Here is a 144,179-nt window from a genome sequence, read left to right on the forward strand (position 1 = left end):
AAAGCGCTCTATCTCACCCGCCCTTTCCTCTGCCAAGCAAAATGGCTTGTGTGTGTAGTGTGTGTATTTGCATGTCGGTCTTTCCTCCAGCTGCTGCAGGGTTCAGCACAAAGGGGCGAAGGGGAGGGGGCTCGGATTGATTTGTGGGGGGCGCAGAGGGGGAGGAGGTAGTAGTGATGGTGGAGAGCTACGTCTCTGCTGTTTGTGCGCTTGTGTGTGTGTGTGTGTGTGCGCGCGCGCGTTGCATGCCTTTGCCCGTATGACTTTGCTTTGGTTTCCATAGCGAAGGAGCCTTGCGTAGGATGGCGAGCTACCGTAGAAAAATAACACAAATGCAGGATTGCGAGCCCGTGGAGAGGGGGAAGAACAGAAGGGAAACCCCAGAACTAAAACAGGAAATCATAGTAATACCGGTAGTAACAGCCACAACGATGATCGATGAGAACAAATAATAATGTCTGAGACAGGAATGGTATCATCTATCAGTGTGGGGTGGAAATGCTGAGCGGTAGTATCTGAGCATACCCAGAGTGCCACCTTCCACGCGGACCAGTCCGGATGGTGTTTTGTAGCGGGCGTCGTGCACCTGCTCCCCTAATCCGGAGTGGGGGGGGGAGATTGAAAAGAGGGGAGGAGTTGGGTTGCCGCCCCAACACCTGTGCACAACCAGGAGCGGCTTGGATTTGGGGCGTGGCTCTTGCCGCGCCCCGCCCACTCCTGGCGCCAGCAGGAGAAGGTTGAAACGCTTGCCCGGCTGTTTCTCCAACTGAGCGCCCGCCGGAGTTGTTGCCTCCCTTCGCCAGCCAGCAATCCTTACCATCCCCAAGTAGCACAACTGCGAAGGGAGTTGGGCTCCAAAACATCTAGACTAGCGGTTTCCAAAAGTGAGAAAAGCTCTCCTCCTCAAACTCCATCACATAATCCTACAGCTACAGCTAGTAAAGCTAAAAGACCGGAATGGATGCGATCCTGCCTTTGATCAGGACTCTGCACCTGAGACGTTTAACAGGAGACCTTTTCATTTCTGACATTGCAAAAAAAAAAAAACCCCAACAACCGATCAGTGTGTAGAAAGTTAGCAACCACTCCTCTCCTAGAAGAGTGAAATATTTTGAGAAATATTAAAAAGGCAGATTATTATATTTCCCTGGATGATAAAGGGAGAAACGTCTCTTGGAAAGCAGCCCCCCACTTTTCTTAATAGCCCTCAGCAGATGTCAGCACTTAAGACAGAAAGTGATAGATAGCTCTATTCATAAGCAAATGCCCTCACTCAAGATCTAACAAAGATAAGATTAGCCCTCAGCCACAATAGGAATTGCTCAACAAGCCCCTTCATTGCATCTGTCAAATTTCAACCAAACTTAGCTCAGACAAATGCTAGGATTTGAACATGGCTCCATGGGAGTCTGACAACAGCCAATAGAATACATGTTCTTGCACAGGAACAGGAAGTTCAAGTGCAAAGCCCAAGAGAAGGTATAAATCCCCATCCCCACTCTTAACTCCATGTGGTCAGCTGTACCAGAACCATGTGCTTGGCAGTTAGAATAGAATAGAATAGAATAGAATTTTTTATTGGCCAAGTGTGATTGGACACACAAGGAATTTGTCTTGGTGCATATGCTCTCAGTGTACATAAAAGAAAAGATACGTTCATCAAGGTACAACATTTACAACACAATTGATGATCAATATATCAATATAAATCATAAGGATTGCCAGCAACAAGTTATAGTCATACAGTCATAAGTGGAAAGAGATTGGCGATGGGAACTATGAAACGATTAATAGTAGTGCAGATTCAGTAAATAGTTTGACAGTGTTGATGGAATTATTTGTTTAGCAGAGTGATGGCCTTCGGGAAAAAACTGTTCTTGTGTCTAGTTGTTCTGGTGTGCAGTGCTCTATAGCGTCGTTTTGAGGATAGGAGTTGAAACAGTTTATGTCCAGGATGCGAGGGATCTGCAAATATTTTATTCTATTCATGATTAAACCATCTTTCCAATCAGCCTCCATGTTTACAGTATCTTTCTCCCGGTTTGGCACTGAACCAGATGGGTATTTCTTCCAACAAGTGCATGAATACTGGCCAGCGACTGGTAAATCTTGTCAGGGACCATAAATAGTTGAAAAACATTAGGGGACACCTGCAGCTCTCTGGGAAGCCTGTTTGACTCCCAAAGAGCTGCAGGTGTCCCCTAATGTTTTTCAAGTATTTCTGATCCACAGTTAGATATACTAGTCGCTAGCCAGTATTCAATGCACTGATGGGGTTTTTGCAATGTCACAAATGGAAGGGTCTCTCGTTAAACCTCCTAGGTTCAGCCCTTTGTCTGGAAGTGGGTGCAGAAAACCCAGAGCCCAAGAGATGGGAAATGTATAATGCCAGCTTGATAAAGGAAAAGAGAAAGGAGGAGAAGGGGGCCAGGAAAGATCTGGGAAAGAGTCAGGTTAGTGGCACCAGTCCCTGCACTATGAAAACCAGGGGTGGGCTTCAAAAATCTTAGCAGGGGGTTCTCTGCCCGGTTGCTGGGTGGACGTGGCCATGATGGGCATGGCCTAGTCGGCTCCCTGCACCACAGCAGGGGGGTGTGTGTATTTTTGCCCTCCCCAGGCTCCGAAGGCTTTCTGGAGGCCAGAAACAGGCCTTCCTGAACTTCTGGTAGGCCCATTTTTCACCCTCCTTGAGCCTCCCTGCACTTACCTGCATCCAAAATGGGCTGCATGGGGACTCCTGGGTGGGTGGGGGGCATCCAGAAGTGGGATTTGGGGGTTCTCTGAACTGCACAGAATCTTAGCTAGAGGTTCTCCCAAACTCCTGCGAACCCCTAGCAGCCCACCCGTGAGGGTAACCACTGACCCCAGAGCTTTGTGAGACCCCTGAAAGTTTAAGTGCCACCTCCTCATCTCTGTCCAAAAGCTACTGCTTGTCTGTCCACTCTTGTGTGAATAGAAGGATTATTAAATGCAATTAATTACATGTACTTAGGAAGATTCCGCTGAACAGTAATTAAAGCAATGATATTCTACTGACGCTCTTCGAAACTGAAGCGAAGGGACATCAGATGTCATTTTCCCTTAATCCTGCCCAGGGTTCAGAAAGGTTTTGTTCCATCTACAGCTGAGCCCTCAAAGATCAAGAGTGCCCCTTGGTTTAAAAAAAAAGCTTGCATAGACTTGAAAGAAAGAATACAATTCATGTTATTCTGTAAATTTTTTTTAAAAAGGTTAATTCAGTAACTAGGTTAAAGTGTGAATAAAGCACCTTATTAATGACATTAAAAAGACAGCTTTTTAATAATCCTATCTGAGTGTTGGCATGCAAAATTACTAGTAATTCAAAAAAGTTTAGTAGGTAATACACTGTTACTGTATTTGATTCTTATGACATTTTGTATACATATCACAATATTGTGTTAGATTAAGAATTCAATTTAGACTGGCAATTGGGAGCTTGGCAACAACTTTACAGGGTAACGTATTTTATTAAAAGGTATAAGCTTTCATGAATTACAGTTTAGGTTGCTAATCTCCCTGCAACACAGTCTGATCAAATCTGAATTGTGTTATTCATGTATTAGTTACATCTGTGCTTGACTACTAAAACATGTTTGTTATGGGACAGCTCTGAAAGAACTCCTGGCACAATTTTTTGCAGTTTTCACACTGCTTCCTGGTTCCTATAACAGAAGAGCAGAGCTGGAAGGGACATTGGAGATCATCTAGTCCACAGGTGTCAAACTCGTAGTGTCACACGCCGTCACGTGATGTATTGTAAGGTTTTTTTCCCCTTCACGGAGCTGGGGTGGGCGTGGCCTGCGCGTGATGCATCCGGCCCATGGGCCGCCAGATTCACACTCGTGTAAATCTAGTCTAACCCTTTGCTCAGGCAGGAGACCCTATATTATTCCAGACAAATGGCGGTCCAATTCCTTCTTAAAAATCTCTGTTGATGGAGCACCCACAACTTCCGAAGGCAATCCCTTTCACTGATTAATTGTTCTCACTGTCAAGGCATTTCTCCTTAGTTCTAGGCTGGATCTCTCTTTGATAATTTTCCATCCGTTACTTCTTGTTCTGCCCTCAGATGCTTTGAAGAATAGATCAAACCCCAACCCACTTTGTGACAGTCCCTCAAATATTGGAAGACTGCTATTATGTCATCCAGGGGTGGGCTTCAAAAATTTTAGCAAGGGATTCCCTACCTGGTTGCTGAGTGGGTGTGGCCATGGTGGGTGTGGCCTAGTCGACCTCCTGCACCATGGGGGGGAGGCATTTTTGCCCTCCCCGGGCTCTGGAGGCTTTCCTCAACCCTCCGGGAGGGTGAAAACACCCTCCCCAAGCAGGCTCCGGAGGCCTTCTGGAGGCCTCCCGAACTTCCGGTAGGCCCATTTTTTGCCTTCCCTGAGCCTCCATGCGCACCCTGCACTTACTGTATCCAAAATGGGCCGAGTGGGGACTCCTGGGAGGGGGCGGGGAGGGATGGGCGGGGCCAGCCAGGAGTGGGATTTGGGGCTTCCCCAAACTGACATCAGGACCTGATGTCATCCCTGGTCCTGCTCTTCATTAGTTTAGTTCCCGCAACTATTCTTCGTATGCCTTAGCCTCCAGCTCCCTAATCATCTTTCTTGATTCGTTTCAAATTGTATGGTGCGTGTATGCGTGTTAATTTCTTCTCTTCAAAATGCTGTGCCGTCAGGTTACATAGAGGGCCATTTTTATTTGTGCAATATTGCCCCCCAAATGACTTGGAGATCCTGCTGATAAGCTTGCTAATACAACTAATGAGGTGGGGGTGGGCGGGTGACTTGAGGCAGAGATTTCTCAAGGATGTTCCTCTGGAGCTCTTTAAGCCTTCAAACTGGCTTAAACATTTCTTCTAATAACGTTTTCACACACTTCCCCTCTTGAAAAGACTATTTTAATGTCATATGCAAGTTTTAACCAGCTGTTTTCTCATAACGTACCGTGAATCAATGTTTTGGATGATGTTTAAGCTGTCATTCAGCGCCCAGAAGCCATAGATTGTCACATTATCTGCTTGGGAAGAGGGCTCTGACCTTGGAAGGAGACATCTGAGATTGTGTTTCTCCTGTAATTTTCCTACCAAAGCCCTGACAGGCTTTTTCCATGTCAAAAAGCATCAAAAGAACCCACGAGTATAACTAGTTGAAAGGAGGGACTTTGGATTTGACGGATCATTATAAACTGCCATTTCTTTATGATGTCCCCCAAATCAGGTGGAAATGTAAAGCAGTTCACTAGGAAATTAAATTTAAAAAGAAAAAAAAAACCCTTTAAAGACGGATGCGGTAAGATATTAGCTTTGGTAGCACATTCTACATTTTCTGTACAATAGGCCGCCCAGTTTTATTCTGCACATTGCCTTGCAGGAATTATATATCTGTGGACACTTAAATAATTAAATGATGCTCATCGAAGCAATTGAGAAATGCCAAAGAAAAAAGTTTTTTTTTTTTCAAAATCAGCTATTTTCCAAAGTACCCGAAGGCCAGATAAGAATTAATGGATGGAGACTGACCAAGGAGAGATTCAACCTAGAAATAAGGAGAAATTTTCTGACAGTGAGAACAATCAACCAGTGGAACAGCTTGCCTTCGGAAGTTGTGGGAGCTTCATCACTAGAAGCTTTCAAGAAGAGACTGGACTGCCATCTGTCAGAAATGGTGTAGGGTCTCCTGCTTGGGTGGGGGTGGGGGTTGGACTAGATGACCTACAAGGTCCCTTCCAACTCTATTGTTCTGTAAAGAAAATGCTTATCTCCGCTCCATCTTAAGTCCAGTTTAATGCCTGGGTTCAAATGTGCAAAATGGACATTGTACAGAAATGCTTGCTGATAGTGTGAAAATATGCTTCAGTCCTTGGGTAGATGCAATTTTCTGAAACTAATAATAATTTTAAAGTTTCTATTATTTTTAGGCTCAGAAAATGGCAACCATTAGGATGACACTGTGCTTAGAAGTTTAAAGTAGGTTAGTTCTGGTTAGTGCAAGTAGTCCTCGACTTAACAACAGTGCATTTAGTGACTGTTCAAAGTTATGACCACACTGAAAAAAGTGACTTATGACCGTTTTTCACACCTACAACCACTGCAACATTCCCCATGGTCATGTGATCATAATTCACATGCTGGTAAATGACTCATATTTATGATGGCTGCAGTGTCCCCTGGGATCATGTGACCCCCTTTCTGTGACCTTCTGGCAAGTAAAGTCCATGGGGAAGCTGGATTTTTTTTTTTTGTTTACATTTATACCCCACCCTTCTCCGAAGACTCAGGGCGGCTTACAATGTATAAGCAAAACGAGGCGGTGGGGGAGGATGGAGGATGAAGCTTCTTCTCCTTGCTTGCCACCGCAACAGAGCAGGAGGCTGAGCGATAGACAAGGCAGATGGGGTGTGTGTGCCATGGTGGTGTGATCACCAGCAGCCTGCGGAGCTGGCAATAGAGTCGGACAGTGATGAGGCCGAGGAAGAACATGGGCCACTCCTGGAGGCTGGGGAAGGCCCGGATGAGGGCTCTGCGTCGGAGGCAGAGGTGGGGCCAGAACCATCTGGGAGTGATGTGCAGACTCCGGAGCTTCCAGAGGCTGACAGTAGTGAGGCAGAGGCACAGGAGGAGCCTGTTCCTAATGCACGCATGAGAAGAGTTGCCAGAAGGCAAGAGCAGCTCAAGCAAAGAGGACGACTCGGGAGTAGGGCCAAGAGATGATTGGCCCCTCCCATAAGGCTTAAAAAAGACCAGCAACGGCGTTTGGCCTCTTTGCCAGAAAACAACGTTGGTAGCCTTGTCTTGCTGCATTTATTTCTTGTCGGCATCTTCTGCTTTTGAACTTTTGCCACGAAAGGCCTTTGGCAGTTTGCCTAATCGGACCAAGGTTAGTGATAAGACTGAAGAATTGTGTTAGGAAGAATTTGCTTTGATTTTGTTTGGACTACGCTGAGAATGAGTTAATTCTCAGCTGTTCTAATAGTCTGTTTGTTCTTGAACTGATTGCCTCTAATAATACCTACTTGGGCCTGGGTCACAACACATGGCCACTCACTCCACTCACTGCACTCACTCCACCAGCATCAGAGCTCTCCAGACCAGGCAGCCAAGGATACTGTTGGGGCTTCGTCCTCCACCCCATCCCCTCCTCACTTCATCCCCCACCACCCCTCACTTCGTGGCCACAGCACCCACCCCACCGGCCTCATGTCAGCAGCAACCAGACAAAATGGGGCTAGCCAGCTGCACAGGCTCTTAAGTAGGGCTTACTTTAGGGGAAGGGCTTATATTTGGTGCAGGCATGAAAATCGGGCTATTTTGGGGGTAGGTCCTATTTTGGGGGGAACATGATAGTTATGTGATCCCAGTTGTGGTCATAAGTTGAGGATTACCTGCGTCGTCTGTTCCTCTGAATGCCAGGATTGCCATGATCGGTAATGTTTTCTTAGGGGAAAAGATTAGATTTTGTACATGCTCAGAAATAACTCTTGTTCTTCTTGCTACATTTCCAGTTTTAAACAATTCTCCAAGATCAAATGTCTGAGGTTACATATCCCTCTTGGTTTCCCTGCCTTTTTCTAAGGGAATTATTTGCTGGGTGGAAATACTAAGACTTGAAAAAAGAAGAAGCCCACAGGAGGGGGAATCACCATCACATTCAAATGCTGATAAATTTTCACAGAATCAAAGGGTGGAAGGGAACTTGGCCCATGGCAGGAGTTCTTTTTCCATCTTGGAGAAATGGCTGTCCAATCTTTTCTTGGAAACCTCCAGCAATAGAGCACTCAGGATTCTGGGAGGCAAGTAGTTCCATTGATTAATTGTTCTCACTGTCAGGAAATTCCTCTTAACTATTTCCCCCCATGATTTGGTGCAAATAGGCAGAATCATCTTTCTCAATCAGTTGGTGGTTCAGGCAGCTTTTAATTAGGAAAAGCACAAATTGAGAGCACATTTGAAAGAAATCAAAATCTGTTTTATTTTACATGACTGAGAATGAAAACAACAACGGAAATGTTGCCAAGGTTGGAGACCCCTGTTTTAAAACGTATCTGTGATGGTAAATGGGGAGAAAAGCAGCAGGTCAGAAAGTATTTAAAAGAGAATTGTTGAGAATTGTATTTATTTAATTTATATGCCGCCTATCCAGTGGTGGGATTCAAATAATTTAATAACCGGTTTTCTGCCCTAATGACCAGCTGGGTAGGCATGGCTTGGTGGTCATGTGACCGTGTGGGCGTGGCCAACTCAACATCACTCACGTCGATGGGCACTTCGCCTTAGCTGTTACAATGTAATAAGGGTTTAACCAGAGAGGCAGTTTCTGTAAGCAGAGCAGTAAAGAATAGAATAGAATAGAATAGAATAGAATAGAATAGAATAGAATAGAATAGAATAGAATAGAATAGAATAGAATAGAATTTTATTGGCCAAGTGTGATTGGACACACAAGGAATTTGTCTTGGTGCATATGCTCTCAGTGTACATAAAAGAAAAGATACGTTCATCAAGGTACAACATTTACAACACAATTGATGGTCAATATATCAATATAAATCATAAGGATTGCCAGCAACAAGTTATAGTCATACAGTCATAAGTGGAAAGAGATTGGTGATGGGAACTATGAGACGATTAATAGTAGTGCAGATTCAGTAAATAGTCTGACAGTGTTGATGGAATTATTTGTTTAGCAGAGTGATGGCCTTCGGGAAAAAACTGTTCTTGTGTCTAGTTGTTCTGGTGTGCAGTGCTCTATAGCGTCGTTTTGAGGGTAGGAGTTGAAACAGTTTATGTCCAGGATGCGAGGGATCTGCAAATATTTTCACGGCCCTCTTCTTGATTCGTGCAGTATACAGGTCCTCAATGGAAGGCAGGTTGGTAGCAATTATTTTTTCTGCAGTTCTAATTATCCTCTGAAGTCTGTGTTTTTCTTGTTGGGTTGCAGAACTGAACCAGACAGTTATAGAGGTGCAAATGACACCTCTGTATCATAAATCCTCTGTAGAACTGAATCAGCACCTCCTTGGGCAGTTTGAGCTTACTGAGTTGGTGCAGAAAGAACATTCTTTGTTGTCCTTTTTTAATGATGTTTTTGATGTTAGCTGTCCATTTTAGATCTTGTGATATGATAGAACCTAGAAATTTGAAGGTTTCTACTGTTGATACTGTGTTGTCAAGTATTGTGTGAGGTGGAAGTATGGAAGGGTTTCTCCTAAAGTCTACCACCATTTCTACGGTTTTGAGTGTGTTCAGTTCCAGATTGTTTTGGTTGCACCACAAGGCTAGTCGTTCGACCTCTCGTCTATATGTGGATTCGTCATTGTCTCGAATGAGACCAATCACTGTTGTGTCATCTGCGAACTTCAGTAGCTTAACAGATGGATCATTGGAGATGCAGTCATTGGTGTACAGAGAGAAGAGAAGTGGGGAGAGCACACAGCCTTGGGGGCCCCCTGTGCTAATTATACAGGTATTTGATGTGATCTTGCTTAGCTTCACCTGCTGCTTCCTGTTTGTTAGGAAGCTTGTGATCCACTTACAAGTCTGTTCCGGTACCTGTAGCTGGTTTAGCTTAGTTAGAAGAATGTCTGGAATGATGGTATTGAATGCTGAACTAAAGTCTACAAAAAGGACCCTTGCATAGGTCTTTGGAGACTCAAGATGTTGTAGGATGTAGGATGTAGGCTAGAAACAACACCAAAATGTTTCCTTCCTGCCTTCCTTACAGGATTAGCCCTGTAAAGTGGGAAAAAAAACAAAATAAGATTTCTTCCAACAACCGGTTCTCTGAACTGCTTAGAAAGTTAACAACTGGGTCTCCTGATTAGGTGCAAACTGGCTGACTCCCACCACTGTACCTATGTCACCTATGTTCAGGTGATTCTGGACAGAAGGCTGCAGATCTTGGGACCACATGCAATCTTCCAAAGGATGCATCTTTCTGAAAAGCTGCCTGTGAATAGTAATTTTTAGGAGACAAAGAACAGTGTGGTGAAGACTTGGGAGGTTGAGAGTTCAATCCTAGGTAGCAGCAGATGTTTCTCTCTCAGGTGCAAAGAAAAGAAACCCCATCTGCTGCGAACTCCGCATGGTGTCAGGAAGGGCATCCAGCCAGCAAATGCTCAGCTCCATCCAGTCTCCCTGACTCTACCCCGAATCAAGGGATTAAAATAAAAAGGGAGTTAGGCAGTGGTGGGATTCAAATAATTTAACAACCGGTTCTCTGCCCTAATAACCAGTTGGTTAGGCATGGCTGGGCGTTCATGTGACTGGGTGGCCGTGGCCAACTCTATGTCACTCGCATGGGTGGTGCCTGTATGGGCCATATGGGGTTGGGGAGGGAATCCGGGGTCTCCAGTGAGTAGGGCCATGGGAGGAAAGAAAGAAAGATCCAACCTGATATGTTACAGCATATCAGCATGTAAAAATGGTGTAGTGTTCACACAAACCATAATTCAGCTTTCCTTAAGTACATTGACTACAGAGCTCAGCCAGTCAGGTTGCATGATGATGTAACAAAATTTTTAAAGCTACATAATACTTTTAGCTACAAACACACAATGTTGGTTTATATATTTCCTGACCAACCAGTTGGGCAATAACAATTTCCTGACACAGTTTCTTCCCTCTTTCTACATACTTTTGGGATATGGCCTTTGGCCTTCCACTCAGAAAGCTAATACATTCCTCATTCCCCTCCTTTCAAAAAAAAATTCCACTCTATTGACAGAACCATTAAAATATTTTAAAATATAAGCATAACTTTGGTGTAAAATTGATTTTAAGTATTAGACTAACAATAATTACCCTGCAGGAATTCTTAAATCCGTTTTGTTTTTTTATTGATTTCAGTTAAAAAAAATTCCCAATCAAATACAAACATTAAAGTGTTAAAGGAAACAAAGACGGTATTTCCTAAACATTTCTCATAATGACAAAACAGTTTTTCTGAGTCCATCTGCTGATCACTGCTTTTCTATCAAACCGTCTGGCAGATTGTCAGAAGGCGTGGAGGTCTGCTATTGTAGAAGTGACTTAATTCCATCATTTCCTAAATATTATTTAGGCAAATACTACATATTGTCTCTAAAATGTTGGGTTCATAGTGAAAATCCATTGTTTAGCACCAGAGTTTAAGCACACAACTTTCAAATTTAGCAAATTTAAGATGCATAGACTTCAACTCTCAGAATTCTCCAACCAGTTCCACACACTTAAACTTGCCAGGTTTTAGACTAGACTAGACTAGACTAGACTAGACTAGAGTAGAATAGAATAGAATAGAATAGAATAGAATAGAATAGAATAGAATAGAATAGAATAGAATAGAATAGAATTCTTTATTGGCCAAGTGTGATTGGACACACAAGGAATTTGTCTTGGTGCATATGCTCACAGCGTACATAAAAGAAAATATATGTTCAACAAGAATCATAAGGTATAACACTTAATGATAATCATAGGTACAAATAAGCAATCATGAAACAATATCAATATAAATCGTAAGGATACAAGCAACAAAGTTACAGTCATACAGTCATAAGTGGAAGGAGATGGGTGATGGGAACGATGAGAAGATTAATAGTAGTGCAGATTTAGTAAATAGTTTTTTTTAAAAAAATGGTTTATAACCGAACATGTACATTTGAATTGGAATTAAAGTTGAATTACACTTACAACCATGAAATATAAGCCTCCATTAATAAGTTATTCTGGATATATCTATCAGTGCCTGGTTCTGTGTGTCAAACCCTCTATAAAGTGTATAATATTACGCAACAACTTATTTCATTTTAATTTATCTTTGTTCTATCTACAAGCATTGCCTTTGTTATTGTCAGATTTCAACACCCAGCCAGGAATGAATCATTTGGAGAAGCTCCCACAAAACTGAAGAATTTAAGTTAAGTTAAAATTTATGGAGAAGTCTGTTCTATAGGCTGGAAAGGAGAAGGGTACGTAAATTAAAAACCCTATGTGTAGAAACAGTCTACAAAACCTCTCACTTTTTTCCTCCAACCTCTACCGACAGACTTCTTGGTTTCTCTTTGACTTTCTGTTGTTTTTACAATTGTCAGATTTGTTATCATGTTTTTGTACTGATTGTGGGAGAACTCCCACTGATCGGTTCCATTATTATTAAATCATCTCTCTCCATGGGGAGGTTCTGCAGTGGCATTCATCAAGTTGTGAAAGGCTGTTTTTGAGACCATAAAATTCATTTTCATCTCAAGTTTGACTCCTGGTGATTTAATAGACAGGTGTGAATACCTTTCATGACAACAATGTGGAAATGGCTTGCCATCATCATCTGGTGGTGTATTGACTTAACAGGCTAGGTCTCCCATACAATTACCAACAAGCCCCAATCCTGTTTAGCTTCAGGATTCAGACATTTCCATTGCTTTTACAATCAAGATGTTTTTGCATAGCCAGGTATATTCAGTCTCCACGGCAACTAATAGGGGGATCAGAAGAGCAAATACCACTAGCTATTTCTAGAAATGGCACCCTGGATTTTGAAGATACAATCAGTCCCATCGATTCTGAATTGTGTATAAGTGTGGGTGGGTGATTTTGGGTGAACATGAATTTTCTGTCCATACCTTTCCATATGGTAATGTTGGGAGAAATATCCATCTGGATTCAGTTCTAAGTGGGGAAAAAGACACTGGAAACATGGAGACTGTTTGGAAAGATGGTTTAATGGTAGTCACATGTTTCAGGCATGGGGTGAAGAACCAGAGAGGAAAGGAGAAGAGAAGAAGAGGGGTGAAGGGCAAAAGGGCAGAAGGGATGCTGAGTGTGTTAAGTTTGGGCAATAACGAGGCAGGAGACCACACAAGTGACAACAGCTCTTTAGTTTATTGTGACCCAGCAAAAGACCAACAGCAAAAACCCCTCTTTAAATACTATTTTGGCTGAGGCATCAGCCAATCAGCAACGTGCTTGTTCCCGCCCAAACTTCCCTCTTAAAGTTTAAATACATAACACTCTTCCCCTCCCAGAACGCATTGAGCCACTTCTTTGCATGAAATTTGCATGTTATTTTTCCACGTAGTCACGCAGGTAGCCAGGGTGTCTCCTCACTCTTTCTGACCTGCGCAATTCATTCCCTGGGAGTGAGTCGAGCTGGTCGGAGGGACTGTTTGTTCCTCCCAGCTCCTCCTCTGGGCCCTCCGGCCCCGGATTACTTGCAGAGTCGTCCCTGCAGTCTTCAGGAGGAGCCGGTTGGCGTCGCTGGACTTCTCCAAGTTCAGATAAGTCCTCCGATCGCCGCGGGTTTGAGTTAGCTGTTGGTTCAAATGTTTGGTAGTCAGGGTCTGGTTGCACGGTTTCTGGTTTGTTTTGTACCCTTCTATGTAATTGATCTATGTGGCGCCTCCATACTCGGCCATCCCCCAGGTCCACTATATATGATTTTGGACCTGTTACTCCAGTGATTGTTCCTTTGAGCCATGTTGGGCCTTCACCATAGTTATGTGCCCACACTAAATCACCCATTGTCATTTCCTTAGTTTTTTCGTGGATGCCTTGGTATTTGTCAGGGGAATATGTTGGGTTTAATCGATCTAAGGGACACCTTAGTTTCCTACCCATCAATAGTTCAGATGGGCTGCGCCCTGTGGCTACACAGGGGGTTCTGTGTTGTACCACTAGAAAGGTATCGATTTTGGCTTGCCAATCACCGGGGGTGATTCTAGATAGCGCTTCCTTGGCACTACGAATGAATCGTTCTGCAAGTCCGTTCGTCGCCGGGTGGAAAGGCGCCGAGAGGACATGTCGGATGCCCTCTTCTGCTAAGTACCCTTCGAATTGGGTAGCTGTAAATTGTGGGGCGTTGTTGGACACCAGGGTGTCTGGCAACCCGTGTGTTACAAAAAGGTGCCGCAACGTTGTAATTACAGCTTCGGCTGTTGTGGATTTCATGAGCAGAATTTCTAACCATTTTGAAAACGCTTCTACCACGATTAAAAAGGTTTGCCCATGGAATGGCCCGGCAAAATCTATGTGGATCCTAGACCAAGGACCCTGGGGTTTCTCCCACTCTCTTATGGGGGCTGTTGGGGGTAGTGGCCTTGACTCTTGGCAGACCTGGCATTTTCCTACCCTATCGCTAATATCTTTATCCATTTGTGGCCACCACACATAACTCCTCGCCAGGCTTTTTATCCTGACAATTCCTGGGTGCCCCACATGTAACAGTTTCAACACATTTTCTCGCAGTTTCTCTGGAATAACCACTCTATCCCCCCATAACAGACAACCCCCTTGAACCGACAGCTCCGATCGTTTCTTTGTAAAGTCCTTGAAACGATCTCCCGGTGTATTGGGCCATCCCCTCTGTACCCAACCGATTACAGTCCTTATAATAACGTCTCTGTATGATGCCCTAGTCACTTCCTTAGAAGTGACCGGGCCAGAGTCTAGAGAGTCAATTAGTAGTATGGGTGTCCCTGGGGTCGGGTCTTCGATCGTCTCTGGTAAGGGGCATCTACTCAAAGCGTCTGCGTGTCCTAAGTCCTTCCCTGGATGATGGAACAATTTGTACGAATACGCTGCCAGGAAGATAGTCCAACGGGTCATTCTGGGTGATAATGCAACCAGAGTTGGACGGTCCCCCGCCAGAAGTCCCAATAGTGGTCTGTGGTCTGTTACTATTTCGAATTGTCGCCCAAAGAGATATTCGTGGAATTTTTTTACTCCCGAAACTATGGCCAGGGCCTCTCTATCTAGGTGACTGTAGTTTCTTTCTGCTGCTGACATTGTACGGGAAAAATATGCGATGGGGGCTTCCGATCCGTTCGGTAACCTATGGCTGAGGACAGCCCCTACCCCCGTAGGGTGACGCATCGCAGACTAGCACTAGTGGCAATGTCCCATTGTATTGGATTAGCAGGCTATCACTGGACAATAGGTTCTTAATGCCCTCGAATGCCCTAGCCTCAGCCTTGCCCCATGACCAAACAGTCTCTTTTGCTAATAGCTTGTGCAGCGGCTCTGCTACTGTCACCTTATTTCGCAAGAAGACCGCGTAGAAATTCACAAGCCCCAAAAATGCCTGTAACTCAGCCTTATTTTTGGGAGCCGGAGCCTTCTTGATGGCTCGCACTTTGCTCTCCGTGGGGTGGATTCCTTCTCTGTCTATTTGGTAACCCAAGAATTCTATGGATTCAACTCCTATCTGGCATTTGTTGAGCTTGACCTTAAGTCCAGCAGATCTGAAAATGCCCAAGACCTTCCGTAGTTTGGCCCCTAACTCATCTAGATTCTCTGCTGAAACTAGTACGTCGTCAAAATATGGCACGACCCCCGTTATTCCCTGTAATAGGTGTTCCATTAGATTTTGGAACAAACCTGGGGCTACGCTGACTCCAAACTGGAGTCGAGTGCATTTGAATGCGCCTCGATGTGTTACGATCGTTTGCGCCTCAGCTGTGTCATCGTCTACGGGCAGTTGTTGGTAGGCTTGGGCCAAATCGAGTTTGGCGAAGATCTTCCCTTGTCCTAATGAGTGCAACAGATGTTGCACTACAGGAACGGGGTATGCGCTCTTTTGCAATGCTTTGTTAAGCGTTGCCTTGTAGTCAGCGCAAATCCGGACCGATCCATCCGGCTTGACTGGAGTTACAATTGGTGTCTCCCATTTGGAATGGTCGACGGGGACTAGTATGCCCTGGTTTACTAGTTTGTCTAACTCCCGATCAGTCTTGGGCTTAAGGGCGAAGGGGACCCTCCTAGCCTTTAACCTAATGGGAGCCACCTGGGGATCTAAATTAAACGAAATAGGGGTCCCCACGTACTTGCCCAGGCAGTCCTGGAAGACGTCCTCAAACTCTTTCAGCAGTTCATCCTTTAGGGTGACTCCGTTCCTGTGAACCCCGGTTACTTCCATCCCCAGGACTCTGAACCAGTCCAGGCCTAGCAAGCTTGGAAGGTCTCCATCTACGATGGTGATCGGTAGAGTTTTCTTAAAATTGCCGTATCTCACTTTGACGGACGTGACTCCACGAACAGGGATCCGGTTTCCCTGGTAGTCCTGCACTCTCAGCTTTTGGGTTTGCAGTTGGCGTCTCGCGACCTCTGGCAGGTTCCTCGCGACGGTGTCCCAGGACATGATCGTGATCGACAATCCGGTGTCCACCTCCATTTTACACGGCACTCCTTCGATGTGCGTTTGTGTGAATATCTTCTTTTCGATTCACGTTGATGCGTGACCCACTCGTACAGTTGTTTGGTTCAATTTCGCGCCTCTTTTGGAAGAGCCAATCCCTGGCCGTTTCATTGGTCCAGCGCTCTGCTGATTGGCCGGTTTGAATTTTAGGTGGGACGGTTGAAGGGCTCGACAGGCCTGTGCGATGTGCCCTTTCTTTTCGCACTGCCGGCAAATTGTGTCCTTGAATCTGCAATTTTGTCATTGGTATTGGCCTCCGCAGCTCACACACTCGTCCCGGTCGCCTCTCTCTGCCCGTCCGGTATGGAAGACCTCTTCTTCTTCCTCTTCCCCGGATTCGGCCTCGACGACTTCGCTGTGGACTGGTGTTGCTTTCGTGCCGGTGTTCGGTGTGTTCGGTTTCTGTAGGGTTTCCACCGCTTTGGTGGACATCTCGTGTGCCCTGGCCTCATCCAGGGCCAGGGCCAAGGTTAGGTTGCTTTTGGACAGCAACCTCCTCTGTAACCGAATGTCCCGGATCCCACAAATGAGTTGTTCTAGTAGGGAGTCATCCAAATCCCGGTACTCACAGTGGTTCGCGGCTTTCCTTAGTACGGCCATGTACACGCTTATCGATTCGCCCTCTCGCTGAACTCGCTGTCTCAGCTCGAAACGCTGAACAAACTTTGACGGCACCGGAGCGTAGTGTGCCTTCAGTGTTGTCTGCAGCATTTGCCATGGCACCGACTGTACTGGCGTTGGTTCCGACAGCGATTCGGCGGTATCGAAAACCTCCGGTCCGCAGTGACTTTGCTTCTTCTCCTGCCTTCTGGTGCTTTGGAGAATACATCAATCCCAGGAGTGAAATTTACTTACCTTCCTTACCAGTTCGGAAGTGCACATGCTGTGCATGTGCAAAACCTTCTGCACATGTGCAGAAGGTAAAAAACACATTACTTCCTGGTTAAGTAATGATTTATTCCAGGAAGTAATGACACCCAGATGGGTGGGCGGAGCTTTGCTCCGCCATAGCTACCAGATCGCCGAACCACCAGCCACGATCGCTACTGGATCCCGAGATCCAGTCAGAACCAGGAGCATTTCACCCCTCTTCTCTGTGACAGCACCTCAAGTATTTGGAAGATGGTTATAATGTCCCCTCAATCCTTCTCTTCATTCGGCTCCCTCAGCCACACCTAGGTCCCTCAACTATTCATCATACGATTTAGGCTTCAGACAAAATCATTTTTGTTGCTCTTCTCTGCATTCTTTCTAGGGTTTCAGTGGTTGTTGTTTTTTAATTATTATTATTATCTTAACCAGAACTGGACGCAATATTCCAAGTGTGGTCTCTTGCTTCAGATAAATTCCCCCTTCCAAGACTGGATTCCAAGGAGCCCGATTTTCAATAGCCAGGGTTAATTTTGGATTCCACAGAAGACCTTCTAAGCAAACCCACCCTTTATTCTGGTAATCTCAATTGTTTCTGGATGGCCATGCAGGCTGACAGCCCAGCTGCAAATCATCCTACATTTTTTGCAGCTCTAGGCTGGTTGTGCTGAGGATCGATCAATGGCTGGTATTTTTATTTATGATCACACCTTTTTTTTCTTTTCCCCAGAGGCATCTTCTCAACAGTGTGCTTGATCAGTTGCCCTATGAAGCGTTTGAGACAAAACCCAAGGGAAAAGGTTTATATTAAAACCAAGATCAACCCCGATCGCCGGGTAGAAGCGAAGGGGGCGTGTCTTGTGTGGCAGGCCGGTTTCCCTGGAAGATGGCCAGCCTGGTTGCTTAGCAACAGCGGGATTGATTAAAAAGATGGAGCCAGCATTCTGGGACATTTGAAAAGAAGCCAGGGTGGGTGGGTGGTGGGGAGAGCCACTGTTTGCCTTGGTTCATTTGTAAGGGGGGGAATGGGGTCATTTCTATGGGTGCAAATTCTGAACCCCATTCCTTGCTCTATCAAATATCTTCGACTACAGATCACCAGCAATTGACACCCTTCTTTTTAAATTTGAATTTTTGGATTTGCAACCCTGCCCAAGACTCCCGGTTAGTTTGACTCTAAATTAGTTTGGTAAAATTATCAGTAGTCCTTATTTAGCAACTCCTTAATTTAGTGACTATTCACAGTTACCACAGTGATGAAAGAAACAACAACTTTGCAACCAGTCTTGAGATTAACAATCTTCACAGGCACACACACAGGCACACACAATCAAAGGAATGCAAAAGTAAGATGATAACCCCAGTTGCGGTTTCACTTAGCGCCCACTTTGCTTAATGACCGAGTTGTTGGTCGCAACTGTGGTTACTAAACGAGGGCTGCTTGTAAAGGAGCCACTCATCCAAATTGATAGCAAAGGGACTGGATCAAACCCAGTAAAATAAATCAATGCATATTCAACAATGTTTTTCCTCTACTCTTGGTCCCTAGCATGTCTGACTCAGAGGTAGAATGCTTTTGTACATGGAAGTTCCATTTCCCTATAATGACCGAGGGGTATCCCAGGCACCTAAAACTATAAATCAGTCTGAGAAATTATTCCACATATGAGAACTTTCCAGCAATTCAGTAACTCAGAAGTCAGGAGGTGGTGACACACGGAAGCTTGTTTTCTTTACAATTTTCTTCAGAAATTTGTAGTCAGGTCTGGCTGACAAAGGATTAGCACCATCTAGTGACACAGAGTAGAATAAATCAGGAGGAGTCTAGTAGCACCTTTTTTTCAACTGACAAATGTTATTAAAAGGCAGAAGCTTTTAACATAGAATAACAGAGTCGGAAGGACTTCGGAGGTCTTCTAGTCCAATCCCCTGCTCAAACTGGAGACCCAGGGGTGGGTTCTACTTACTTTTATTACTGGTTCTCATCGTGCCCATGTGCAGGAAATCCTGATTTCTAGCAAAGGTGGAACAGTGGCACAGGTGATCGTCGGATGATAGTTTTTTTAAACTACCGGTTTGACTAAACTGGTAGCTAACTACCTGTTCGACTGAACTGGTAGCTTTTTTTTAATTACTGGTTCACCCGAACTGGTAGTTTTTCACCCCTGACTCCTACTGGTATCTTATGATTATCGCTTCATTGGTTGTATCTTATGATTTATGATTGTATTTTGGGATTATGATTTATTTATTTATTTATTTATTTATTTATTTGATTTTTATACCGCCCTTCTCCCGAAGGACTCAGGGCGGTGTACAGGCAAAATAAAACAAGCAATACAAAATACAATTAAAATGCAATTTAAAAAACTTATTAAATTAGCCTGAGAATTTAAAAAATTACCTTACACTAAAACCCCATTTAAAATTAATAAAAATTTACCATTTAAAATTCAATTCAAGCCAGCCCCGCGCGAATAAAAAGGTGTGTCTTCAGTTCGCGGAAAGTCCAAGGTCAGGTATTTGGCGTAAGCCTGGGAAGCTCGTTCCAGAGTGTGGAGCCCCACAGAGAAGGCCCTTCCTGGGGGCCGCCAGCCGACATTGTTTGGCGGACGGCACCCTGAGAAGTCCCTCTCTGTGAGAGCGTACGGGTCGGTGGGAGGCATGTGGTAACAGCAGGCGGTCCCGTAAGTACCCGGGCCCTAAGCCATGGAGCGCTTTAAAGATCGTAACCAACACCTTAAAGTGCACCCGGAAGGCCACAGGTAGCCAGTGCAGTCTGCGCAGGAGCGGTGTTACATGGGAGCTATGCGGAGCTCCCTCTATCACCCGCGCAGCTGCATTCTGGACTAACTGAAGCCTCCGAGCGCACTTCAGGGGGAGCCCCATGTAGAGATCATTACAATAATCCAAGCGAGAGGTAACGAGCGCATGAGTGACTGTGCACAAGGCATCCCGATCAAGGAAGGGGCGCAACTGCCGAACCAGGCGAACCTGGTGGAAGGCCCTCCTGGAGACGGCCGTCAAATGATCTTCAAACGACAGCCGATCATCCAGGAGGACACCCAAGTTGCGCACCCTGTCCTTTGGGGCCAATAACTCGCCTCCAACAGTCAACTGCGGCTGCAGTTGACTGAATCGAGATGCCGGCATCCACAGCCACTCCGTCTTGGAGGGATTAAGCTTGAGCCTGTTTCTCCCCATCCAGACCCGTACGGCTTCCAAACACCGGGACAGCACTTCAACAACTTCATTGGGGTGGCCCGGGGTGGAAAAGTACAGCTGGGTGTCATCAGCGTACTGTTGATATCTCACCCCAAATTATGATTTATCACTTTGTTGTTTGTATGCACACTGAGAGTTTATGTTTATAGCCAAAATCCTTGGCTGTTCAATCACACTTGGCCAATAAAGACTTGGCCAATTTACTACTTCACAACATTTTCTTTAGGATTAATATCCACCATAAGACTATAGTGGAAGCATTCTGAGAAAGAGAGCTGTTGAAAGAACATTTCCATCTCTGTGGATTACAGCTGACATCAAGAAAACTTTATCTTCTATTAGCATCTCTGAGACTTTTTAAGCTCAGCAACTTTTGATTCTCACAGTATTGTTCTTTAGGCAAGATAAGGCAGTAATTCTCGGGGTGAGGTTTATTTGCTTAGAAATGGAAGTCCAATAAATATTTGTTCTGACTTTAATCTTCAATCTTGGGTGGTGTTCATCCTTGTCAAAAACTTTGGGTGAGATTTCTCAGTTCAGCCACACTGGCAGACAAAAGGAAATGAAACTTGATCTAGGAATCAGAAGAGTGCTTAGACTTTAGAGTTGTGGAAACAAAAATATCCCTAAGAAATGGTTGCTGAGCCAATTAAATGGGAGTAACTTCTCCCACGCTAAAACACTTTTATTCTGTACATTTATTCTGATTCCAGGAGGTGCTAATCATATCTTCTTTCAAGCCATTCTTTATCAAGAACATTCTAGATAGAATAGAATAGAATAGAATAGAATAGAATAGAATAGAATAGACAGAGTTGGAAGGGACCTTAGAGGTCTTTTAGTCCAATCCCCTGCTTAGGCAGGAAACCTTACACCACTTCAGACAAATGGTTATCTAATCTCTTCTTTAAAACTGTGTTGGAGCATTCAGTTGCTTTAGTTTGTCTTGGTTTTTATTTATTTTTTAATTTTATATTCTGTGTTTATATTAGTATAAAAAACTCAAGGCAGCAAAATGCCTCATTCTTCTTCTTCCTCCTCCTCTTTCTTGACAACAACTCGGTGAGCTGAGTTGGGCTGAGAAAGAGTGAGTGGCCTATCATCGCCCAACTAGCTTTGATGCCAAAGTTGGGACTAGAATTTATAGTCCCCTGGTTTCTAGCCCTTGATCCTTAATCATTAGATGAAATTACCTCTATAGTCTGACTTTCTTTGTAGACTCCTGATCAGGGAAAACCATGGAGGATAGTCAAAAAAATCAAGATAGCGCCATCTGTTTTTATGTGCCATCAACCACACCATTTTATTTTTATTTTTCTGACCAGATCCTGTGGAGAGCTTTCTCCCAATCACCTTTATTGTCTTTCCCTGATGCTATTTGTGCGTCTGAAGCCTTTTAAAGTTATAGTGTTCAGAACTGGACATCACCCCTGTCTTGAGGACTAATCACTGCGAAATAAAATGCAATGATTAGTTCCTGAGATTTGGAGCCTTTTTTCAGTTGACGCAGCCTAAGATGGCTTTTGTCTTTATGCCAACTGCATTTCACAGTTGACTCACATTTTGTTGGTAACCAAGAATCGTTCCAAGATTGTTTTCACAAGCGATCTCTCCAAACCAACATCTTTTGTAAGTTTTGAAGAGCTGGATGTCCTCCAGGCCTTGAAAGTCAGCAGGTCTCTGTCTATTTTTTAGGGGGATTATCTTGAGTGCGTGTTACGGTGTTACACTGTCATTCTTTCCTTATTAATATTTAGTATTTCTCTAATATTTAAAGCAGTAGACTACAAACCAGGAGACTAGGAGTTCTAGTCCCAACTTAGACATGAAGGCTAGTTGGGTGACTTTGGGCCAATCATCAGGAGACTGTGAGTTTTGGTTCCACCTTAGGCATGAAAGCCGGTTGGGTGAATTTGGACCAGTCACTCACCCTCAGTCCATCCCACTTCACAGGGTTGTTGTGGGGAAAATAGGAGGAGAAAAGATTTTTAGATATATTCACTGGCTTGAGTTATTTATAAAAATAATGAAGACAAGATACCAGTGCATACCCACATATATTGTTTTTACATGTTAGCTGTCTGGAGTTGTGTTTGCCAGATAAGCAGTCAGATAAATTGATTATTAAATAAACAGCCTGCACATTTTTGTTTCTGTTTCCTAGTGGAAGAACTTTGTACTTGATAAGTTTCATTCCAGGTACATGGATCAATCTGATCCTAGGGCCAAGCAAGCAAGACCTTTCTTTGATACATACATTTTAGAAGAATCTGCAATTATCTCACCAGAGTCTCTATCTAAAGCAGGGTGGGTCCAACCTTGGCAACTTTAAGACTTGTGGACTTCAACTCCCAGAATCCCCTAGCCAGTATCATGGGAATTCTGGGAGAATTCTGGGAGTTGAAGTCCACAAGTCTTAAAGTTGCCAAGGTTGGACCCTCTTGATCTAAAAGGCTTCATTGGAGGGAAAGAAAAGCTAATTTGAGTCCCTTTCTACCCTCCCCTTCCAGTAACATCTTTCTTTCTTTCTTTCTTTCTTTCTTTCTTTCTTTCTTTCTTTCTTTCTTTCTTTCTTTCTTCTTTCTTTCTTTCTTTCTCAATCATATATAAGATAACAGGTAAAAGTATAAACATAATTTGGATACATGAAAAGAGTAAGTAAAAAAGGAATATTAGGACAGAGACGGAAGGCACGTGAGTGCACTTATGCACGCCCCTTATAGACCTCTTAGGAATGGGGTGAGGTCAACAGTAGACAGTTTAAGCTTAAAGTTTTGGGGGTTTGGGGAAGAAACCACAGAGTCAGGAAGTGCATTCCAGGCATTGACCACTCTGTTACTGAAGTCATATTTTCTGCAATCAAGTTTAGAGCGGTTTACCTTGAGTTTGTATCTATTGTTTGCTTGTGTATTGTTGTGGTTGAAGCTGAAGTGACAGATAGGACATTGTGGTAGATAATTGACAGATAGGACATTGTGGTAGATAATTTTATGTGCTATGCTTAGGTCAGACTGAAGTCAGCGTAGTTCTAAGTTGTCTTAGCCCAAAATTTGGAGTCTGGTGGCATGAGGTATTTTATTGCGAGCAGAGGAATGGAGGACTCTTTTTGTGAAATATCTCTGGACTCTCTTCGATTGTATTTATGTCCGATATGCAGTGCGGGTTTCCAGACAGATGAGCTGTATTCAAGGATTGGTCTAGCAAATGTTTTGTATGCTCTAGTTAGTAGTACAATATTACCAGAGAAGAAGCTACGCGAGATTAGGTTAACAACTCTTAATGCCTTTTTGACAACGTTGTTACAGTGGGCTCTGGCACTTAGATCTTTAGAAATGAGTACTCCAAAGTCCTTGACAGAGTGAGGGTCATCTGTAAGGTCATGTCCATCTAATTTGTATTTTATGTTTTGATTTTTGATTATTTTTTTTTGCCAATGGGCAAGACAGAGCATTTGTTGGCTGAGATTTGAAGTTGCCAGTTGTTAGACCAATCTGACACATAGTCAAGGTCTTTTTGAAGGGTAGTTGCATTGTCTGTGGTATTGAATAGTTTAACATCATCAGCGAAGAGAACGCAGTTGCTTTTAATATGATCGCAAAGGTCATTTATGTAAAGTATGAAGAGTGTTGGACCTAAAACACTGCCTTGGGGAACACGACTATTAACAGGTACAGGATTTGATAGCTCTGCAGGAATGTCTTCAAAAAGGCAAAGTTCAAACTGAAAGCAAATAATTTTCTCAAAGTTCACTTCCAGGGAAATTTCAAGTGATTCCTTTCCAGAGGTTTCTGGGCCAAAACAAATAACAGGGAGTATCATTTTTCTCTTTGTTTTGTTGCAAAAATGCTGACGTCAAGGACATCACTGAGACTGATAAAACAAAGGCCTTCCCGGAAATCAGATGTTGAGTTCTGCTGAGTTCATGGTAGAGCATTAGATCTGAAGAAAGGGAGCTAAGGATGGCTGGTTCTTCTTTCTGGACCTTCATTATTTTCTTGAGCATCTTCTCCGTATCTGGTGAGTTGATTAATACACTTTTATTATACTTGGCTCACTGTAGCTTTTTTGCTGCAGCTCAAAAGTTGCGTTTATCTTAGTTTTTTTCTCCTTCCTAGCATTTTTCCTGCAAGTACAGGGTCTGCTTTTTTCAGATGTATCTTTCTTATCCATGGTTTAACCCCAGGGAGAAATCCAGCAGGTTCTGACAGGTTCTGGAGAACCGGTAGCGGAAATTTTGAGTAGTTCGGAGAACCAACAAATACTACCTCTGGCTGGTCCCAGAGTGGGGTGGGAATGGGGATTTTGCAGTATTCTTGCCCTGGAGTGGGATGGGAATGGAGATTTTGTAGTATCCTTCCCCTGCCATGCCCACCAAGCCACGCCCACAGAACTGGTAGTAAAAAAATTGCGATTTCACCACTGGTTTAACCCACGGTTAGCTGAATTATGGTTTATACAATTCACCTACTTTTCTGAACCAACAACTAATTGTGGGGACTATTTTTGCAACCGCAAGCTAGTCTAAAAGCTAGGTAGTGATTTTATGATTTAATTTGTTGGATAGTTAAAGCATTCTATTCTTTAACAATTATGAACTTCTTTTGTATTCCCCAAATAATGGATTTTTAAAAGGGGCAGAGATTAGATTTACCAGGCCATCTTTTGCATATTGGTGGATTAAAAAAAAAACAGATTTTAAGCAAGTAGCAATGCTAGCAGATGCAAAGGAAAGTTATGGTAGGCATGGTTTGATGACATACCTTGAAATATATAGCAGTTGTGCATTCACTGGAGGGAAAAATATTGTAACCACGAATCACACAGGAAGCTACAAGGAACTTCCAGGGAAATAAGAATAACTGCCAGCTCAGTTTTTAAAAATAAATGGCAAGAGAGCTTTCCAAAATACAGATAGTCCTTGAATTATGACCACAACTGAGACCAAAATTTCTTTTGCTAAGACAGACAGTTGTTAAGTGAATTTTGCTCCATTTTACAACCTTTCTTGCCACAGTTGTTTAGTGAATCATTCCCCATTGGCTTTGCTTGTCAGAGAAATCACAAAGGTGATCACATGACCCCGGGACCCTGCAACCATCATAAATATGAACCAGTTCAAAAGTGGGTTTCAGCAGGTTCTGACCAGTTCTGGAGAACCGGTAGCAAAGATTTTGAGTAGTTTGGAGAACCGGTAGTAAAAATTCTGACTGGCCCCGCCCCCATCTATTCTCTGCCTCCCGAGTCCCAGCTGATCGGGAGGAAATGGGGATTTTGCAGTATCTTTCCCCCAGGAGTGGGGTGGGAATGGAGATTTTACAGTATCCTTCCCCTGCCACACCCACCAAGCCACACCCACCAAGCCATGCCATGCCCACCAAGACATGCCCACAGAACCAGTAGTAAAAAATTTTGAAACCCACCACTGAACCAGTTGCCAAGCATCCAAATTTTGATCATCTGACCATGAGCATGCTGCAATAGCCATAAGTGTGAAAAATGGTCATGTCACATTTTTCAGTGCTGTTGTAAATTTGAATGGTCCACTAAATGAACTGTTATAAGTCAAGGACTACCTGTAGTGTAACTTTGCTCACAGGCTTCCTCCAGTTCTTTCATCCTATGGAGGTGCTGATATTGACACATAAAGGCTGGACTCCAAAAATTTTGAATACCCTTCCTTACCCATCATTTGATTACCCAAGCTATAATATAACTGTACAAAATTTGCCAAATTCATGGAGGAATTTCTCTAGCAATGTGTATCACCAAGAAGTAAATGGAGCCTCCATGAATGGAGGTAGTCTATCTCTAAACAGAGTTGGCGGTATTTAGAGGGCAAAGACCAATACCAGACCCTTTTACTTTCATCAAAATATGGGGGGGGCTCTTTTATATATGCATATACATTATAAAAGAGAAGGCCAGAATAAATGGGGCATACTGCAAAATTGATGGGTCTTTGTCATGCAACTAAAAATGTCAAATGGCCTTTTTTTAAAAAAAAAATTACTTTTCAGCCTATTTTAGGGACTGCATTGCTGTTTTCATGTGTTTACTTTTTTCAACAAGGCAAGAAAAAAATGTTTTTCCAACACTGTGCTGGGGGAGTTCTCCAGGGTCTGCAAAACAAGGCCATCTCTGCATTAGGCAGATTGATGGGACTTTTTAAAAAGCCAAGGTGAATTATGTTCTAATTTGATGGCTTTTTTCCTACTCTAAAAGAGAGACGATTATCTCCCCCCACCACCTTATTTCTGGGGGGAAAACAAGTCATTTAAGTGCACATGGACCTACAGCAGGTCTAATCGGACCAGCGTAAGGGGAGAAAAGGGGGTGTTTGATCCAATCCTCCAGCATTTTCACGTCCTCCTCCAGCACAGCATGGTTGGCCACTGGGATTTGGAACTCCGTATTCCTTTCCCACCAGCCTGTTCAATTATATATTGAAATGCGGTCCTGCGCATGTTCCTGCCTGGCTCTAGGGCAGAAGTAAAGTGGTTTTCCAGGATGCAGGCTAAAACACAGCGTTTTCTCTCTCCCAGCGAATCGTCCCAGGGGCCGTATCCTGGGGGGATCAGAGAGTGTCCCCCATCACAGGCCTTATATGGCCTCTCTGCAGGAAGACGGGGAGCATCTTTGCGGAGGGTTCCTGATCGCTGCTCAGTGGGTGCTGAGCGCAGCCCATTGCTTGGAGGAAACGTGAGTGGGGGTTTCTTCTCTGGTGACCGGAGATGCAAAGTTAATTTTCCACACAGATCAGCCTCCCTTCCCCACTCTGTGTAACAGCAGGGAATCGGTCCAGCAGTCAGTGATATAATAACCAGGCCTGCCTCTTCTTCTGCCTTAGACCAATGGACAGATAGATATAACCCACCACAGAAATTCACTCCTTTGCCTAAAAGAAGGCAACCGTTTGCTTGTATCTGCTGCCTTAATTATTGGCAGTTGTTCAGGGAAGAGGAAACTCTGGTCCATAAAAAGGAAAAAAAAGAAGAGGCAAATTGGCAGATACAAAGATATCCAAATCCATTATTAGGTGATATCTTACTGGTTTGTAGACATGGACACAGTCCCTTCCCCCTCCCTCCTTCCCTCCTTCCCTCCCTCTCTCCCTCCCCCTTCCTCTCCTTCCTTCCTTCCTTCCTTTTGAGGTGATGTTTAAAGTTTGAATAGCTATATTCTTATAAGAAGCAGGAGTCCTTATACTAGGGGTCTCAAACTCAATTTCATTGAGGGCCACATTAGGGCTGTGGTTGACCTCGGGGGGGGGGCAGATGGGCGTGGCTATCTGGTGGGTGTGGCCAGCTTGACGCCACTCCCCAAACTGCTGGCATGCTTCCTCTCTGGATTGGGTAGACCAGGCCAAAGCCATGCTGGCCCAACGTTTCCTCTTCACATTGGGTAGACCAGGCCAAAGCAATGCGGATAGACTGGGACGAACTGGATCCAACCACACTGTGGGCTGGATCCAGCCCATGGGCCTTAAGTTTGATAAATGGCTGTCCAAATCTCTTCTTAAAAACCTCCAGTGATGGATCACCCACAACTTCTAGAGGCAAGATGTTCCACTGATTAATTGTTCTCATCGTGAGGAAATTTCTCCATAGTTTTAGGTTGGATCTTTCTTTGATAAGTTTCCCACCCATTATTTCTTGTCCAGTTGTTGGGTGCTTTGGAGAATAGGACAACCCCCTCCTCTGTGAGGCAGCCCCTCAAATATTGGAAGACTGCTATCAAGTCACCCCTTGATAGCAGTCTTCCAACTGATTGTTTCAGAGGGCAAACACAGTTATGCAAACACAGCCACTCTGTATGTAGTGTATTCAGCAAAACTGTTTATATAAACAAGCCAGACTTTAGCCCATGGTGCAAAGTCAGCCACCCCGATATGTAGTTTGGTTGACTGATAAGGTCCCTTTGATTAACTTTTTAGCTATATCATATGCTGATATGAAAACCAGGTTCAAGAAGTTGTCATACTTAGTTTTGACTCAGTATGCTTAGATCTCTCGCTTTTTTGGTCCATTTTATCTTTCATTCGACTTTCCTTCCTGATCAACTGTAATTCAAAAAAAAAAAGAGAATATTTGTAGCTCAGGGTTGAAATGAACGGTCCTTGGCGCTCTCTGAGTCATCCCTAGCACTGATGATGTTACCGAGTCTTGGTAATGAAACGTCTGTCGGTAAGAAAACAACCAAGCTCAGAGAGCACTAAACTCTTCAACTCTAATTTTATTATGTTTAGGATCACAAGTAAACTGAGAACAGAGCTGAACAGATTCCACTGAGGTTTTAACTCTTTACATTTCCATGTTTATTTTGAAACATGCATCAATCTAAAAATGATGGAAGACATCATTCTCCAAAGCAGGGGTCTCCAACCTTGGCAACTTTAAGCCTGGAGGACTTCAACTCCTAGAATCCCCCAGCCAGCAAAGCTGGCTGGGGAATTCTAGGAGTTGAAGTCCACCAGGCTTAAAGTTGCCAAGGTTGGAGACCCCTGCTCCAAAAGGTTGTATGAGAAGGAGGCATGCTAGAGACCTGTTAACATAGGGGACCCTGATTTTTCATACTAACCACACTCTCCGGTGCAGGAAAAACGGGACGCTTCAGGTCCTCTTGGGAGCCCATTCACTCACTAAAACCGAACCGAACAAGCGTCTGTATGGAATCCGTCGACTCATTTCTCACCCAGAGAGCAGCAAAGAAACCATTCTCCACGATCTCTTGCTTATCCAGGTGGGTATTCCACGGCTTAAATAAATTTTGCCTTTTAAGAAAATGTAATGGCACATGGGAAGGATCTGACAAAGAGCTTCTCCCTAGATAAGAAAGCGCAGAGTCCACAGCTGTACAGTGATCGGAGCAAGGAGCTCATGTGGGATGCAGTTACCAAGCTGCAAAGGTGACAGCAGGACAATTGTACTTCGTACCACATGTACAAGATTCTACAGATGGTCCTTGACTTACGACCACAATTGAGCCCAAACTTGCGTTGCTAAGCGAGACAGTTGTTCAGTGAGTTTTGCCCCATTTTATGACCTTGATTACCACAGTTGTTAAGTGAATCACTGCAGTTACGTTACTAACACAGTTGTTAAGTGAAACTCGCTTCCCCATTGACTATGCTGGTCAGAAGATCACAATTAACACCTACCCACAGGGGTGGCATTCAGCAGGTTCTGACCAGTTCTGGAGAACCAGTAGCAGAAATTTTGAGTAGTTTGGAGAACCAGTAAATACCACCTCTGACTAACCCTGCCCCCATTTATTCTCTGCCTCCTGAGTCCCAGCTGGTTGGGAGGAAATGGGGATTTTGCAGTATCCTTCCCCTGGAGTGGGGAGGGAATGCAGATTTTACGGTATCCTTCCCCTGCCACGCCCACCAAGCCACGCCACGCCCACCAAGCCACACCCACAAAACCGGTATTAAAAAAATTGAATCCCACCGCTGCCTACCCACCAACATAGCAAACCCATTTGAAACTACTGGAGAAAAGCTGTTCTTTGTCTTTTGCAGATTTAACATTAGCCCTTCTGATTCTGGAGAACAGTCTCCTTTCAGTTGTCCCAGTTTTCAAGGAGCAGCTGGACTTTCTTGTTATTCTTTGAAGACGTTTCGTTTCTCATCCGAGAAGCTTCTTTGGCTCTGAAGAAACCGAAGAAGCTTCTGGGATGAGAAGCGAAAAAAAGAGAAATATCAATATGAGTGCACTTTCTGCAGTTGCTTTTACTCACATGTGTCCTGTATGTGGAAAATCTAGAATTACAAGGACATAAAAACATAAATACAGGATGCATCTAAAAACAAGGATGTCAGGCCTGGAAACCATACTAGACTTTAGGGTTCCAGATGCTGCCACATTTTTCCCCTGAGGGAAAGAAGGGGGGCTGAGGGGTATGGTAACATTCTTCAAGCGGTCAAGGTCGGATGGTGTTCACATCTGCAGGAAGAGTGGCGAGAAGATATTCGAATGAACTGGGAGAACGTGGGACCATGTGACCATCAAAGGGGTCAGGGGGGTGGGACTCTTGGGGTTTGTATAACTGGGGAAAAGAATCCGGAAATTCAGTTTTGGAATAATGTCAAGGTTCCAGAAAAACCTCTTCTGCATAAAAAAAACTCAGAAGCCATTGTTTTTCAGAGTTCTTTACTAGCATGAGGAAACTGGCACACGATGAGTGAAATTCCAAAACTGAACTTCTGGATTCTTTTCCCCAGTTATACAAACCCCAAGAGTCCCACCCCCCTGACCCCTTTGATGGTCACATGGTCCCACGTTCTCCCAGTTCATTCGAATATCTTCTCGCCACTCTTCCTGCAGATGTGAACACCATCCGACCTTGACCGCTTGAAGAATGTTACCATACCCCTCAGCCCCCCTTCTTTCCCTCAGGGGAAAAATGTGGCAGCGTCTGGAACCCTAAAGTCTAGTATGGTTTCCAGGCCTGACAAAGGATGAGGTTCAGTGTATTTATTTATGTGCTCATTTACAGCATTTACATGGCTGCCTATCTCATATTTTGATTCTAGGCAACTCGCAACAATCAATTCTGCAATTATGACTGCCATCTTGACTTTTTTTAATGGCATTCCCCCCATAACCCTATGTGAGTGCCCAATGGTCTGGGCCAGGGATCTCCAACCTTGGCAACTTTAAGCCTGGAGGGAGCTGAAGTCCTTCAGGCTTAAAGTTGCCAAGGTTGGAGACCCCTGGTCTGGGCAAAATGTGATTTTTTTAAAAAATGAGAAAAGAGAAGATTTTAATGCTTTAGTACCAATTCAGAATCAAAGAGCCCCTCCTTTTGACATTAAGGAGACATCCCCCTTCACCTTTTAATGACAAAGGTGTGAACACTCCCAAAAGATAACTGTTGTGTCTCGTCCAATCTCACCTCAGCCGGGGTCTTCTTATCTGCTTCCGAACACGGAGGAATGTTCTAGTATGCCTCCCAGCCCCAGCCCTGGCTCCATGCTCAGACAGGCTGAAGAGGAAGAAATACCTCCAGCCCCCAGCTCTGGCTCCATGCCCAGGCAAACGGAGCAACTAGACCCCTCCCCCTCCTCCACAGCATGTGAGCCTGAGGGAGGTCAATTGCCAACAGCTGCCGACTGGAGTGACCCTCGCGTCAGAAGACTTGATAGGCGGAGGCAACAGAAGGAAGGGAGGGGCAGGCCTGGATAAGTGCTGAGTCATGGAGCCACACCCCATGGCCTATATAAAGGATCTGCTTTCTGGCATTCTCTGAGTCAGGCAAAGTCTAAACATATCTTGCTGAAGTCACTTTCTGGTCTCCTGCCTGCCCTGAGGACTTTGCTAGGACTTTGGCAGAGCTGCAGAGGCACGCCTGATTCGGATTTCCCTGACCCGGCCGTCAGCGGAGGAGTGGGACACGACAGTAACAGAGTCAGGAGAAAAACCAAACTGGGTTTCATTTCATCTCAATTGTAGCTGCAAATAATATTTTTTAATATTATTGAATCCTGAGTCAAGGTTGACTCAGCTTTCCGTCCTTCCGAGGTGGGTCAAGTGAGGATCCAGATTGTTGGGGGCAAGAGGCTGACTCTTAGAGAGGGCTGTAAAGCAGTGTGAAGTGCACTCATATTGATACTTCTTTTTTTCTGTTGCTTTCCTTCTGTTGTAATGTACATGATCATACATTGTGCTATTTCGGCGCAATAAAATCTGTATAACATGATTTTTAAATAATTAACATGCCATTATTTAAAAAGCTCATTCGTTGGAAATAAAAAGAGAAAAGTAAAAGTTCTTTTCAATATCAATTGCCATTTAGGATGTCATTATTCCAAGCACCAGATTATTTAAATTTAGATCATCTAAAGCTGAGTACAGTATAAGGTTAAAAAAAGAGATGTAATTCATATCGAAGTGTTAGTTATGTAATTATAGTTTTAATCTTGAACTAATTACTTAATAAAGCATTAACATCTCTGTTGTTAGTGTTTGTGCATGTTGATAAAAGGAAATAAATAATTGATGAAGCACATTTAACAAAAGTTAGAATTCCCTTTTTTTCCCTTTTTTGTACTGTTTTGTGCACGGTTTTGCAGGAACATGTCTAAATCTTACTAAACCACCATACAAAATGGGGTTTGGTGCAAACTTAGGTTCTGTTTTATCTTCCCACTTTCAGGACCAATTCCCTTTCTTTACAATCCTTTAATCCCTGTTTGAGAAAGAGTTGGGGCAATGGATGGAGCTGAGCATTTACTGGACAGATCCCCTTCCAGACACCATGTGGAGTTCGCAGCAAATATTTTTTCTTTGCACACTAGGAAAGAAACATCTGTCGCTACCTAAAATTGATCTCTCAACCTAACGCTCACCCGTTCTTCCCATTTTATGGCAATAGAATATTGGCAATTGGGGATAAAAGTGAAATTGATGATTTGAATCAGGGGTAGTCAACCTTTTTATACCTACTGCCCACTTTTGTATCTCTGTTAGTAGTAAAATTTTCTAACCGCCCACTGCTTCAGGGGGAGATGCGCGAGCTATTCTGGGAGGAGGCTGTTTTGTTTACGGTCGCACTATAGCGCCATTTAGCTTCACTTACGTGACGTGAACTAAACTTATGCACGGGCGATACAAATAGTATATTTTCAGAAATATAAATTGTCACGGGGAATTTTATGAAAACCTAATGAAAATGTTTTTAAATAATGCTATGAAAATTGTTTAAAAACTCAATTAAATTAAAAAAAAAAGAAAGTGCTTCAGTATTGGACAAAACCCCTACCTCCCACCATGAAAGCTAGAACAGCCACTAGTGGGCAGGAGGGACCAGGTTGACTACCACTGATTTAAATGAAAGAATTTACTGCCATCTGTCAGAAATGGTGTAGGGTCTCCTGCTTGGGCAGGGGGTTGAACTAGATGACCTACAAGGTCCCTTCCAACGCTGTTAATGTGAAGGAATTGTTATCCTGGATGCAGTCTGTTTCCTTAATCTCCGGTTCTCTCAAAATTAGCTTGCAGAGCCCGCGGTCCTTGGGTCACATGTGCAGATCCTGCCATATCAGACTGTAAACAATGATGTCCCTGAACATACCAGGTGTGAAGTGGCCGGCTGGGGCATTATTAGCAATACAGGAAAGAAACCGGACAGCCTGCAGTTCGTGCAACTTAGCATCATTGGTCGAAATCAATGCAATCTGAGGCGATACCATGACGGCAGCGTGACGGAGAACATGATGTGCGCTGAATCCAGAAAGAAAGACTCCTGCAAGGTGATCACAGGGCTGGTGCGGGGGGGGAGGGGAAGAAAGAGGCTTTCTTTGCCATCCTACTCTAGGGTGAAGCAGAATCTTGGAAACTCTTCAGGATGAATTCTCAGCCAAAGTTAATTAAGGCTTCCCCTTGCCCTAAACTCCACAGCCTTTTCTCGTTAACCATACTCTTCCTCCCCTGCTTTCTTCCCATGGTTTCTCACACCTGGTTCTTTGAATTGAAACTTGTTCAGGATAAACTGCCCCTGAACATGGGTGCTCTGTTGCAGGTAGTCCATGCATCTTAAAGTTGCCCAAGTTTTTAAAAAAAAAACACTGCTCCAAGTCAAAACTCACACACGTGGCTGGAACAGTGGTGAAATCTGAACCGGTTTGCTACTGGTTTGTTGGCCGCGCAGGCATGCTGCGCGCCAAACATGCGCTGCGTGCGCATGCACAGTGCACACCAAACGTGCGCTGCATGTGCAGTACGTTCAAAAGGAGGGCTTGGGAAGATACGTAGAAGCGAGGGGGGAATCAGCTGTCGTGTACGATTTAGCTTCACTAGAAAGCAGGATTTCCTGCTTTTTAGCAAAGCTAAACCCCGCTGCACAGCTGATTCCCCCCCCCACCGCTGTTCTACTTACCTTCCCAAGCCTCCTTTTGGCACATGCTGCATGCACACACATGCGCATTACGCACCAAAAGGAGGCTTGGGAAGGTAAGTAGAACAGCGAGGGGAGGATCAGTTGTGGCACATGATTTAGTTTTGCTAGAAAGCAGGATTTCCTGCTTTCTAGCAAAGCTAAACCCCGTGCCACAGCTGATCGTCGGAAATACCAGTTCGGTGGGACTGGTAACTTTTTTTAACTATCGGTTTGCCTGAACTGATAGTTTTTTAAACTGCCGGTTCGCTTGAACCGGTAGCTTTTTTTTTTTACTATTGGTTCACGTGAACCAGAGCGAACCAGTAGTATTTCATTCCTGGGCTAGAGGCAGGGAACCAGCAGCCACCCCCAGAAAGAAGGGAACATCCTCTGAATTTTTTAATTTGTGGTTTCAAGTTGTTCTTATGATAGCTAATGTCTACCGCCTGCTAGTTGATTATTGATTCATCTAAACACCATTCTTTGTGACCCCGGGGCCTGTTAATCAAGACAAGCCCTTAAATTTAAGAAATCCGTACCAAAAGAAGGGTATAATAGAAGTAAAACACAGCATGTTACAGGGGGTTTCAATAAATCTGTTGCCATCTTCCAATCCTGTGAGGTTTTTTTTAAAAAATAAACTTTTTTACTTCTAAAAAGGAAATGCTTTCTTGCAGCAAATTTTTAGCAATGTTAATAGTTAAAAAAAAAGCATTCCAAAAATCAGATGGAAGGTTTTTCTTTTTTTAAGAAAAAAAGGACACAAGGAAACAAAACTGGACAACCAGGAATACACATTGCACTTCCGAGGTTCAAAGTATTTGGCAAATATTTTCTCTACCGCATCTTTACAAAGTAGGTCAGTGATAGGAATAGATGGAACCTTTCATGAAAGGTCAGATTTGAAGCAAGGTATTACTGATAATAGTAATATTAAAACTGGGACTGACTCTGATTTGCTTCTCAGGGAGATTCTGGTGGACCTATTGTTTGCAACGGCATTGCTGAAGGCATCGTGACTACCGGCTCCACTGTTTGTGGCAATTGGAAGAAACCTGGGATTTACACCCGGACCGCTCCCTACGTCTCGTGGATCACCAGCACCATCGAGTCCAACAATTAAGTCGCAAGAGGGATTGCTTGGTAGCTCTCAGTGCTGAGGCTTCAAGATGCAGAGATTGGACAACCATTTGTCTGAAATGATATATAAGGTTTCCTGCCTGAGCAGGTGGTTGGACTAGAACAGGGATCTCCAACCTTGGCAACTTGACGACTTGTGGACTTCAACTCCCAGAATTCTGGCTTAGGAATTCTGGGAGTTGAAGTCCACAAGTCATCAAGTTGCCAAGGTTGGAGACCCCTGGACTAAAAGACCTCCAGGGTCTCTTCCAACAGACCCCGTCGGTTATTCTGTTATTCTTTTCTCCCAAGAGGTTCAGAAAGAAATCTCCTTCACTTATGGAGAGGGGGTCTGCTATTTTTCTTTTCTTTTCATCACCTGTACACCAACCAGCAATGCTTACCAAGAATGATTGTCAGCTTGCAAAAATAAAAAATAAAAAAAATAAATGGAATGCAGATGGCTGCTACTTTTCATTATTTAAAGACTCAGAGAGACTGGAATCCCACTCCTCGTGATATCCGTCTTCCCAATTTCTTATTTGAGTGGTGGATAATTTCAAAACATGATTTTGTGTGATAGATTTACCAGCCTCTGAGTTCTGAATATAATTCCTGACGGCTTCAAAGTGGACCAGAGCAGAAAACCCTGGAGAATTCCTGCCAATCGATGCAAATCATACTGAAGTAAATTTATTTTTTATTTTTATTTATTTTATTTTGTCACACAGTATATATAAGCATAAGCATGAAATAACTATACATTATATAAGCATATATATAAGTATGAGTATGTAATGACTATATTAATTGGATATAACGAAAGGAAACAATAGGACAGGAACGGTAGGCACGCTTGTGCTCTTATGCATGCCCCTTACAGACCTCTTAGGAATGGGGTGAGGTCAATAGTAGACAGTTTTTGGTTGAAGCTTTTGGGATTTGGGGAAGAGACCACAGAGTCAGGTAGTTTATTCCAGGCATTAACAACTCTGTTACTGAAGTCATATTTTCTGCAATCAAGATTGGAGCGGTTAACATTAAGCTTAAATCTGTTGTGTGCTCGTGTCCTGTTGCAATTGAAGATGAAGTAGTCTTCAACAGGAAGGACACTGTAATAGATGATTCTATGAGTTAAACTCAGGTCATGTCGAAGGCAGAGTAGTTCTAAATTTTCTAAACCCAGGATTTCAAGTCTGGTAGCATAAGGTATTTTGTTGTATTCGGAGGAGTGGAGAACTCTTCTTGTAAAATATTTCTGGACATGTTCAGTTGTATTGATGTCAGAAATGTGGTATGGGTTGGGCAATTCTGGGAGTTGAAGCCCGGATATCTTAAAGTTGCCATCTTAAAAACGGAATTATTCTAATTTTTACCCTGTATCAGTGTTTCTTAATATTAGGAACTTTAAGATATGTGATCTTCAACTCCCACAATATCCCAGCCAGCCATGCTGAGAAATACTGCTATAAGTGGCTGAGAAATTGGTCCCAAAAAATGTTTTGGGGAAGGCTAGATGTGTTTTAGGAGACCAAATAGTTACCTGTTGCTTTAAGTTATAGGTAGTCCTTAACTTTCAACTGTTTAATGACTCTGGGACTTGACGATGCTCCATTGCTGGAGGTTTACAAAAATAGACAGGGCAACTATTTGACTGGGATGGTATAAGGCAGGGGTGCTTAAATCTGGCTTGTGGGGCCGGCCTGGAAATAGCAAAGGACCGGCCTGCAGTGCCTCTGGGAGCCAAAACGGGGCACGGGGGTCACAGGTGGACCCCCCCGCACCCCGTTTTCACCCTCGACAGCCTCTTGCAGTACTCTGCCACCAATTTCAGCTAGCAGGGGGCAGTAGGAGACGTCCATCCCATCTCCCCCCACCCCCGCCTGCGGCGGAGAACTACAATGGTGATCCGGCCCTCGAAGAAATCCAGTTTGACACCCCTGGTATAAGGTCTCCTGTCTTGAGCAGGAGGTTAGATTAAAAGACTTCTTCCAGCACTATGATTCAAGGTTATATCACAGTACAAAGCCACAACAGCCTTGGAAAAAGTGACAACTGTACTTGCACTTATGACAGCTGCACCATCCCTGTGGTCACATGATCACAATTCAGGCACTTGGCAACTGGCTCACATTTACAATGTGTTGCAGCATCCTGCAGTTACATAATTATGGTTTGTGTGACCCTTTTTGCCAATTTCTGGCAAAAAAAAAAAAACAGGCACTAGGGAAGCTGGATTTCCTTCATGTCTGTAGTGATTCACTTAACAGTCATCGTACAAATTTTTTGTAAACTCTGGTCCAGCTTAACTTAGAACTACAATGACTTAAGATCAATTCCAGGGCCAATTGTAGTCGTAAATTGAGGACTACATGTATGTAAATAAAACCGTTTTCAGTTCAACAAGTATACGATATGAACTTTGGCACCAAATTTGAGAATATTATAACAGCAATTTATTCGATACAAAAAGCAAAAATTATAATCAATGGAGAAAATACCCAAACTTTAAATATAGAAAAAGGAGTTCGACAAGGCTGCCCCCTATCCCCTCTGCTCTTTATACTTTCATTAGAGGTATTACTAGAACGAATTAGACAAAATCCAGAAATAAAAGGATTGAAAATTAGAAGTGAAGAATATAAACTGCAAGCGTTTGCAGATGATTTGGCTTTTATCATTGAAGAACCACTAGAGAGAGGACAAGCACTAATTAAGGAATTAGAAAGATATGGAACTGTAGCAGGGCTGAAAATTAATAGACAGAAAACGAAACTTCTACCGAAAAATTTAACAGAACCACAAACAATAGAACTGGAAAGATCACTTGGACTTCAAACAACAAGAAAAATCAAATACTTAGGGATATGGTTGACAGCGCATTGTAAAGCAATAAAGGAGAATAACTACAACAAATTATTACAAGAAACAAAAAAAGATTTAGAATTGTGGAAGAAGATGCAGCTGTCACTATTAGGAAGAATAGCAGCCGTAAAGATGTCCATACTACCAAAATTCCTATATTTGTTTCAGACTGTTCCAGTCAAATTAGAAAAGATCTTTTTTAATGACCTTAATAAAACAATTGGAAAATTTATTTGGCAGGGGAAAAAACCTAGAATAAAACTAAATATCTACAAGATATGAAGAGCAGAGGAGGATTTGGATTACCAAATTGGGAATTATATTATAGTGCAGCAACACTAGTTTGGTTAAAAGACTGGATTAATTTAAAGAATAAAAGAATACTAGCTATAGAAGGCCACGACCTACAGAGAGGATGGCATGCCTTCCTGTGGGAAACAGGCCATATGAAACAAAAATATTTCCACAGACATTTGATTAGAGATTCCCTAATAAACAATTGGATTAAAGTTAAAAAGAAACACTATATAAAAATCCCAATTTGGCTATCCACAATGGAAGCGATGATTCACCCAAATAATTTAGATTTGAATAAAATGCTAAAATATAAAGATCTATTAGATATTCATGGAAAATTAAAAACACTACAGGACCTCCAAGAACAAGGACTACGGGTTGACTGGTGGGCCTATCTTCAGTTACAAAATCGATACAAACAAGATATAAAAGAATATGGAATATATCTTAAACCACAGCAATTAGATAAAATTTTACTAGGGCCAGACAATAAATATTACCCAAATTTATAAATACTTGCTAGAAGTAGAATTGGAAGAAGAAGTAGTGAAAGGATGTATGATTGCATGGGGCCAAAATATTGGACATAACATAAATTTATCAGATTGGGAGAAAATATGGAACAGAAATTATAAATTAACAAAATCAGCAGCATACAAAGAAAATGCATATAAAATGTTCTACAGGTGGCACCTGCCCCTTGAGACTAGCGAAAATGTATCCCAAAATGTCTCCCATATGCTGGAAATGTAAAAATAAAGATGGAACATATTACCATATGTGGTGGTCCTGCCCCGAATCACGTAAATATTGGTTAAAAATTAAAAAGTGGCTACAAGAAATTACGAATGAACAATTGGATCTAGAACCCGAACTTTTTCTATTGGGGATTTTTTAAAAAAAATACTTGAAGAGTATAAAATATTTAATACTACATATATTAACTGCTGCTAGGATGGCCTTTGCTCAATGTTGGAAACAGCCATGTGTGCCCTCAGAGAGACTTATTATACAAAAGATTATGAATTGCGCTGAAATGGACAAACTAACTCTGAGTCTGAAGGGTAAAGAGACATCAGTATTTTATGGTATATGGGAACGGTGGTATGGATGGATGGAAAGGAGATAGGAATTTTTAGTTACTAAGCATAATCAATAGATAAAATAAGAATACAAATATGTAGAATTTAATGTTTGTCATTATTGCACGGATTATTGTCAGATGAAAAACACCACAAATAGCTGTTAAATGATATAAGCTTTTCTTTTTCCTTTTTTTATGCTTTTAATGTAAAAAAGTTCAATAAAGTATATTTAAAAAAAACAAAAACGTTTTCAGACAGGACTAGCATGTGTAGCAGTTTTCTAGATGCAAGTAATGACTTCTATTTTCCACTAGAGGCCGCCCAAGTATTCTAAAATCTTTTCTTCGTATATACCTACTATCTCCAAAGAAAATAGCTTTACAATAAAAATGTAGAAGAGGTTTTTCTTTTCTTTAAAAACCGGGACAAACTTTTGCCACAGTTTCAGCCCAGGTTGGTTGCTGGCCTGATTTCCAACTGGAAATGGAAATGAAATTCATTTAAGCTTACTTTTAGATGTTAACTCACCTAAGGTTGCAAACAAATACCCAAGCTGGAAATTAGGTATTATTGAAATGCAGTGTTTCCCAAATATTACAATATGGGAACATGAAAAGGAAATCTTTTAGGAAAGAGTCTGCACAATTTTAAGAAATAATGTACTATGCAAAATTATCTCTTCAACCATTCTGGTATTTCCCCTCATTTTATGCTTGTTCTCTTGGAAGGAAGGGAGGGATGGAAGAGAAGATTGTATTTGTAGGTGTGCATGTGCGTTAGAGAATAGTTTGTGTGAATGAAATAGAATGGTTGGTGGAATGAAATATGCTGGTGAGTTACTATTTTTATGAATTAGGGTACTTTATTTTACAGGCCATTAATTCAATTTTTAATTTGGATGTGACCAAGGGTGCTATTTAGCAGGTTCTGGAAATCCGGTAGCGGAAATTTTGAGTAGTTTGGAGAACTGGCAAATACCACCTCTGGCTGGCCCCAGGAGTGGGTAGGGAATGGGGATTTTGCAATATCCTTCCCCCCAGGAGCAGGGTGGGAATGGAGATTTTGCAATATCCTTCCCCCAGAAGTGAGGTGGGAATGGGGATTTTGCAGTATCTTTCCCCTGCCATACCTACTAAGTCACGCCCACAGAACTGGTAGTAAAAAAAATTGAATTTTACCACTGGATGTGACTCTTTTTTAGTGTTATCTCTGGCAGGTTTTGTCTGTGTATGTGTGAATTGATTGACTCCTAGTGGCCAATTCATACATGTGAATTGACTCCTCCTGACCACATTGATAGATTTTCTCCATAATAATCTGCTTCTAACGTAGTTTTTCAGTTGTTCCTATTACCACTGTAACCGAGTCTGTTCCCCTTGTTTGTGTCCATCCTTTTCTTCTTTCCTTCCACCCTTTTGGGTATTAGTATCTTTTTTTTTTAATTTAGAAAACTAGATCTTTGTATAAGAGCTAGTTTGATGTAATAGTTAAGGTTTCAGGTTAGAAACTGACACTTTGCCAAGCTGGGTGACTTTGGCCCAGTCACTCTCCCTCAGATCTAATTGTTGTGGTCCGCCAGCAGCCTGCGGAGCTGGCGGACAGCGATGAGGCTGAGGAAGAGCATGGGCCAGTCCTGGAGGCTGGGGAAGGCCCGGATGAGGGCTCTGCGTCAGAGGCAGAGGTGGAACCAGGGCCATTGGGGAGTGAGGTGTGGACTCCGGAGCCTCCAGAGGCTGACAGTAGTGAGGCAGAGGAACAGGAGGAGCCTGTTCCTAATGCACACATGAGAAGAGATGCCAGAAGACAAGAGCAGCTCAAGCAAAGAAGACGACTCAGGAGTAAGGCCAAGAGATGATTGCCACCCCCCCATAAGGTTTAACAGACCAGCGACGGCGTTTGGACTCTTAGTCAGAAAACAACATTGATAGCTTTGTCTTGTTGCATTTGTTTCATATCGGTGTCTTTTTATTTATTTTATTTATTTTATTTTTATTTACATTTATATCCCGCCCTTCTCCGAAGACTCAGGGCGGCTTACAGTGTGTAAGGCAATAGTCTCATTCTATTTGTATATTTACAAAGTCAACTTATTGCCCCCCCCCAACAATCTGGGTCCTCATTTTACCTACCTTAAAGGATGGAAGGCTGAGTCAACCTTGGGCCGGGCTTGAACCTGCAGTAATTGCAGGCTATTGTGTTCTAATAACAGGCTCCTTACAGCCTGAGCTATTCCGGCCCTTAGTCGACCCAAAAGTCTTCTGAACTTTTGCCAAGAAAGGCCTTTGGTAGTTTACCTAATTGGACCAAAGTTGGTGATAGGACTGAGGAATTGTGTTGGGAGGAATTTGCTTTAATTTAGTTGCACTACGCTGGGAATGAAGTAATTCTCAGCTGTTCTAATAAAGTTTGTTTGTTTTTACACTGACTGAGTTTCCAACTACCTACTTGGGTCTGGGTCACGACACTAAGGAGGAGGTAATGTCAAACCACTTTTGAAAATCCTTAGTTAAGAAACTGCAGGGACCAGTTGTACAGTGAAAGACCGGAGCTCCATTTTCACTGGAGAGGGCTGCAGGTGGCTGTTGCGGCCAAAAATGGAGGCTGTGAGGGCTGCACGTGGCCCTCCTTAGCTCTGTTTTTTTTTTTTTTTGTTTACATTTATACCCCGCCCTTCTCCGAAGACTCAGGGCGGCTTACAGTGTATAAGGCAATAGTCTCATTCTATTTGTATATTTTTACAAAGTCAACTTATTGCCCCCCCAACAATCTGGGTCCTCATTTTACCTACCTTATAAAGGATGGAAGGCTGAGTCAACCTTGGGCCGGGCTCGAACCTGCAGTAATTGCAGGCTTTGTGTTCTTAATAACAGGCTTTACCAGCCTGCGCTATTCACCGGCCCCGGTTTTCAGTGGCAAAGGCACTGCAGGCCGGTCCTTCACTGTTTCCAGGGTGGTCCCGGGGGCCATATCTATGTACCCCACAGGCTGGATCCAGCCCGCGGGCCTTTAGTTTGACACCCTTGCAATAGAGCTGAAGAATTATTGATGAAAAACAGAAGACGGCATTTAGAAAGGATCCACATTTTTGATGATGGATTTCAAATCCATTAAACCTCACTTTTAAACCATCATTTTTCTTCTTAACGGTTCTGAGAATTGTACCTGGTGCCTTACTAATTGTTAACCTCACTTGCCTACTGTCTCACTTAGCAACAGAAATTTTGGGGTTCCATTGTGGTTGTTAAGTCAAGGACTACCTTAATTGCCAAGAGTGCTTACAGAAGAAATAGCCCTCCAGTGAATACCTGGAATTATATAACATGCTTGATTTTTTTTTTTAACCAACAGCAGGAACATCCCTATTCATAAGCAGAAATAATTCTTGGAATTGGATTTGCAAAATGGAAAAATAAAATTACTTTGGGGGGAAAGTGGACAGCTGCTTCTCTAGAAATTAATTAATTCCAAAAGATAGCATGTTGTGCAGTTCCTCTACTTTGAATTAAAATAAACCACTGAATTTCAATTACTGAAACCTCTTGTACTGTTAACTCTTGAGAAGGGGGACTGTATATTCCATTTAGATAGATACTATTGGATATTTCCTGGTAATTCCTAACAAACAAACTGTTTGTTCCTAACAAACAGGAAGCAGCAGGTGAAGCTAAGCAGGATCACATCAGATACCTGTACAATTAGCACAGGGGCCCCCCAACGCTGTGTGCTCTCCCCACTTCTCTCTGTATACCAATGACTGCATCTCCAATGATCCATCTGTTAAACTACTGAAGTTCGCAGATGACACAACAGTGATTGGTCTCATTCGAGACAATGACGAATCCGCATATCGACGTGAGGTCGAACAACTAGCCTTGTGGTGCGACCGAAACAATCTGGAACTGAACACACTCAAAACTGTAGAAATGGTGGTAGACTTTAGGAGAAACCCTTCCATACTTCCACCTCTCACAATACTTGACAACACAGTATCAACAGTAGAAGCCTTCAAATTTCTAGATTCTATCATATCGCAAGATCTAAAATGGACAGTTAACATCAAAAACATCATCAAAAAAGGACAACAAAGACTCTTCTTTCTGCGCCAACTCAGAAAGCTCAAACTGCCCAAGGAGCTACTGATCCAGTTCTACAGAGGAATTATTGAGTCTGTCATTTGCACCTCTATAACTGTCTGGTTTGGCTCTGCAACCTAACAAGAAAGACACAGACTTCAGAGGATAATTAGAACTGCAGAAAAAATAATTGCTACCAACCTGCCTTCCATTGAGGACCTGTATACTGCACGAATCAAGAAGAGGGCCGTGAAAATATTTACAGATCCCTCACATCCTGGACATAAACTGTTTCAACTCCTACCCTCAAAACAACGCAAGAACACTTTTTCCCCGAAGGCCATCACTCTGCTAAACAAATAATTCCCTCTACAATAACTATTTACTAAATCTACACTACTATTAATCTTCTCATCATTTCCATCACCAATCTCTTTCCACTTATGACTGTATGACTGTAACCTTTTGTTGCTATCATTAAGGGTTAAGTTGTACCCTATGACCATCGTTTGTGTTGTAAAAGTTGTACCTTGATGAAGGTATTTTTTTTTCTTTTTCTTTTATGTACAGAGAGCATATCCACCAAAGCAAATTCCTTGTGTGTCCAATCACACTTGGCCAATAAATTCTATTCTATTCTATTCTATTCTATTCTATTCTATTCTATTCTATTCTATTCTATTCTATTCTATTCTATTCTAACTTTGTTGCTTATATCCTTATGATTTATATTGATACTGATTGTTTCCTGATTGCTTATTTGTAGCCTATGACTATCATTAAGTGTTGTATCATCAAGTGTTAAATTTGTACCCTATGACTATCATTAATTGTTGTAAGTGTTGTACCTTGATGAAGGTATCTTTTGTTTTATGTACACTGAGGGCATATGCACCAAAGACAAATTCCTTGTGTGTCCAATCATACTTGGCCAATAAAGAATTCTCTTCTCTTCTCTTCTCTTCTAATACCTGGTCAGATTCGAGATAGCTCTTATAGCTAGGGCATTGTATATAATCATCTAAAGTTGTTAGTTGAATTACCAGTAAAATTCGTTACTACCGGTTCTGTGGGCATGGCTTGGGGGGGGGGGTAATGTGACTGGGTGGGATGGCCAACTTTTTAAAAAAAAAACTTTTAAAAGCCTTTTTTGGCTCTTCAGCCAAAGAGGTTGTAGAAAAAATGCTTTTAAAAGGCTCTGACGATCCCAGCTGAGCCACATGATCATCAGAGGCTTTTTTTTTTTACTTTTAAAAGCATTTTTTCGACTGAAGAAAAATTATTTCAAAAGTAAAAAAAAACCCCTCTGATGATCGCATGGCTCAACTGGGAGGGGCGGTGTTTAGAGATTTTTGCTACCGGTTCTCTGAACTACCCACTGCCATCGCTACTGGATCAGGCGATCTGGTCCGAACTGGGAGCATTTCACCCCTGCAGTAAAGGGTTAAAACCCCATAGAGCAATGGTTTCTAACAGGGCCAATTTCCATGTGTGTAGCAGAGGTGGGTTTCAGCAGGTTTTGACCAGTTCTGAAGAACCGGTAGCGGAAATTTTGAGTAATTCGGAGAACCGGTAGTAAAAATTCTGACTGGCCCCACCCCCATCTATTCTCTGCCTTCCGAGTCCCAGCTGATCAGGAGGAAATGGGGATTTTGCAGTATCCTTTCCCAGCCATGCCCACCAAGCCACACCCACCAAGCCACACCCACAGAACTGGTAGTAAAAAAATTTGAAACCCACCACTGGTATGTAGACATACAGAATACAGAGTTGGAAGGGACCTTGGAGGTCTTCTAGTCCAACCCCTACTCAAGCAAGGAGACCTTATACAATTCCAGACAAATGGCTGTCTTATCTCTTCTTAAAACCCCCCTAAAGATGGCACACCCACTTCAAGACACAAGCTGTTTCACTGATTAATTGTTCTCACATTTTTTCTATATTACCAAGAAGTAGGCTATGGTCAACTTTGTCAAATGCCTTACTGAAGACTAAGTAAATTATGTATGCAGTATTTCCCTGATCCACTATTGTATTCTTTGTCGAAGAATACAATCTTTCTATTTTTGGCGTAATCTGTTTTCAACAAACCCATATTAGCTTCTATGCATAGCTTTGCATATTCCTTGGTACTCATACTGTTTTTTGGATTGTTTTTTCCAGGATCTTCCCAGTATTGAATTTTAACTTCAATCCCCAGAATTCACAGAACTGGTCATACGGTCTAGAGAATTCTGGGAGTTGAAGTCCACACATCTTAAAGTTGCCAAGTCTGAGTTATATGGATTTAAAATATACCAGCTATACATCCAGTAACACCACCCAATTGCAATCAGTGGTGAAGAATGATGGGAAATGTAGTTGAACGATAACAGGAGAGCTGTGGGATCCCTGAGTTAAGTGTACACATCAAAAAAGACTGAAGTAAATTGAGGAAGGGAGACAGGGAACAGAACTATGAGGAAAGAAAGTAACACAAAATGCTAGTGATGTGCCACAGTTGCGAATATCCTAAAGATATTGGTTCAAATCTCCACTCAAATCAACCTTCCTTAGAGTAAAAATGGGAGGGTGGTTGTGAGTGGGGAGTACATGCAGATAAATAGATAAACTTCAACTTATGCCTCACATTAATTCATGGTTTTTGCTCATTTGTGTTTTGATTAAATCACAAAACTCAGTGGGTAGAGTCAGACAAAATATTAAACGAACACGAAACAATCACACTAGGCTGACAATGTTAATGCAAAATATATTTACACTTTGGCTGAGATTGAAGACTGGAAACTTGGGTGAAGAAGCTGGGATTTGATTTAGATGGAAGAAAATGGGTACTCTACAGCTGGCATGAGTTCCAGGAATAAAAGGGAAGAACTTTGCCTAATACTAGATTCACGTTTGAGATTTCTACTCAGGGGAGAAATGTAAAATTTGTTACTACCAAATCTGTGGGCGTGGTTTGGTGGTGACTGGGTAGGCATGGCCAACATTTTTTTTTTAACTTTTAAAAGCATTTTTTCTACCACTCTTCGTCTGAAGAGGTGGTAAAAAATGCTTTTAAAAGCCTCTGATGATCAGGCAACACAGCTGGGATCGCCAGAGGAGCCTTTTAAAAGCTTTAAAAGGCTTCTGATGATCCCAGCTGAGTTGCCTGATCGCCAGAACCTTTTAAAAGCATTTTTTTACACCTCTTTGGCCAAAGAGGTTGTAGAAAAAATGCTTTTAAAGAGTTCTGACGATCCCAGATGAGCCGCACAATCATCAGAGGCTTTTTTTTTAACTTTTAAAAGCATTTTTTTGGCCGAAGAAAAAATGGTTTTAAAAGTAAAAAAAAAAAAACCTGATGATCGCATGGCTCAGCTGGGGTGGGGGGGCAGTGCAGGGATTTTTGCTACCGGTTGTCCCGCCACCATTGCTACCAGATCGGGGCACTCCAGTCCAAAACGGGAACATATCACCCCTATTTCTACTGTATGTTTACAGATATTTTTACTTAAGCCTATTGTGATTTTTTTGCTCAAAAAGTTATCAATAATTTGAAGAAGCAATGTTTCTTTCCTTGCCATGAGCACTAATTAAAGACTGGAATGGTTTCGACAAGCACGTATTTTCTTCCTTTTAATTATTCATTTTTCTGATAAAAGCTCTTCAGTCCTAAGGAGCCGTGGTTTTGAAGTGCACTTGGGCTGGCAGAGATTTTGCACATGAGTGAAAAGAGATAATGTGTTTACTGAAAACATTGACTCACAAATGCGTCAACCGTATGTACAAAGTCCGTGGGGTTATGGAAGAGTTCAGAGTCCACATCAAAAACTTTTAAAAATTGAATTTCATGGAACCATGGTTCTGAAACTGCAATTAAACTCAGAAGTTAAAGAGAAAGAATTAGGTGTACTGTAGATGTGAGATCAATTGGACATCAAAAAACAATGTCTCTTATTTATACATTCAGCACTCTCTGTATCCCAAGTTTAAATGTTTTTTCCTTACAACAAACACTTTCCTTGCTAATACAAAAGAAATATGTCAAGGCTCACGGCTAGAAGTTTATCTTGCTATTTTACAGCAGATTTCTGCATTGCAGGAAGACAATTCTCTCCATAGACGGGAGACTCCAATGGACATAGCTCAACGACACAAATTCAGGTCACATAAATCCACTCCGGTTCTTCTAATCTGTAGTTTGAGTATTACAGGTAGCCCTTAACTTATGATGACAATTGGGACAATTTCCATTGCTAAATAAAATCATTGTTAAGTGAATCAATACCTGATGTTATAACCCTTGTTTGTACTGCACTCTAACCACTGCGCCACCACGGCTCTTTTAAGTCAAGGACTACCTATATTAACTACCTGTATCACTGCAAACACAAAAATTAAGAATTGCTGGTCCTGGATAACTTCCAACTGCTTTCACCTCTCCTCCACCATTTCTTCCCATCGTTTCCTGTAAATAAAATGGCAAACCAAACCTCAAAACAGAAAGAATTTAAAAACTGTTCCAAGCTGTATTTGAGAGGGAGGGAAGGGAGGGTGTGACTTTTAAGGGTTTGGGGGTTTTCTTGTGGTTTTTTTTATTTTTGCTTTAAAAGTTCAGAAAGGGAGGAAGTACTGTATTTTTCAGAGTATAAAACGCACCTTTTCCCCCCAAAAGAGAGGGTGGAAATCTGGGTGCGTCTTATACTCCGAATGTAGCCCCGCCCAGCTTCTCAAACGGAGGTTTCAGAGGCAGAAAAAAGCATCAGAAACGGAACTTCAGAAAAAAAGCCCCAAACGGAGCTTCAGAAAAGAAACCCCCAAACAGAGCTTCAGAGGCTTTTTTTCTGAAGTTCTGTTTTGGAGGCTTTCAGAGGCAGAAAAAAGTTTTTTCTGAAATGAAGTTTCAGAGAAAGAAAAAAAAAGCAAAGCACAGAGCTCACAACCAAGGAACTTGTTGCTAAAATTCACCTCTGGGAACAGCTGATTGGGGGTATTCTGGCAGGCTGGTCCACCTGCCAATCAGCTTTTTTCTTATTTTCCTCCCCAAAAACTAAGGTGCGTCTTACACTCCGGTGCGTCTTATACTGCAAAAAATACAATACTTCATGAAGAAAAACAAAGAACAAAAAAAGTTCTCCATTTACAAAGCGTACAAAACTCTATAATTATAATCTGTACAAACTCAGATCCTGTTACAATATTTACAAAACCATCGCTCATCCATGAATATCTTTATCTTCGTCGCTGTCTCCACTTTCTGAGAAAACACGGAATTATTGGGCACAAAGAAAGTCACCGCTTATCTGTGAGGGACTAAAAAAAAAAATTGCAAAAAAAAAATTGCAACTCCTATGCCGGAGATCCCTTACGTAGAATTACGTAGAGCTAGAAGTTCAAAAGCAGACCCATCAGCTGTATGCTGAGAGAAGAACCAAATCTTCCTGAAATGGAAGGATTTTAGGATTATTTTAGACCACAGACAGAAGTAGAGAAGGATGAATAGATTTAACCTTGGTTTCCCAACACATTAATTAGTTTCTAGACACAGGGAGTTTTGAGACAGGAGCATATGGAAAGAAAAATAGGAGAGAACATTTATAGTTAAGACTGTCTCCCCCAACCCTCTCCCCCACCCCCGATTCTCTGCGTGAAGCAAATTCATACACCAAGAAAAGCTCTTCTTTTTCCTACAATTGTCTACTTTTTTGCAACTTGAACAATGCTAAAAAATGCTTCATTTATTTAATGCAGCATTTTAACCCTTCCTGGATGTTCAGCTAAAAGCTGCCATTTGTAACAAGAGGAGAAACTGTGGTGCAATTTAGGGATATCAACGCGACTTTGACACTGGCCAAATTTCATTTGCTACCAGAAGCGCCCATCAATTCAAACTCCTCCAGTGGCTCCCATAGAGTTCTCTTGGTGTTTTCGCCCAGGAAAGTCTTCTCCACCAAGGGGTGGATAAAACCACCTGCAACTGTTTCTGGAAGTTGTATCTTATGTTGGGTTTTTCTTTTAATGGAGTTTCTGGGGTGAGCTGCAAAAGTCCTCACAAATCCCATCTGGATAAGGCAGAGAGTCCTGGCGTCCATCATGAGTAGCTGAGGGGCATTCTTCTCCAAAGACCACCACAAAGGCAATTCTTGATCCACCGCTGCTCCCACTGCTTCACAGCCGTGGTCTTATTGGGGGAACGAAGCATTGTAACACAGCCGCACCTAAACAGGGGACAATATGGCACCCAGCTGAGAAACTTCTCCAGAAGGTGTGGAACAAAAAACGGTCTCCTCAAAAAACGTTTTAATTTTTTTTTTTTTTAACAGGGCTTCCTGTATGAACCCGAGTGACTTTGGGTCACCCCTCGGTCTCAGCCCAACCTACCTCACAGGTTTGTTGTTGTGGGGAAAATGGGAGGAGGAAGGAATATTAGGTCATGTGACCATCCCCGTGGTCACATGATCAAAATTCAGGCGCTTGACAACTGGCATGTATTCATAACGGCTGCTCTCTCCCGGAGTCAAGTGATCACCATTTCTAACCTTCCCAGCTGGCTTCTGACAAGCAAAGTTAATGGGGAAAGCTAGATTCAGTTTGTAACTCTGGCAAAAAGGTCATAAAATGGAGCATAAGCCACTTGCTTGCTTAGCAGTGGAAACGTTGGGCTCCCTTTGGTCATAGAGTGAGGATTTCCTGTACCTTATACCAGGTTTACATATATTCAATGGCGGGATTCAGCCGGTTTGCACCGGTTCAGGCAAACCGGTTGTTAAATTACCCACCTACCCTCGCTATCAAAGTGGATCCTGGGTGCTACACTGCAATTTTTTTATTATTATTTTTTTAATTTATATCCTGCACTTCTCCGGAGACTCAGGGCGGCTTACATTGTGTAAGGCAATGGAGAAATGGGCAATGAAGCAGCTTGCGCAAGGGAAGGAGAAGATCGCTTTCCCTTTCTTCTCCCTGCTCCTCTTCCTCCCCTTGTGCTGGCTGCTCCATTGCCCATTTCTCCATTGCAGTGCCCAGGATCCACTTTGATAGCGAGGGGAGGGGTAATTTAACAACTAGTTCGCCAAGGGTCAGGTTGGGCATCGCAGGAGACTTGTTCTGCATGTACGGCGGAGCTGGAGGATGGGGATGGGCCACGCCTCCCACAACAGCCAACCTGACCCTGGGCGAGCCGGTTGTTAAAAACTATTTGAATCCCACCACTGCATATATCCTCCACAACTTATAAAGAGAGGAGCCATCATTAGGCCTTTTGTCTTAACTCTCTGCATGACTGTTTTCACCCTTTACAAACGTCGACCAGCAGCTGCAATTTCTCTCTGCTGTAAGGCAGGAAGAATCAGCACCATAGTTAAGTTGCAGCTAAGATGTATTGCTTGACCCTGTGCACAAGAATCTAGTCACTAAATTGGCACTAGACAAGAATCATTGGGATTCAAGCGGGCTTGGACTTAGATCATTTGGGGGAACGTAAGGATTTTAGGCTGATGGTTCCCTTAAACCAGGGGTGTCCAAACTTGGCAACTTTTAAGACTTGTGGACTTCAATTCCCAGAATTCCACAAGTCTTAAAGTTGCCAAGTTTGGACACTCCTGCCTCAAACTCCACACGCCCCCAGTTCTGCCCATTCTTTTCCTACATCTGCTTATCTTTAGTCAGTTTGGGATTAGGTTCAAAATTTAAGAGAAATCTTTTGGGGGACTGAACTCTTCCTTCCCTCAGTCTGGGATGCTAACCTTGTACAGGACTTGCATTCTTCAGTAGGATAAGCTCCAAGATGGAGCCGCCTCAGATGGTCAATCTTTGGGTACCCAGTAGTCCTGGGAATGAAGACAACACTTGTTAGATAGCACAGTACCAAAAGTCACGGGGAGAGACAATCCTTCAGGGTGATAACACAACAATGCCATCAAGAGAGGGAGAGACCAATTTACTCACCCCTGTTATTTCATATAGAGTAGGAGGCAGGGGTGAAATCTACTTACCTTCCCTAGCGGTTCGGAAGGGTTCGTCCCATGTGTGCTCGGACCCTCTGTGCATGTGCAAAACCTTCTGCGCATGTGCAGAGGCTCAGAAACAGGTTACTTCCTGGTTAAAACCAGGAAGTAATGACATCTGGGTGGGTGGGCGGAGCCTCACACTGCCACCAGTACCAGTTCTCCATACCATGCGCCACCATTGCTACCGGATTGGCCGAACTGGTCCAAACCAGGAGCATTTCATCCCTGATAGGAGGGGGCAACAACTTTTTAAAAACGAACTCAGTTGGGTTTGTGATGGTTGCGAAGGGGTTAATATACCCAATTTTGGTGCTTATTTTTTTTTTAAATAATCAAGGAACAGCACTGCTCTAAAATCAGTGATCTGCAGCCACCTGGGAGTTGCAAAATCGAGCTGAAGATCACGTGAGCTGTAGAAAGATTACAACCAAGGCTAATTTGGCCCAAATCACCGAGTCAAGGAACTTGTATTTCAGGGTCTCTTTCCCTTTTGTTTGTTTTTAACTGGATCTATTAAAACAGTTGTTTTTCCAACTTGGTCATTTTAAGATGTGTGGATTTCAACCCCCAGAATTTGCCAACCAGTCATGCTGACTGAGGAATTCTGGGAGTTGAACTCCACATGTCTTAAAGCAGCCAAGTTGGAAAAACACTGTATTATTAAAGTCTATGGAGATTCTCAGTCATCCATGTCATGGTTGTCCCAAAGGTGCTTTTTCAAGAGGCAACTGGATTTTCTTGTTTTTCTTTGAAGACGTTTCACTTCTCTTCCAAGAAACTCCTTCAGCTCTGAGTGGATGATGGGGAATGGAAGGATTTATATTCCTTGCAGACAGCTGGAAAAAAAAATGCAAATGTCCAGCTGTCTGCAAGGAGTATAAATCCTTCCATTCCCCACCATCCTGCCAGAGCTGAAGCAGTTACTTGGATGAGAAGCGAAGCATCTTCCAAGAAAAACCAGAAGGTCCAGTTGCCTCTTGAAAAAGCACCTTTGGGACAACCATGATATGGATGACTGAGAATCTCCATTGACTTTAATAATCCAGTTTTTTTCCAACTTGACCACTTGTGGACTTCAACTCCCAGAAGTTGAAAGTGAACTGATCTTTCAGTGAGTATTATGAAAGCATTAAAAAGTAAAGGTAAAGGTTCCCCTCGCACATATGTGTTAGTCATTCCCGACTCTAGGGGCGGTGCTCATTTCCGTTTCAAAGCCGAAGAGCCAGCGCTGTCCGAAGACGTCTCCGTGGTCATGTGGCCGGCATGACTCAACACCAAAGGCACATGGAACGCTGTTACCTTCCCACCAAAGGTGGTCCCTATTTTTTCTACTTGCATTTTTACGTGCTTTCGAAACTGCTAGGTTGGCAGAAGCTGAGACAAGTAACGGGAGCTCACCCCGTTACACGGCAGCACTAAGGATTCGAACCGCCGAACTGCCGACCTTTCGATCGACAAGCTCAGCTATCTTAGCCCCTGAGCCACTGCGTCCCATATGAAAGCATTAAGCAAGAGTAAAACACATGAAGGACCATCCCTCCAGCATGCCAAGGAGTTTCCCTGTCGTGTCAAGAGACAAGCCAGGTTGCCCTCGATGCACCTGGTAAATGCGTCGCACGGAACTGAAGCAGAGTGTCCAACGATCCCAGGAGGCTTTCCAAACTGCAGCCGGACTGGCTGCTTGTTCTGCAGCTTGCTGATGATGGCATCGTTCACCGGAAGCCAATCCATGTTTGGGATGAGGAGCTGGCTGGGCAGGAGACAGCATTCATCGATCAAGGTATCGTCTGGCTCGCTGGGATGCCCTTCGTCACGACCTGTCCAAGGGGGAAAAGGCTTTGGATCAGAGGTGAAATGCTCCCAGTTCAGCCAAGCCGGTAGCAATGATGGCCGGTGGTTCAGAGAACCAGTAGCGATGGCGGCTCAAGGCTCTGCCCACCCGCCCAGTCGTAGTTACTTCCTGGTTTTAACCAGGAAATAACCTGTTTTTTACCCTCTGCGCATGCGCAGAAGGGTTTGCGCATGCGCAGAGGGTTGGTACGCGCATGTGATGTGTGCGCGCACTTCCGAATCGGTAGGGACCAGTGTCTTTCATCCTTGGACGCTTTAAGAGGCGTGGACTTCAACTCCCAGAATTGATGTCTATTGGATCACAAACACCTATTTTCACCTTGGAATCATTTGTAGATGAACTATGAAAAGGATTTCTATTTTTTTTTAATGGATAGACTGGCAGCAAAAACATGTATCGTTATTACTTCCATTGTTTTATGGGAATGTGTTTTTTTTTAAATCCATTTTAAAGAAAAAAATGGCTATTTTTTTCTCAAGTCTGGGCCATAGACTAGACTACAGGTAGTCCTCAACTTACGACCATAGTTGAGTCCAAAACTTCTGTTGCAAAGCGAGACATTCGTTAAGTGAATTTTGCCCATTTTAGGATCTTTCTTGCCATAGTGAAGTGAAGTGAATCACTGCAGCTAAGTTAGTAACGTAATTGTTAAGTGAATCTGGCTTCCCCATGGACTTTGCCTGTCACAAAAGGTGATCACATGACTCCAGGACACTGCCACTCTCAGAAATGTGAGTCAGGTGTCAAGCATCCAAATGCAAATCATGTGACCATAGGCAGGGGTGGGATCCTGCTGGTTTAACAACTGGTTCAGCTGGGCCGCGCGAATCAGCTGAGAGGATAAAGTAAAGCACGCAGGGGCGGGCAGGCAGGCCCACCTGATCGTTGGGAGTGAACTGGTTCGCTCCCAGCTGATCATCAGAACTACCGGTACGCCCGAACCGTCTGAATTCCACCCCTGACCATAGGGATGCTAGAACAGTCATGACCGTGGTCATAAGTCACTTTTTTCAGTGCTGTTGTAACTTCAAATGGTCACTAAATGAACTGTTATAAGTCGAGGACTACCTGTATCTGGTCTCCTTCTTTATCATAAAGTGAAAAACAAGGGTGCATGGGCTTGTCTCACAAACCAATATTGAAACAATGTGGATCAAAACCCAAGCCTGGAAATGATTTGTTTTGAGCTCAAAATGCTCAAATGGCTTCTGAGCTTTGAATGTGTCACACCTGGCATGTCCTGCACACCATTTCTTGGTGCTCCAAGCCTCCAAGCCACCCCTCTCCCTCGTTTGGCAGTGTTGTGTCTGCGCCCCCCCGAGCTGGGTCCCCTGCCAGAAAGTGACTTGGAAAATGAGGGGGAAGGGCCATCATGACTTACCTCTGGAGTACCGACTTCCCTGGCTCAGCTCCAGAAGCCAGAGACAGGCCAGGTGGAGGAGATAACGAGGCCTCTGTCCCCTGACTCTTTCCCCCACCCAGGCCACGCCTCCAGACCTGGCTGATGGCAATCAGGCCTGGCTGGACCCTAGGTTTCGTAGGCAGGAGAGGCGGGAACAACAGAAGTAGGGATGGGGCAGGCCTAGGAAGTGCTGAGTCACGGAGCCACACCCCACAGAGTATAAAAGCAGCAAGGGCTGCTATACCACTTCGTGGCAAGCAAATCAACTGCTTAGAGGGAGAGAACTAGAGCTGAAGTACTGTTTGTTTCTGGTTTCCTGGCTGACTCTCCGGCATCAAGAGAGATAACAGAGACACTTGGCAGACGCTTGCTAGTTTGCTGCCAGAGCTGATAGTTGCCGTGGACTGATTTGCCGGCTAATTAAGTCATCGCTCGTGTCTCCCGGACTGAGGAGGGGGACAGAACAGGCAGCCTATCAGGTTACTCACAGCACAACCACAATTTGGTAAGAAGCCGGAAGAGGAGGGACATGCTGTCCTGCGTGTCAGACGTGGCCGTATAAATGGGAAGACAGCTTGGTTTCAAGAGGCCCCAGATCCGGATCATGACCATCAGTTCACGGAGCATCCCAAGGGAGGCCCCATCCCGAAGGAAACTGTGACCTGGGCGAACAGGTCCTGATGCGGGTCCAGAACCCTAAAGGCAAAAAAAGGAACCTGACGGTAGTCCAAGGCTGAAATGACGCACACAATACTACAATTATTGGTAGACTTAGACTCTAAGTCCTAAGAGTTTCAACTCCTACCCTCAAAATGACGCTACAGAGCACTGCACACCAGAACTAGTAGACACAAGAACAGTTTTTTCCCAAATGCCATCACTCTACTAAACAAATAATTCCAACACTGTCAAACTACTATTAATGTTCTCATCGTTCCTATCACCCATCTCCTCCCACTTATGACTGTATGACTGTAACCTTGTTGCTTGTATCCTTACGATTTATACTGACTGTTTCCTAATATGATTTGATTGCTTATTTGTCCCCTATGACTATCATTAAGTGTTGTACCTTATGATTCGTATTATATGTGGCAACTAAAAAGAGATGGGCCACTGAGAAGAGGCATTCCTTTCTCTGAATGTAAAGGACAAGAGAAGGCCTCACTTTAAACCAAGGTTCTCTAACCTGGGTAACTTTAAGCCTGGTGGACTTCAACTCCCAGAAATTCTGGGAGTTGAAGTCCGCCAGGCTTAAAGTTCCCTAGGTTGGAGACCCCTGCTTTAAACAAACAGTAACTGTCAATATTAGAACTCAAATGGTGAATTTGACACAAAAGGTTACCCTCCATTAAGCAAGAGCATCACGGGGCATCTGATGCAGATGTGAGTCTCACCTGGTTCGGTAGACTGGCGAGCAAATAGAGCACGAAGTCCCCAACCCACTGGATCAGTTGTTGAAGAGATTGCAAGGTGGTCATCTCCAGCACAAATTCTTCCGTCTTCAAATTAATCATCACTTTGTCGATATCTGAAAGGATCAGTGGGAGGAATCTTCAAGGAGATAGATAGAAGAACTTCTCCACAGGAAGAACTGTCAATCATGTGGATCAGGTCAGTGCATGGAATGGTTTCTTCCCCTTCACTGGAGGTCACAAAGGTGCTTTTTCAGGAGGCAACTGGACTTCCTTGTTTTTTTTCTTTCGAAGATGTTTCGCTTCTCATCCAAGAAGCTTCTTCAGCTCTGACAGGATAGTGGGGAATAATGGAAGCATTTATATTCCTTGCAGACAGCTGGTATAAAAAAACCTCCAAGTGCTTCAACGACCCTCTAAAAGGATGCAAACGACCAGCTGTCCGCAAGGAATAGAAATCCTTCCATTCTCCACTATCCTGTCAGAAATGAAGAAGCTTCTTGGATGAGAAGCGAAACGTCTTCAAAGAAAAACCAGAAAGTCCAGCTGCCTCCTGAAAAAGCACCTCTGGGACAACCATGACCTGGATGACTGAGAATCTCTACAGACCTTCACTGGAGGATTTCAGAAAGAAGCTGGATAATCATCTTCCAGGGACGATGCAGTGCAGTGTTTCAGAACCCTGGCAGTTTGAAGATGCCTGGACCCAGAATTCTGGTATAGTGAATCCCTGCAGGGCACGAGGGGCTGGACCTGATGAGTCCTTCCAACTCTATGATTCTATGATCAATCAATCATGTCCATCTAATCAGCAGGATTGGCCCCTGATTTGACGGCATTTTTATTTTAGGCCCATGAAATATTTTGGATTACAATTTCCATAACCTCTTGCCATTAGCTTTACCAGTTAGTGCTAATGAGATTTTTCCACGGCCCTGGAGAATACTAGCTTTCTTCTCCCAATAGAAGTAGTCCTTATTCAATGATTGTTCACACTTATAATGGTAATAAAAAAGAAGCTTTGTGACCAAGCCTCACATTTAGGACCTTAACAGGTCCTAAAGCAAAGGAGTTTTATAAGATCGTAAGCATAAGGTGTTGTGGTTTCAATTAGCGACTGGCTCATTTAGTGACTTGAGATGCCAGTAAAAATTTTAGTTGCTAAATGAAGACTACCTACCAATTGTAAGGCACTTTTGTTTTGTTTACAATGTGTCTATATTAAAAGCCTAAATTTAAAAAACGGGATATTCCTAAAGCAGCAAATTTCATCAGATCTATTATGAATGAATAATTTTCTAAAATGGAACCAATTCATTAGTCATTTCATTGTAAATTTCTTTCCTTCCTTCCTTTCCTGCCTTCCTTCCTTTCTGAGAATTTTATCGGTAAACAGTTTGCCATGATTCATTAGTTCCTTCAAAGTTAACTAAGTTATAAAAGCTTCCCTTTTCTCTAGGACAGGAGTCTCCAAACATGGCAACTTTAAGACTTCAACTCTCAGAATTGCTCAGCCAGCATGGCTAGCGAAAGAATTCTGGGAGTTGAAGTCCACAAGTCTTAAAGCTGCCATGTTCTGGAGTCCCCTGCTCTAGGTTACCAACAGGCACAGACATATTGATAAAATAAAAGAGTAAGAAGCAGTAATGAGAAACTTTGGGATTATTTGGTTCTCTATGATACTGATACTACTAAAAACCAAGCAGTAATAGCACATTTTAACAAAGAAAAGAAGACAGAATACTAAGAGGTCAGTTTTGCAAATCAAACAACATTGACATTATCAGAGAAGAATGTCAAAATACCACCTTTGGTTATGAAATTGTCTTTCATCCAGGACTATAACATGGAGGGAGGGAGGGAGAGGAGGAAAAAGGAATGTCTATAGCAATCTGGGCAACTTTGTAGACTTCAACTCCCAGAATTTAAACCAACTATGCTGGCTGGGGAATTCTAGAAGTCCACATATCTCAAAGTTGCCAAGGTTGGGAAGCATTGGCCACATAATAATAACAGCAACAATAACAACAACAACAGAGTTGGAAGGGACCTTGGAGGTCTTCTAATCCAACCCCCTGCCTAGGCAGGAAACCCTACACCACTTCAGACAAATGGTTATCCAACATCTTAAAAACTTCTAGTGTTGGAGCATTCAAAACTTCTGCAGACAAGTTGTTCCACTGATTAACTGTTCTAACTGTCAGGAAATTCTCCTTAGTTCTGAGTTGCATCTCTTCTTGATCAGTTTCCACCCATTGCTTCTTGTCCTGCCCTCAGGTGCTTTGGAGAATAGTTTGACTCCCTCTTCTTTGTGGCAACCCCTGAGATATTGGAACATTGCTATCATGTCTCCCTTAGTCCTTCTTTTCATCAGACTAGACATACCTAATTCCAGCAACCGTTCTTCATAGGTTTTAGCCTCCAGTCCCCTAATCATCTTTGTTACTCTTCTCTGCACTCTTTCTAGAGTCTCAACATCTTATTTTTTTTTACCTGATGGTTAAAAAAAATAAGAAGTCAAAATGGCTGCTATGGCAATGCAGTTGAAATTCCGCCCTTTTTGCATATGTTGATGCCCACAAAATAACAGACAAGGCTTCATTCATGGTGTTTGGCCACCATTTGAACGTTTAGATTCTTCAAGACAATCTTGAAAATAGAAGAGCTTTTAAAATGAGCTTTTTCTTCTTCTCCTTCTTCTTTGGAAAATCTAGCAGACCAAGAGAGGACCAGCCCTTTTAAACCTACCTATATCGGTGATCTTGGCACAGATTTCAGTCAGCCTGTCTCCAGGTGTCTTGTCGGGGGTGTTGAGGACTGGGGGCCGGAGCAGGGATTTCAAGGTGCAACTGATGGCGATCAGGAAAAGCTTAGCGTGGTAGTCGCACACGCGTGCCACCGTACTGGAGGAGAGCTTGCAAAGGGAGGCTTTCATGGCAATGATGCGTGTGGACAGAACCTGTCAAAGGAGGGATGTGATCACCTGTGAGAATGCTGCTCCTTTCAGCAAGGATGTTCATACCAGGGGTGTTATTCAGCAGGTTCTGAAGAACCGGAAGCGGAAATTTTGAGTAGTTCAGAGCAGGGGTCTCCAACCTTGGCAACTTTAAGACTTGTGGACTTCAACTCCCAGAGGGAGTTGAAGTCCACAAGTCTTAAAGTTGCCAAGGTTGGAGACCCCTGGTTCAGAGAACTGGCAAATACTGCTTCTTTATTTATTTTATTTATTTTATTATTTATTTTTATTTTATTTGATTTTTATACCGCCCTTCTCCCGAAGAACTCAGGGCGGTGTACAGGCAGAAGTAAAAAAGACAATACAATGTACAATTTAAAATGTGAATTAAAAAACTTATTATAATTAGCCCGAAACTTTAAAATATATAAAAAACTAAAATCCCATTTAAGATTAATATTAAAAATTTAAAAAATTTAAAAAACCAATAAAATTCAATAAAATTCAAGCCAGCCCCGCGCGAATGAAAAGATGTGTCTTCAGTTCGCGGCGGAAGGTCCGAAGGTCAGGTATTTGGCGTAAACCCGGGGGAAGCTCGTTCCAGAGTGTGGGAGCCCCCACAGAGAAGGACCTTCCCCTGGGGGCCGCCAGCCCGCATTGCTTGGCGGACGGCACCCTGAGAAGTCCCTCTCTGTGAGAGCGTACGGGTCGGTGGGAGGCATGAGGTAACAGCAGGCGGTCCCGTAAGTACCCAGGCCCTAAGCCATGGAGCGCTTTAAAGGTCGTAACCAACACCTTACTTCTGGCTGGCCCCAGGAGTGGGGAGGGAATGGAGATTTTGCAGTATCCTTCCCCTGCCACACCCACCAAGCCACGCCATGCCCACAGCACCAGTGGTAAAAAAAAAGGGAATTCCACCACTGGTTCACACATTAAAGTCAAGAAATAAATGACACTGGTTCACTTGTGGTTTAACTTCTAGCAGTTCAGGTTTTTCTGACCCCAAAAGGTTTACTCCAAACACACTTGGTGTCAGGCCTGGAAACTATACTAGGCCTTAGGTTTCCAGACGCCGCCATATTTCTCCCCTGAGGGGAAGAAGGGGGGTTGAGGGGTATGCTAACATTCTTCAAGCGGTCAAGGTCGGATTGTGTTCACATCTGCAGAAGGAGTGGCAAGAAGAGGTTTCGAATAAAGTGGAAGAACGTTGGACCATGTGACCGGCAAAGGGGTTGGGGGGGTGGGACTCTTGGGGTTTGTATAACTGGGAAAAGAATCCGGAAGTTTCAGTTTTGGAATTTCACTCATCGTGTGCCAGTTTCCTTATGCTAGTAAAGAACTTTGAAAGACAATGGCTTCTGAGTTTCTTTCATGCAGAGGAGGTTTTTCTGGAACCTTGACACTTGGCTAACCATGATTTAACCCTGGTGAAACCATGGTTTAAGCACGCAACAAAATAAGTCCAAGCACCATTATATATGGCCAGATAACACCACTATTCTGTGAGCTGTGCTGCTCCTCCCCACACTCAATCAGTTTCCGGGTATAATTCAATTATTACCTAAAAAGCCCTAGACAGATAGTCCTTGATTTATGACCACAAATGGGAACGGAATTTCAGCCGTAAGTAGTTGTAAGTCGAGGCACTTGATCATGTTTGTCTGTTTTTACAGCAGCCATTAGGCCAAACGTGAAACTGCAAGTCTAAATCAATCTTCTGAAGAAAGAATGGCAAAAAAAACCCCCCAGCAACCCTGTAGCAAATTATGGTCCCGCAACCACAGGACACTAGTTGTAAATGCAAGCCAAAATGTGGTCATATGACCACGGGAGGAGAGGAGAATTTTGACTTACTTTCAAGCAGAAGGAAACAAAATGGGAATGCCCAAATGAAGGCAAATATACGTGTCCCAGGATAATGTTGCAATATCCAATCTGGGTCAGAGATTTACTCTTCCGAGCTTTTGGATTCGTGCTAGAGCCCATCTCTCTACTGAAATATGTGCTTTGGGCTATTGTGAGTCGAATCTATTTGGTGCCTTCCTATTGTGTTGATGGCCAGCAACTGGCTGTTGTTTCCTTGTGCCATCAAGCTCTCAGCTCCTAAGCACCTGATAAGCTGGTGGTAAATCAACACTCCTCTTGACTGACGAGGGGCCCATTTCCCAGGCTTCAATAATTTCTCTGGCTATTTTTGTACCTGCTCGGCCAACAATCTTAGTAGCTGCAAAATTGAATGCATGTTTCAAAGATGGGAACTCACCTGCTGCAGGGCGGCATTCTGGCGCATGTATTCCTCGTGCAGCTTTTCCACCAGATTCTGCACCATGCCGGGCTGGACGTGAAGCAGGATATCCCACCAGTCATACCCTGTCACCATGCAGTACTCCAACAGGAAAAGCAAGTGACGGAGGGAAATATTCATATCCAGAACATGCCCCATGGAGGGAGAGATCCTGAACATGCTAAGCTGCAGAGAGCAAGGGGACAGACAGAAATGACATGTTGGATGCAGCCAAGAAGTCAATTACCTCCATCTTGCAGGAAGGTGTGTGTGTGTGTGTGTGTGTGTGTGTGTGTGTGTGTGTGTATGTGTGTCCCTGCTCAGGGATTTTTTTTTTTCTGTAACACCCTCTGGCAAGATTAATGCTGGGCACTTTCCAGGATTCTGCTCTTGTTTGAACCAGGGAGCTGCCGCATTGCTTGCCGAATTGTGAAGCTTGACTCATTTATTTGAGCTATCCGGTTTCCCAGGTTTGGCAATAATTCCTTGTTTTGCCCGGGGTTGATCTTGGAGAAAATGAAGGACTTTCCAGTTAAATGCACAACAAAGCAAAGGGGCACTTTACAAACTGTTGGACTTATTTATGGAATTCCCTGCAACAAGCTGTAGCCAATAATTTAAAGGCCTTCAAAAGGAAGTTATTCGGATTCATGGTGGAGGGAGCAAATAAGCGATTACTATTTGCAAGGCTTACTTAACATGCCTTTCCAATCAGAACAAACCTAAGCAGCTTATGTACCCTATCGATTTAAAGAAAGTTAAAATGTACAGATCAAATGTTATCATTCAAAAACCAGCTGTGGAGACAAATTTAACTCTTCATTCATTCATCTTCAGCATACAGGGAGTATCAGCTCGCAAAAGTGTGAAATGCTCGTGTGAAAAACAACACAGGGAGATAAGAGATGCCTGATGCCTTAAGACAGGGGTCTCCAACCTTGGCAACTTTCAGACTTGTGGACTTCAACTCCCAGAGTTCCTCAGTGAGCAAAGCTGGCTGAGGAATTCTGGGAGTTGAAGTCCACAAGTCTTCAAGTTGCCAAGGTTGGAGACCCCTGCCTTAAGAGACATTTGGCTGTCTGCTCTATGAATCTGGAAGCAGGTGAGGGGATTTTTCTTATGGTCCAATCCAGCTCTTATGTTTTTGTCTTGGAAAAAAGGGGAACTACAAGTAATCCTTGATTTACGACCACAATTGTGCCCCAAATTTCTGTTGCTAAGCAAAGCAGTTTTCTTAAGTGAGTTGTGCCCCATTTTATGACTTTTTTGCCACAGTTGTTAAGTGAATCATGCAGTTGTTAAACGAATCTGGCTTCCCCCATTGCCTTTGCTTGTCAGAAGCCGGTTGGGAAGGTTAAAAAGGGTGATTAGACCAGGGGTCTCCAACCTTAGCAATTTTAAGACTTCCAGGACAATGCAACTGTCATAAATACATGCCAGTTGCTAATTGCTCGAATTTTGATCATGTCCTCATGCGGATCTTGCAATGGTTGCTTGAAAACTGGTCATAAGTCACTCTTTTCATGGCCATTGTAATTTTGAATGGTCACCAAACAAATGGTTATAACTTGAGGAGTACCTGTAAAAATCTTTCTTGGCCTCCCTGCTTTAAATACTGAGGGGATCTTACTCTGTACCCCCAAATGTACCTTTCCATGGCTATCGACCCCAACTAAGGCCAGCGAAGTCCAAGACATCTGCATCGCTTTGAAGTAGACCAGAGGGCCCGAAGTTCTTTGCCTTTTGATGGTCTGCTCATCCACCGGGCGCTGCGAGCTGGAGCCATAAAACACTGCCATGGTTTGCAGGGAGAGACGGTTGATGATGTGGACACTGCCATCATGGAAAGCAAGCGCCAGGCCTGGAACAGAAAGTTGGATAAATTGCAAAGGGATTTTTAAAATGGCCTACCGAGAGAAGTAGGACTGCATTCCTTCTGGACTATTCTATTATTTTATCCCCGAGTAAGGCCAACCCAACTGTTGTGACCAAGGCCCAAGCAGTGATTACTAAACACAATTCAGTCCTCAACAAATTTATGTTATTAAAACATTTGAGAATTAATTCATTCTCATCTTAGTCCAAAACAAAAGTCTTAATAACCAGTCCATCGGCTTTAATACCAACCTTTGATGTCTTTGGCAACCTGCCAAAGGCTTTTCTTGGCAAACCCCCCACAAAATTCAAGAGATGCTGACAAGAAGCACGGAAATCAACACTGCTTTCCTACAAAGAACCCAACGGCTCGTTGCTGCTCTTTTAAGCCTTATGAGAGTGGCCAATCATCTTCTGGCCTTACTCCCAACAGCCTCTCTGCTGTTCACCTCTGGAGGCTCCAGAGTCCATGCATCACTCCCAGATGGCCCCGGCCCCATCTCTGCCTCCAATGCAGAGCCCTTGTCCAGGCCTTCCAGGACTGGCCCATTGTCCTCCCCAACCTCCTCACTCTGTCTGACTCTGCTGCCAGGTCCGCGGGCTGCTCGCGGACCACACCACCAACATCACTCTTGGGAGACACTTCTGCTCACAACTTAGTATTCGTGGCAAATTACTAATCTGGTAAGTTGCTAAATAAAATTCTAATTAGGATCTGAAAAAGATGCGTCTGTGATTCCCAAGACTTGATATCCCACTTTTAGGCATTTATAACTTTCTTATGAGAACCAGTTTGGTGTACAGGTAGTTCTCAACTTAGGACCGGTTGCTTAGTGACCCTTTGAAGTTCTGATGGGGCTCTCTTGAGGTTATTTATGACCTAGATTTGAAGTCCCATTGGTCACTCCCTCTGCGGCCCAGAACAGGAAGTAGAGAGTTCAGCTTTGAAATTGACATGGGGGAACTTTGGAATTCATTCACACTAGCAATAGCACAATATACTCTTCCATACTGCTTTAAAGCAGCTGTCTCCAACCTTTCTTTTTTAAAATTTCTTTTTGGGCCGCGGTGTGGCTCAGGCTGTAAGAAGCCTGTTATTAAAACACAGCTGCCTGCAATTACTGCAGGTTCTAGTCCCACCAGGTCCAAGGTTGACTCAGCCTTCCATCCTTCATAAGGTAGGTAAAATGAGGACCCAGATTGTTGGGGGGGCAATAAGTTGACTTTGTAAATATACAAATAGAATGAGACTATTGCCTTACACACTGTAAACCGCCCTGAGTCTTCGGAGAAGGGCGGGATATAAATGTAAACAAAAAATTAATAATAATAATAATTTTTATTCAACATTTACTTCTTTAAAAACAAACTTCGTTACATTTTTACAGCTTTCCGATACTGGCATATCCATTATTTAGTAATATCCATTTTATCTTTCGAACTAATTCTTATACATATACATTTTGTTTATTACTTATTCATTCTCACAATCACTACATTATATACATATCTGCTATACTTCATATGAAATATTTCATTTCACTATAATAACTTCTCTTCTACTATACATTATACATTAATTTTAGATTTCTTTTCCAGCCAATTGTACCATCTGTTCCACGTTTCATAATAAATCATTTCCTCTCCATCTTCAAGTTCCAACCTTTCTAGCTCGGCAGACCAGCAGAGGCAGCAAGGCAGAAGGAGGGGGGGGGGTGTTCACGTGTGTGCTTGCCCATCACTTCTGTGGCCCGGTTCAGAATGGGCCATGGATCAGGGGTTAGGGTTAGGGACCCCTGGTTTAAATGCACTCTGAGAGGTTTACAGAGTCAGCATGTTGCCCCCCAACAATTTGGGTCCTCATTTTACCGACCTCAGAGGGATGGAAGGCTGAGTCAACCTTGAGCCCATCAGCATCAAACTCCTGGGCTGTGAGCAGAATTAGCCTCTAATTTACCGCATTATAATGACTGCGTCACCCCAGCACTAATTTTTTTTGCCTATCTGATAAGACTACACATCTAAGAAAAACTTTTCCTCACCTAAACCCGGGTAGAATTTGGTGTCACTTGCTACCTTCAGATCAGTGCTGGTCAAAGATATTGGCAGTTTGGGTAATGCCACAGCAGAAACTCGGTCCAGGTCATTAGTGGCTGAAAGGATCCGCCATTTCAAGATCATCGGCGGCTTGTCCCCAACTTAGAAATAAAGAGGAAGAGGATAATTAAAGTAGTGCCAAAAAAAAAAAAAGCATTTGGTAATGGAACGTCTTTCCTTTCTGCTCAGCACAATCAGGTTACTGTAACATTCACACTTTCTAGATGTGAAGGTCGAAGATGTCTTCGACAGGACCTGTGTTTAACTCATAGAATCATCTATTGCAATGTCCTTCCTGTTGAAGACTACTTCAGCTTCAATCATAACAATACAAGAGCAAACAATAGATTTAAACTCAATGTTAACCATTTCAATCTTGATTGCAGAAAATATGACTTCTGTAACAGAGTTGTTAATGCTTGGAACACACTACCTGACTCTGGTCTCTTCTCAAAATCCCCAAAGCTTTAACCAAAAACTGTCTACTATTGACCTCACCCCATTCATAAGAAGGCTGTAAGGGGCGTGCATAAGAGCACAAACGTGCCTACTGTTCCTATCCTATTGTTTCCTTTCATTATATCCAATTAATATAGTTATTACATACTTATATATATGCTTATATATTATATAGTTACTTTCATGCTTACGCTTATATATACTGTTGTGACAAAATAAATAAATTAAATAAATAAATAGATGTGTTTGGGACTGCAATTCCCAGAATTCTCAGCAGCAGGGATACTGAGAATTCTTTGGGTGTCCTGGGGAACTGTAGTCCTGAAATTTGTGGAGAGACCTGATTTGGAAGAGACTTGTGTGAGTGTATTATGTCACCTTGTACCACAAAATGAGCGGCATATAAATTTGGTAAATAAACAACTTTGCATCCAGAAAAGGAAACTGAACTAAGATGCACATATAAAACTAGTTTTCTTGTATTTCTAAGACACCACAGCTGAAGGAATATTGCATGGTCTGAAAATCTATGCATTTTACATACAGGCCGCCTATGATTTTTTTTTTTAAAAAAATGATACTAGCACTTTTTTCAAATTTATCAAATGTATTGTTTCTAGGCAAAAGGAGCAGAAATTCAGCTTCAAATTTGCTAAGTCAAGATGTACCAATTTAACAGCTTCTCGCCTGGGGAAGAATCAAAAGAAGCTCATTTCCAAAGGGAAATGGCTGTGATGAGAATCTGTTGCCAGGTGATTTCCTGTGCAAAGGCAACAATTAAATAACACCTGTGGGTTTGATTGCTCTCGGTTAGAAAAATTGCTCCTGCTGAGCTGTGACGAGGGAAATAAATAGAAGAATGAAAAGAGCCATTTTTTCATTGGCAACACAACCACATCCGTGAAAAACAAAGAAGTTATTCATACGGGAGAAGCAGAATTCTAGTCCCGCCTTAGGCACTAAAGCTGGTTGGGTGACTTTGGGCCAATCCCTAGGAGACAGTGAGTTCTAGTCCCGCCTTAGGCGTGAAAGCTGGTTGGATGGCTTTGGGCCAATCCCCAGGAGACTGTGAGTTCTAGTCCCACTTTAGGCATGAAATCTGGCTGGTTGACTTTGGGCCAATCCCCAGGAGACTGTGAGTTCTAGTTCTGCCTTAGGCATGAAAGCAGCTGAGTGACTTTGAGCCAATCCCCAGAAGGCTTTGTCCTGAACCCGCAAGGTTCTGCCTATGCTTTTCTGCCTCATTGCTTAGGCTAGAATTGTAGTTCACAGATTTCAAACTCCCCAATCTGACCATTCAGGAATCCAGGATGATTTCAACCTAATGAGGAGAAGAAGCCGTTTTCTGCTGAATTCTTTCTACATCTGCTACCTGACTCACCTGTGGGAGAAATCTGCTGGAAAATGTTGTTAACTGGCAGTCCTTCTTTCCGGAGTGACCAGCACTCCACAATGCTGTTGTTCTGACTGGAGGCACACAGCAGCATCTGGGGAAGAAGGGAAGGCCACGTAGAACAATGTTAACAACCTTACCAACTTTTAAGATATGTGGACTTCAATTCCCAGAATTCCCAGCCAGCATGCTGAGGTTGAAAAACACTGGGTTAGTATATACCTCCAGAGGCATGCAGAATAAACATCTGGGAAGACCTCACTGGATCAAGGAAAGTGGACTCGGGTCCAATCTCGTTTCAGAGTTCATTGGAAGCTCCTCCCCCCATTTGTTCATTCTGCATCTAGATCAGGGGTCTCAAACTTGCGGCCTGCAGGCCAGATGCATCACACGTTGGCCACGCCCATGCCCGGTTTAGCGAAAGGAGAGGGGAAGTCACAATACGTCACGTGACAATGCGAGTTTGACACCCCTGATCTAGATGAACAAATGTTTCTCAAACTTGGAACTTTTTAAGGTATTTGAACTTCAACTCCCAGCATGCTGACTGGCTGGGGAATTCTGGGAATTGAAATCCACAGATCTTAATGTCTCGAAGGCTGAGAAACATTGCTCTGGAATGCCCAGTGCCAGCTCTAGCAGCTATTTAAAATTCAAAATAATTAGAGGACGGCAGAGATTATGGTGAGAAGACGGCAGGCAGGCAGGCAGGCAGACAGACAGATAGCAATCACAATAGCATTTAGACTTATATACCACTTCACAGTGCTTTTACAGGCCCCTCTAAGCAGTTTACAGAGTCAGCATAATTGCCCCCAACAATCTGGGTCCTCATTTTACCCACCTGCGAAGGATGGAGGGCTGAGTCAACCTTGAGCTGGTAGGACTCAAACTGCCAAACTGCAGGCCGCCGGCAGTCAGCAGAAGTAGCCTGCAGTACTGCATTTTAACCACTGCGCCAACTCGGCTCTAGATAAATGTGTGTGCGAGATTGCATGGGCACACGTGGGTGTGCATGCAAGCACTTGAGTGAAGAGTAACCATGGGGCTCTGTCCATGCTGATCTATGGCTTTTGCTCACTTCCAAGATACACTCATTCTCCAAAGACAATCCGTGAAGGAATGAAGCTCCTGAGGCAAAAGCAGTTCTCTGCTCTTATTCCATGATATTTGTAGCCCTCGACTTATAGCTCTAATGGAGATTGCCTATTATGGTCATCAGTTGTGATGGTCATAAAATGAGTCACCCACGTGATCGACCTGATGTTATAGCCTTTTTTGCAACAGTCATTAAGCAAACTCTTGTCATTAAATGAAACTATTGTTTGCCAAAAGCCAATTTTGCCAAAAAGGGAAGTAAATGCTGGTTTTCAGCAAAAAAACCTTATAAAATGTAGTCATGTGACCATCGGCCGCTATAAACAGCCATAAATAGAGGCTAGCTGCCGAACGCACGTGTGGTCATATGGCCTTAGGGTGGAGGGCAGCCATCAGAACTTCAGAACCAGGTCATAATGTACTCCTGTGGCGGTCCGTTGCAACTTTGAACAATTGCTAAGCAAATAAATACCTAGGGAGATTCTCAGTCACCCAGATCATGGTTGCCCCAAAGATGTTTTTTCAAGGGACAACTGGACTTTCTTGGCTTTTCCTTGCAGTTGTTTCACCTCTCATCCAAGAAGAAGCTTCTTCAGTTCTTCAGCTTCTTGTTTGAGAAGTAAAACGTCTTCAGGGAAAAAAACAAAAACAAAGTCCAGTTGCCTCTTGAAAAAGCACCTTTGGGACAGCCACTAAGTAACTGGTCGTATGTCAAGGATTACCAGTAAATGCAAGATTGCTATCACGTCCTTCCATGTGGACTAACAATAGCCACTCCTTCCATGTTTCTGCATCGGGTTCTCCAGATTCTTCACTATCTGATCTGTCTTCAACTGACTAATCTAGACATGGCCAAGCAGCTAGAAGGAAAAAGCAGCTAGGACTGGAGAAGGAAACCCCAAGGACCTCACCTGCTCAGACATGTCCCGAGCTAGAAATTTCAAGTGGGTGATTGCAGGATATTTGTCTTTCCGAGCTGGGTCCGTGGTGCAGCGCATGAACAAGGAGGGGAGGATCTCGGTGTCAATCTTACACTTCTCGTTCACCACACTGACACAGACTTTGTAGAACTGGACCGGAGAGGCACTGCTGCCATCTGATGTGGCCACCACAATGTTGCCTCCACCGGTGAAAGCAATATCAGCCAAGGCCACTCGGCAGCGCAGGCGGCAGAGGCTCTCCGTGGAGGTCAGCACTTGTCCGTTGGGCTTCAGCAGTGAGACGGTGACCAGCCCGCTGATGGTTACTGCGATCCAGCCTTCCATAGGTTTCCCCCCAAAGAGGGTCAATGATGGGGAAAATTTGACCCGGGAGAATTTCTCACCAAAATTGGATGCTCCAGACTAAGGACAGAAGGAAACGGAAGATATTTAGGAGAGAAATGATAATCAAGCATATTACAGGTAGACCTTGACTTACAATCATTCGTTTAAGTGACCGTTCAAAGCAGGGATGAAATCTACTTACCTTCCCTACTGGTTTCGAAGTGCGTGCGCCATTGTCATGTCTGATTTTAGACCCTCTGCGCATGCACAGAATGTCAAAAACAGGTTACTTTCTGGTTAAAACCAGGAAGTAACAACGTCCGGGATGGTAGGCAGAGCCTCACCCTGCCGCCGCTACAGGTTCGTCAAACTATGTGCTGCGCCGCTACTGGTTCACCTGAAATGGAGCGAACCGATAGCATTTCACCCTGGTTCCAAGTCACAACGGCACTGAAAAAAGTGACTTGTGACCGTTTTTCACACAACCATCGCAGCACTGACTTTGCTTGCAGGAAGCTGGCAGAAAAGGTCGCAAATGGCAATCCTGTGACTGCAGCTCACTGCAATGTTGTAACCACAAACCAGGCACCCAAATCGTGATAGCCAGAACTTTGAACGGTCACTGAACGAATGGATGTAAACTGAGGACTACCTGTAGAATAGCAACCCTTAATTAGCCTATTTACCTTCTCCACGTGCAAAGCCAGTTTCACCCCATTGTGCAGCCAAGAAAGTGCCACCACTGGGTCTCCTTCCACTTCACTGCCCACCTCGCTCTCCCAGCTGTTGGCCAGGTGGTCCATCATACTCCAACATTTGACGTGCCCATCAGCGTCAGCAGACAGAAGTCTGGATCCTGCAGCCAAAAAAACAGAGAAAAGAAAAGAACAAAGTCAGAATACCAATCAAGGGAAGGACAGGCCCATCCTCTAGGTGTAAATTGGAATGAACTGATCTTGCATATTTGAATGTTGTCTTAAAGATAAAATTTCTTCCATGATTTTTTTGATTTAGGGAATATCATGAAAGAGACAACACCAGGATTAGCAAAATGATATTTTACCATCATAGGTTATAATAGCAGAATCTTGAAAGGCTGCCAGTTTCCTTGCACCCTCTTTTACCAAACATTAGGATAGGGTTATTTGAGTCTCTTTCTCATGTCCTCTTCTCCCTCCCAGGATTGAATTGTCATTTATAATCTCTTAATGATCCTTGTATTCCTTCATCAAGGTCAATTTCATGCTCATAGCCATGTAATTATCTTGGCAACAACCCAGACATGGTTTGTCCATGATTTCTTTTAGGATATTTTGTGAATAGTCTACAGCCGTGAAGTTTGCTGGTGGTTTCTCATTGAAATAGATTCTGGGATCAGTTAAGGTCAGCTGGATTTCTAATAATATAAACCACCTGTCAACTTCGAACTGAACCTGGCAGCAGCAATCTTTCTGTTCCTCAGATGCCATACGGAGGGGTAAGTAGGGAAGGAGGTTGGAATGCATTACTAGACACAACAAAGAGCTTTCTCCTGAGAACCAAGGTCATCTCTACCAGCAACCAATAAGGTTGGGGAAGGAGTGCCTGTAGAGCCCGCCAATTAACACAATTGGCCAATATGACCTTGGGGATGGGGTTATTTCCTACTTTAATTACCATATTTTTTGGACTATAAGATGCTCCGAACTATGAGACGCACCTAGCTTTTGGGGAGGAAAACAAGGGGGAAAAAATCTGCCTCTCCTCCCAGCATTCACCTGGCCTATTTGCTGTGGTCCATTTGCCGCAGCCCATTCACCACTGCCCATTCACTGTGGACTGTTCACCACTGCGGGGGCCCATTCACCACCGCCGTGGCCCGTTCACCACTGCGGTAGCCCATTTTAGAACAGCTGATCGGCACCACACCAACCCCTCCTCCCCCCGCTGCAATATTCGGAGTATAAGACACACAGACATTTCCACCCACTTTTGGATGGGGGGGAAGTGCGTCTTATACTCTGAAAAATACTGTATACTGAAACCATGGGAAAGATTTAGAATTGGTTTTCCATTCCACTGTGCTGATATGATGTACTCAATAAAGAGGACCTTTGAGAAGGAGCCAAGTCTTGGGTTCATTAGTCGGAGCCTTGACACCACCCTTCCCCATCCTGGCACTCTTGCCAATAAATCTGGAAAGTACCAGCCTGAAGAAATGGCTCTTTAATACCAATTTCATCAAGTCATCCTGACACTTCAAAACTTTTGGAAAAACTAAGATCTTCCCAGGAAACTCAGTGGTGGAAACATTTTTTATTTGCAAGTGCCAAGAGATGAACCCGAGGTCTTCAGACGAAATAGGTGCACCAAGCTACAGTTGTCCTTCTTTACCTGACTGATCCCATTCCAAGCAGGTGATTATTTCAATGTGTCCAGAATTGATCGAGTGGACGTCCCACGGATGTTCTGTGTCAAGGATGTGGATCATATGTGTGAGGTCTGAGGAAGGAAATGAAAGAAAAAAAGTGATATAGATGGTGGCAACCCTGAAGCCGACTTGACCAAAGCCATTTTGAAGTTTCAATGTTTCCACACTGGAGCTGAGGGATAGGGAGGGGGGAATAGAGATAGCTGAGATTTGTAGCAGGGGTGAAATGCTCCCGGTTCAGACCGAATCGCCTGATCCGGTAGCGATGGCGGTGAGTGGTTCGGAGAACTGGTAGCAAAAATCCCTGCCCCAGCTGAGCTGCGCGATCATTAGAGGATTTTTTTTTCTTTTCTTTTAAAAGCATTTTTTCTTTGGCCGAAAAAATGATTTTAAAAGTAAAAAAACAAACAAACCTCTGATGAGCACTTGGCTCAGCTGGGATCGTCAGAACTCTTTAAAAGCATGTTTTCTACAAGCTCTTCGGCTGAACAGGTTGTAAAAAAAATGCTTTTAAAAGGTTCTGGCCATCAGGCAACTCAGCTGGGATCGTCAGAACCCCTTCAAAGCTTTTTTTCCTCTGGCGATCCCAACTGAGTTGCCTGATCATCACAGGCTTCTAAAAGCATTTTTTTACAACCTCTTCAGCTGAAAAAAATGTTTTTAAAAGTAAAAAAAAAAAGTTGGCCACGCCCACCCACAGAACCAGTAGTAACAAATTTTACATTTCACCCCTGGTTTGTAGCCAAAACAAAATACTTTCGCCTGAGAACCAAGGACATTCTGACACCTGGTCAGAGAGAGGAGGAGTGACATTATCAGGCAACCGGATGGCACCTTGATTGGACCATGTGACCGATTGTTTGGGGAAAAGGAAAAACTTTTCCTTTTAATTAGGTGAAAACTGCGGGAACCTTCAGACTCGGTTTTCATCAGAACTGTGCCAATATGATATAACCAATAAAACTATTCTTTGAGGAATCTATCTGCCTCGGAGTTTTGTTTGCTATGGGTGTATTACTTGGAACCCTGACTGATGGATGAGAAAGCAGTAGAGGGGGAAAATATTATTTAGAATTAACACTGCAGCTGTTTGGAGATCAGGTAGAGTAAATGAAAACTGGGTTTAAGATTGAGGGAGGCTTAGGGCAATCTCCTTCTCAGTTTGCCTCTGCTCTAGACTCACTTCCAGCTGTAAATGGAAAAATAATAATGGACAGATTTTCTATGCTAGTTCCCCACGTCTACATTGGACTATAGGTAATCCTCGACTTACAACAATTCATTTAGTGACCGTTCAAAGTTACAACGGCACTGAATAAAGTAACTTCCGACCATTTTTCACAGTTACAACCTTTGCAGCATCCTCATGGTCCTGTGATCAAAATTCAGATGCTTGGCAACTGGTTCGTATTTATGAAGTGTCATGTCCCACTCCTCCGCTGACGGCTGGGTCCGGGAAATCCGAATCAGGCTTGCCTCTGCAGCTCTGCCCAAAGTCCTAGCAAAGTCCTCAGAGCAGGCAGGAGACCAGTAAGTGACTTCAGCAAGATAAGTTTGACTTTTGCCTGACTCAGAGACTGCCAGAAAGTAGCTCCTTTATATAGGCCATGGGGTGTGGCTCCATGACTCAGCATTCATTAAGGCCTGCCCCTCCCTTCCTTCTGTTGCCTCCGCCTATCCAGCCTTCTGATGCGAGGGTCACTCCAATCAGCTGTTCTTGGGAATAAACCCTCCTCAGGCTCACCTGCTGTGGAGGAGGGGGAGGGGTCTAGCTGCTCCGTTTGCCTGGGCATGGAGTCAGGGCTGGGGCAGGGAGATTCTCCTTCTTCTGCAGTTTGTGGGGGCATGGAGCCAGGACTTGGGCCGGAAGGCATACATTCCTCAGTGTTGGGGAGCAGGTAAGAAGGCCCCGGCTGCTCTGAGGGCGGGCAAGACACAACATGAAGGTTCCGGTGTCCCAGAGTCACGTGATCCCCTTTTGCGATCTTCTGACAAGCAAAGTCAATGGGGAATGCAGGTTCATTTAACCCACTTGGGTTATTAACGTAACCACTTCAGTGATTCACTTAACTACAGTGGTAGGAAATGTCATAAAATGGGATAAAACTCTATTTTAACATGAACAGTTAAACAAATTTCTCACTTAGCAACAGAAAATTTGGGCTCAATTGTGGTTGCAAGTTGAGGAGAACCTATATTCAAAATAACATGAAGATCTGCCAGTAGTCTGGATCTTTGACCTCAGCGCTAAAACCTTTCATGACGGGGAAAGCAACAGCTGTGGTCTGTTGCCCATCTAAGATTCAAGAGCAGATTGTCTCTGGAGGCTCCACTGAGCCATCCATGAATTTATGTAATCTGCCCAATTCTCTGTGAAAGCCAAGAAAATACAATAAATTCACCGTTATCAGATTGAGGCTATTTAAAGGGCTGACCTCTATGTTTGGTACAAGATTATCCATTCCTTCATATTCTCTACTCATAAGTAAATCTACTTATACCCTGCCTTTAAACTGTTTTAAGTCCTACCCTCAAAACGACACTACAGAGCCCTGCACACCAGAACAACTAGACACAAGAACAGTTTCTTCCTGAAGGCCATCACTCTGCTAAACAAATAATTCCCTCAACATGTCAAACTATTTACCAAATCTGCACTACTATTAATCTTCTCATCGTTCCCATCACCCATATCCTTCCACTTATGACTGTAACTTTGTTACTTGTATCCTTATGATTTATATTGATATTGTTTCCTGATTGCTTATTTGTACCCTATGACTATCATTAAGTGTTGTACCTTAAAATTCTTGATGAAGGTATCTTATTTTTTATGTACACTGTGAGCGTATGCACCAAGACAAATTCCTTGTGTGTCCAATCACACTTGGCCAATAAAAAAATCTATTCTATTCTATTCTATTCTACTCTATTCTATTCTACCCCGCCTTTATTATTTTTATAAATAAGTCAGTGAACATACTGAATAGACCTTCCTCCTGTTTGTGAGCAACTTTTATTTATTTATATCCCACCTTTATTTTTTATAAATAACTCAAGGTGGCACACAATACTTCCTCCTCCTCCTATTTTCCCTACAACAACAACAACAACAACGCCTGTAAGGTGGGTTGGGCTGAGAGAGAGTGACTGGCACAAAGTCACCCAGCTGGCTTTCTTGTTGAAAGTGGAACTACAACTCCCAACCTCCAGGTGATTGGCCCTAAGTCACCCAGTCATTTTCACACGTAAGGCATGTCACAGTCTCCTGGTTTCTAGCCAGGTGCCTTAAATATTAGACCAAACTGGTTAAAATCTTAAAACAGTATTAAAATATTAAAACAATTTCAGCAACTATCTTCATATTCCAGAGTGTATTAAGAGTAATGTCAATGGCAAAGAAGCTAACATAGTAGGAAATACCTTTCTCTTCCTCATTTTTGAGATCTGTGGTGAAAGCAATCAAATTGCGACAAGACCAAGCACAGACCAGTGGAATGGATGGGCAGTGGTTACTCTTTGGACGCTTCTCCCACTCACAGATATATGCCAGATCCATTGTGTCTTCCTCAATTTAATAGCAGGGAACTGCTACCTAGAAGAAAATTGCAACTGGAATCTGCTGTAACTATTACAAAGAAAAAAAAACCAGCTGATAAACCAAAGGGAATCACAGCAGCCATCCCCTGGCCCCACTTCTTTTTTTGTGTGAATTTTTTTTATTTTTTATAACCATAATAAAAAAAATCATTGTGAACAGATTATTGGTCAGGTACATCCTTAAGCATATTAATTTTCACACACCCCCATTATGGTCTAATACAATATATTTTCTTCTCCTTCTTAAATTTAATTATTATTTGCACATATGTAATAAAAAAATCAATTCCATCCCATTCTGAAAGATATTTAAATGAAGTCTAGTCCCCATATTTAATTTCCCAAAACATCATTAATAAATCTTCGATTAACTTCTTAGATTTCACAAATCTGAACCTTATATCTATATTACTTAATCAGAGGTCAAACCATCTAACAACTCTTTCTTAAAACTGCCCAGAGATCACATAGACAATTTCTTTCTTATTTAGGGATAGTTCTGAACTCACAAAGATCATTTCCTCTTATCATCTTCCTCTGCCTCTAAATAACATATATTTAAAAAAAAATTTCCATCTCTGGCTCCACTTCTTAAAGTATGCTGCTTGCAATATTTTGTCCAAAGTTTGGACAAAAGGTAAGGGAAGCAGTAAGTGTCTGCAAGGCAGAAGAAGGACCATCAACACACAGACAAGGCAGCAGACATTTTCCCACTCTTCGCTATATTAATTCCATCAGATGCCCACCATAATCCAAATCGTGTGTCGCTGGTAGAGAGTTGGACTTTTTTCCAAGTAGGATCAACTGGAATGATAGTCTCTTTTTAATTCAGTTTCTTCCTAAATCAAAGACAAAGGACCTGTATGTGAAATAAATTCACATTTTCTCCTTTTTAACCTTGCCCCCATTTACCTCCTCTCTTTTTTTTTTTAAATTATCCAGGCATGTTTACCAAGGCAGCCACAAAGTCCTCAGCTTTTGTCAAAGGGAGAAAAGCATCATACTGCTGTCACAATGCAAACGCCATCTTTTCATATGTGCATGTGAAACAATGATGCACATCCAAAAGGGGCCAAACTGGTGTCCCAACCCTCTTTTGTGATTTGCCTCCAACACCTGCCTTCCCTCTAAACCCCCCCTTCCCCCTCCCCAAGACACCTCTGAATTGCTGGATCATATTTAAACCCCATGAACCTTAAGTGAGTTTTAAAAGGAATAAATTGGATTAACTGAAAAAATGATAGTTAAAAAATAGTGCTACTCAGGCAGGCTACAATATCTGTTATTTTTTTAAATAAATCTTTCTAAATCTGTAGCCATCGGAAAATGCTATGCGATTTTATGTCCATGCAACATAAGAATATGTAAGGTAGCTGTAGATATGGAGAAAATGAATCTTACTTCTCTTTGGAGTCCTTGGTGCCTTCTTGAGCTTGGTTGTTTTCCGCAGTCATTTCATTATCCAATGGCTGTAAGAAAACAACCAAGCTCAGAAAGCACAAAAAATTCCACACTTTCACCCTGACCTACAAATATTTTCTTCTATTGTTACTTTTCTTCCTTGTTGCAATTTGATTTGAATGCCGTTAATGGTTTTAAATTGCATTTATCCCAACCAGGTATATGGATTAGCCATAAATGTCCATACAAACAAGAGTAAGAAGGAGCTAATTAGGCAAGCAAAACCAGCCCTAGCATCAAACTAAAACACTCCCTGCTCAGCCTTTTGCCTGAACACATCCCATGAAAAGATCCCACCGTGTCTCTGCTTTAGTGGTCAAAATGTGCTTCATGTTAGGAAGTTCTTCCAGTATTTTGTGTCCCTAATAGTGGGGAGAGTGAGAAGAGATCTTGATCTTTGTCACTGTAACTTTCCTCCAAGTATTTAAAAAGCACTATTATTTCCCTTCCTTAGCTGTCTCTTCTCCCAGTTAAATATGTTCCTCAATCTCTCCTCATGAAGGCCTTGTTTCCACTTCCCTAATTAAACTTGCACTGTTTACAATTGCTTTTTACAATCTCTCCAGGTTTTTAAAAAAGGGATGCTTGGAACTGAATACAACGTTCAAGGTGGACTCTGAGTTATGCATTTCCTATAATTTGGGACCTGTACTTCCATCAATGCAGCCCAAAACTGCATTTCCCCTTTTTTTCCTACTATGTTGCACTGCTGAAGCATATTCAGTTTAAGATCAGTGATAAAATCTTTTCAGATGCATCGTCACTAAACCAGGTACCCACTATCTCACAGCTGGGGAATTCTGGGAGTTGAAATTCACAAATGTCAATGCCACCAGGTTTAAGGAACACCAGTCTAGATTTTTGCAGCCTAGTATGATGGTTCCATGCGCCTTTGGCATTGAGTCATGCCAGCCACATGACCACAGAGACGTCTTCGGACAGCGCTGGCTCTTCGGCTTTGAAACGGAGATGAGCACCACCCCCTAGAGTCGGGAACGACTAGCACGTATGTGCGAGTGGAACCTTTACCTTTACCTTATGATGGTTCTAAATATAACAGGTCTTCCCTCCTTCTGTTCACTCAAGTCATTCATGAAAATCTTAATGGGTACCAGTTCCAGGAACAAACTTGTAGCTCCCCATTGAATGCCTTATTATTCCAGGTTTATCCCAATTTGATTTTTAAAACATAATGACTATTCTGTCCATTCTGTGATGGTCAGTTAGACTCAACAGTGACTTGATGGTGTACAATCAATCAATCACTCTGTGAATATGGTTTTGAAGTTATCTGTATTTTTTCCTTAATACATTGATCTAAGTTGCCAATACAGGTAGACCTCGACTTACGACTACAACTGAGCCCAAAATTTGTTAAGTGAGACATTTGTTAAGTGAATTTTGTCCCATTTTATGACTTTCTTTCCACATTTGTTAAGTGAATCACTGCAGTTGATAAGTTAGTAACCCGGTTGTTAAGTGACTCCAGCTTCCCCATTGACTTTGCTTGTCAGGTCACAAAAGGGGATCACATGAGACAGCAACAGTTATAAATATGAACCAGTTGCCAAGCATCTGAATTTGGATCATATGATCATGGGGGAATGGTGGAAAGGTACTTTGAAAAACGGTCATCAGTGGGGGGTTTTCAGTGCCATTGTAACTTTGAACAGTTACTAAACAGGCTGCTGTAAATTGAGGACTACCTGTAAAAACTGCATGGAGCACCCTGTCAAATGCTTGCTAAACTCAAGTTGTATTTAATTCATAGCATCCCACAAGATACCCAAAGCCCAAACCAGTAATCACTGCTTTGTATCCAGTGTAATGGCTCTAAAAGGTTAATGCCTCAACAAACGATGCAAGGGGGCAAATTACTCTGGAAGTATAAACTCTGCAGCAAAAATATCTTCCGAGAATAGTTCAAAATAAAATGTTTTGATGTTTAGCATTCTTTCTTGCTTCTCCTCCCCCCCCCGTTCTTCCTAAATGAACTCTCCCACACACCCCTACTTACCCCAACCATCCATGCGGTCCCGGTCCCGTGCGCATGCGCCAAAACATGGGCTTTTCTCTTTTAACGCTGTCTAATGAAGTGCCTGATACTCATGTGAAATAAAGTGAAATAAAATATTTTAAAAGTTCACCCCAGAGAAAAATTTAATCTTCCCAAACTTCTTTTGCTGCGAAAACTCAAATCCCTGTTTCTTTTCCGGGTTCTTAATAAGGATGACCACCTCTGTCTGATCTTAATTCCTACCCAAACCTTCCGCGATGATATCCAAGGGGTGTATATTTGCATACGTCCCTTCCCATCATGCACCCCGAAGAAAGAGAAAAATAAGATAATTTATTGAAAATATAAATGTATTATATAATTTATTTTTAATGTATTATAATACTACGATTTAAAAAACACAGAGGGATAAGATCATCCTCCATGGATATAAAAATAACGGGCATATTTACACTTTAGAGTATCTCACCATAACGGGATAGTTACACGTATAGAAACCTTTATATACCGTACAAGGTAGAGCTAAATTTGTGCTCGCTTCGGCAGCACATATACTAAAATTGGAACGATACAGAGAAGATTAGCATGGCCCCTGCGCAAGGATGACACGCAAATTCGTGAAGCGTTCCATATTTTGCTTTGCTCTGCTCCAAAATACAACTTCTTTGCAATTTATCAGTTTTTATCCTCTCTCATGTAAATTCCTTTTCTATCCAGCCTCTGTATGGCTCAACCGTGGTAGATAAATTTATAGAAAACGTTTGTTACTGTTTCATCTCTCAACATCACAGTGGATGGAGCTTCTGTTATGATTATGCTTTATTAATACAATATGAGCCTTTTAAAAACACGGTAAATATAATATGAATGCTATAATTTATATAAATATATAAGTAATTCTAATTTGTTTTTGTTCTAAACAGAGTTTACCTCACCCCATTCCTAAGAGTAAGCACAAACGTGCCTACTGTTCCTGTCCTATTTTTTTCTTCTTATAATATATATATATATATGCTTATACTTCCTTATATTTCCTCATATATATGTTCATATACTATATAATCTTTTTGTGTGATACTTATGTATATTGTTGTGACAAAATAAATAAATAATAAAATAATAAATAAAAAGAGTTAAGATTACATTTTACAAGAAGGAGTACCTTATGTTTGTTATACGTCAAAAAGGTCCAGGTGCCTACAAGGAAATATTCACCGTATTGGTAGCTGTAATAAGCACAATGATGGTGTGATAACAATTATTTTATTTCAACAATTTTAAATATATTTTAATTTTTAAAACTTGAGATGTGATGCAATATACAAAAGTTTATGGTGCTTATGCACCGGAGACAAATTCCTGGTATGTTCAGTCCCACTTGGCCAATAAATATTCTATATTCTATTCTAAATATACAATATAATAAGAATAGCATTAGAAATACTTTTGGTTTATTATTAACATTACAACTGCATTTTTCAATCTTAAAAAGTGGCGTTTGAATACATAACAGGGAAACCCCGGAGACTTTTTATATGCAACTCCATCATGTATTCACTGTATAAATAGACTACCTTTGAATTTGTAAATGGAGCACAGGTAATCCTTGATTTACGACCACAACTGAGCCCAAAATTTTATGACCTTTCTTGCCGTTGTTGTTAAGTGAATCAATGCAGTTGTTAAGCTAGTAACATGGTCATTAAGTGAATCTGGCTTTCCCATTGACTGTGCTTGTCAGAAGGTTACATATGACTCAGGAAACTGCAACCGTCATAAATATGATCCAGTTGCCATGTGTCCAAATTTTGATCACATGACCATGGGAGTGCTGCAATGGTTTGTAGGTGTGAAAATCGATCATAAGTTGCTTTTTCAGTGCCATTATAAAGGTCACTAAGCAAAGGACTACCTTTAATAGTTTAATTTAGCTTATTGAGAACAAACTTAAAACTTAAATATCAGTGATAGACACAATATACACATCATACAGCAACATTAAAATGCACATAAAATGAGGGAGCGGCAATTTATTCCATTTAAAAAAAGGAACCAATTTAATGATGTAATCTAAACTCATAGTTTGGTAATACCAAATGGATTCACTTTCAATGCCTTTCTACTGATCAAAAAAAATAATGCTCAATAATGTCATGAATCAAACAGCGAATTTTTCCAAAGACTTCTCACAACCTGTTTGGAGAAGCTAGTGATTTTTGTAAAAGAAATATTTTAGTGTAGGTAAACGAGGCTGCGGAAAGGTTTGTTCCAGTTGCAAAATATGGAACGCTTCACGAATTTGCGTGTCATCCTTGCGCAGGGGCCATGCTAATCTTCTCTGTATCGTTCCAATTTTAGTATATGTGCTGCCGAAGCGAGCACAAATTATAGCTTTCCTTCAGACTTATTTAAAGGCTATTTCCTCAGTTTTTCTAAAGTTATGGTAACTAGTGCCATAACTATAATCGGTTTTTTTCCTTCTATATTTCATATTCCAAACATTTCTTCCCATTTCAGTGAATTGCTTTCCAAATAATGAATCTACACCCTTTTAAATTACTTTTTATAAACGACAGGTTTTATAGAGTTCCCCTAGTGCATGATGGGAGGCGCCTATGCAAATAGTCATGCTTTTCCCTGTCGCTCCCCTCCTCCTCCATACTTTTCCCCTTTTACTTCTTTTCTTCAATGAATACTATTTTTCTCGTGCATTCCTGATTTCCCCCACCCCCCAAAAAACACTTTGGAAAAAGTGCTCAATATATCAAAAGGAAAAGCTGCTAAATGTAACCCTATCTGCGCGCACGTACAGCAGCCCGCCAACCATCCAGCTGCTGCTGTTCTTTACACGCGAGGAAGGGGCTGGCAAGGCAAGGTTTGCTCCGCGTGCAGATTTACACCGTCCGTGCCTTGTTTCTACAGACGAATCTGGGCCTTGCCCCCATTGCAATGCCCATATAAAAAAAAAAACATCCGAACTTTCTATTGCATTCCACCCGAAGGCCCCCCTAACCAGAAGCAGCCCTCACTGCCCACCCCCTCCGCTCAAGGCTTGCCTGAACCCCCCCAGCCTTCTCGCTGCATCAGACTACAGCTCCTTCCCATTACTCCCAAGTTCCATATTTTGGCTGGGAATCATGGACAGTGGAGTCCATCGTGCTCTGGGCATTATGGAACCGGTATTCACTCCGGGATCATGGTGGTAGGGAGATCATCTATAGGGGCCTCCAAACTTGGGCACTTTAAAACTTGTGGACTTCAACTCCCAGAATTCCCCAGCCAGCTGTGCTCCCAGAATTTAGACTTATTTAATTCTGGGAGTTGAAGTCCACAAGTTTTAAAGTGCCCAAGTTTGGAGACCCCTCCCCATCTATACTGTCACCCTTCCGAAGAAGCAAACCAATGAAAATAGCCATCTTGATTAAACTCACCCCCCAAAATGAATGATAATAACGGTGATGTTAATTGCACAGGTGCGTTTACACCAGGATATTTCTCAATTCCAGCAACTTTTTAAAGATTTTAAGGAACCAGAAGCACTACTCAGGTGACCCTGAGGTCACAGATAAACCTCCAAGAGCATCAACGATCGAATAGAATAGAATAGAATAGAATAGAATAGAATAGAATAGAATAGAATAGAATAGAATTATTTTTTAATTGGCCAAGTGTGATTGGACACACAAGGAATTTGTCTTGGTGCATACGCTCTCAGTGTACATAAAAGAAAAGATACATTCATCAAGAATTCTAAAATACAACACTTAATGATAGTCATAGGGTACAAATAAGCAATCAAGAAACAATATCAATATAAATCGTAAGGATACAAGCAACAAAGTTACAGTCATACAGTCGTAAGTGGGAGGAGATGGGGGATGGGAATGATGAGAAGATTAATAGTAGTGCAGATTTAGGAAATAGTTTGACAGTGTTGAGGAAATTATTGGTTTAGCAGCGTGATGGCCTTGGGGAAAAACTGTTCTTGTGTCTAGTTGTTCTGGTGTGCAATGCTCAATAGCGTTGTTTTGAGGGTAGGAGTTAAAACAGTTTATGTCCAGGAAGTGAGGAGTCTGTAAATATTTTCTCTAAAAAAGGATGCTGATGACCAGCTGTCTGCAAGGAATATAAATCCTTCCATTCCCCACCACCTGTCAGTGTCGCTATGGAAATTTTCAGTCATCCAGGTCATGGGTGTCCCAAAGGTGTTTTTTTTTCCCAAGAGGCAACTGGACTTTCTGGTTTTTCTTTGAAGACGTTTTGCTTCTCATCCAAGAAGCTCCTTCAGCTCTGACTGGATGGCGGGGAATAGAAGGATTTATACTCCTTGTATAAAGAAAGCATCCTGCAGAAAGCACAGCTCCAATTCCTCAATGAAAGAATCAAGGCTTATAAGCCTTTCCATTCCCCACCATTCAGTTAGAGCTGAAGAAGCTTCTTGGATGAGAAGCGAAATGTCTTCAAAAGAAAAGAAAAAAAAAGCCTGGGTAGGTGGTGAGGAAGGTCAGCCATCAGAAAGATCAGCGGTTCGAATCCCTAGCACAGGTCGACTAGAAGGTCGGACTACATCAGGGGACTCCAACCTTGGCAACTTTAAGACTTGTGGACTTCAACTCCCACAGTTTCTCAGCCAGCATTCTGGGAGTTGAAGTCCACAAGTCTTAAAGTTGCCAAGGTTTGAGACCCCTGGACTAGATGACCTCCAAGGTCCCTTCCAACTCTGTTACTATTAAAATCCAGTTGCCTCCTGAGAAAAAAAGCACCTTAGGGACAACTTTTAAAGATGCCCGGATTTCAACTCGTAACTCGTGTGCAGGGCTAACTTCTGCGTCGCGTTGCCTGCAGTGTTCTCACGTCACTACTTCCTCAGGCAGGCAGGTAGGCAAACCGGAGAGCAGCCCAACCACTTCCCCCCTCACCCCAAAAAAAGAACGACAGAAACCACAACAGGGACAAGTGGCTTGCAAGGGCCCAGGTTAATTCCAGCCCTGCCTCCCCTCCCCGGGCTGACGTCACTTCCTGCTAGGGAGGCTCCTAGGCCAGGTCTGTCCCGTCCTTCGGGCGCTCGGGGAGCGGAGAAAGAGGGAAGGCGGTGGAGGAGGTGGGGAGGGGAGGGTTGAGCAGGCCGGGCAGCGATGGTGGGGCTGAAAAGGGGAGCGGCTGGAGGGCTGAGGGGGAGCCAGGAGGAGCAGCTGCCTGGAGTCCCCCTGGACCAGCCCTACGGGTGAGTAGGAGGAAGGCTGGAGGCTCCACAATTGTCTTTGTGTGTCCCTTTTTTTGCATTGGATTCAGGTCCAGGGAAAGGATCTGAGCCCCTTCCCTCTGATAGACTGCCTTATCATCTGGAGGCTTTTGAGTTTTAACGACGCAGACGGCTCTGAAGTCGAGTTGGGTAGGATCCGATTGTAAAAATCCAGCCCATCCAGGATCTTGAAGGTTGGGAAGGCAACAGCTGTCACCCTTGCCGCCTTGTTTTTGGATGATGTCTTTCCTCCTAAGGTGGAGGTTTCATTTTTAACAAAGCCCCTCCTCATTCAGGTCTGTTTTATTTAGAGCCTTAAATGACTCTCACAAATCCCTTGGCCATTACACACTTTGCTGGTCCTTTTTGTCAACCTGCACTTGGACATCCGTCTACCATCTTTGATGGTATTAGTGCTTCATGCCTAGCTTTAGTGCTTTATGTCAGTTGTCTGAAGAGGTCTGCTGAGAAAGGAAATTTAGTATTTTATTTTATGTAAGCAATAACGTATCGTGTTTTAATATCAGAAAAAAAACATTGCATTATTTCCTATCCAAAATCTGATGGCATTCTAACATTTCACTCTTTAAACTTTTTTCCACCCTTATTTTTATTCAAAGATTGAGGAAATGGTCAGCCATCAGATGAAACTGTTTCCACCTACCTATGATGCAAACTTCCTGAGAATGATGGGTATTGTAGACTAATACAATGTATTAATTTTGGGCATAGTCCTTATTATTTTCCTCTTTTATCCATTTTATGGGGAATATTCACCATAATTATTAATTGGAAACTTTATTAATAAATTTACTGGACACCCATCTTAACATAGGGTAACTGGGTGGCTTACAGTTATTTATGTATATGGTTTATATAGCCATTTATATAGCCACAATAGCAACGCTGGGCAGCTTCCAACATTTAAAAACAGTGAAAAAACATAATATAAAACACAAACAGGCCAGGAGTCAAACCAATCTAGGCAAATTATAACTACATAGTGGATTTTAATAAACACTCAGTCTTCTATTCCCGCAAACCCAATCCATATCTTTAGAGCCTCTGTCCGTCCCAGCCCCCTCCCCCCCCAAAAAAAGAACTCTGGTTGGTGGGAGCCAATCTGATTTTAAAGAAGGACATTATTGCAAAATGTAAGGCTTCATTGAACCAATGTAGCTTGATGCCTGTTGACTCAAAAATAAAACCCACAACTTTCCTCAGTGCTTCCTCTCCAGAGTGGTCAGATTGCCACATTAACAAAATGTTTTCTTGTAGTTTGACTATTGAAGAAGCAGGTGGCTTGCACTGATCCAGATGGTGGATGTTTTCATTCTAAAAAAAAGTTAAAACCAGCATTCCTCTTATTAAGCAAACAGGCAGAATGATAAAACTCTACAGGTAGTTTGTAACTTATGACCACAGTTGAGCCCGAAATTTCTGTTGCTAAGCAAGACAGTTAAGTGAGTTTTGTCTCATTTCACAACCTTTCTTGCCACAGTTGTTAAGTTAACACGGTTGTGATCTGGCTTCCCCATTGATTTTGCTTGCCTGAAGGTCACAGAAAGTGACCTGCATGTGATGGAACTGCAACCATCATAAATACAAGCCAATTGCCAAGTGTCCAAATTTTGATCACGTGACCATGGGCATCCTGCAGCAATCATAACTGTAAAAAAAGGTCTATAAGCCACTTTTTTTCAGTGCCATTTTAAATTCAAGCAGTCACTAAATGACTGGTTGTAAGTGGAGAACTACCTGCAATGGGAAAGGATAAAGTTATTTTTTTTTTAGATCTCTTCAGCAACCCCAGCAAAAAAGATTTCTTGTCCTGGAACAGTATCTGAAAAATTCTTTTGAGAAAATAGGAAATGCTGAAATCGGTTACTGAGAAGAGGAAAATAATTGAACATTTTTTTAGCTTCATTCCAATCTGCTATGAGGCTTGACTTCTGGAAGATGATAAATCATAATGGAAAATTAAGTGAGGGGAAATGGATTTGTGCAGTGTTGCTGCAGGATTTTTTTCCTTTTATATATATTTCTTTGGAAGATTAATTCCATCAGCCAGATTTTTCTTTGATAAAAGTAGACCCAAAGTCACCATACATTGAATTCACATCTGAGAGATGGGGTGAATGAGTCTATGTATTTTTTAGGACCGCCAAATGGAAATACCTTGTACTGCCTTTATGTTGGGCTTCCCAAGCTTTTCTACAGCTCTAAGACTTGCTGCAGGTCCCCTAGCCAAATACAGGTAGTCCTGAAACTTAGAACCATTTGTTTAGTGACCGCTCAAAGTTACAACAAAATCAATGTGAAAGCCAGGTTTACTTAACTGTGTTACTAATTTAACAATTGCAGTGATTCACTTAACGGCTGTAGCAAGAAAGGGCATAAAACGGGGCAAAGCTCACTTAACAAATGTCTTGCTTAGCAACAGACATTTTGAGGTCAATTGTGGTTGAAAGTTGAGGACTAACTGTATAACTAGACTTCATACAATAGCCTGGGCCATCTTTTGTAGCCCTGGGATTGATTGAATTGCCAGTACTTAGGAAAGATTGAACCACGGTGGCACAAGGGTTAGAGTGCAGTACTGCAGGCTACTTATGCTGACTGCCGTCTGCCTGCAATTTGGCAGTTCAAATCTTATCAGGCTCAAGGTTGACTCAACCTTCCATCTTCTGAGGTGGGTAAAATGAGGACCCAGATTGTTGGGGGCAATATGTTGACTCTGTAAACCACTTAGAAACAGCTGTAAAGCAGTGTATGAGTCTTAAGTGCTATTGCTAGTTCATTGTTATCCTTTGGAAGAATCCAGCAATGAGCAGTTGCAAGATAAAAATATAAGCATGGAAAATGTGTGTAGATATAAGCATTGTTCTTAACATTTCAATAGATCCTCCGTGTTTAAGAGAAGCCTATCTCTAAAAAACGATATGGTAGGAGAACGGCAGAAGTGTCCTACAGCTTCTCTTGTTTTTCCTGGCCATTGATGAAAATTGCTTAGGTCCAACTGGGATTTTTTTTTTTTTTTGCAATTAACTGTGCTGGCCCTTGAAGCATTTGCAAAAAAAGAGAAGATAAAGAGTCTAATAAAGAGTTAAACCTTTGATTTGGTGTGTGTGTGTGTGTGTGTGTGTGTAATTTTGTCTCTTGCAGAAGGATTGAAGATTGCTTGCCCCCTCTGGCCACCCCTTCCACCAAGAGGTTTTCTCCAGCCAAACGAAAGCAATATTACATTGACAAAGCCATCCGCAACTCGGACCTCATTCCCAAGGCTAAAGGGAAGAAGAGCCTCCAGCGCCTAGAGAACAGTAAGTGGTTGGTAGGCAGGCTTAGAAACCCTTTGGTAGCTAGCTGTTACCTCTTGATTACCTATTAAATTGATCAAAATCCAGAGCAGCCTTTTCCAATTCAATGTGTTTCAAAGGTTTGAACTATCAGCTTATATCAACCACAATTACGCTGGCTGGAAAATTTCTGAGTGTTTGGGCCCCAGCACTTTTAGTGATAAAAGTAGCTCAGATCTTTCCAAACTTTTTTCTTCATTACCCAAAACTGCTTTTATCAAAAAGTCTTATTGAACTTTGAGGACAGGTAGTAAGTCCCTCCCTTCAGTACTGTCATAATGTCTTACAGTTGCTGAATGAATGGTCATAATTCGAGGGCTACCTATGTTATGAAAACAGTATCATTGAATGATCTTTATGTCATTGTCAGGTCATTGTCAGTTTTCTTTAGTTGGGGGCGTTACTTGGAACCCTGACAGTCATTTCAACAAATTTCCATTGGTAATTTTGGCAATTTCCATCTTAGGAGGAGTACTCTGGCAGACTTTCAAATATATTTCAGTACACAAGGCAATTTTTAAGTCCCTATTGTGATGGGTAATGGGTTTGTGTGCCATTACTCAAAGGAAAACCACTTTTACCCAATTTTGGATAATTGATCACTGGTGAATAGCCCTTTAATTCAGGCCAGCCAAAGCCATTCATTATCTTCCAGACTAGTTGGGACTACCTGTTCTCTTATTTTTATATTAAAATATAAAGGATGGACAGCCATTTGTCTGGAATGGTATGAGGATGAGGTATTGGACCTCTAAGGTGCCTTCCATCCCTATGATTCTATGCCTGAATAGTCCAACCAGGTAGCTGTTAAGGCCAATCCGGCTTGGTGCTACCTGAGGCATTGAGGAATTGATTACTGAGAACCAGGCTAAGGCGACGATGATGCTGAACTAGGCATCAGGAGAACTGGGTTTTAATCCCACTTCAGCCATGGAAGCTGATTGGCTGTCTTTGGGCCAGTCCCTCCTTCTTAGCCCAACCTATCTCACAGGGTGGTTGTTGGGAAAAATAGGAGAAAAAGACCACTGTGTGAGCAGTCTAAATTTCTGTACAAAAACGGAGATAGGAAAATAATCAGTGCAGGTAGTCCTCAGTTTACAACTATTTGTTTAGCAGCTGTTCAAAGTGGCAACAAAAAACGTGAATTGCAACTGGTTCTTGCACTTGCACGCTTCAAAGCACCCCCCCAAAGTCATGTGATCAAAATTTGGGCATTTGGGAACTGGAAAGTATTTACAATGGTTGCAACATCCCGGCATCATGTGGTTGCCCTTTGAGACCTTCCCAGCAACTTCCAGTCAGTGGGAGAATTCAGATTTGCTTAATGATTAATTTAACAACTCTAGTGATTTGCTTAACAACCCTAGCAAAAAAAGGCCATAAAATCGGGTGTGATCCACTTAACAACTACCTTGCTTAGCAACACAAATTCTGGTCCCAATTGTGGCTTTAATTGAAGGATTACCTGTAGTTAAACAGTGCTGGCAGCATGAAGTTGAATGTGCCATGCTGCCCACTGATGTACCTGAAAAGGTTCCCGACAGGTGGTCCTTGACTTCCAATCACAATTGAGCCCAAAATTAATGTGTTCAGTATTTGTTGGTTTTGCCCCACATATTTATGACACACTTGTCAAGTGAATCACCGCAGTTGGTAAGTTAGTAACCTGGTTAAGTGAATCTGGCTTCCCCATTGACTTCGCTTGTCAGAAGGCTGCAAAAGGTGACCACATGGCCCCAGGACGCTGCAACAGTCATGGTGAATCAGTTGCCAAGCATTGGAATGTTGATCACATGATCATGGGGATCAGTGGTGGGTTGCTACTGGTTCGCCCCAGATTGGGCAAACCGGTGGCAGGAAGCTCCGCCCACCCACCCGGACGCAGAAGCATCACACACAAGTGCACACACACCAGTAGCAAACTAAATTGAAACCCACTACTGATGGGGATACTTCAAAGGTTGTAACTGTGAAAACTGTGATTGTCATAAGTCACTTTTATCCGTGCCTTTGTAACTTTGAACAGTCACTAAATAAACTGTTGTAAGTTGAGGATTATTTGTATTAAGGTACATGCATGAAGTTTCATATTTCATTATTAATTCTGTGCATTTCTAGCACGTTACCTAATGACCCTCCTTGAGCGGGATGACTGCGCCAGTGAAGATGGAGATCTTGCCCATCCTGCCCCACCCAGCATTTTTACCCAGGCCTGCAGCAATGAGACTTATATGAAGGTAGGGCTCTATATTTTTTTTTCTTTAGCTGATTCCTCTTCCTTGGAAACAGCATCTCTCTCCAAGCCCAGTTTTGCATTTTCTGTCTTTAAGTGACATCATTGGATGGCGATGTGGTAGAGGTTGGAACATAGCCTTCAGGTGAGGATTTAAGTCAGGAAACATAAGGAACCTACTTATTTACAAAGGATTATAGTTTATGGGTGAGTCCATGCTTACACGGAGAAGGTTCTGCCCACTGTAATTGTGCTGCTAGAGGTCAGCAGTTGGGGATAAAGAGAGAATTGGAGTAGATTGGACCAAGCTTTGCTCCCCAAATTAATGTTTCCCCCTAACAGAGGACAAAGCTGCATACAATAAAGAAAAAGCTGTATTGGCTGTGGAACTGTACCATTTCCTCTTTCATTGAAAGCAAGATAGAACACAGAATCATAGAGCTGGAAGGGACCTTGCTGATCTTCTATTCCAAGGGTCTCCAACCTTGGAAGCTTTAAGACTTGTGGACTAGCTTTGCTGGCTGAGGAATTCTGGGAGTTGAAGTCCACAAATCTTAAAGTTGCCAAGGTTGGAGACCCTTGCTTTGGAGAACAAGTCAAACCCCACTTCTCTGTGACAGCAGAGCTCTGGGTTTTCCTGCTCTGGGTTCTGCCCCCTTTTGACCTACGCCAGCCAAAGTCTGGCCATAATGTCTGGCATTATGTCTGTAGTTTCTTAATGTCTGTAGTTTCTTCCCCAAACCCCCAAAACTTTAAGCTTAAACTGTCTACTGTTGACCTCACCCCATTCCTAAGAGGTCTGTAAGGGGCGTTCATAAGAGCACCTGCGTGCCTACTGTCCCTGTCCTAATATTCCTTTTTAATTACTCTTTTCATGTATTCATATTATGTTTATACTTTTACCTGTTATCTTATATATGATTGACAAAATAAATTAAAAAAAATAAAAAGCAGAAATTGAAATCTATCTGGAAGGCACCTGATTGGGGGAAGGCCGGAATAATTAGCTAGTTTTGATTTCTGTTCCTCAAAGAAGAATTGAGTGTCAGGCCTCTAGGAATGAATCCCTGGTAGTTTTTTTTTAAATTAACTTTTAAATTAAAAAAAATAAAAAGCAGAAATTGAAATCTATCTGGAAGGCACCTGATTGGGGGAAGGCCGGAATAATTAGCTAGTTTTGATTTCTGTTCCTCAAAGAAGAATTGAGTGTCAGGCCTCTAGGAATGAATCCCTGGTAGTTTTTTTAAATTAAAAAATAAAAAGCAGAAATTGAAATCTATCTGGAAGGCACCTGATTGGGGGAAGGCCGGAATAATTAGCTAGTTTTGATTTCTGTTCCTCAAAGAAGAATTGAGTGTCAGGCCTCTAGGAATGAATCCCTGGTAGTTTTTTTTTAAATTAACTTTTAAATTAACTTTTAAATTAAAAAATAAAAAGCAGAAATTGAAATCTATCTGGAAGGCACCTGATTGGGGAAGGCCGGAATAATTAGCTAGTTTTGATTTCTGTTCCTCAAAGAAGAATTGAGTGTCAGGCCTCTAGGAATGAATCCCTGGTAGTTTTTTTAAATTAAAAAATAAAAAGCAGAAATTGAAATCTATCTGAAGGCACCTGATTGGGGAAGGCCGGAATAATTAGCTAGTTTTGATTTCTGTTCCTCAAAGAAGAATTGAGTGTCAGGCCTCTAGGTATCCCTGGTAGTTTTTTTAAATTAAAAAATAAAAAGCAGAAATTGAAATCTATCTGAAGGCACCTGATTGGGGAAGGCCGGAATAATTAGCTAGTTTTGATTTCTGTTCCTCAAAGAAGAATTGAGTGGCAGGCCTCTAGGTATCCCTGGTAGTTTTTTTAAATTAAAAAATAAAAAGCAGAAATTGAAATCTATCTGAAGGCACCTGATTGGGGAAGGCCGGAATAATTAGCTAGTTTTGATTTCTGTTCCTCAAAGAAGAATTGAGTGTCAGGCCTCTAGGTATCCCTGGTAGTTTTTTTAAATTAAAAAATAAAAAGCAGAAATTGAAATCTATCTGAAGGCACCTGATTGGGGAAGGCCGGAATAATTAGCTAGTTTTGATTTCTGTTCCTCAAAGAAGAATTGAGTGGCAGGCCTCTAGGTATCCCTGGTAGTTTTTTTAAATTAAAAAATAAAAAGCAGAAATTGAAATCTATCTGAAGGCACCTGATTGGGGAAGGCCGGAATAATTAGCTAGTTTTGATTTCTGTTCCTCAAAGAAGAATTGAGTGGCAGGCCTCTAGGTATCCCTGGTAGTTTTTTTAAATTAAAAAATAAAAAGCAGAAATTGAAATCTATCTGGAAGGCACCTGATTGGGGGAAGGCCGGAATAATTAGCTAGTTTTGATTTCTGTTCCTCAAAGAAGAATTGAGTGGCAGGCCTCTAGGTATCCCTGGTAGTTTTTTTTAAAATTAACTTTTAAATTAAAAAAAATAAAAAGCAGAAATTGAAATCTATCTGGAAGGCACCTGATTGGGGGAAGGCCGGAATAATTAGCTAGTTTTGATTTCTGTTCCTCAAAGAAGAATTGAGTGTCAGGCCTCTAGGAATGAATCCCTGGTAGTTTTTTTTTAAATTAACTTTTAAATTAAAAAAAGGGTGTTATCCAGGAGGGCACCTTGTGCTGGATGTCCTGAAGTGGTGCACTCACAACTTGGTGATGTAACATGTGAGGAATGAGCACGATGGAAGGGAGTGTTGTGTGGAGAAAGATAATGGAATATTACAGGATAAAGTGTTGCTTAGTCACACTTCAGGCATTCTTACCGTGCAGGGTGGTGTTAGATTTTCTTAAAGTGTCATGGAAACAAAGAGTCTTTGTGTAAACCTAGGCATTAGACGACTGGCAACAAGGTTGTGATTTGGAAGATGATGTAAGAAAAATGACACTTCCTGCTAAGACAAGCTGAAAAAACATGATTCAGTCAGAGAGGCAGAGTGGTGTAGCAATTACGGTGTTCAACTCCCAGCAGGGTGTGTTGTGTCTGCTGCAGCTCCCGAGCCGGGCCTCCTAGCTGAGAGTGACTCAGAGAGTGAGGGGGAAGAACCGACAGGGCTTCCCTCTGCGGGACCTTCCTTTCTGGCTCCGCTCCAGGTCCCAGAGGCAGGCCAGGTGGAGGAGGAGGAGCTGACACCGCCTCTTTCCCCCAACCCCTCCTCCTCCTCCCTGGCAGAGTTCCAAGTGCCACCTGAGGAGAATCAATTGTGGCTAGATGCCAGCCCAGGGAGTGCTGAGTCACGGAGCCACACTCCACAGGGTATAAAAGGGGGTGGAGCTGCCATTGGACTTCGTGACGGACAAAAACAGACTTTTGGGAGCTTTGGCTGTGCTATTTTGTGATTAAGACTTTGGCTTATGTTTATTTCTGAACTGCAATTACGCTGGTCTGAGGAGAACTTGGCAGGCAGTCGCAGGTTCATTGCCAGAACTGTTATCTGTTGTCGGAGTAAATTGCTGGCAAAGACAGTCAGCTCGCGTGTCTTTTTGGTTGTGGTTGGGAGGGGACAGAACCGGGTGATGTGGTTGCAGCTACTGTATTCTCTCCCAACCCAAAGTTATCCAATGGAGTTTCTCACAGAGTAGTTGTGAAATAAAACTGAAAGAATCATAGGGTTGGAATGGAAATTGAAGGTCTTTTAGTCTGGCCCAGGAATCCTCAAACCCTCCAGGCAAAAGGCAGTCCAACCTTTGCTTGAAGACCTCCAATAATGGCATCCCCATGAGTCCAGGAGCAGGCTTGTTCCACTGCCTAATAGACCTCATGAACAAGAGATTCCTCCTTAGTTTGAGTTTGGATCGCTCCACTTGTTAATTTTTCTCCTACCCTTAGAGGTTATAGAATAGAATAGAATTTTTTATAGAATAGAATTTTTATTGGCCAAGTGTGATTGGACACACAAGGAATTTGTCTTGGTGCAGATGCTCTCAGTGTACATAAAAGAAAAGAAAAGGGGGAGTGAAAATAAGAGCAGTCCGAGCTCTGAACTGGGGAACGAGAAGGAAAGAAAGAGGGAGAGAGAGAGTAAGGACTGCCACTGAGGTCAGGGAGCAGAGCACCAGGAAACAGGGCGGCCAACGCGCGCATACTACACACACACAAACACAGAGCCAGCTCCTCCCTGCCGCTGTTGAATCTTTTTTTTTTTCATAAAAAGTTTTATTTTTACAATCATATCTAATAATTCATCCAATGTACAGTTGTATACAATTAGTCGGGCTTGCCCAGTCACCACCCCTCTTTTTAACACTCTTCCCTCTTCTACCTTCTTTTACTTTCCAAACCTTCCTCTCCTTCTCTTATCTACATCCGCTCCTCCCTCCACCCTACACCTTCCTTCTCCTCTACTATCCCTCTTCCTTCCTCTTCTCCTCTTCCTACCTCCTACTCTCTCTTTCTCCTCCTCACCGTTCTAAAATGGTAACTATGCAGACCCGATCCTACATTAATTATATTTCTTCAATAATCCCTGTACATTAACCATCACTCCATCTCTACCAAACCCCCAGTTCCCTCCCCTTACCCCCCACCCCCCATCCCGACTTCCCAGAACAAAATGCAGGGTATCAAAACCAATAATCATAATCCAAAATAATTCCTAAATTATAATCTCTAGTCACACCACACTTAGTCACACTCTCAATTCCCCTCTCCTTCAAAAATATATCTAATACAAAATATTTCCTAAATTTACTCATATGCTATTCAATATTTTTTTTATCTGATACTTATTTTAAATATAATCAATCCACATTTTCCATTCTAGAATATATTTTTCTAGTGTATAGTCTTTCAAGTAAGCGGAGATTTTTGTCATCTCTGCCAGATTTGATACTTTGAGTGTCCATTCTTCGATTGTAGGTAATTCTTCTTTCTTCCAATACTGAGCAATCAAAAGTCTTGCAACTGTTATTAAGTTCAAAATCAATTTAGTCTCTATAGCTGTATAGTCCATAATTATTCCTAGTAGAAAGAACTGGAGTAAACTTAATCTTCTTTTCAAAATATTCTGCATGATCCACCATACTTTAATCCAAAATGCTTTAACTTTTTACAAGTCCACCATATATGGTAATAAGTAGCATCTTCACAATCGCATCTCCAACATTTAGCAAGATCTAATATGTGTTTCTTGTAAACAGGTAATGTCATTTTAAATTGTTTCAAATAATGAAATACTTTCCTTCTCTTCTACGGTGAGTTCAGGCCATTAACATTCCAAGACAGGAAACTTTTGGAACACCAGCCGAGATCACATTTTACTTTAGGCCTTGCTCCTCCACTGTTTCGGTCGTAGTAGTTGCCAGTTGTTGTTGTGCCTTCATCTCTTGTTCCTTGCGTTTAGCAGCAGCTCTTGTCAACCTTTGTTCTTTTGAATCTAAACCCGTCGTAGGTATTTCCAACACTTGTAATAAATCTTCTTCCATCACAATCTGTTCTTGTACCTGCTTCACTTCTCTTTCCTTCACTTCAGCCTCCCTTCCTCTAGCTTCCAATGGGGGAAGACTTCCAACTTTTAATACCTCAACATAAAATTCTCTTGCTTTTCCAACCGTATTGAAACGATATACTTTCCCTGCATAATATACTATTATACCAGTTGGAATATCCCATCTATATTCAATCTGATGTTTTTTAAGTTCATTCACCAGGAAGGCAAATTCCTTCCTAGCCCTTAACATTTTTGGTGGAATTTCCTTTAATATCAAAATATCTTGACCAGCAATCTGAATCTTCTCCCCCTTATATGAAGCTTGCAAAATCTGATTTCTCACTGTTCTGTTTGTAAAATAAATAACAACATCCCTTGGCAACTTTTTTTGCCTTGCTATCCAAGAATTCACACGATATATTTTATCAATTTGATAAGCCACATCTGCTGGACGAGCTGCTAATATCTCAGCAAATACTTCAGAAAAAATTTCCCTTAAATTCTCTTCCTTATTTTCTTTCAAACCTCGAATTCTAAGAGCAAATTCCATATTTCTATATTGTATCAAAACTATTTCATCCTCTGTTTTTTCCATTTTACTTTGAAATTCATCCATTTTATTTTCTAATTTTAAATTATGTTGCTTAATTTCTGCAACCTCCTCCTCCAATAAAATCACATTCGTTGCCAAACTTCGTACTGCCATTACAAATCCTTCTTTAACTTCTTTATTTCTGCCGCTGTTGAATCTTACTTCACCGCACTGAGTCCTTCGGGAGAAGGGCGGTATAATAATAATAATAATAATAATAATAATAATAATAATAATAATAATAATAATAATAATGATGATGATGATGATGATGATGATGATGATGATGATAATGATAATGATAATGATAATAATAATAATAATAATGATGATGATGATAATGATGATAATGATAATAATAATAATAATAATAATAATAATAATAATAATAATAATAATATTCAGTGCTTACTTTGGTGGCAGCCTGACGAAATGGGGGCAGGGGATACATACACGGTTAGGGAAAAATAACAAACAACGTTTTGGGCTCAATTGCAGTCTTAAATTGAGGACTACTTGCAATTTGAACCTTATTGGACACTTCATTCCTGGAGGGTTTTAAAGAACAGACTGGACAATCCTTTGTCTGAAACAGTATAGGATCTCTTGCTTGAGGAGTGGGGACTGGACTAGAAGATCACTGTTAGTTTGGGATATGTTCAGAGCCCACACATCTGATGACATAAAAAAATTGGCAAAGTCATCTCAAGTCACTTTGGCCGTTATTCCAGGTGGGCTTACATCTGTATTGCAGCCCCTAGATGTCAGTTTAAATAAACCTTTCAAGGACCGTGTGCGAAGGATGTGGCATGAATGGATGACATCTGGTCAAGCTCGTCTGACAAAAGTTGGAAATCTGAGAAAGCCAGACATAGAACTAATAGCACAGTGGGTTCGTGATGCATGGGAAGATATTCCAGAGGACATGGTGCAACGTGCCTTCAAGAAATGTGGCATTAGTAATGCTATGGATGGCAGTGAAGACAGCGCATTGTATGAGAGTGACAGCAGTGATGATGACGACTGTGAACTCAGTGATGACGACAACGTATATGCGGATAACATCACAGAAGCTGAAGTAGCTGAAGCTCTGTTTGGACAAACAGATGATGATGAGGAGAACTCCAGTTTTGAGGGATTTTAGCTCTCGTTAGCTTGGTTGCTGTTACTTTTAAAGATACTGTATTTTTGATACCATATTCTTTTTGGGGACCCCCTTTTGCACTTTTATTGTTTTTCGTTCAAATAAATATTCATGTTATTTTACTTGGCTCTATCTTTATTTTTTACATTGACCAGTAGCTGCCTCATTTCCCACCCTAGGCTTATACTCGAGTCAATAGTTTTTCCCAGTTTTTTGTGGTAAAATTAGGTACCTCGGCTTATATTCGGGTTGGCTTATACTCGAGTATATACGGTACTCTTTTCATGTATTCATATTATGTTTATACTTTTACCTGTTATCTTATATATGATTGACAAAATAAATTAAAAAAAATAAAAAGCAGAAATTGAAATCTATCTGGAAGGCACCTGATTGGGGGAAGGCCGGAATAATTAGCTAGTTTTGATTTCTGTTCCTCAAAGAAGAATTGAGTGGCAGGCCTCTAGGTATCCCTGGTAGTTTTTTTTAAAATTAACTTTTAAATTAAAAAAAGGGTGTTATCCAGGAGGGCACCTTGTGCTGGATGTCCTGAAGTGGTGCACTCACAACTTGGTGATGTAACGTGTGAGGAATGAGCACGATGGAAGGGAGTGTTGTGTGGAGAAAGATAATGGAATATTACAGGATAAAGTGTTGCTTAGTCACACTTCAGGCATTCTTACCGTGCAGGGTGGTATTAGGTTTTCTTAAAGTGTCATGGAAACAAAGAGTCTTTGTGTAAACCTAGGCATTAGACGACTGGCAACAAGGTTGTGATTTGGAAGATGATGTAAGAAAAATGACACTCCCTGCTAAGACAAGCTGAAAAAACATGATTCAGTCAGAGAGGCAGAGTGGTGTAGCAATTACGGTGTTCAACTCCCAGCAGGGTGTGTTGTGTCTGCTGCAGCTCCCGAGCCGGGCCTCCTAGCTGAGAGTGACTCAGAGAGTGAGGGGGAAGAACCGACAGGGCTTCCCTCTGCGGGACCTTCCTTTCTGGCTCCGCTCCAGGTCCCAGAGGCAGGCCAGGTGGAGGAGGAGGAGCTGACACCGCCTCTTTCCCCCGACCCCTCCTCCTCCTCCCTGGCAGAGTTCCAAGTGCCACCTGAGGAGAATCAATTGTGGCTAGATGCAAGGCAGCGACGCCGAGTGAATCGTGGGCAGCAAAAGGAAGGAAGGGGCCAGCCCAGGGAGTGCTGAGTCACGGAGCCACACTCCATAGGGTATAAAAGGGGGTGGAGCTGCCATTGGACTTCGTGACGGACAAAAACAGACTTTTGGGAGCTTTGGCTGTGCTATTTTGTGATTAAGACTTTGGCTTATGTTTATTTCTGAACTGCAATTACGCTGGTCTGAGGAGAACTTGGCAGGCAGTCGCAGGTTCATTGCCAGAACTGTTATCTGTTGTCGGAGTAAATTGCTGGCAAAGACAGTCAGCTCGCGTGTCTTTTTGGTTGTGGTTGGGAGGGGACAGAACCGGGTGATGTGGTTGCAGCTACTGTATTCTCTCCCAACCCAAAGTTATCCAATGGAGTTTCTCACAGAGTAGTTGTGAAATAAAACTGAAAGAATCATAGGGTTGGAATGGAAATTGAAGGTCTTTTAGTCTGGCCCAGGAATCCTCAAACCCTCCAGGCAAAAGGCAGTCCAACCTTTGCTTGAAGACCTCCAATAATGGCATCCCCATGAGTCCAGGAGCAGGCTTGTTCCACTGCCTAATAGACCTCATGAACAAGAGATTCCTGCTCAGCCTTTCTTATTCTCTCTTTTCCAGTGAGTTTATCACTATATAAGAATATCCAGTGTTTCTGGAAAAATCTTGTTGGAGTGCTGAACTACAACATCTTGTCACTTTTATTTTTGTTTTGCTTAGATTGTTCAAACTGCTAATTTTTTTTCCTGGATCTTTGCCACAGACTTGTGACATAGACCAGTAACTTACACCCAGTGATGGGATTCAGCCTCTTTGGGTGAACTGGTAGTTAAACTGCTGGCTGGCCCCGCCCCTTCCAGGAGTCTCGACACAGCCCATTTTTGGCTCCCAGGTAAGTGCTGGGAGGCCTACTAGGCCCAAAACGGGGTGCGCGCCCCCCCATGAGCCGTTTTTGCTCCCGGGGAGGGTGCAGGAGGCCGAGTGCTGTCTGTCACATTCCCCTGGCCATGGCCACGCCCACCCAGCTGGTCATTAGGGTAGAGAACCGGTTGTTAAATTATTACAAATAATTATTTGAATCGCACCACTGCTTACACCCGTATTACAGAGAGGGAAACTAAGGATAAAAGCAATCCCACTTTATGAGGCCTCATGCCAGTAGGAAGCATAAGTGAGATCTGAACTGGAGGCGTTCTGATCAGTAGCTCTATTTCTGAACCACTCTGTTGCACCAGTAATATATGAGTAGAGTAAGTATGTGGCTGCTCCTTGTTGCAGATTATAGATCAGTATGTTTCAACCTTGGCAAATTTTAAGGTGTTTGGACTTCAACTCCCACCAATTGAAGACCGCGCATCTTAAAGTCTCAGTTTAAAAAACAGTGATATAGATTTTCTCTGTTCTAGATTGGAAGATGCAGCTTGTTTTTGTTTTTTTACAGGAAACCCTGGAAGGCTTGGAGGAAGAGTTGTTGGCCTTTTTCTCCACTAACCCTCAAGCTGTCTACACGGCTATGATGGACAATAGGTAACTATTGCTGGCTGATATTCTCAGCAATGACTTCAGTGGCATTTAGCACGCAAAGCTTGACCAGACCATGAACTAGTGTGTGTATTTTGAATGTTGAAAGCCTGTTAGGAAGTTCTCCTCAAATGGCCGCCATGGGAGTTTACAAAATGGCAGCTGGGATGGGCTTAATCAGTCACCAAGGCCTCCTCTGATACCCTAGAATGCTCATTATCTCCACAACTTCTTTTTCTTTTCTTTTCATTTTCTTTTTCTTTACATTTTCTGGGCAATTCTGTACCAAACCATTCTGTTCTTTTTAGTCACTGAACCTGCCTATGGAATTTAGAGACTTTTTAATATATACATGAAGATATTGCTTAAGGCCTGACTCCTCATTTTGTGGGAGGCAAGCTTCTTGTTTCCTTTTTAAGTTAAAATAATTTATGATAATGATAGTAGTAGTAATTAGGTAAGGATGAGTAGGAAGTCGCCTGAGTGCCAAGGGAACCATCCAAAATCACTATAGTTTTCCCTCAAGCTAGACGGCACTCAGGAAAACACTTTAAAACAAAGTCAATGAGGAAGCCAGATTCACTTAACAATCGCGTTAGTAAGTTAATAACTGCAGTGATTCACTTAACAATCGCGTTAGTAAGTTAATAACTGCAGTGATTCACTTAACAATCGCGTTAGTAAGTTAATAACTGCAGTGATTCACTTAACAACTGTTTCACTTATCAACAGACAATTTGGGCTCAATTGCAGTCATACGTTGAGGACTATGTGTAAATCACAGCAATTCCTGCTCAGCCTTTCTTATTCTCTCTTTTCCAGTGAGTTTATCACTATATAAGAATATCCAGTGTTTCTGGAAAAATCTTGTTGGAGTGCTGAACTACAACATCTTGTCACTTTTATTTTTGTTTTGCTTACAAAATAAATAAACTACCATCCTGCTTGGCAAGTAAACCTCTGATTCTAGCCTGTACAGGTTGCACTCAACTTATAACGGTTTGTTTAGTGACGGTTTGAAGTTACAACATCATTGAAAAAAGTGAGTTATGACTCTCACACTTATGACCGTTGCAGCATCTCCATAATCACATGAACAAAATTCAAGCACTTGGCAACTGACTCATGATGGTTGCAGTGTCCCCAGGTCATGTGATCATGTTTTGCAACCTTTTGACAAGCAAAGTCACACATTTCTTCTTGAGGGGTTTTTTTGTTCTCATTTTCCAACTGTTTTGATCCAATTTTCAAACTCTCGTGCCTTGGATTTATCTGTGGCCAATTTGATACCCTCCTTTTTAAATTACAAAGAATTTTGGAGGCTTTTTCTGCAAAACCAAATGGCTGTCCAATCTCTTCTTCAAAACATCCAGCGATGGAGCACTCACAACCTCTGCAGGCAAGCCATTCCACTGCTTAATTTGTTGTGTCAGGAAATGTTTCCTTAGAGCTAGAGGAGGCCCACCCCAAAACGTGTAGTCCACGGTTTGTTTCTGCTTTTTAGAACACTTGGGGGATGTTTTGATGTATGAAATAGCCAGGTGAGGCCTCACAGCTGTTTGACAACTTAACATTTTTCACTTCCTTGGAAAAATGGCCTTGTTGAAAGCTGATACGATCTGGGAGAGCACCAAAAGGCCATATGCATCACCCGCAGTGTGCTTGGCATGTTACAAAGCTATTTTAAAAGCAATGAAATAGCTTATTAAATAGCAGAGGAACTAAGGTATAAAAAAGATAGAAAAGGTAATTCTCGACATCATTTCTCTTGCTCGCTCTCCTTCCTTCCTTCCTTTCTTTTTATATTGTTCCTCTTGCACCTTCTTTTTTTAGCAATCTCAGAGCAAAGTGAGAGTGTGATGTTAAGAGAACCTATACATCATTCATTCATTCCTTCATTCATAGCTGATCTCCTGTTTTTTGCCATTCTCACCAAGAAGGACTGCCCTGTTCATAGAGTAAGAGAAGCCAACAGGCAAATGCTATGCCTTTTCTGTGACTGCTTTCCCTAGAAAATAGCAATAGCCATGGTACTAGCACTTAGACTTATATACCACTTCACAGTGCTTTACAAACTCTCTCTAAGCAGTTTACAGAGTTAGCCCCCAACATTTTGGGTCCTCATTTTACCGACCTCGGAAGGATGGAAGGCTGAGTTAACCTTGAGCCAGTCAGCATCGAACTCCTGGCAGTGGGCAGAGTCAGCCTCTAACAATGCAGTATTAGAGACACCACCACACATCCACCCAGAAAGCAGACCCAAACCCACACTGATCAGGAAGCACGACCAAGGACCAGAAGCCAGACCGAGCTGCAACATTAGCCATTTCAAACCCCTCCAATCCATACATGCAGCAGACTGACACCCACTACGAAGATGTAACACGACCACGACCACGAAGCCAAACACCAGCAATGCAGGTCACCAGCTCAAATCCCCTGCAACTCAGACTAATCTGAACACAACCAAGCCCCCACCCAAACAGGACACACCCCCAGCCAATCAGAGCACAAAAAAAACCCCATCCAATCAGAGCACAGCCAAGCTCCCACCCAATCAGTTCAAACCCCCACTAGCAGTTAAAAAGGAAGAAACAGCTGCAATCACACATTGCTCCCAGAAGCACGAAGCTGAAGCCTGAAGATGACGAATGAGACTTCGTCGAAACGTCGCCAAGACACTTCCAGTTTTACGCTCAAGACATAAAACTGAATAAATCAGAACTGAGAACCTACTTTGGGCTGTTAATTTGGATGTATTTATGGTGCTTAGTCGGCTGTGAGCTAGTAAACACATGTAATAAATAGAGTCTTTTAAAAAAAATCCCTTTGAAATGAAAACATCCCATCCTTTCCATTTATCTTCTGTCCTTTAATTTAATAAAGTAAAAAGCATTCCTTGCTAGAGAATCAATTAAGTGGTTGATGCATGCAGCCCTGTGTGATCAGAGGTAAATTTGCTTTGATTACTGCAGATGGCAAAGGAGAGGCATTGGAAATGGGTTCATAATTTGTATTTATTATGTCTTTAAGATCTGGAATGATTTCATGAACCGGTCCGGGGAGGAGCAAGAACGAGTCCTTCTGTATTTAGAAGATGAGGCTTCAAAAAAAACGAAAAATAAATTTCCTGATAAAGCTGACGTCAAATGGAAAGGTATGGAAACGACATTATGGGCAACAAGGACATTATGGGCAAAAAGAAATCTCTGTCTTCCTTCAGTATAGTTTAAAACAAAGTCACACATTTCTTCTTGAGGGGTTTTTTTGTTCTCATTTTCCAACTGTTTTGATCCAATTTTCAAACTCTCGTGCCTTGGATTTATCTGTGGCCAATTTGATACCCTCCTTTTTAAATTACAAAGAATTTTGGAGGCTTTTTCTGCAAAACCAAATGGCTGTCCAATCTCTTCTTCAAAACATCCAGCGATGGAGCACTCACAACCTCTGCAGGCAAGCCATTCCACTGCTTAATTTGTTGTGTCAGGAAATGTTTCCTTAGAGCTAGAGGAGGCCCACCCCAAAACGTGTAGTCCACGGTTTGTTTCTGCTTTTTAGAACACTTGGGGGATGTTTTGATGTATGAAATAGTCAGGTGAGGCCTCACAGCTGTTTGACAACTTAACATTTTTCACTTCCTTGGAAAAATGGCCTTGTTGAAAGCTGATATGATCTGGGAGAGCACCAAAAGGCCATATACATCACCCGCAGTGTGCTTGGCATGTTACAAAGCTATTTTAAAAGCAATGAAATAGCTTATTAAATAGCAGAGGAACTAAGGTATAAAAAAGATAGAAAAGGTAATTCTCGACATCATTTCTCTTGCTCGCTCTCCTTCCTTCCTTCCTTCCGTCCTTCCTTTCTTTCTTTTTATATTGTTCCTCTTGCACCTTCTTTTTTTAGCAATCTCAGAGCAAAGTGAGAGTGTGATGTTAAGAGAACCTATACATCATTCATTCATAGCTGATCTCCTGTTTTTTGCCATTCTCACCAAGAAGGACTGCCCTGTTCATAGAGTAAGAGAAGCCAACAGGCAAATGCTATGCCTTTTCTGTGACTGCTTTCCCTAGAAAATAGCAATAGCCATGGTACTAGCACTTAGACTTATATACCACTTCACAGTGCTTTACAAACTCTCTCTAAGCAGTTTACAGAGTTAGCCCCCAACATTTTGGGTCCTCATTTTACCGACCTCGGAAGGATGGAAGGCTGAGTTAACCTTGAGCCAGTCAGCATCGAACTCCTGGCAGTGGGCAGAGTCAGCCTCTAACAATGCAGTATTAGAGACACCACCACGACAAGCTTCCAAGTCTGTGCAGGCAGTACCTGACAGTTTCATTCTTGTGATGGCTGAACTGTACTAGCCAAATCATGATGCACGGGCAGGCAAGAGATACAACAAGCTTGAGACTGAGCAGTAGAATTAATCAGCTGCCTCTGTGACAGATAAGGTGGCATTGTCCAGCTGTTTTAGACTCCCTATCCCTCATTTGCTCCCCATCCTTTATACTGGCTGAGAATAAGAGAGATAAAATACAAACCATTTCAAGTGTTAGATCACCTTTTCAAAGGCTACAACAGGGATGCCAGACTTACAGGTACCCCTATCTGTTTCTTCCTATTCTTCTCAAGAAATGCTACTTCCCCAGACAACTGTCAGGTGTTCTACAGCCATGTTTTTCAATCTTTAACCTCCACCCAGCTGCAGAATTCTGGGAGTTGAAGCCCGTACATGTTAAAAGTTGCCAATGTTGAAACGCATTCTTCCACATCTGTCCCAGTGATAAAATGCTCCAGTTTCAGACCGGATCGCCCAATCCAGTAGCGATGGTGGCGGGTGGTTTGGAGAACTGGTAGCAAAAATCCCTGCCCCCACCCCCCACCTATGCCCAGCTGAGCCGCGTGATCATCAGAGGTTTTGAGGGTTTTTTTTTACTTTTAAAAGTAATTTTTTTCTGCCTCTTTTCTTCCCTGTTGTTACAGAGCATCTTCCGTTCACACCCAAAGACTGTTTCCAGCGCATCAGCCGACGTTTACGAACCACCCTGAAAAGAAGTCGGATTCCCATGGTACGTTCTATAAGCAACAACAGAAGTGGTTTTTAGAGGTAGTCCTCAACTTATGGCTGGTTGCTTAGCCATTATTCAAAGTTATAATAGGCTACTTTTGTCCTGGAATCAAAGTTGCAACAACTGCCATCCCATAGTCACATGAATGCATTTTGGGGGCCCAGCAACTAGCCTGCATATATGGCCATTTGCAGCATCCCAGGGTCATATGACCATGATTTAAGTTCTTTACAGGAAACCGGTGTGTACTTTCAGTTTCCGGCAAAAACATCCATTGCAGACAATGAATTCACTTAACAACCGCACGTGATTCGCTTAAGGACTGCTGTAAAAAATAAAATTGGCAGTGGTCATATGGTGACCCACTTAATGAATGGCACAACTTAACGATAGTAATTCCGGGTTCAATTGTGGTTGTAAATCAAGGACTACTTGTATTTAGGGCTCATTTCAAAATCTGTTTTGCTTACAAAATAAATAAACTACCATCCTGCTTGGCAAGTAAACCTCTGATTCTAGCCTGTACAGGTAGCACTCAACTTATAACGGTTTGTTTAGTGACGGTTTGAAGTTACAACATCATTGAAAAAAGTGAGTTATGACTCTCACACTTATGACCGTTGCAGCATCTCCATAATCACATGATCAAAATTCAGGCACTTGGCAACTGACTCAAATTTATGACGGTTGCAGTGTCCCCGAGTCATGTCATCATCTTTTGCAACTTTTTGACAAACAAAGTCAATGGGGAAGCCAGATTCACTTAACAACCGCGTTACTAAGTTAATAACTGCAGTGATTCACTTAACAACTCTGGCAAGAAAAGTCGTAAAATGGAGCGAAGTTCACTTAACAACTGTTTCACTTATCAACAGACAATTTGGGCTCAATTGCAGTCATACGTTGAGGACTATGTGTAAATCACAGCAATTCCTGCTCAGCCTTTCTTATTCTCTCTTTTCCAGTGAGTTTATCACTATATAAGAATATCCAGTGTTTCTGGAAAAATCTTGTTGGAGTGCTGAACTACAACATCTTGTCACTTTTATTTTTGTTTTGCTTAGATTGTTCAAACTGCTAATTTTTTTTCCTGGATCTTTGCCACAGACTTGTGACATAGACCAGTAACTTACACCCAGTGATGGGATTCAGCCTCTTTGGGTGAACTGGTAGTTAAACTGCTGGCTGGCCCCGCCCCTTCCAGGAGTCTCGACACAGCCCATTTTTGGCTCCCAGGTAAGTGCTGGGAGGCCTACTAGGCCCAAAACGGGGTGCGCGCCCCCCCATGAGCCGTTTTTGCTCCCGGGGAGGGTGCAGGAGGCCGAGTGCTGTCTGTCACATTCCCCTGGCCATGGCCACGCCCACCCAGCTGGTCATTAGGGTAGAGAACCATTCTGATATACATGTGTATTTTTATATTTTTAAGCTTGCTTGCTGTTGGTTTACTGCTATCTCTCCCAACCAGTAAGGGCTAGGCCACAAGGAGCTGCCTCTCAGTTTACAATCTATCCTTCCAGGCAGATGATTAATCAGGTTCATTTTTCAATACCCATTTAAAGGGACAGTGCAAACGTTTAGTAAGAAGATTCTCAAATTCTTGATTAAAATTGTAGCAAAAATACAATAGTTACAATATAGGTTGTAGATAGCTTGGCTATCTAGCGAATAAATATAAAGAGCAGAATTTCAAAATTAATAAAGCAAAGTGCAAACTTCATAGAAGAATTAAAAACTGGCGCCTCATAAATTGGAGATAACATCTTGGAAGCAGCATGACCTTTTTCTAAGATAATTTTTGTTTAGTTTGGAAAATTTACATGCTGCCCTATTGTTCTATAATTCAGTTTCTATCAAAGATGCTGGTAGGAAGCACAGATAAGTGTTCCTTTTTTGCAGCCACCAAAGATATAGATGTTTAATGGGGTGTGTGATCAATGGGGGAATCCACTGAGGGAGGTTATAAAAAGCGTATGTAATAATAATAATAATATTTAATTTTTATACCACCCTTCTCTCGAAGGACTCAGGGCGGTTCACAGCCAAGTAAAAACCAACAGTAAATAAATACGATACAGATAAAACCAATGATTAAAAAACTTACTCAATTTGGCCCCAGTTAAAAATACATAAAACCATAAAACCCCATTAAAATCTAAAAAATTCTATGCCAGTCCTGCGCAGAAGAATAGATACGTCTTCAGCTCGCAGCGGAAGGTCCGAAGGTCAGGAAGTTGTCAAAGTCCTGGGGGAAGTTCATTCCAGAGGGTAGGAGCCCCCACAGAGAAGGCCCTTCCCCTGGGGGTCGCCAGCCGACATTGTTTGGCTGACAGCATCCTGAGGAGTCCCTCCCTATGAGAGCGCATGGGTCGGTGGGAGGCAAACAGTAGCAGTAGGCGGTCCCGTAAATAACCCGGTCCTAAGCCATGGAGCAGGTTCTCAGCAACCGCGGGTCTCAGGAGGTCCAAAAACCTCTCCCGCGGCTGTCCAAAAGATCTTCTACCGGGCCGGGGGGCACAGTCGACTAGGCAGGCAGCCAAGGTGCCGCATCGGCTGGGACCCGTCAGCCTTGCCGCTCTGTGAACTCAGCGAGCCACCATCTTGCACGTGCGCAGAACCTCATTTGTGATGTATATCAAGCTATTGTGGATATTTTGGACCGGGGGTAAAATGCTCCCGGTTTGGACTGGATCACCCGATCCGGTAGCGATGGCGGCAGGTGGTTCAGAGAACCAATAGCAAAAATCCCTGTCCCCCCACCCCCTGGTCCAGCTAAGCCACGCGATCATCAGAGGGTTTTTTTTTACTTTTAAAAGCATTTTCAGCTGAAGAGGTTGTTTAAAAATGCTTTTAAAAGCATTTTCAGCTGAAGAGGTTGTTGAAAGAATGCTTTTAAAAGCATTTTCAGCTGAAGAGGTTGTTGAAAAATGCTTTTAAAAGCTTTTTCTCTGGCAATCCCAGCTGAGTTGCCTGATCATCACAGGCTTTTAAAAGCATTTTCAGCTGAAGAGGTTGTTTAAAAATGCTTTTAAAAGGTTCTGCGATCAGGCAACTCATCTGGGATCGTCAGAACCCTTTAAAAGCATGTTTTCTACAAGCTCTTCGGTCAAGAGGTTGTTGAAAGAATGCTTTTAAAAGCATTTTCAGCTGAAGAGGTTGTTTAAAAATGCTTTTAAAAGCATTTTCAGCTGAAGAGGTTGTTGAAAAATGCTTTTAAAAGGTTCTGGCGATCAGGCAACTCATCTGGGATCATCAGAACCCTTTAAAAGCATTTTCAGCTGAAGAGGTTGTTTAAAAATGCTTTTAAAAGCATTTTCAGCTGAAGAGGTTGTTGAAAAATGCTTTTAAAAGCATTTTCAGCTGAAGAGGTTGTTTAAAAATGCTTTTAAAAGCATTTTCAGCTGAAGAGGTTGTTTAAAAATGCTTTTAAAAGCATTTTCAGCTGAAGAGGTTGTTGAAAAATGCTTTTAAAAGCATTTTCAGCTGAAGAGGTTGTTTAAAAATGCTTTTAAAAGCATTTTCAGCTGAAGAGGTTGTTGAAAAATGCTTTTAAAAGCATTTTCAGCTGAAGAGGTTGTTTAAAAAATGCTTTAAAAAGGTTCTGGCGATCAGGCAACTCATCTGGGATCATCAGAACCCTTTAAAAGCATTTTCAGCTGAAGAGGTTGTTTAAAAATGCTTTTAAAAGCTTTTTCTCTGGCAATCCCAGCTGAGTTGCCTGATCATCACAGGCTTTTAAAAGGTTCTGGCGATCAGGCAACTCATCTGGGATCATCAGAACCCTTTAAAAGCTTTTTCTCTGGCAATCCCAGCTGAGTTGCCTGATCATCACAGGCTTTTAAAAGGTTCTGGCGATCAGGCAACTCATCTGGGATCATCAGAACCCTTTAAAAGCATTTTCAGCTGAAGAGGTTGTTGAAAAATGCTTTTAAAAGGTTCTGGCGATCAGGCAACTCATCTGGGATCATCAGAACCCTTTAAAAGCATTTTCAGCTGAAGAGGTTGTTGAAAAATGCTTTTAAAAGGTTCTGGCGATCAGGCAACTCATCTGGGATCATCAGAACCCTTTAAAAGCATTTTCAGCTGAAGAGGTTGTTTAAAAATGCTTTTAAAAGCATTTTCAGCTGAAGAGGTTGTTTAAAAATGCTTTTAAAAGGTTCTGGCGATCAGGCAACTCATCTGGGATCATCAGAACCCTTTAAAAGCATTTTCAGCTGAAGAGGTTGTTGAAAAATGCTTTTAAAAGGTTCTGGCGATCAGGCAACTCATCTGGGATCATCAGAACCCTTTAAAAGCATTTTCAGCTGAAGAGGTTGTTGAAAAATGCTTTTAAAAGGTTCTGGCGATCAGGCAACTCATCTGGGATCATCAGAACCCTTTAAAAGCATTTTCAGCTGAAGAGGTTGTTGAAAAATGCTTTTAAAAGCATTTTCAGCTGAAGAGGTTGTTGAAAAATGCTTTTAAAAGCATTTTCAGCTGAAGAGGTTGTTGAAAAATGCTTTTAAAAGGTTCTGGCGATCAGGCAACTCATCTGGGATCATCAGAACCCTTTAAAAGCATTTTCAGCTGAAGAGGTTGTTTAAAAATGCTTTTAAAAGGTTCTGGCGATCAGGCAACTCATCTGGGATCATCAGAACCCTTTAAAAGCATTTTCAGCTGAAGAGGTTGTTTAAAAATGCTTTTAAAAGCATTTTCAGCTGAAGAGGTTGTTGAAAAATGCTTTTAAAAGCATTTTCGGCCGAAGAGGTTGTTTAAAAAATGCTTTTAAAAGGTTCTGGCGATCAGGCAACTCATCTGGGATCATCAGAACCCTTTAAAAGCTTTTTTTCCTCTGGCAATCCCAGCTGAGTTGCCTGATCATCACAGGCTTTTAAAAGCATTTTCAGCTGAAGAGGTTGTTGAAAGAATGCTTTTAAAAGCATTTTCAGCTGAAGAGGTTGTTTAAAAATGCTTTTAAAAGGTTCTGGCGATCAGGCAACTCATCTGGGATCATCAGAACCCTTTAAAAGCATTTTCAGCTGAAGAGGTTGTTGAAAAATGCTTTTAAAAGGTTCTGGCGATCAGGCAACTCATCTGGGATCATCAGAACCCTTTAAAAGCATTTTCAGCTGAAGAGGTTGTTGAAAAATGCTTTTAAAAGCATTTTCAGCTGAAGAGGTTGTTGAAAAATGCTTTTAAAAGGTTCTGGCGATCAGGCAACTCATCTGGGATCATCAGAACCCTTTAAAAGCATTTTCAGCTGAAGAGGTTGTTTAAAAATGCTTTTAAAAGCATTTTCAGCTGAAGAGGTTGTTGAAAAAATGCTTTTAAATTTTTTTTTTTAAAAGTTAGCCATGCCCACCCAGTCACATTACCCCCCCAAGCCACGCCCACAGAACCAGTAGTAACAAATTTTACATTTCACCCGTGTTTTGGACCACATCTGCCTCAAGGGATGCTAGCAGTGAGAGGTAACATTCAAAAGCAGGGATCTTCCAGCAACAAGCCAGATCCAGATTACATTGGCCTGCTTAAAGTTGTGTCCATCTTGACAAGTTTGCATGGTATGCTGGACTGCTTAATGGCTGTAGTTACCAGGCTGCATAGGCACTAATGCCGAAAAGAGAGGATCAGTTTTACACCCAAACAGTTTAAGAGTTTTATGAAATTTTGGTATGTTGTCCTGCTCAACCGCATCCTGCAATATTAAAAAAGGAAGGTAACATAGGTTTAAGTTTTTCTGGTCACCTGCAGATTTTCCGCAGCCAGAGCATATGGATTATTGCCAGTATACTGCAGATATTTTAATTTAAGCCTCCCCACCACCACTCAGGCACTGTTATTTTTTTTCTTCCCCACCCCATGTATGGATAAGAAAGATAACTTTCTCCCACAACTTGTCTGCAGTGGCTGCAATTTCAACTGTGCCACTGCATAATGTTTTTTCTGCATAGTTTAAAAAAAGAACAATTATTCAGCCTTTGGAAAAAAAATAGAGGGCTGCCAGAAACTGCTAGTTTAACCTGTGCAAATGGTTATTGATTGTCTGCTGTAGCTTCACCAGTACTACCTGGTGATAGTAGCAGACTTGGTCCCTATTAGCATGCAAGAGGGCCCTTGAGAGAGTGGAGAAAGGACTTGGCTCTATAAGGATCATCAAGATATCCATGTGGGTGTCAGAATGTTTGCAAGATGACAGGCAAAGGAACCTGGTTGAAACCTTGCCCCCTTTATACCCACATATAAAAGAGGTGGGGCTTCTCTTGCAAGGTCATACCCACTATCTTGCAAATTTGTACCTTCACTTCTCCATGCGTTATCTTTAGGAAAGGACCTGGTTAATTCTTGTGGCATCTTCTTCCTATGGCACATTTGCAAAACTAAACAAAGTGGTACTGCAGTATTTATGTGGTGGATTGTAGCCTGGATTCCCGGGAGGGAGGGACCACATTCCAAAGGAGCAAGAGGCAGTGAAGTTTAGATAGTTTGGTTGGGAGGAAGAGGCTGAAGACAGTGCCTCCCTAGAAAGTTCTCCTTTAGCGATGCTAGTAGTTTGCTTTAGTTTGGCAAGAATCCTGCCTGTAGGTAAGGAATAATAAAGAAAACTAGTTTGGAGTAACTCCACGTGTCTTTCTTGGTTTTGGAGTTTCTCAATCGTGGCTACATTAAGATGTGTGAATTTCAATTCTCAGAATTCTTCAGCCAGAATGCTGGCTGGGGAATTCTGGGAGCTGAAGTCCTGGGCAAGATTGAGAAACATTGATACAGGAACTAGACAACGTGTCTAGGAGTGTGTACGCTATATAATAAATGCACATAATCTGGTCAATGGGTTCTAAATTTTTTAAAATTGGCACATATATGGAGATGCCCTGTCTGTCTAGGGGGCATGTATATATGAGACAGTGGAATAGATCTGCAGCCCCCAGCTTGGTGGCATCCTTCTCTGAATGAATACACTCTTTGCCCCACTAGAAAGCAGGCGGCAGGGGACATCTGTAGCAGTGGTGGGTTTCAAAAATTTTTACTACCAAATCTGTGGGCGTAGCTTGGTGGGCATGGCTTGGCTTGGTGGTGTGGCAGGGGAATGTTACTGTAAAATCTCCATTCCCACCCCACTCCAACATTACACTACACTAAAATCTCCATTCCCTCTTCAATCCAGGGAAGGTTACTGCAAAATCCCCATTTCCTCCCGATCAGCTGGGACTTGGGTGGTAGATAATAGATGGGGGTGTGGCCAGTCAAAATTTTTACTACCGGTTCTCCGAACTACTCAAAATTTCCCCTATCGGTTCTCCAGAACTGATCAGAACCTGCTGAAACCCACCTCTGATCTGTAGCCATGTGATGGCTTTTAACATGTGGCTTTCTTTTGAATGTCTCTGCCCTCAGGTTCAAACTATGAAGGGAAACGCCAAATGAAGGTTAGCAACAAACGCACTGTCTTTTTGCCTCCTGAGCTGCTACTGTCCACCTACCTGGAGCAAATGAGCTGATATCCAGCAGAAAAGGATGTCCCTGTCCCACTCCCTGGGCCTGCATTGGAGATTGTCTGCGTCCGTTGCTTTGCAGTATTCAACACCAATACACGTTACACGGGGCTAGGTTCTCCCACCTACAGATATGCCAGTCTTGCAGACTGATATCCTGTTCTGGAATTGGGACTTTGATGCCATCCACAGGTTGTGTATGGTTGCTTAGCAACTGTCCATCTTTCCTCCTTGCTGCCTGGACACCTGGAAGGCCGCAAAGATCCTGGATGGGAGTGGAGGCAGTTGTCTTAAATCCAGATAGGGGAACTAAAGCCAGGCCTATGGGATCTGTGACATCCAGGAATTATAAAATTACAAATCCCAGCATGCCTTGCTTTTGGCCATCTCCAGGCTGGGCCTTCTGACTGAGCAACTGAGGGAGGCCAAAGCAGGGAGGAGCCCCCACCCCATAACAAATAGATAGAATTCTTTATTGGCCAAGTGTGATTGGACACACAAGGAATTTGTCTTTGGTGTATCATAGTTCAAATACTTTGTTTTGCTTAGGTTAAACTTTTCTACCCAGGTACTATCCAGATATGCCGCAGGCCAATCCTATCATTCCCAACCATCACCAGCAATTATCTTGTTGGTTGGGTTGATGGAGGCTGTAGTCCACCATGAGTGTTTTGTGAACAGAGAACCAGTGTGTAAATTGAAATGAGTAAATAGTGTGATATATTGACCGTACCACACTGGGGTGGGTGGGTTATTGTAATCAATTTCTCATGTAGTCCAAGTATTGCTTAAAAGCACTCACCTTTTCCACTGGGAGACTAATATAATATAAATTCAAAAACTCCTCACTTCCAATTCCTTTTTCATTTTCACCCTTAAAAACTCCATAAAAATGTTAGGTCTTCATTCTGAAAGATTCAGCAACATGCAACTCTAATGAGTAAATATGTCACATTTCTCTCTGACAAGTTTAAAATTTCTCCAGCATCCAGGGGATTTCATCAGTCAGGATTTCTGTCTCTGCAAGGTTAAAATCTGGTATCCCAGCTCAGAATGGAAACAAGCAAATAGTCCTGTTGACCAGCCTTTTTCAATCTGGTACCGTTGAAGTATGTTGAGACTGCAGCTTGCCAGATTTCTCAGAGGACTGACCAGAATGTTAACTTCATTGCATTTGGGGAGAAAAATACTCTGTTAGAAAGGCCTCTCTTGTCTTTGAGAGACTCTTCTATTAGATGTCTTTAGAGGTCCCAAAGGTGCTTTTTCAGGAGGCAACTGGACTTTCTTGTTTCTTCTGAAGACGTAGAGAGTTATTGGAGGTTTATCTGTGTCCTCAGGGTCACCTGAGGTAGTGCTCCTGGTTTTCCTGAGGTAGTGCTCCTGGTTCCTGTAGTCTGCAATTTTTTCCTCTGGAAATCCATTCCTACTCCCACACCCTCTAAAAGGATGCAAATGACCAGCTGTCTGCCAGGAATATAAATCCTTCCATTCCCCACTATCCTGACAGAGCTGAAGAAGCTTCTTGGATGAGAAGCAAAACATCTTCAAAAGAAAAAAAACAAGAAAGTCCAGTTGCCTCCTGAAAAAGCACTTTTCGGACAATTATGACCTGGATGACTGAGAATCTCTACAGACTGTTCTTTAGATGGTGTCCTGATTTAGGCAGGAAGGCATTAAAAAGATGGACAATTTTTAATAAAGCTGCCATTAAAATAAATTTCGATGCCGGTGGTTATCTAAGCAGCTTCCCTTTGCACTAATGGGAATAGTTTTTGTAAAATTGAACTGCCTAAGGTTGGTAGGGTACCTTTGTTCCCTTTTGCATTTGTTTCAGGTTCAAATGCCTGTTGATTTTAAATTCAATTCTTGGCACGCTTAGACACAAGGCAGCCCTATCTCCTAGGGCAGGGTCTGCAACCTTAAACACTCAAAGAACCATTTGGACTTGTTTCCCACAGAAAAGAAACAGTGGGAGCCACAAAACGCTTTCCGTGCCCGACTATTTCTTGAGTGGCCACATAACTAGCATATGCAGTTGAATTAAATGTTGTTTTCTTCTGAAATTTTTCTTTTCTTGGATTTATCCATGGTTGGCCTACCGGGGATTAAAAAGTTCAATAAATTGTGTGCCGGCGGGTGTCACACATTGGCGGTTGTGACGCATATTTTGAGTGACAGGGAGCCACAGCAGAGGGGTGAAAGAGCCACATGCGGCTCCAGAGCCGCAGATTGCTGACCCCTGTCCTAGGGCTTGCTGCCAAATAGGCAGATATTTTTAAAAAGTTCTTACTTGAATCATTGAATATCTTTAAACAGCTAATTCACACTATAAAATGCCAGGCTGATTTTTCTTTTTTCTTTTAAAGAGATTTTGTGGGTTTGCAGACTCTCCAGATCAATTGAGTGTCTTGTTCGTGACCTTTATCTTTCCGCTTCATAATTTAGGTGGCTCTTGTTACAGCAGGTTTATATTAGCCATGTTCTTTTGGATTTATGAAGCAAGTGGGCATGAACTCCCTTAACCCAGCTGAACACAATAATCAGAGGGATCTGCAGGATCAGAGGCTTTCATCAAAATGACAAAATGGGCATCACAGTACAGGTAGCCCCCGAATTAGAACCATAACGGAGCCTGCCCGTTACAGATAAACCTTGACTTACAACCATTCCTTGAGTGACCATTCCAGATTACAACAGCACCGGAAAAAAGTAGTTTATGTCCATTTTTCACACTTAATGACCATTGCAGCATCCCCATGGTCAGGTGTGACTTGGCAACTGGCAAGTATTTATGACTGTTGCCGTGTTCTCATCAGAAGATCACTTTTGCAACCTTCTGAAAAGCAAAGTCAGTGGGGAAATCGGATTCATTTAACAGCCATGCCATGAACTTAACAACTGCAGTGATTCACTTAACAACTGTGGCAAGAAAGGTTGGGAAATGGGGCAAAACTCACTTATACAACTGTCGTGTTTAAGCAGTGGGAATTTTGGGCTCCACTGTAGTCATAAGACAAGGACTACTGGTATAGTTGTAATTTTATATTTTTTCTCAGTGGTCATTAAATGAACTCGGGGGGTATAAAACAAATGCCATGTCATTAAGCGAACATCGCAGCTGTTGAGCGAATCAGTGGGCTTGGTTTTGCTGAAACAAAAAATAACTGCTGGTTTTAAGCAAAGCCACTGTAAAGGTCATGTGACTGCAGGACACTACAAAATGGCCATTAATGCAGCCATGTTGCTGAGTGCTGAAAATGTGGTCACATCAGTAGTGGTTTTCACTTACCTTCGCTACTGATTCGGAACTGGGAGCATGCGCTTGCGTGCGCTCGCTTCACTTACATGCAGCAGTTCTGCACATGCGCAGAACCTTCTGCCCATTTGCAGAGCATCCGTGATGACGTCCGGGCAGGTGGGCGGAGCCTCCCGCTGCTGCCGCTACTGGGGCAAACCGGTAGAAACCCACCACTGAGTCACATCATTTTGGGGGGCGGGCTACCATAGGAACTTTGTATCTGTATCGTAAGTTCCATTTTCTCAGGTAGATTGTAACTTCAAATGGTCACTAAACAACCAATCATAGGTCAAGGACTATCGGTATTGAAAGGCAAGCTCCACCCTTTCTGAGTGTTCGCATGTGATCCTCTTATAAATATTGTGCTCTATATAGATCAGTGGGCTGTAAAAATAAGCACAATGTGGCAAAAAGGCTATCAATTAGCTACATCAAGGAAGAGCAGGAGAGCAGCTTTTATCTGGCTTAATTAAGTGTAGCTCCATTAAGCAGCATCTCCACACACATTGTGTGTTTTCAGAATAGCAGCCCATTTTCTCTGTCCCAGACTTCCTATTTTTGGAGCAAACTTACAGCTAATGTGGGAGAGGGTTTTTTGTTGTTGTTTCGTTTTTAATTTCTGCAGCTATGGAAACTCAAGCTCATTTTTGAGAATGGTGTCTGAATTCTTACGTCATGTTAAATTATAGTTAAGAGAACAAAACAACTGCTGGATTCACCTAGAACAGTAATGGCGAACCTTTTGGACACCGAGTGCCCAAACAGAAAGATGCGCATATGTGGACATGGACATGTGTGGACATGCACGCATGCGCAGCAGAGACCCAAAGACCAGCTGGCGGGGCATCCCAACACCAGCAGCATGGCAAGTGGTAAGATCTTTTTCTTTCGTGAACTTCTGTTTCGTCGTTTGCAGGGAAACAGAAGCTCACGAAAGAAACGCCACAGAGATTTGACCTGGGGCGATGGCGCGCATGCCAGCAGAGAGGGCTCTGCGTGCCATAGGTTCGCCATCACAGACCTTTAACATCACACTGTCAGCCTTGGTTCAAAAAAACAACAACAACAACCCAGTGGCTGAGTTCATACAATCTACTAAACCTTAGCTCCATAAATACTATTATGTGTGATGTATGAATCCTGTTGCTGTACTGTGGTTGGATTCTACCTTTGTAGAACAAGTAGTGAAAATTGGGTGTGTATATTTGAATGGTTGCTTTGATTACCGCAGGCATTCAGTTTTTGGAATTACATCTCTCCCAGCTTTAGTAAAGCCACCCTGGAAAATCTTTTTAAAGTTGGCAGAACCCAGACTAAATGAGGTTATTTTTTAAACAGCAATAAATAAATAGATCATAAATAATAGAATAAATAGAAATAAAAGTCAGTTTCAAAATTCTGCTTCAAACCACCATTCCCAATCTGGCCACTCTATTGTGCAAAATGTAACATAGTGTATTTTTTTTTCTACATATACATATCTATGTATATATTAATATATATGTATATACACATTAATGTGTATCCATTAAGAATTTATTTTAGTTCTTCAAATTGCTGGGGATTAACCAACAGAGATAGAAATCAACTTTCTTATTGATATAAATATCTGAAACTGCTCATAGAAGATTACTGGTGTTTTTATCACTATAATTTAGGTTTGAAATTAATAATCTGATTGCCATAAAATGTGGTTCAGGGTGATTGGTTGTTTAATGTCCTTTAGTCTTGCAAACCATGTGCAAGCTACGAAAAAACAAGAAAATCCTCATAACCATCTGTTGGTTAAACAAGGCCTGGAAAGAAGGGGAATATTTGTAGCTCAGGGTTGAAATGAGAGGTCCTTGGTGTTCTCTGTAAGGAGGTAAGTATTTAAAAGGGGGGGAAAAACACTTTATTCAGAATAACATTTGGTGGGTTTTCTGCTTTCCTCTGAGCATCCCATGATCTAATCTCACCAAGTTCATCCCCAAAACATTCAGTCTGAAGTGTTAAATTTTTGTTTACCGACAAAGAAATAAAATGTAACACAAAAATGGTTTTTCGGGAAAGTTGACTACCTGCGAAGGCTCCTGGATTGGGGCTGAAAGGCGAAAGCGGAAGCAGTACGCTCCGTCCCATGTTTGGGCAGACCAGGTTGCCCTGATTTTAAAAAAACAAAAAAACCCCACTGGTTCAGTCTGAAGACTTCTAAAGCTGATTCTCCCATAGTCTACCTTGACATGGGGAAATTCCTACTTGGTTCTCAGCATTCTGATAATTGATACTGTTTTCCCTTTGGAGTGAAAGATTTTTGCCCCCTTCACCTTATTCCATTTAATGCCGCTTGGAGACCCCTCAAATAAAGGAAAATCACCCACACAATAATTTCTTGCCATGATGTTGGTTGCTTGCCTTGGCCGCAACTAATACAGGGGTTCAACAGGGCAGGGGTTCAGTGATGCGGGTAGTCCTTGACTTACGACCGACAGTTTAACAAGTGTTCAGCGTTATGAAGGTGCTGAAAAAAAGTGACAAAAAGTCCTTGCGCTTATAGGTCCCCATGGTTATGCGATTGTGATTTGGGCACTTGGCAACTGCCATGTATTTACAACAGTTGCAGCATCCCTGGGGGATGTGATTGTCATTTGCCACCTTCCCAGCCAACTTCCAATACACACAGTCAGTGGGGGAAGCCAGATTTGCTTAACAATTACAAGATTTGCTTAACAACCATGGCAAAAAACGTAAAATTGGGCGTGGCTCACTTAATGTCCTGCTCACTTAATAACAGAACACCTATCCTAATTGGGGAGGTTGTAAGTCAAGGACCACCTTTGCATCCATTCTAAATTGGAGAATTCCAAAAAGCCCTGCAGAATTGCTTGCCACTTAAAAAAAGAAGACTGCCTTTTAAACCTCTAGTGAATTATTTAACAGGTTAATCTCCTGTCAATGGAAGATAAATCAGAATACCTTTCTTTTGAGGAAGCCTTCCGTCCTAGTTCTGATTTATGGGTCTCGTTCTTATTCTGGTTTGTGAATTTTCTTACACGCTCAGAAATGTAAAAAACCAAAGTGCTGTGTTATTTTATTTTAATCATTGTCAAGCCATAAGAGTCATATTGTGAATATTCTGCTTCTTAAGAAATGAGTGCTTATTGATGATTTGCAATGTGAGGGTTCATTTTGAAATGATGTCTTTGTTTTTCTTTTTGCTTTAAAAAAAATTATCTCAGCTTTTACCATAGGGTGAAAAAATGCTTGAGTGAGGAAGGGTGAGAGCAGCCCATTGCTTTGTGAAAATCGTCTGTAATTTTTAGGAAGCAGTAAAACTTTGCACGCTGGAAGATACCACTTCTTTGCATGTGTAAAAGTCCCTATATGAGAAATGAGGTGTGCTCCATGTGGAAATTGACTCTTGTAAATACTTGACTAGAAACTACCAGCTTATTGTGTGGAATACAATTTTCTTAGGCTAAGATGATTTAGGGAAGGGATTTCAAACATGCTCCTTTTGTGGTACAGTCTAGGCCCGGGGTGAGTAACTACGGCAACTTTATGACCTGTGGACTTCAAATCCCAGAATTCCATGCCGGCTCAGGAATTCTGGAAGGCAAAGTCCACAGGTCATAAAGTTGCCTATAGTTATCCACCCCGATTTAGGCAGAGCTTTACTACATGCTTCCAAAGAAATGTTGAAACTGCACCCAAAGTTTGGTTTTTGTGAAAGAAGTGTACCACCATCACTGTCCTGAATGTTTCTGTGTAAATAAACATTGTTACTTTTAAAGCGATGTGTTCCGTGCTTGATTTCTAAAGCCCTTTGCAAGTTTTGCCTCTTGAAATTCATTGGATTGGCAGGGAAAAGAGTTTTCCAACAAAGATATGAACTACACAGCAGCCAGAGATCCCACAACTAAGCAATCTTTGATATACTGAGCCGAGGTGATGCAGTGGTTAGAGTACAGTACTCCAGGCTACTTCAGCTGATTGCTAGCTGCAGTTTGGCAGTTCGAATCTCACCAGGCTGAAGATTAACTCAGCCTTCCATCCTTCCAAGATTGGGAAAAATGAGGATCCAGATTGTTGGGGGCAATAGGCTGACTCTGTAAACCACTTAGAGGGGACTGTAAAAGCACTATGAAGCAGTATTTACTGTAAGTCTAAGTGCTATTGCTATTGCTATACAGTGGATATAAAAAGTCTATCCCTCCATTAAAATGCCAGGTTTTTGAGATGTAAGAAAAATCACCAAGATAAGTCACTTTAGAATTTTTCCCACCGTTAATATAACATACATTATAAGCTATACTATTCAGCTGAAAAACAAATTGAATTTTTTTAGGGTAGGGCTGTCAAACTCATGTCACCACGGCGGCATCACTTAACATATCATGACTTTTTTTTCCCCTTTGCTAAACCTAACGTGGGCGTGGGTAGTGCGTGACGCATCCAGCCCATGGGCCGCAAGTTTGACACCCCTGTTTCAGGGAGGAAAAAAATAAAAAATGTTCAGTTACCTGGCAAACTATGACATTAATCTGGATTTAAGTGATGGTTCAAAATGACATTTGGTAAAACAGAAGCAATAGAGTGGAAAGCTGCAAGAAAGAACCACACTAGATCAGATAAAAGTATGGCCAGACCAGAGGTGGGTTTCAGCAGGTTTTGACCAGAACCAGTAGCAGAAATTTTGAGTAGTTTGGAGAACCGGTAGTAAAAATTCTGAGTGGCCCCACCCCCATCTATTCTCTACCTCCCAAGTCCCAGCTGATCGGGAGGAAATGGGGATTTTGCAGTAACCTTCCCCTGGATTAGGGTGGGAATGGAGATTTTACAATATCCTTCCCCTGCCACGCCCACCAAGGCGTGCCATGCCCACCAAGCCACACCCACAGAACTGGTAGTAAAAAAATTTGAAACCCAGCACTGAGCCAGACATGATTGATGTATAGCAGCAACAATAAAAAATCAGGAACTCGAAAAAGAAACCCATAATATTAAAACATGCACCATATATAAATATAAAGTATAGCATATAAAATGCTGAAAAAGTGAGTGATTGTACAGAAAATTAAGCAATACAGGTAGTCTTCGACTTACAACCATTTGTTTAACGACTGAAGTTACAACGTCACTGAAAAAAGTAACTTATGATCATTTTTCACGCAACAGTTGTGGCACCCTCATGACCACATAATCAAAATTCAGACACTTGGAACCGATTCATATTTATAACGGTTGCAGTGTCCCAGAGTCATGTGATCAACTTTTGAAACTTACTGACAAGCAAAGTCAATGGGGAAGCCACAGTCACTTAACAACTGGGTTAACAACTGCAACGATTCGCTATTGAACTATTGCAAGACAAGTTGTAAAATGGAGCAAAACTCACTTCGCAGGTGTCTTGTTTGGCAACAGAAATGTGGTGCTCAGTTGTGGCCATGAGTCGAGGACCACCTGTATTTAACCAAAGCATTCGATAAGACATTTATTATTGTCACTAATAAAATGCATTGAAAATGGCATGAATCAAAAATCATATCAGTGTGCAGGTAATTGTCAACTTAAAGGGGGGCGCGTTTGACCTCGGCAAACACTGTCATAACAAGCTAAGCCCCGTGTTTTATGTCTATTTACAGTCGCGCGGGGGGCACGAAAAATGTTTTCTTCTTCCTAGGGGGGCATGGCAGAAAATAATTGAGAAGCACTTGGCCATCAAAGTTACAATGGCACTGAAAAAAGTGACTGATAATAGTTCCTCACACTTAACCACCATCTCTGCAGGCCCACAGTTACATGATCCAACTCAGGCACTTAGCAACCGACATGTTTTTACAAAAGTTACAGCAGCAAGGTAGGTATGGCTGGGAGAAAGTAACTGGCCCAGAGTCTCCTCAAGAGCTTCTATGGTTGAGGGGGGACTAGAATCTGGGTCTCCCTGCTCCCAATCCAGCATTTTCCCTACTATGGGCTCTTGGACTGAGAGGGAGGGGCCGGGAGATATTCAGCCAATGAGCTTTCATGGTCGACAGGAGTCCAGAACCAAGAACTTTTGTGATTCCTAGTTCAGCACCTTCCCTGCTGCTCCATTCCAGCCTGCACCAGTGAGAGGAGCTGGCCCAAAGTCAGTCAATAAGCTGCTGTGGTTGAAGAACCCAGATCTCCGCACTCCTAGCCCAACAACATCTTTCCCACCACTCCTGATTGGCTCTGGAGAGGGAGGAGCTGAGCCAATGTCAGGCAATGCAGTGCTGTGGTTGAAAAAGAATTGTGATCTCCCCATTCCTGGTCCAGAACCTTCCCACTATTATTCCTGATTGGTTCTTCGGTTGAGAGGGAGGGACTGGCCCCAAATCAATCAATAAGCTTCTGTGGTTGAAGAAAGAGTAGAACCCAGATCTCCCCGCTTCTACTTCAGGACCTTCCCACCCCTCTCTTTTGATTGGTTTTTGGGCTGAGAGGGAGGGACTGGTCCAAAATGAGCCAATGACCACCTGTGGTTGAAGGAGGAGTAGACCATAGATCTCCTCACACCTAGTTCAGCACCTTCTCTATTGGACCATACTAAGAATGGTTGATACATTTTAATTCATCCAAAGGTTTTTGAAACTAATGTGAAATTTGCCTCTCTCAAAACTGCACTGTGGCCGACATCAGGATAGTACAACAGTATCGTGTATGGGGGTCAATGGTAAGGTCAGGCAACAGGACTTACCCAACAACTACTTTAGCATTCTCTTTCCACAATGGTTATCCAGATGCTCTAGAGAAGACTGTAGGCCAGTGATGGCTAACCTTTTTGCCGTCGCATGCCAAAAGGGAGTGGAGCATGGGGGGGGGGGTGTCACGCGTGTACATGCCCACACCCATAATTTAATGTGCCCTGCCCTCCATGCATGCGCACACAATGACCCTCCCAGGCTTCCCCCACATTTGGCATGCAATGGCCCGGTGGGCCTGGTAGGCCTGTTTTTCACCCTCCCCAGGCTCCAGAGGCTTTCTTGGAGGCTGGGGAAGGCAAAAACAGCCTTTGCCACGCCCCTGGAGGCCCTCTGGAAGCCTGAAACGGCTTGTTTCCCGAATTCCGGTGGGACCAGAAGGCCTGTTTTCCACCCTCCCCAGGCTCCAGAGGCTTTCTTGAAGCCTGGGGAGGGTGAAAACGGCATTCCCAACCCCTTGGAAGGCCATCTGGAGGCCAGAAATGGTCTGTTTCCTGATTTCCAATGGGCCCAGAAGGCCCGAAAATCAGGTGGGCTGAGCTAGGCCAAGGCTCACATGCCCACAGATATGGCTCCACGTGCCATATGTGGCACGTGTGTTATAGGTTCACCATCACGGCTGTAGGCTAGGAAAAAACCAAAAAACAGTGCAACAAATCATTTAGATTCTGTTCCCCAGAGACTGGCATTTAGATCACGTTGGGGTAACATTCGGCAATCATTGCTAATAGCTATTAATAGTCCTATCTTCTTGGCTAGGCAGAGTAACTCTGAACTTGTGCACAATGAGATTAATTTCTACTGGATCTTTAAAGCTCCTTTTGAATTGCCTTAGAGTGGAAACGGATGGTGAGATCATTGCCAGGATTTTAAGTTTAGATGGGGAAAAAAGAGCATATCAGTCACATAGGCTTTTATAAGTGCCGAGTTAATAGTGTAGTGGCTGAACATCCGGCTAGAAATCAAAAGACTGTGAGTTCTCCTGCCTTAGACACACCTTGGGCCAGTCACTCTCCATCAGCCCCAGCAAGAGGGTAATGGCAAACCACTGCCAAAATCTTGCCAAGAAAACTGCAGGGGGGACTTGCCCAGGCAGTCAAGTCTGATTCAAAGGCATGTGTGTGCATGCGTGCGCGGGCAAACACACACACATGCGCACGCACACACACACACACACACAAAGATACACAGTTGATTGATGATGCATGATGCATCAAAAAAGCTGAAGGATATCAAAAAGAAGTCACTATGGGCTCCATTGATTATGGAAAGGCCTTTGACCGTATTAACCATAGTGAGTTGTGGAATGTGGTAAGGAAAATGGGAATCCCAAAACATCTTACAGCCTTCATGTGAAACCTATAAATAGGTCAGGAAGCCAAGTCCAGATGCAACATGATAAAATACACTAGCTCCAGGTCAGTAAAAGAGTGAGACAACAAGGCTGTAAGCTCTCCTCTTATCTGTTCAGTCTGTATGCTGTATGTATACAGGTAGTCTTCAATTTACAACAGTTCACTTAATGACTGTTCAAAGTTACATCACTGAAAAAAGTGCCTTATGACCAATGGTGGGTTGCTAATAGTTCGCCCCGGATCAGGCGAACCTGTAGCGGCGGCGGTGGGAGGCTCTGCCCACCCACCCGGACACATGCGCACAAGCACACACGCAAGAACAAGCCAACCAGTAGCACACCAAATTGAAACCCACTACTCCTTATGACCGTTTTTCATACTTACGCCCATTGTAGTATCACCATGGTCACCATTAAAATTCGGATGCTTGGCAACTCACTTATATTTATGACAGTTGCAGTGTCCAGGGAGTCATGTAATCACCTTTTGCAACAATCTGACAAGCAAAGTCAATGGGAAGTCAGATTCACTTAACCATGTTACTACCATGTTACTACGTTACTAACTTAGCAACTGCAGTGATTCACGTAACAACTGTGGCAAGAGAAGTCATAAAATGGGGCAAAACTCACCTAACAAATGTTTCACTTAGCAACGTAAACTTCGGGCTCAATTATGGTTGCAAGCTGAGGACTACTTGCTTTGAGAAAGCTAGATTGAAAAAAGATGAGTATTCTAAATTTGGTGGAGAAATATTAATCATCTGCCCTTTGCTGAATGACATCACTCTGAAAAAGCAAATGGTCTGGAACATCTAGTAATGAAAGTCAAATTACTTGTGAAAAAAATTAAATTTAAAGAAGATAAAACTAGCGACAACAGGCAGTGTACAGCAATCAGCCTTAGAACTGACAATGGGGACATCAAAATGGTAGAGAGAGTCTGAATTTTAGGATTTCAACAGTAGAGATTAGATAAACAGAGTTGGAAGGGATCTTGTAGGTCATCTAGTCCAACCCCCCGCTCAAGCAGGAGACCTTACACCATTTCTGACAGATGGCAGTCCAATCTCTTCTTGAAAGCCTCCAGTGATGAAGCTCCCACACAGGGGTGAAATCTAAAAATTTTCCCTACCGGTTCTGTGGGCGTGGCTTAATTGGTGGGTGTGGCTTGGTGGTCAGATGGCTTGGTGGGCGTGGCCAATAACAATAAATAATAAAAATAATAAACAAAGTATAAAAAACAATAAGAGGTACCAAAAACCAACTTTCACACTTTACACACACACACACAACACAACACAACTGACTCACACACAATGTAAAAGCAGCTGCACTTCACACTTCACACAGCCACAAAATCTCAAAAACCAACTTTTACACTTTACACACACACAACTAACACACATACACACACACACACAATATGCCACATACAGCTTTCTGAGATTTTGTGTGTTTGTGTAGTTAGAGTGAAACACTACAGAAACACACCAAATCTCAGAAAGCTGCACAAATATTTTATTTTATTATTTTATTTTATTTTATTTTATTATTTTATTTTATTTTATTTTATTGTGGACTTCAAATCCCAGAGTTCCTCAGCCAGCAAAGCCAGCCAGTTGATCACCGAGGAAATAGATTAGCTGAGCGATTGATTCTGTCTGGCTGAAACTGAAACTGCTTTGGGGCTGTGGCCATGCGTTCATCAATAATCAGGTAAGTGCCTTAGAATCTCTACTCTTACTTGTAGAAAACATGTTTTCTACAAGTAAGAGTACAAGTAAGGTTCTGCTGTTTTTTACTTTTAAAGGCCTGTTTCGGCTGAAGCAAAACTTTTTTTTTCGGCTTTTAAAAGTAAAAAAAAAAAATCTCTGCAGATGGTGCGGCTCAGCAGAGGCAGGGGGGGCGATTTTTGCTACCGGTCCTCCGAACCAGCAGCCGCCATCGCTACCAAATCGCTCGATCCTGTCTGATCCGGGAGCATTTCACCCCTGCTCCCACAACTTCCGAAGGCAAGCTGTTCCATTGGTTGATTGCTCTCACGGTCAGAAAATGTTTCCTTATTTCCAGGTTGAATCTTTCCTTGATCAGTTTCCATCCATTATTCTTTGTCTGGCCCTCAGATGCTTTGGAAAATAGTTTGACCCCTTCCTCTCTGTGGCAGCCCCTCAAATATTGGAAGACTGCTATCATGTCTCCCCTGGTCCTTCTCTTCAATAGACTAGCCATGCCCAGAGAAACCGGCAGTCCAGAAATACCCCACAGGTGGGCATTTAGAGCAGCAATGAAGACCTTAGAAAAACTGTTCAGATGCTCAAGATGTCAGATTAGGACTCTGACACTTTATAGAAGTGGAAGTTGAACCTTGAAGAAACAGGATAGAAAAATACTTTTGCATTTGAAACTTTGGTATTGGAGAAGACTCTTGAGAATACCAAGCATAGCCAAGAAAGCAACCAATAAAAAACAAATCCCTCGAGGCACAATGCCCAAGGTCTGGGCATTGTTCTTCAAGGGATTTGTTCAACGATCTGATCTGTTCGTTTCCTTGGCGATCTTTGATATTCTCAAGAATCTTCTCTAAACCAACTCTTTTGAGAAGTCTATAGTGCTGGGGGAAAGTTGAAGTACAAAGGATGATCTCAGTTAAGGAGGATGGGCTCGATTACAGCAGCAATGAATGGGAAGAGATTGGGGAGAGATTGTCCTGGAAACGCTCTATCAGAGTCGTTGCTAAGAGTCCACACTGATTTGATGGCACATAACCTTGCTCAGTCCTCAGTAAGATAATACAGCATTCAACATGTATTCAGATGTTTCTGTACAGTGGTGCCAGATTTGAATCTTTTTTGCAAACTGCCACAAATTAAGCCCTGGCACTGGTTCAATTTAAATGAAAAACAATATATGTCTTGTGCTTAGAAATAAAATATTGCACACTGTGTAAAAGAGTTCTGATTACTCAGTGCTTTAGCCTTTCCTGTCTTTTTCTACCATTCTCTCAGAGACCCTGTATTCTGTGCTGTTGTGACTTTTTCCTGTTGAAGAGCTCTTTGTCATTGTTCCAATATCTCAGGGGTTGCCACAAAGAAGAGGGAGTCAAACTATTCTCCAAAGCACCTGAGGGTAGAACAAGAAGCAACGAGTGGAAACTAATCAAGGAGAAAAGCAACTTAGAACTAAGGAGAAATTTCCTGACAGTTAGAACAATTAATCAATGGAACAACTTGCCTGCAGAAGTTGTGAATGCACTGGAAATTTTAAAGAAAATGTTGGATAGCCATTTGCAGTGGTGGGATTCAGCCAGTTCGCACCACTTCGGGAGAACCGGTTGTTAACTGTCTGAGCAGTTTGGCAAACTGGTTGTTGGAAGAAATCATTAGGGCAGAGAACCGGTTGTTAAATTACTTGAATCCCACCACTGGCCATTTGCCTGAAATGGTGTAGGGTTTCCTGCCTGGGCAGGGGGTTGGACTAGAAGACCTCCAAGGAACCTTCCAACTCTGTTATCATGTTACGTTACGTTACATTATGTCATATTAGTTTTCAAGCTACCCATCACCCGCTCAAGCCTCCCAGAATGTGTGGAGGCAGAATTTGCCTTCTCAGTATTGTTTTTTCCCCCACTTGGAAGCCAATATTAAAAGTAACAGAATAACAGAGTTGGAAAGGAACTTGGAGGTTTCTAGTCCAACCCCCTGCACAAGCAGGAGACCCTATACCAAAGGTCCCCAACTCTCAGGCCACAGCCCACTATCAAGCCATGATCTAGTCGCAACCGGGCTGCATGAGCATGGAGTTTAGGGACCACCGGTATTAGGTCTCCAGCTTATACCGGTGTAAATGTGCAGGGGGTTGAACTAAAAAACTCCAAGGTCCCTTCCAAGTTTGTTATTCTATTACTTTTAATATATGGCTCGTGTGGCCCAGTTCCCCTCTTCCCTCCTAGCTGGGCTGTCAAGCTGCAAAGGTTGAGATCACAATGGTGGGATCCTGCCATTTTACCAACCGGTTCAATGATCACGCGCTTTGCGGTTTAATGAAAACTTACCTTCCGCGTTGCTGCTGGGGCGTAACACAGCTGAGGTGCGGCAATCGGCTGTGCCGTGCAAATCAGCTGAGAAGATACAGATGAGTAAAGCACAGGGGTGGGTGGGCGGGCCCAGCTGATCGTCGGAGCTACAGGTTCACCCGAACTGGTCCAAATCGGTAGAATCCCACCCCTGGTTGGGGGCCACTGCAATTCCAGACAATTGGCTGTTCAATTCCAGACAATTGGCTGTTTTTAAAAGCCTCCAGTGATGGAGAACACCCACAACTTCTGAAGGCAAGTAAAGGTTTGAGGCTGGCACGTTAAGTTGCAACATGCTAGAGTTCTACATATTGTTTTTCCAGCAACCTGGGAGGGAGGCATGAAATCTGATGATGTCAAGGGAGGAACCAGGAGCTTCATGTGGGAGAGCCAGATGCTAAGACAAGCGAAACAAGCCACATCAAGACTTAGCACATGAGGAGAACCTAGAGGAATGGCAAACTTATAACACACATACAGGGGTGAAATGCTCCAAAGAGTGCTACTGGTTCGCTTCGCTACCGGTTCACTACGCATGCGCATGCACAGTTCACACCAAATGCACACCGCAGGTGCTACCGCACAGTACTGAAAAAGGAGGATTAAAAAGCCTTTTCTAAGATAGGTAGAACAGCAGGGGGTGGGAACAGCTGTGCCGCGGGATTTAGATTTGCTAGAAAGCAGGATTTCCTGATGATCGTTGAAAATACTGGTTTGTCTGACCCAGTAGCATTTTTTTACTACCAGTTCGCCCGAATCAGTAGCTTTTATTATTACCAGTTCGGGTGAACCAGTCCGAACCGGTAGCATTTCACCCCGTACACATACCATGACATTTGGGGACACATGGTGGCATACAGCAACCTCTGACAACAACTATTCTTGAAAGCACACCTCATTCTCGTGTGATTTTCAGAGGCTGAGGAAGCCACATTTGAATGGGGTGTGACTCTCTCCCCAGTCCCTCCAAAAATATCATGCAAGAACAAGACATCCTTTTGTGTGATTGTGGGAGGCTGAAAATGGGGTGCAAAGCCTCTGGAAGCTCAGGAAGTCATGCGAGCCTCTGAAAGTCACACAAAAAATGTGACCCTGCTTTTGTGCAGTTTTTGGAAGCTGCAGAGGCTATGGAAGAGCAGCTTTAAAGCCACTTCAAAAACGAAGTTTTCATGCGACCCTGAACAGCTTCTGGTAGGCTGCAGATGCCTGTCAATAGAAAAACAACTAAAGACAAGTGGCATGTTGCAGGTCCTGGAGATTACACATACACAAGATTGGATTGTATTTTTTTAAATAAATGTATATGTAAAGAATTGTTTCTCTTTGTTCAGGAGGGAGGCGTGACAGACCAGCTGAGACAAGTTGGCCATTTTCTGAATTTTTGACAAGCTGAGCCCAAAAGGCTCCCCACTGACAGCTAAATCTGTCTCTAGGTTCTGCCTCGGTTTACCTTTTTCAACAAACAACTGAGTCAGAAGATCATTTAAAAACAATTTATTAAAGTGCTTTGATAAAGTGGAGTCCCCCTATGAAAAAATGAACCTGGAAAAATGACTTACATTTACTTTTATAGTTAGCAGAACAAAGAACTTCAAAGCAAAATTTGATTGGTTTAGAAATAGACATCTGTCCGGTTACATCACAAGAATTAAAGTATTGAGCTGGGGTGGCGAAGTGGTTAGAGTGCAGTACTGCAAGCTACTTCTGCTGCCTGCCAGCTGCCTGCGATTTGGCAGATCGAATCTCACCAGGCTCAAGGTTGGCTCAGCCTTTCATCCTTCTGAGGTGGGTAAAGTGAGGACCCAAATTGTTGGGGGCAGATATGCTGTCCCTGTAAATCACTTAGAGAGGGCTGTAAAAGCACTGTGAAGTGCTATAGAAATCTAAGTGCTATTGCTATTGCTATCCAATAATATTTGGCCATTACCATCAGGGCAGTGGTAAAATCCAATTTTTTTTACTACCGGTTCTGTGGGCATGGTGTGGCTTGGTGGGTGTGGCAGGGGAAAGATACTGCAAAATCTCCATTCCCACCCCACTCTGGGGCCAGCCAGAGGTGGTATTTGCCGGTTCTCCAAATTACCCAAAATTTCCGCTACCAGTTCTCCAGAACCTGCTGGATTTCACCCCTGGATCAGGGGTTCCCAGCCTTTGGGCCACTGCCCATTACTGAAGCCTATTCATGAGAGGTTGGGCTGGCGCGCATGTGCTTGTGCACAACTCAGTTCAAGAAAGTGATGAGCTGGGGCACACACATGTGTACAGTTCAGCTTGCGCAAGTTGAGCTGTGTGCATATGTACATGCCAGCCAGATGCTTATGTGACCTGGTTCCCCTTTCCCCATTCCCAGCGAGATCACCAAGCTGCAAAGGTTGGGGATCATTGTGATAGATAATTGCTCGAGAGATTTTAGCAATGTACTTGCAGGTAAAGAAGTTACAGCTAACTGAGCCAAGCACTGACCTGAGACAAATTAGAAATTCAAATGGGAATTCCAGAGAAATATATTGTGCTTCTCTTTCTTTGAAAAAGTGAATTCCATTCATCTCATTTCTGAGGAGGCCACAACCCTCCAAGCAGTGATGGGATTCAGCCAGTTCGCACCACTTCAGAAGAACCGGTTGTTAACTTTCTGAGCAGTTTAGTGAACTGGTTGTTGGAAGAAATCATTAGGGCAGAGAACCGTTGGTTGAGTCCCACCACTGCCTCCAAGGCTGCATTGACTAACTTCAACAGAAAATGACTGAAAAATTGCAGTGCTATTTCCTGTTTACCATTCATTTACCAGTGTATAAATTTAATGTTATAAAACTTCCTTAGTATAAAACAAAATAAAGTTAGTGATATAAGTCTCACAACGAGGAACTTAGTTAAAAGCTGCTGGTTAGAAATTTCTGAAAATGGGTCTCTTTCAAGACTATAATCTTCATCCCTCCTAATGCAGTGAAGGCCCGATTTTTAATTAAATAACCTTTTGACAAAATTAGTGTCATATGAGAAGTGTTATTTTCATATCTTAGTGGGAGTAGTTAATAGCCTCTCCAAAATGATTACTGTTCAAAGCGATTGAAGAGTCTACTTCGACTCCACTTTGCTTTTGCACTTATTACTTGAAATTATTCCCTCTTCTTTCTTTACAATAATCTAGTACATTTATAAAATTGGATGTAATTTACATTTAAAGAACAAATTATAGTGTGACTTTTAATCAAAATGAAATTTCTTATCACATGGTATTGCTTGCTTTCTGCTTTCCTAACTGCATATGACTTCATATTCCTCTTCATATTCTTCTTCATATTCATATTATTATTAATATTATTCATATTCATATTATTCTTCATATTCCTCTTCATACTCTTCATATTCCTCTTCATATAACTTCATATAACTTCATATTCCTCTGAATACAACAAAATACCTTATGCCACCAGACTTGAAATCCTGGGTTTAGAAAATTTAGAACTACGCCACCTTCGACATGACCTAACTCATAGAATCATCTATTACAATGTCCTTCCTGTCGAAGACTACTTCAGCTTCAATTGCAACAATACACGTGCACACAATAGATTTAAGCTTAATGTGAACCGCTCCAATCTTGATTGCAGAAAATATGACTTCTGTAACAGAGTTGTTAATGCTTGGAATACACTACTTGACTCTGTGGTCTCTTCCCAAAATCCCTAAAGCTTCAACCAAAAACTATCTACTATTGACCTCGCCCCATTCCTAAGAGGTCTGTAAGGGGCATGCATAAGAGCACTAACGTGCCTACTGTTCCTGTCCTATCGTTTCCTTTCGTTATATCCAATTAATATAGTTATTAAATACTCATACTCATATATATGCTTATATATTGTATAATTATTTCATGCTTATGCTTATATACTGTGTGAATAAATAAATAAATAAATAAATAAATAAATAAATAAATAAATAAATAAATAAATAAATAAATAAATAAATAAATAAATAAATATGGTCGTTACGCAACTAGTAAGTCAAGGACCATCTGTACTTCTTTCATATATGTAATTCCCTTTTCTATTCAATCTACATTTATTTAATTTCATTTATTTATTAATCAATTTTACCCTGCACATCTCACCTGCACAGTTCATTTCTTTGGCACTCTATCATTTCTAATGTTTTTCATCTTGCTTTACCACTGAAATCTATCAGCAAAAGAGTATCTATGCAGAGTATGTGAATTATCATTGACGGTGGTTCCTTATTTAATCATAATTACCCATTCCTATTAATACAATCTGTGTTTATATTTCTCTTGACACTCCATTCTTACAACAATTTTGTTTTTCTTTACAACAGAATAGATAGACGTGTACACTTATGTGTCTGGGTCCAGCTCATCCAGCCTCTCTTCCTCTCACAGTCGCATGTGCTTCCGCTGTGGTTCCAGGGAGCGGGGGGGGGGGCAGTTGGGAGGCAAGTGGGTGAGGTGTGGAGAGCAGCTGGGCCTGGATCGTGGGCACCACATGGTCCAGGTGAGCAGCGAAGGAAGGCAAGCGAGTGAGGGAGCCAGAGAGCAGCCGGGCTGCGGGCGTGACTCTAGGCGATTGGCCAAGGTGACCAAGGCAGATAAGGAATGGCTGGGAAGGGCAGGATGGGGGGTGGGTAGGGCCAGCCCATCGTGGGATTAGCCGATCTGCCGAACTGCGCAAAAAATTAATAACTGGTCTGGCTGAACCGGTGCAAACCAGCTGAATCCCACCACTGGATTCAACATAATTTTTGTTATCGTGGTGACCAGAACTGGATGCAGTATTCTAAATGTGGTTTAATCAGTGCAGTATAAAATGGAACTATCACTTTTTTCTCTTTCTTATCAAGTTAACAATTGTTGATTAAAAAAACCCAAAATGTTTGGATTGTGGATGTTGCAGCACCAAGAGACAGCAGAATAGACGAGGAAGAACTGGAGAAAAATCACAAAACAGATGCAAATAAAAGTAGAACAACTGTGGGAAAAGAAACCAAAGATAGTACCAACAGTGATAGGTGACGAGTGCAATCCCAAAATCTTTGGAACCAGAGGTCGAATACCATTGGCATTGACAAAATCCCAAGTAATCCATTGCAAAAAGTAGCTTTACTTAGAACAGTTTACTGCGCTGATAGTAAACTGAACACCATCAAACAATAACATTTGCCTATCCCAAATCCTTGGGAAGGACTTAGCAAGTGGACAAAAATGACAAATCTACACTAAATGACCAAAAAAATAGTTTATTAAATTTGTATGCTGCTCAGCTTCCAGCAACTCTGATTAAAGTTGGGAATCGCCAACTTTAAGATAATTGAAGCAAGATAAAACTGCTTCAAGATGTGTCTCTTTTTATAGAAAAATAAAACAAAGAGGCACATATTTATTCTAGGTCTGATTTCAGCATTCTCTAGCTGTAATGTTACGGTAACACCTTGTTTTGTCGTGTACTTATTTCTCAGTATAAGTTAAGAAATTGCTTTTATTGCCATTTTAAAATATAGTCTAAAATTACATTTTTCCTTGTAGAATCTTTTTCTCTATAATATTGATTTGGAACTTACCATTCTTTTTTATAGAAATTTGGGACAATGGGGGCTAATTTGTAGAAGATAGGAGCTTTCTTGCTATTTGGCCAGAACATCAAATTTTCTTTATTCTTTTATCTTTTTACTGAAGTTGCCAGCTGGAACATTGTGGTTGTGAACACTGGTTATTTTCATTTTTATTCCATTCACTTTGTGGAAGGGTGCTTGATTAGTACTTTTTGTTCATTTACAAAAAATCATTTATAATACAATCTTTAGTCTCCATTAAAATAGCACTATATTTTATCTTTAAATCTAAATGATTATTGATGACAATTTTGCAATTAATTTTCTCTATTCATATATTATATAGGTTCTTGTAATGTATCTTTAAATATTTTGGCGGGAAACAAGCACGTTGCTGATTGGTTGAAGCCGCCGGTTAAACTGTATATAAGGAGAGGTTTTTCCCCAGCCCAGTTGCTGGGTTCACCATATATTAAAGAGCTGTTGTCACTACCCTGGTCTCCAGCCTCGTTACTTCCCGAACTTAACACTGGCGACGAAGGTGGGATCTCGAGGCTAAGAGCACCAGGAACGAGCTGAACGCGCGAAAGAACCGAACCCAGCAAATTCAGGGCAGAAACGCAGCGATGGCCAGCTACACTCCGCCCGCACCGTTTGACCCATCCAGGGAGAAATGGGGAACGTACATGACCCGTTTCGAGAGCTTCCTCGAGGCAAACGAACTGCAAGGAGTTCCAGACAACCGCAAAAGGGCGTATTTCCTGAGCCACTGCGGTCCCGAGGTCATCGACATCGCGGAAGCCCTGGCAGAGCCAACGCCGGTACAATCGGTATCGTGGCAAACTCTGCAAAATCTATTGAAGAACCATTTCGCGCCAACACCGTCCAAATATGTACGGCGTTTTGAATTTGGAGAGCGAGACAGCAAGAGGCGAATCCATCAGCGATTACATGGCCGCCCTGAGGAAAGCCTCCAAGGACTGTGGGTACCGAGACTTGGATGAGGAGCTGTTAGAGCAACTCATCCGTGGGGTCAGAGACATTCGCTTATGGAGGCGGCTGCTATCAAAAGCAATCTAACGCTGGCAAACGCCTGGACGAAGCCAGAGCTCATGAGATGTCCACCCAAGCGGCGGAAACCCTACAAAGCCACTCACGCCAACGGCGAGCGAAATCAACCCCGTCCACAACGAAGAAATCCAGACCGAATCAGACGGCGAGGATGAGGAAGGGGTTTGTCTCACCGGGAGAAGGGGCAAAGAAGACTGGGATGAATGCGGAAGTTGCGGAGGGCAACACCAGCGTCAACAATGCAAGTTCAAGGACGCTACATGTCGGCGGTGCCAGAAGAAGGGGCACCTGGCTCAAGTCTGTCGAGCACCCCAACCTTCCCGCCGAAAATTCAAACCAACCAATCAGAGCGCGGGATCGGCTAGGCGACGCGTGATTGGTCTAAACAAAAAGGGCGCGAACTCAAATAGAACGACTGTGATAATAGGCCGCGCAGCAACCCGTGTAGAGAAGAAAATCTTCACGAAACCGAAAATCGAAGGAGTGCCGTGCCGACTAGAAGTGGACACAGGGTCAGCGATCACAATCATGTCCTGGGACACTTTTGTGAAAGCCTTGCCAAAAATCGCCAAACGCAAACTGCAAGCACAGCGGCTACGAGTCCACGACTACCAAGGGAATCGCATCCCTGTTCGAGGGACCACCTCCGTCCGCGTCGAGTACGGACCTCACAAGAAGACCCTGTCCATCACGATAGTCGAAGGGACCCTGCCAAGTTTGTTGGGACTAGACTGGTTCCGTGCGTTGGGCATGGGAGTGACTGGCATCTACAGGAATGACTTTAACCTAAAGGACACACTCATGGGCGAATTCGAAGATGTTTTCAAGGACTGCCTGGGCAAGTACAAGGGGACCCCTATTTCTTTCAATCTAGACCCCAGGTAGCCCCATACGGTTAAAAGCAAGGAGGGTCCTTTGCCCTTAAACCCAAGATTGACAAGGAGATAGACAAGCTCATCAGTCAGGGATACTGGTGCCAGTCGATCATGCAAAGTGGGAGACGCCAATCGTCACCCCAGTGAAACCAGATGGGTCAGTTAGAATCTGCGCTGACTACAAGGCAACGTTAAACAAAGCCTTGCAAAAAGCGCTACCGGTCCCGTGGTGCAACACTTGCTGCACTCGCTGGGGCAAGGGCACGTTTTGCCAAATTAGATTTGGCCCAAGCCTATCAACAACTGCCTGTAGACGCCAACACAGCCAAGCCCAGACAATTGTGACTCACAGAGGTGCTTTCAAGTGTACCCGTTACAGTTTGGGGTGAGTGTGGCACCTGGTCTATTTCAAAATTTAATGGAGCGACTTCTGCAAGGGCTCCGGGTAGTCCCTATTTTGATGATGTATTGGTATCAGCGAAAATTTAGAAGAATTGGGGAGCGTTGAGAAAAGTTCTGGGCATTTTCCGTCAGCCGGTCTAAAGGTTAAAGTGAACAAATGCCAAATAGGGGTAGAATCAGAGTTCTTGGGCTACAGAATAGACAAGGAAGGAATCCACCCCACTGAGAGCAAGGTCAAGGCAATAAGAAAGGCTCCAGCGCCCAAAAACAAAACAGAGCTACAGGCATTCCTGGGTCTAGTGAATTTTACGCGGTCTTTTGAAAAATAAGGCAACCGTTGCCGAGCCGCTACATAAGTTACTGGGAAAGAATACTGTTTGGTCTTGGGGAAAGTCGGAAGCTAGGGCTTTCAAGCAGTAAAAACCTACTCGAGCGATAGCTTACTGATCCAGTATCATAGCACAATGCCATTGGTATTAGTTTGCGATGCTTCCCTTACGGGTGGGGCTGTGCTCAGCCACAGGCTTCCAAATGGCACAGAAGCCCCAATAGCCTTCTACTCCAGAACGATGTCCTCGACAGAGAGGAACTATAGTCAGTTGGATAAGGAAGCTCTAGCTATAGTGTCAGGGTAAAAAGTTCCACGAATACGTCTTTGGTAGGGACTTTGAAATTGTCACGGACCATAGACCTCTGTTAGGACTACTGGCCGGCGACCGCCCAACGCCTGTGGCACTTTCGCCACGTTTGACCAGATGGACTATTTTTCTAGCCGCCTACTCCTACAAACTGCAGCATTGGCCAGGAAAAGAGTTGGGGCATGCGGACGATTAAGCAGATGCCCACTACCAGGGCGATCGAGACCCCACTCCGGGACGCCCATACTGTTAATAGACTCTCTGGACTCTGGCCCAGTCACATCTAAGGAGGTGGCTCGGGCATCATACCGGGACATTACTTTGAGAACTGTACTTGGTTGGGTACAAAGAGGGTGGCCCGCTGCGCCGGGCGAACAGTTCAAAGAATTTGTAAAGAAACGGGGGGAACTGTCAGCTCAAGGGGGGTGCCTGCTTTGGGGGGATCGAGTGGTGATTCCAGAAAAACTGAGGAAAAGGGTGTTGGATCTACTCCACGAGGGACACCCAGGGATCGTGAGGATGAAGGGTCTAGCGAGAAGCTATGTGTGGTGGCCCTTAATGGACGCAGAAATTGCTGATAGGGTAGGGAAATGCCTGGCCTGCCAGGAATCCAGACCACTACCCCCAACGGCCCCGGTCAGGGAATGGGAAAGACCCCAAGGGCCCTGGTCGAGAATCCACATTGATTTTGCCGGCCCTTTCCACGGCCAAACTTTCCTGGTAGTAGTCGATGCCTACTCCAAATGGCTGGAAATCATTCTCATGAGATCCATGACAGCCGAGGCCGTGATCTCAGTCCTACGGCACCTATTTGTAACCCATGGGTTGCCCGACACGCTAGTTTCCGATAACGGCCCGCAATTCACGGCAACCCAGTTTGAGGAGTACTTGGCAGAAGAGGGCATCCGACATGCCCTCTCGGCGCCTTTCCACCCTGCGACGAATGGCCTTGCAGAGCGTTCCGTCCGGAGCGCAAAGAGGCATTGTCCAGACTCAAGCCAGGCGACTGGCAAACAAAATCGATGTTTTCCTGGCCGTCCAACACAGAACCCCTGTGTCACAACCGCAGAAGCCCAGCAGAATTATTAATGGGCCGAAAGCCCAGGTGCCCACTAGACCGGTTAAATCCAAACTATACACCGGAGGGTTACAAGGGGGGACTCGAAAAAACAAGAGGGATGGAAATAGGAGACCAAGTGTGGGCACACAACTATGGTGAAGGCCCAGCCTGGGTAGCAGGACAAATCCTAAACGTAACAGGTCCAAAATCATACTTGGTGAAGTTAAAGGACGGCCGAGTATGGAGGCGCCACATAGATCAAATAAGAAACGAATAGCCGAACAATCTGAGTTAGACGAAACAGGCCCTGACTATACAATGTTTGAACCACAGCTGACTCAAACCCGGAAAATCGCAGGACTTATCTGAGTTCCCGGAGGTCCAGCGACGCCAACAGGTTCCATTAGAAAACAGCAGGGACGACTCTGCAAATAATCCAGGGTCGGATGGCCTAGAGGAGGAGCTGAGAGGAGCAAACAGCCCCTCCGGTCAGCTCAACCCACTCCCAGGGAATGAACTGCGCAGGTCCGAAAGAGTCAGGAGACGCCCAGTCTATTTACGTGACTACGTTGAAAAATAATATGTAAATATCATGTAAATATGGGTAAAGTGTTTTCTGGGAGGGAAGGAGTGTAATGTATCTTTAAATATTTTGGCGGGAAACAAGCACGTTGCTGATTGGTTGAAGCCGCCGGTTAAACTGTATATAAGGAGAGGTTTTTCCCCAGCCCGGTTGCTGGGTTCACCATATATTAAAGAGCTGTTGTCACTACCCTGGTCTCCAGCCTCGTTACTTCCCGAACTTAACAGTTCTTTTAACCCCCTTGTTTGCAACAATTATTCTTGTATATGTACTTTTGTCTCCTTTTATCCATAAGTAATTGATCGTTCTACCAATCTTTTTTTTCCAAACTTTCCAGCAGCAACTGTGAGAGGGATCTCGGAGTCCTAGTGGACAGCCACTTACATATGAGCCGGCAGTGTGCAAAAAAGCCAATGCAATCCTAGGTTGTATTAACAGAGGGATAGAATCAAGATCACATGAACTGTTAGTACCACTTTATAATATCTTGGTAAGACCACATTTGAAATACTGCATCTAGTTTTAGTTGCCGCAATATAAAAAAAGATGATGATATTCTGGAAGAACAACAATCTCGAATACAGCTCATCTGCTGGAATCCACACTGTATATCGGACATTAATACAATCGAATGGATCCAGAGAAGAGTACTCCACTCCTCTGCTCACAATAGAATACGTACCTTATTCCAACAGGCTTGAAATTTTGGCCTTGGACAACTTTGAGCTACGCCGCCTACGGTTTAACCTAAGCATAATACACAAAATTGTCTTTTTTTTTTTAATTAGATTTCTATGTCTGCTACAATGTTCTACCTGTTAACGACTACTTCACCTTCAACCGCAATAATACATGGGCAAACAATAGAGACAAACTCAAGGTAAACCACTCCAAACTCGATTGCAGAAAATACGACTTCAACGATAAAGTGTTCAATGCCTGGAATGCTCTACCTGACTCAAACCCGGAAAATCGCAGGACTTATCTGAGTTCCGGAGGTCCAGCGACGCCAACAGGTTCCATTAGAAACAGGCCCTGACTATACAATGTTTGAACCACAGCTGACTCAAACCCGGAAAATCGCAGGACTTATCTGAGTTCCGGAGGTCCAGCGACGCCAACAGGTTCCATTAGAAACAGGCCCTGACTATACAATGTTTGAACCACAGCTGACTCAAACCCGGAAAATCGCAGGACTTATCTGAGTTCCGGAGGTCCAGCGACGCCAACAGGTTCCATTAGAAACAGGCCCTGACTATACAATGTTTGAACCACAGCTGACTCAAACCCGGAAAATCGCAGGACTTATCTGAGTTCCGGAGGTCCAGCGACGCCAACAGGTTCCATTAGAAACAGGCCCTGACTATACAATGTTTGAACCACAGCTGACTCAAACCCGGAAAATCGCAGGACTTATCTGAGTTCCGGAGGTCCAGCGACGCCAACAGGTTCCATTAGAAACAGGCCCTGACTATACAATGTTTGAACCACAGCTGACTCAAACCCGGAAAATCGCAGGACTTATCTGAGTTCCGGAGGTCCAGCGACGCCAACAGGTTCCATTAGAAACAGGCCCTGACTATACAATGTTTGAACCACAGCTGACTCAAACCCGGAAAATCGCAGGACTTATCTGAGTTCCGGAGGTCCAGCGACGCCAACAGGTTCCATTAGAAACAGGCCCTGACTATACAATGTTTGAACCACAGCTGACTCAAACCCGGAAAATCGCAGGACTTATCTGAGTTCCGGAGGTCCAGCGACGCCAACAGGTTCCATTAGAAACAGGCCCTGACTATACAATGTTTGAACCACAGCTGACTCAAACCCGGAAAATCGCAGGACTTATCTGAGTTCCGGAGGTCCAGCGACGCCAACAGGTTCCATTAGAAACAGGCCCTGACTATACAATGTTTGAACCACAGCTGACTCAAACCCGGAAAATCGCAGGACTTATCTGAGTTCCGGAGGTCCAGCGACGCCAACAGGTTCCATTAGAAACAGGCCCTGACTATACAATGTTTGAACCACAGCTGACTCAAACCCGGAAAATCGCAGGACTTATCTGAGTTCCGGAGGTCCAGCGACGCCAACAGGTTCCATTAGAAACAGGCCCTGACTATACAATGTTTGAACCACAGCTGACTCAAACCCGGAAAATCGCAGGACTTATCTGAGTTCCGGAGGTCCAGCGACGCCAACAGGTTCCATTAGAAACAGGCCCTGACTATACAATGTTTGAACCACAGCTGACTCAAACCCGGAAAATCGCAGGACTTATCTGAGTTCCGGAGGTCCAGCGACGCCAACAGGTTCCATTAGAAAACAGCAGGGACGACTCTGCAATAATCCAGGGCCGGATGGCCTAGAGGAGGAGCTGAGAGGAGCAAACAGCCCTCCGGTCAGCTCAACCCACTCCCAGGAATGAACTGCGAGGTCCGAAAGAGTCAGGAGACGCCCAGTCTATTTGCGTGATTACGTTGATAAATAATTTATTTATATATCATGTAAAAAGCAAAGACAGATCATGCCAAACAAATCATATTTCATTCTATGACAAAGTGACTTAATTAGTTACCAGATAAATGCTGTGTAAATGCTGTATACTTGAATTTCATTAAGGCATTTGACAAAGTAGACTACAACCTACTTCTTAGTAAATTAGAAAAATATGGGTTAGACAGCACCACCACCAGATGAATCCAGTGGTGGGATTCAGCTGGTTTACACTGGTTTGACAGAACCAATACCTATTTTTTAGTTGAGTTTGGTGAACCGGCTCCAAAATAGCCAGACTATCGTGCATTCATGTACCTCTAATACAGAGGTGGGTTTCAGCAGGTTCTGACCAGTTCCGGAGAACTAGTAGTGGAAATTTTAAGTAGTTTGAAGAACTGGTAGCGGAAATTTTGAATAGTTTGGAGAAGCAGTAAATACCACCTCTGACTGGCCCTGCCCACATCTATTCTCTGCCTCCTGAGTCCCAGCTGATCAGGAGAAAATAGGGATTTTGCAGTAAACTTCACCTGGAGTGGGGTGGGAATGGAGATTTTATAGTATCCTTCCCCCTGCCACACCCACCACGCCACACCCACAGAACCGATAGTAAAAAAAAATTAAACCCACCACTGACAGAGTATATATGATGTCTTTCTGAACGAGATGCAAGGCTTAGGGATGGGGAGTACCATTCCCTTCTAGGTAGTTCTCCTTTTCTCCAGGGCTGATATCACTTGGTGTTGACTAGGGGAGGAGAAATCATTTGGTCTAGGCTAGGTCTTTGCTTTGTGGGGCGGTTCCATTTTTTTTCTCCCCTCCTTTTCAACATCTACATGAAACTGCAGAGTTAGCTTATCTGCTGGTTTGGGATTCAGTACCATCAGTATGCTTATGGTCCTCAATTATATCTTTAGACCTTGGGTCAGCCAAATAAGTCTGTCAAGTTATATCCCAGGGCCTGGAGGTTATATGGGTTTGGATGGAGAGGAATCCTATCAAGACTGGATGACTGCTGGGTGTTTGGACTGCTCAGAGCTGTGGATATTCTCTCTCTGACCCGTGGATGGGGCTGCATTTCCCCGTTGACGAGTGTTACACAATCTGGGGGTCTTCCTGGACTCACAGATCCTGCTCTGTGAGCAGGGGGGCAGCTGTGACCAGGAAGGCCTTTGCACAACTTCATCTAGTGCTGCATTTGCACCCTTTCCTAAATTAGAAACCTCTTCAGACAGTCATTCACCTCCTAACTTCCCCGCTCTCAAAAACCTCATCCCTACTTCTTTCATAATCACCATTTTCAAGAGTTACAATTATCACTCAGTTATGGATTCTGCTGTTGTTGCACATCCACAACCACTTAGATGACACCAATCCATATATTTCAGACCTTTTGTTTTTAATTTCACTTGCCCCTTCACTTCCCAGCAGACATTTATCAATTCCACTCCTGAAAGTGAGACCCTCATCACTCAAATCTATTACATTTTCTGCCTCTCACTTGGCTTCATAATCACTCAAGATATGTTTTTCTCCTGTTTTCATTTCATTCATTCAATTTCCTATTTGGGGGTCTTGTTACTGGGAAACAGTAAGGTTCGGAGCTTGGAACAGAAGTTATTGTTCCAGTATATATACATACTGGAACAAAACTGGTGAAATATATATATATATATAGTTAGAGGACCAGTGATATAAGATAAGATAACTTTTATTGTCATTCTTTTTACTGTGAGCACATAGGCCCACATTAAAAATGAAAATCTGTTGCCTACTCCTCAAGAGAAAGTGTATATCTACCCAAACCCACACGTAACAAACATATACACGTGCTACATATATACATACATACCGTGTTTCCCCGAAAATAAGACCCTGTCTTATATTTTTTTTGAACCCCAAAATAAGCGCTTGGCCTTATTTTCGGGGAGATCTTATTATTTTGGGACGCATGGAGCAAGACGGGACTCCTCTGGCCATCTTACCTGAATTGCAGCTCAGTCTCCATAACCCTAACCAGAGGAAATGGCAGGGACCGACTGTGCATGCTTTTAATTTTAATTTTAATTTTAATTTAGCTTTTAAATGGGGTTTTTATTATTGTTATTATTTTAATTATAATTTTAAATTTTGGCCTAATTCAATAAGTTTTTTAAATACTGTTTTTATCTTGTATCTATTCTTGTGTTTTTATCAGGCTGTAAACCGCCCTGAGTCCTACGGGAGATAGGGCGGTATAAAAATTTGATTAAATAAATAAATAAAAAATAAATAAATGCTTTTAAATATTTTATGAGGTGGGCTTATTTAGGGGGAGCTTATTTTCAGGGAGGTCTTATTTTAGTGGATGCGCTCAAAAGCCCAATTGGGCTTATTATCCGGGGAGATCTTATTTTGGGGGAAATGGGATATATACCTGCACCATACATACACCACACAAACACACACACACACACATATCAAGAATCAAGAAGAGGGCCGTGAAAATATTTACAGATCCCTCACATCCAGTACATAAACTGTTTCAACTCCTACCCTCAAAACGACACTATAGAGCACTGCACACCAGAACAACTTGATACAAGAACAGTTTTCCCCTGAACGCCATCACTCTGCTAAACAAATAATTCCCTCAACACTGTCAAACTATTTACTAAATCTGCACTACTATTAATCTTCTCATCGTTCCCATCACCGATCTCTTTCCGCTTATGACTGTATGACTGTAACTTTGTTGCTGGCAATCCTTATGATTTATATTGATATATTGACCATCATTTGTGTTGTAAATGTTGTACCTTGATGAATGTATCTTTTCTTTTACGTACACTGAGAGCATATGCACCAAGACAAATTCCTTGTGTGCAGTGGTGGGATTCAAGTAATTTAACAAGTTCTCTGCCCTAATTATTTCTTCCAACAACCAGTTTGCCAAACTGCTCAGACAGTTAACAACCGGTTCTCCCAAAGTGGTGCGAACTGGCTGAATCCCACCACTCCTTGTGTGTCCAATCACACTTGGCCAATAAAAATTCTATTCTATTCTATCCTACATATATCACTGTCCATTTTGAATATGTAGCGAATTGCACTTTAGCGTGGCTGACTGCTTGTTCCGTGAGGAAAAGAAAATGGCTTCTACCTGAGGCTTTGTTTCAAGCATTGCCATTGGTCCAGGAAAAAAGAAAGTCAAAATGGAGGGCAAACTTCTCAGGTGGGGGAGGGGGGAAGGATAAAAGTGCTTGGAGATGAGGCTGCTCTATTGTAAATATTGGGTCTCACTATTGCAATTTCACCAGAGTTGGAGGCGAACCACTAACTTTTAGTGGCAGCTTTGCTTGTGATTTTCTACAGTTGCTTTTAAAAAAGAGGGGGGGAAAAGAATGCTGATTGGTACTCCAATAAGGCTTCCATTAGGAAAACCTCCCTCTGAGTCGCTGGAGAAAAAGCTGATCAGGGCAGGAGCCCAGGTGCTACTCCAGAGCGCAGCTGCTTATGACCAATGCCTGTTTCTGAGGAAACCAGTTACGGTGATGAACATGACTTGAATGCCAAGAAATGAGGAATAAATGAGAAGAACCAAGAGAGAAAGATTTCCACTGAGACAGGAATGGGTAAACAGGCTCTAGGTGCCCCCCTTCCCCTCCCGTTAGACTGC

The 144,179-nt window shown here is 42.7% G+C and overlaps 3 protein-coding genes, 1 long non-coding RNA gene, 2 other non-coding genes and 1 pseudogene across 17 annotated transcripts; 4 read left to right on the forward strand and 3 right to left on the reverse strand.

Annotated features, from left to right (window-relative positions):
* Window positions 1-11,934: 11,934 nt before the first annotated feature.
* On the reverse strand, window positions 11,935-16,172 carry LOC131188044 (uncharacterized protein K02A2.6-like; annotated as a pseudogene).
* Window positions 16,173-24,174: 8,002 nt separating this feature from the next.
* LOC131192662 (complement factor D-like) lies at window positions 24,175-35,459 on the forward strand. The gene is made up of 5 exons (XM_058172025.1): window positions 24,175-24,305; window positions 26,831-26,987; window positions 28,883-29,027; window positions 33,283-33,540; window positions 35,134-35,459. Exons 1-5 carry the CDS (start codon window positions 24,248-24,250, stop codon window positions 35,287-35,289), a joined length of 774 nt encoding a protein of 257 aa, XP_058028008.1. The 5' UTR covers window positions 24,175-24,247; the 3' UTR covers window positions 35,290-35,459.
* Window positions 35,460-46,941: 11,482 nt separating this feature from the next.
* MED16 (mediator complex subunit 16) lies at window positions 46,942-79,444 on the reverse strand. 12 transcript variants are annotated; one of them, XM_058163317.1, is made up of 17 exons: window positions 79,181-79,444; window positions 77,104-77,171; window positions 76,449-76,541; window positions 75,526-75,690; window positions 72,066-72,173; window positions 70,379-70,548; window positions 69,339-69,770; window positions 67,318-67,423; window positions 65,423-65,578; window positions 63,155-63,366; window positions 61,485-61,691; window positions 59,014-59,224; window positions 56,248-56,381; window positions 55,339-55,546; window positions 53,197-53,413; window positions 51,333-51,416; window positions 46,942-49,805 (listed from the first exon to the last, which is right to left on the reverse strand). In XM_058163317.1, the coding sequence occupies exons 4-17, from the start codon at window positions 75,659-75,661 to the stop codon at window positions 49,679-49,681; spliced, it is 2,508 nt and encodes an 835-aa protein (XP_058019300.1). In that variant the 5' UTR covers window positions 75,662-75,690; window positions 76,449-76,541; window positions 77,104-77,171; window positions 79,181-79,444; the 3' UTR covers window positions 46,942-49,678. The 12 variants fall into 12 exon arrangements, with proteins under 12 accessions (XP_058019300.1, XP_058019295.1, XP_058019293.1 ...); XM_058163312.1 differs by having other exon boundaries at window positions 75,526-75,697; XM_058163310.1 differs by having other exon boundaries at window positions 75,526-75,730.
* A 266-nt stretch (window positions 79,445-79,710) lies between these two features.
* Window positions 79,711-79,817, forward strand: LOC131189434 (U6 spliceosomal RNA). Its single transcript, XR_009153039.1, has one exon. It is a non-coding gene; the product is annotated as a U6 spliceosomal RNA (small nuclear RNA).
* A 1,638-nt stretch (window positions 79,818-81,455) lies between these two features.
* On the reverse strand, window positions 81,456-81,562 carry LOC131189435 (U6 spliceosomal RNA). Its single transcript, XR_009153040.1, has one exon. It is a non-coding gene; the product is annotated as a U6 spliceosomal RNA (small nuclear RNA).
* Window positions 81,563-84,246: 2,684 nt separating this feature from the next.
* On the forward strand, window positions 84,247-106,077 carry R3HDM4 (R3H domain containing 4). The gene is made up of 6 exons (XM_058163323.1): window positions 84,247-84,404; window positions 87,588-87,742; window positions 89,897-90,015; window positions 102,899-103,022; window positions 104,849-104,934; window positions 106,042-106,077. The coding sequence occupies exons 1-6, from the start codon at window positions 84,316-84,318 to the stop codon at window positions 106,060-106,062; spliced, it is 594 nt and encodes a 197-aa protein (XP_058019306.1). The 5' UTR covers window positions 84,247-84,315; the 3' UTR covers window positions 106,063-106,077.
* Window positions 106,078-109,670: 3,593 nt separating this feature from the next.
* On the forward strand, window positions 109,671-119,301 carry LOC131188218 (uncharacterized). The gene is made up of 2 exons (XR_009152738.1): window positions 109,671-109,825; window positions 110,220-119,301. It is a non-coding gene; the product is annotated as an uncharacterized LOC131188218 (long non-coding RNA).
* The last annotated feature ends 24,878 nt before the right edge of the window (window positions 119,302-144,179 follow it).

Source organism: Ahaetulla prasina, chromosome 1 (genome assembly GCF_028640845.1).
Source record: "Ahaetulla prasina isolate Xishuangbanna chromosome 1, ASM2864084v1, whole genome shotgun sequence".
NCBI lineage: Eukaryota > Metazoa > Chordata > Lepidosauria > Squamata > Colubridae > Ahaetulla > Ahaetulla prasina.

Excerpts from the sequence above, each read along its gene's own strand:
- LOC131192662 (XM_058172025.1), top strand. The coding sequence starts at position 24,248 with ATGGCTGGTTCTTCTTTCTGGACCTTCATTATTTTCTTGAGCATCTTC. Across the intron at positions 26,988-28,882 it reads GCCCATTGCTTGGAGGAAAC|GAAAAACGGGACGCTTCAGG; the intron begins GTGAGTGGGGGT and ends TCTCCGGTGCAG. Across the intron at positions 29,028-33,282 it reads ACGATCTCTTGCTTATCCAG|CTTGCAGAGCCCGCGGTCCT; the intron begins GTGGGTATTCCA and ends TCTCAAAATTAG.
- R3HDM4 (XM_058163323.1), top strand. The coding sequence starts at position 84,316 with ATGGTGGGGCTGAAAAGGGGAGCGGCTGGAGGGCTGAGGGGGAGCCAG. Across the intron at positions 90,016-102,898 it reads GCAATGAGACTTATATGAAG|ATCTGGAATGATTTCATGAA; the intron begins GTAGGGCTCTAT and ends TATGTCTTTAAG. Across the intron at positions 104,935-106,041 it reads AAAGAAGTCGGATTCCCATG|ACTTGTGACATAGACCAGTA; the intron begins GTACGTTCTATA and ends TCTTTGCCACAG.
- MED16 (XM_058163319.1), bottom strand. The coding sequence starts at position 75,661 with ATGGATCTGGCATATATCTGTGAGTGGGAGAAGCGTCCAAAGAGTAAC. Across the intron at positions 65,579-67,317 it reads CCAGCAGATTTCTCCCACAG|TTGGGGACAAGCCGCCGATG; the intron begins GTGAGTCAGGTA and ends TTTATTTCTAAG. Across the intron at positions 59,225-61,484 it reads AGAATGCCGCCCTGCAGCAG|GTTCTGTCCACACGCATCAT; the intron begins GTGAGTTCCCAT and ends CTCCTTTGACAG.